Source organism: Vulpes lagopus, chromosome 1, assembly GCF_018345385.1.
Source record: "Vulpes lagopus strain Blue_001 chromosome 1, ASM1834538v1, whole genome shotgun sequence".
NCBI lineage: Eukaryota > Metazoa > Chordata > Mammalia > Carnivora > Canidae > Vulpes > Vulpes lagopus.
In genome coordinates, this window is record NC_054824.1 from 144641420 (window position 1) to 144777113 (window position 135694).

General features: G+C 52.0%; 10 protein-coding genes across 20 annotated transcripts; 6 read left to right on the forward strand and 4 right to left on the reverse strand.

Annotated features, from left to right (window-relative positions):
* The first annotated feature begins 3040 nt into the window (after positions 1-3040).
* Positions 3041-18882, forward strand: SLC25A44 (solute carrier family 25 member 44). Of its 2 annotated transcripts, none has more exons than XM_041745810.1 (5): positions 3041-3201; positions 8417-9054; positions 14703-14830; positions 16654-16841; positions 17490-18882. In XM_041745810.1, the coding sequence occupies exons 2-5, from the start codon at positions 8430-8432 to the stop codon at positions 17506-17508; spliced, it is 960 nt and encodes a 319-aa protein (XP_041601744.1). In that variant the 5' UTR covers positions 3041-3201; positions 8417-8429; the 3' UTR covers positions 17509-18882. The 2 variants fall into 2 exon arrangements, with proteins under 2 accessions (XP_041601744.1, XP_041601751.1); XM_041745817.1 differs by lacking the exon at positions 3041-3201 and adding an exon at positions 7696-7752.
* Positions 18883-19019: 137 nt separating this feature from the next.
* On the forward strand, positions 19020-38376 carry LOC121485455 (polyamine-modulated factor 1-like). Of its 2 annotated transcripts, none has more exons than XM_041745832.1 (5): positions 19020-19242; positions 34911-35016; positions 35621-35721; positions 36692-36887; positions 37912-38376. In XM_041745832.1, exons 1-5 carry the CDS (start codon positions 19082-19084, stop codon positions 37963-37965), a joined length of 618 nt encoding a protein of 205 aa, XP_041601766.1. In that variant the 5' UTR covers positions 19020-19081; the 3' UTR covers positions 37966-38376. The 2 variants fall into 2 exon arrangements, with proteins under 2 accessions (XP_041601766.1, XP_041601776.1); XM_041745842.1 differs by lacking the exon at positions 19020-19242 and adding an exon at positions 32450-32651.
* A 651-nt stretch (positions 38377-39027) lies between these two features.
* Positions 39028-40530, forward strand: LOC121485458 (bone gamma-carboxyglutamate protein). Its single transcript, XM_041745858.1, has 4 exons — positions 39028-39825; positions 39950-39991; positions 40070-40139; positions 40269-40530. Exons 1-4 carry the CDS (start codon positions 39756-39758, stop codon positions 40396-40398), a joined length of 312 nt encoding a protein of 103 aa, XP_041601792.1. The 5' UTR covers positions 39028-39755; the 3' UTR covers positions 40399-40530.
* Positions 40531-40636: 106 nt separating this feature from the next.
* PAQR6 (progestin and adipoQ receptor family member 6) lies at positions 40637-45797 on the reverse strand. 3 transcript variants are annotated; one of them, XM_041745786.1, is made up of 8 exons: positions 45187-45797; positions 43914-43989; positions 43381-43508; positions 43069-43274; positions 42613-42739; positions 42147-42243; positions 41846-41996; positions 40637-41563 (listed from the first exon to the last, which is right to left on the reverse strand). In XM_041745786.1, exons 2-8 carry the CDS (start codon positions 43962-43964, stop codon positions 41289-41291), a joined length of 1035 nt encoding a protein of 344 aa, XP_041601720.1. In that variant the 5' UTR covers positions 43965-43989; positions 45187-45797; the 3' UTR covers positions 40637-41288. The 3 variants fall into 3 exon arrangements, with proteins under 3 accessions (XP_041601720.1, XP_041601710.1, XP_041601730.1); XM_041745776.1 differs by lacking the exon at positions 45187-45797 and adding an exon at positions 44610-44778; XM_041745796.1 differs by lacking the exon at positions 45187-45797 and having other exon boundaries at positions 43381-43581.
* Positions 45798-45932: 135 nt separating this feature from the next.
* SMG5 (SMG5 nonsense mediated mRNA decay factor) lies at positions 45933-72293 on the reverse strand. 4 transcript variants are annotated; one of them, XM_041745720.1, is made up of 22 exons: positions 72045-72293; positions 67813-67911; positions 67195-67318; positions 66701-66857; positions 64353-64442; positions 63364-63453; positions 62615-62660; positions 59978-60103; positions 59806-59874; positions 59460-59668; positions 58686-58823; positions 57945-58526; positions 56014-56294; positions 54914-54989; positions 54210-54385; positions 53237-53395; positions 49934-49993; positions 49380-49539; positions 48888-48978; positions 47954-48028; positions 47393-47531; positions 45933-47210 (listed from the first exon to the last, which is right to left on the reverse strand). In XM_041745720.1, the coding sequence occupies exons 1-22, from the start codon at positions 72116-72118 to the stop codon at positions 47127-47129; spliced, it is 3105 nt and encodes a 1034-aa protein (XP_041601654.1). In that variant the 5' UTR covers positions 72119-72293; the 3' UTR covers positions 45933-47126. The 4 variants fall into 4 exon arrangements, with proteins under 4 accessions (XP_041601654.1, XP_041601658.1, XP_041601646.1 ...); XM_041745724.1 differs by having other exon boundaries at positions 56014-56189; positions 62615-62693; XM_041745712.1 differs by having other exon boundaries at positions 62615-62693.
* Positions 72294-73204: 911 nt separating this feature from the next.
* Positions 73205-78515, forward strand: TMEM79 (transmembrane protein 79). Its single transcript, XM_041745872.1, has 4 exons — positions 73205-73314; positions 74517-75319; positions 75484-75697; positions 78302-78515. Exons 2-4 carry the CDS (start codon positions 74560-74562, stop codon positions 78513-78515), a joined length of 1188 nt encoding a protein of 395 aa, XP_041601806.1. The 5' UTR covers positions 73205-73314; positions 74517-74559.
* A 993-nt stretch (positions 78516-79508) lies between these two features.
* Positions 79509-82349, reverse strand: LOC121485436 (glycosylated lysosomal membrane protein). Of its 2 annotated transcripts, XM_041745749.1 has the most exons (6): positions 82173-82346; positions 81493-81750; positions 81111-81311; positions 80775-80993; positions 80090-80346; positions 79509-79981 (listed from the first exon to the last, which is right to left on the reverse strand). In XM_041745749.1, exons 1-6 carry the CDS (start codon positions 82290-82292, stop codon positions 79816-79818), a joined length of 1221 nt encoding a protein of 406 aa, XP_041601683.1. In that variant the 5' UTR covers positions 82293-82346; the 3' UTR covers positions 79509-79815. The 2 variants fall into 2 exon arrangements, with proteins under 2 accessions (XP_041601683.1, XP_041601694.1); XM_041745760.1 differs by lacking the exon at positions 80090-80346 and having other exon boundaries at positions 82173-82349.
* Positions 82350-86472: 4123 nt separating this feature from the next.
* On the reverse strand, positions 86473-104275 carry CCT3 (chaperonin containing TCP1 subunit 3). The gene is made up of 14 exons (XM_041761521.1): positions 104120-104275; positions 102252-102313; positions 101144-101194; positions 100993-101055; positions 99352-99448; positions 94335-94452; positions 92631-92817; positions 91589-91738; positions 90274-90406; positions 90011-90092; positions 88811-88991; positions 87544-87789; positions 87145-87276; positions 86473-86811 (listed from the first exon to the last, which is right to left on the reverse strand). The coding sequence occupies exons 1-14, from the start codon at positions 104148-104150 to the stop codon at positions 86707-86709; spliced, it is 1638 nt and encodes a 545-aa protein (XP_041617455.1). The 5' UTR covers positions 104151-104275; the 3' UTR covers positions 86473-86706.
* A 189-nt stretch (positions 104276-104464) lies between these two features.
* Positions 104465-110970, forward strand: TSACC (TSSK6 activating cochaperone). 2 transcript variants are annotated; one of them, XM_041761558.1, is made up of 4 exons: positions 104465-104570; positions 105200-105257; positions 109594-109716; positions 110749-110970. In XM_041761558.1, the coding sequence occupies exons 2-4, from the start codon at positions 105224-105226 to the stop codon at positions 110955-110957; spliced, it is 366 nt and encodes a 121-aa protein (XP_041617492.1). In that variant the 5' UTR covers positions 104465-104570; positions 105200-105223; the 3' UTR covers positions 110958-110970. The 2 variants fall into 2 exon arrangements, with proteins under 2 accessions (XP_041617492.1, XP_041617501.1); XM_041761567.1 differs by lacking the exon at positions 104465-104570 and adding an exon at positions 104589-104745.
* Positions 110971-122099: 11129 nt separating this feature from the next.
* On the forward strand, positions 122100-132401 carry RHBG (Rh family B glycoprotein). 2 transcript variants are annotated; one of them, XM_041761536.1, is made up of 10 exons: positions 122101-122375; positions 127160-127346; positions 127803-127953; positions 128068-128215; positions 129524-129690; positions 129977-130114; positions 130232-130365; positions 130722-130843; positions 131808-131881; positions 132017-132401. In XM_041761536.1, the coding sequence occupies exons 1-10, from the start codon at positions 122189-122191 to the stop codon at positions 132083-132085; spliced, it is 1377 nt and encodes a 458-aa protein (XP_041617470.1). In that variant the 5' UTR covers positions 122101-122188; the 3' UTR covers positions 132086-132401. The 2 variants fall into 2 exon arrangements, with proteins under 2 accessions (XP_041617481.1, XP_041617470.1); XM_041761547.1 differs by lacking the exon at positions 130722-130843 and having other exon boundaries at positions 122100-122375.
* Positions 132402-135694: the final 3293 nt, after the last annotated feature.

The following is a 135694-nucleotide window of genomic DNA, read 5'->3' on the forward strand; positions in this document are numbered from 1 at the left end:
CAGCCTTTGACTTTGGTGCAAGACCTGTCTTTGGTCTCTGGCTGCAGTGCTTTCTCACTACATGCCTGCCATTGCATCTCAGTTTCCTGTCAGCATCCTTCTCTTCTCTCCCTCTAAACACTCCCTCCCTCGGGCAGTGTCTCCATGCCCCACGCCTACTGCTTCCTCTCCCACCTCTTCACGAAGGATGCCCGTCCATCCATCTATCTGTCCATTCAGCAAACATGCACTCATCACCTGCTATGGTCCAGAGTTTGACCTAGACAGCCAGAGACACATGAGTGTGCCTACTTCCTGTCCTCACAGGGCTTACAGCACAGGGACAGGGCAGGGCCGCCACAAGCTGGGGAAGACGTATTGTGGGGAACAGTTGCATGCCCTTTTAGCTACCGCTGACCTCCACTTGGACACACCATAGACATCTTTAACACAACATGTCCCAAATTCAATTTATCAGCCCCTCCAAACCTGCCCCTCTTCCCTGTTTCCCTATGCTAGCAATCACACTGCAATGCAGAGGCTTGGGACTCAGCCTACACTTTCTCTTTCCCACTCCTCCATTCTGTTGACTGGGTCCCCACCCACTCTTCTCCTCCTCTTCACTTGCCCTGAAATTCCTCAGCTCCTCTGAAGTCCCACCAGGTCCTGACCACCTCACCGAGATAATCAGAGCCAACCGAGACAATCAGAGCCAACCGCTAACTAGTCTCTTCCACCTTCCTGCCACTCCCATCCAGACCCCATTCTCTGGCCAGGGTCAAGAGAAGCTTACCAAAAAAAATTCTGCCTAAAACTGGTAATGGCTAGGGGCCCCTGGGTGGCTCAGTTGGCTGAATATTTGACTCTTGATTTCAGCTCAGGTTGTGATCTTGGGGTTGTGAGACCGAGCCCCACATCTGACTTTGTGCTGAGCAGGGAGTCTGCTTGAGATTCTCACTCTCCCTCTGCCCTTCCCCCATGCACATGCTCTCTCTCTCTCTCTCTTTCTCATAAATAAATGAAAAAAACTTAAGAAAGAAACTTCAGTGGCTTCACTAACAGCGAGGTTCCTTTGGGCATGCTGTTTCTTCCACCTAGGACATCTTCCACTCTGGATTCTTTTCAAACCTACCACACAGAGTTAGTGCCCTATGCACACTTCGCTATAATCCGTTTTATACACTGCTGCTGCTGCTTCATTGGGTTTCTGTGTGCCTGGCATATACTCTTAATGCTGAAATCTTTTCATTCATTCAAATATTTACTGAGCACCTACTATGTGACAGGCACACCAATGAACAAAGCAGAAACAATTCTAATGGTCATAGCATTCATACTGGTGTGGGAGATAGATAACATAAATAAATCAAATAGGTAGGGTGCATTGGATGGTGATGTGCTACGAAGGAAGAAAACAGTTGCAGAAAGAAGGTTGAGTGGAAGGAATGTCTACAGTTTTAAATAGGAGATTCAGAGTAGATCTTGCTGAGAGGGTGAAATTTGAGCAATAAAACAAAGGAGTAAATGAAAGTATAGGCTATGTGGATGACTGTAGGAAAAGCTTCCAGACACAGCAGAAGCCCATACAAAGGCCCTGAGGCAGGAGTGAGAGTAATAGATGAAGGGAGAAAGATACTGGGTGTGCCGGGGCCGGGGTGGGGGATTAAAGGACCAATAGGCCTTTGCTGTTGTAGATGTTGGTTTTTACTCTGAATAAATGGGGAACCACTGGAATACTTTGAACAGCGGAGGGGGCATGATCTGACCTAGAATTTAAGAGCATCAGCCCGACTGCTTCCTTCTGATTAGAACATAGCAGGAGCAAGGGTGGAAGTAAAGAAACCGGTGAGGTAGCTACTGGAATCGTCCAGTTGAGTGTGGTGACTGGGACCAGGGAGGGTATATGGAGGCAATGGGGAGTGCCCAAGCTCTGGACATATTTTTAAGATGAAGCCAATGGTATCTGATGATGGGCTGTGTGTTATGCATGAGAAAAGGAGAGTTTGCAAGGATGCCCCCAGATCCTTGGTCTGTGCACATGGAGGAATGGACTTACTGATGAGCTGACCTATGGAGAAGAACGTTTGTTCAAGTCCTTTTATCCATTTTAAATTGGGTTGTTTGTCTTTTGTTGTTGAATTGTAGAAATACATATTTTGAAGTGGACTGACTCTCCACTCCAGGCCTTCCAGTCCCTCATTTGAAGAGCTATTCCTCTCTTTTTATTTTTTTAAAAGATTTTATTTATTTATTTGAGGGAGAGAGAGATAATGAGCTAGAGAGAGAGCACAAGCCGGGGGGCGGGCAGTGGGGGGTGGGGGGAGGGCGAGGAGGCTGAGGGAGAGGGAGAAGCAGACTCCCTGCTGAGCCTGGAGCCAAAGGCAGGTGCTCCCTCTTCCTCTGCTTTTATTTTATTTATTCATGAGAATACACACACACACACAGAGAGGCAGAGACACAGGCAGAGGGAGAAGCAGTCTCCATGCAGGGAGCCTGACGTGGGACTCGATCCAGGGTCTCCAAGATCATGCCCTGGGCTGAAGGCGGCGCCAAACCGCTGAGCCAGCTGGGCTGCCCTTCCTCTGCTTTTAAATCCAAATATAAGTAGACAGTTTCCAAGCCGTTAGAGATCCTAATGTCATGTCCTCCGCCCCCAGGATGGCTCCTACTGCAATTTTTTAAGTTCTCAAATCTGAAGATCGGTTGTCTAATTTCACATTGCACACTGGCCTCTGTTCTGGCTCCACAGATGACAAAAAATTACGCAAAAATTACAGATTAGATTTGAGGTTAGGATTTCCAACAGACCCGAAACACAAGGTGACCCATTTACAACCAGATCCTCAAGACCGGCCAGATGACCTGACTTCTGCGAACGAGAAAGGACACGCACGCGCCGTGGAACTGAGGGCGCGACGAGGCCAGTGAAGGCGTGGCTTCTGCCCGAGTTCAAGATGGACGCCGGCCCCGCCCATCCCCTCCCAGGGGGCGACAAGGGAGAGGCTCAAGGCTCAGCACACGATTGGTGGAGTTGCCCGCGGGGCGGGAGTGACAGTGTCCCGACTTCCGGTTCCGGCAGTACCCGGAGCCGGGTCGAGATGGAGGAAGATGCCCGGGTGTGCCGGCGGCTGCCCGGCATGGAGGCTAGAGTGGGAGCTGTGGCCTAGAGGCCCGGGCTTGGAGTTCGCCTCAGTCGCGGGGGAACCGCCCTGATCGGAGGAGGTAAGAAACCGCCGGTGCAGGGTGCCTGACGGTTGAGGTCTCCGAGGATCTGGACCTGTCACGGCGGCAGCGGGTGCCTGCGCTCCGTGGGAGCCCCCCTGGCCGATGCGGGGATGAGGGGCGACTCCAGCCCGGCGTCTGTTCTGTCGGAGGAGCGCGAGGCTCGCCCACGGCGGAGGGAGCGGGACGGGAGGCGTGATGACGGCCGCGTCCAAGCCTCCCGCCGAGGGCTGCCGTGCGGAGGGCCGGCGGGAGCTGCAAGGACCGTGTCAAGTGGTGTCTGTGATGAGGGATCACATGGTGCCTGTGGACGACCACGGGAGAGCTGGGAGGGACCTCCGGGTGCCCGAGGGAAGAGACGGCCTCGAAGGAGGGGTCGCAGGCATTGCGGGGACCCGCCCTGAGGACCGGTGGACTAGCGCGTCGGTACATTTCGCGCTCGTGCGGGAGATAGCTCCCAGGATGCAGAGTCTTGATGCAGACGCAAGGGTGGGGGAGCGGAGGAACCGCTGGGGAACCACAGAGTGTGGTTCCGGCTGAGGAGCGGGGACCCAAGCCCATGGGTGTGGGTCTGGAGCTGTAGAAGGGGATTTGCTTTGGTGGGGGTGGGTGGTTGACCCGAAAAGATCTGCCAGCGTCTAGTGATCATCACTGGGCCCAGTTCTGGTGACAAGTCAGGATGGAGTCATAATGGCCATTATTACTCTTAGAGTAGCTGTATCGTTATGATAATACTGATGATCCTTAATATTTAAAGCAGTGTTTTCCAAACTCTGACACATAGTAATCACCCAGAGAACTTGTTGACAAATGTTGGCTCTTATTCAACATGGCTAGCCTGCAACCTGAAATTCTGTCTTTCTAAGAAGCTTCCCGGTGACGCCCAGGCTGGGATCTGTGCGCCACCCTGAGTAGCCAGGATTGAGAGCAGGGTTGTCTGATAGAGCTTTCTGCAATGATGGAGATGCTTTGCTGTTACAAAACACTTTCCCCCATATTGCCTCCCGTGAGTGCCTCCACACTATTATCCAGCCATGGCAGGCCTGACTAGCCCCGCTTCATAGATGAGGAAACAGTTTCAGTGAACACATGGTTCCAGTGGTACCAGTTAGGAATAGAAGTAGAGCTCAAACTTGGGTCTCTTGAATACTAGTTAGTGTCCTTTGCACTGCATGACCTGGCCTTCCAGGTGACACTGCCTTGTTTCAAACCAGAATCTTATCCCCAGACCCAGTGAATAGTCTGGTGTGATGCTTCTGGTTCAGGAAGAATGCAAGTGGAAGGGAGGTGTGCAGAGACCTCCAATGTGTCCCTTTCCTTTGCTGGGCTTGACAGTGGAGGCTGTGCCTCTGACATCAGATTTGATGACTTCGGGTATTCTGGGTCATCAGTTGGGTACCCATAGGAGGCACTTCAAACTTTGTGCCTGAGCAGTTGTTAAAACACAGAAGGAAATTCAGAATTGGAGCTTGCTCACAATAAGGATCTGGGAAAGAGCCTTAAAGTACTGGGGCTGGTCGTGTTGGGAGAAGGGAAGGCTGGAGGAAATGTGTGTACAGGAGTCTGCCAAGAGGATTTTCCAAAGGGTAAAACAACAGTTTTTTGGGATCCCTGGGTGGCTCAGCGGTTTAGCGCCTGCCTTTGGCTCAGGGCGTGATCCTGGAGTCCCGGGATCGGGTCCCACATCGGGCTCCCTGCATGGAGCCTGCTTCTCCCTCTCCCTGTGTCTCTGCCTCTCTCTGTGTGTCTCTCATGAATAAATAAATAAAATCTTTAAAAAAAAAAAGTTTTTTATTTTTATTTTTTAACAGTTTTTATTATTATTATTATTATTATTTATTTATTTATGAGAGAGACAGAGAGAGAAGCAGAGACAGAGGCAGAAGCAGGCTTCCCACAAGGAGCCAGATGTGAGGGACACCTGGGTGGTTCAGCGGTTGAGTGTCTGCCTTTGGCTCAGGTCATGATCCTGGGATTCAGGATCGAGTTCCACATTGGGCTCCCCTTAGGGAGCCTGCTTCTCACTCTGCCTGTGTCTTTGCCTCTCTCTCTCATGAATAAATAAATAAAATCTTTAAAAAAAATGGAAAAAAGGAGCTAGATGTGGGACTCCATTTAGGACCCCAGGACCGCGCCCTGAGCTGAAGGAAGACACTCAACCACTGAGCCACCCAGGCGTCTGGAGGAACTCATTTTGATATTTCAGCAGGAAGTTTGGACGTTATGTAACAAAGAGCAGGTTGAGATCCCACTTTTTTTTTTTAAGATTTTATTTATTTATTCATGAGAGACAGAGAGAGAGAGAGAGAGAGAGAGAGAGAGAGAGAGAGAGACAGGCAGAGGGAGAAGCAGGCTCCATGCAGGAAGCCCGACGTGGGACTCGACCCCAGGTCTCTAGGATCAGGCCCTGGGCTGAAGGTGGCACTAAACCACTGAGCCACCCGGTGGTTGCCACTGATCTGCCCGAGATCCCACTTTTTGAAGGGATAGAGGAGTGATTGCAGGGCCCTTTCCTCTTTAACTGTCTAGGCTCCTCCATCTGAGGCCAGACCCTTAGTGGCTTCTCCTGTCACCATGTCAGTGGTAGGAGTTACCTGCTTTGGCCTCGGAGAGAGTTGTCCCCTGCCTTCCTTCTGGGAATTTAGAATCCCTGGGCACACATAAGAGATGGAAGAAAGCAGGGAAACGGGACACTGGGTCCCGGGACACTGGTTCCCTAGGATTTCATGCTAGGGAGATACTGGTACTTTGTGCTTCAGCTTGACAACTGAGGAAGTGCCCACAACACCAGGTCTTGGAACAGAATCTACTGCTCTGCCATTCTGCCCTGCTTAGCAGTTTTCACGAGCCTTGCTGTATTTGTCCTGGGACGACAGTGTGCCAGCCAGCCTCTCCGCTTGTCACTCCACCAGCACCCTAGGAAGCAGAGGCAGCTCTTGATTTCCCTGGAAAGAAACTGAGAGAAATAACGGGTCATCTGCAGGGCCAGGAGCTTATGCTTAACCCTTGGGTGACCAGCGGTCCTGAGGGCATTAATTCTGCCTCCCATAGGTGGGAGTGATTTGGCTTTAGACTGAACTGTGTGACTTGTGTTGGAACTCTGCGACTCCCATGGGGTAGAAGGCATGGTCAGTAGAGGAGAAATCTTGGCTCATATCCTGTCTCTACCACTGACCAGCGGCATGACCTTAGACCTGTTCCTTTTAACTTACTGATGCGGTGTCCTCATTTAGCAGAAGTGTCTAACTGCACAGGTTCAGTTGTAAGGATTACATGAGGTCATAGGTATTCAGAAAATCCTAGAGTCTCTCCCTCCTCATCGCTCAGTGGTGTTGAAAACATGACCTTGGGACCCTGTATAATGAACACGTGGGTCAGGGCAGATGATAACCACCTTCTCTTGAGGGCCTCAGAGGAGAGGTCTGCTGGGCTTGGTGGGAGTCTGAGGCAGGGGAGGAATGGTCACTTCCCTTCGCTCCTTTCCCGCAGATGCTCCATTCTGGCTGAGCTGGCTGCTCTAGGCCACTGTTTTCTTCCTTTTGTCCTCATGCATTTCTGCTCTGTTCACGTGGCTCTGTCCTGCAGGGGTGCCTCCCACTCGCCTCACCTGGAAGCTGAAGTTCCCCTCAGCGCATAGGTGTGCAGCTTGCCCCACAGGCAGGTCCTTCAGTGATGGTGATGTAATCCAGCTTAGTCCAGCTAGGGGGGGGGGTTCCAGAAACCCCACTGTGCTTCTCCGCTGACTTCCATTGTAAAAGCAAGAAGCTCCTCAGGCTAGTTGGGAGCTTTTAGTGGGGAAGGTGGTAGAGGATGGACTCTGTTTAGAAACTTGACATGAGGTTTGCCAAGGCATGGGCTTCCAGAAGATTTCAAATTCTAGATTGTCCCTTTGATGTGGTCACCTCCTTTCCCAGCCTGGGGGGATCTCTCTCAAAGCATGGGAAGCCCCTGACTTCTCACTGCCAACTTCACTTCCCCATTTCCCCTCTGGCTGAAAATGTCCAGTGTCTTGCCCAGGAACACATTATATTGTCACCAATATATCATGGCCTGCTGTTTATAGTTTCTCAGTTGCAACCTCCTGATTTTATACAATTACATTAGTATTAGTTTTGTTTGAAAACTTAGGCAGTGGATACACTTGACATGAGAGCCACATTACAGTGATGTGCCCTGGTTTCTTTCTCAGTATCTTACATCTGTTCCCTAGAGGGATACTGTTGTCCTCAGGAACAGATTGTGAGTTTCTGGAAGGCAGAATCTGTGTCTCCCCTGTCACTTGACTCTCATTATATAGGACAGAGATATGATTTCTGTGCTTAGGGGTAAGAGGGGCCAGACATGTCCTCTCCCCTGTGGTTCTTGAGACTCTTCAGGGAAACCACTTAGCTCTCTGCTGGTTCTTTTCTTTCTCTGGACTGAGTTATCTAATAACCAAAGAGGACTCTGACCTTTGGCTTGTTCCTAACTTTCTAACTCCTTTCACTGGAGGGAGGGGAGAAAGGGGGGTGCCACACTTTTTTCGAATGCAGCCTGGAGAAAAGATGTGTGGTGAGTGTGTAGTGGGGTGGCTCAGAGGGGCCAGCAGGGAAATCAGAACTAAAGTGAGGGATGGAAGCTGGGAAATGGTGACAAAAGACACCCTGCAGAGGGCCAAAGGTCAAGGCAGTGTCTCCTCAGCACACCCTGGAGCATCCACTAGATCTTCCACCATGGAGAGCTTCCTGCCCTCCAGCAGTAGGAACCTGCTGAGTGATATCCCCTTAGCTTACCCGAGAGGAGAGCCTTGGAGAGCCTTGCATCCTGCCGGGTGGTTTATCCCCAGCATCCTGCGCTCTTGCCTGGGGTGAGCAGAGGAGAAGGACAGCAGACTGTAACACTGGGGCCCAGGCAGAGGCAGGGACTGGAAGAGGTGGTGGATCAGCCTGGGGCAGGGAGCTGAAGTGGGAGTGGAGCGGAGAAGTCACTGAAGTGAGGAACAGCTCCTGGAATTGGGGAAGGACCAATGAAGGGGAGAGGAGGGGGTCACATCCTGATCCTTGAAGGAAGACTCAGGCGAGAGTTGGCCAAGCCGGACTGGGTGGAGTCTAAGCTTCGGGGAGGTGAGAACTCTAGGAGATGATGCCTGAGGAGGGGGTTCAGAGCCTACCCCGCAGAGCAGAGTGCAAAGTTCTGGCCTCGTTCTCTACATCCTCCCACCTGCTCACATCCTCAGGTCTTCAGGCGCCATGGAGGACAAGCGCAACATCCAGATCATCGAGTGGGAACACCTGGACAAGAAGAAGTTCTATGTGTTTGGTGTAGCAATGACAATGATGATTCGTGTCAGCGTCTACCCGTTCACCCTCATCCGCACCCGGCTGCAGGTTCAGAAAGGCAAGAGCCTCTACCATGGGACTTTTGATGCCTTCATCAAGATCCTGCGAGCAGACGGTGTTACTGGCCTCTACCGGGGGTTCCTGGTCAACACCTTCACCCTCATCTCTGGCCAGTGCTATGTCACCACATATGAGCTCACCCGGAAATTTGTCGCTGACTACAGCCAGAGCAACACCATCAAATCACTGGTGGCCGGTGGCTCAGCCTCCCTCGTGGCTCAGAGCATCACAGTGCCCATTGATGTGGTGTCCCAGCACCTGATGATGCAGCGCAAGGGTGAGAGAATGGGCCGCTTCCAAGTGCGAGGGAGCCCAGATGGACGAGGGGTAGTTGCCTTTGGCCAAACCAAGGACATCATCAGGCAGATCCTGCGGGCTGATGGGCTGCGAGGCTTCTACCGAGGCTACGTGGCTTCACTGCTTACCTACATCCCAAATAGTGCTGTTTGGTGGCCCTTCTATCATTTCTATGCAGGTAAGAGGAGGCCAGAAGAGTGAGGGTAGAGGGAGGGCCTGCTAATGGGGCTGAGATGCTGCGGCTCTGTGCATGCTGGAGTGGAAGATTTCATGAGAGAATGGGCTGTTCATCCAACAAACATTTGACCCCATTCATAGATGAATAAGACACGGTTCTTGCCTTCAGGGGGCTTATATTATTGTGGGGGGAATCAGATAAGTAAAGTGATGACTGTAGAACATAAAGTATGGTCTGGCTGCATTAGAATCAATGAGGGTTAGTGGAATCTTGGTAGAGAATTGGAAGGTGAGGAAGGACAAAATTCATGGGATATTTGGGATTTGAAGATGAAATTACAAATGAAATTTCATTTGAATGTTTGAGTTGGATATCTTTCCTCAGCGTTGTTAAATTCAAGATGTCATAGAATCTTGAACCCCTTCACTTGTAGAATGTATTTTTGTTTGTAAGACATTTTATTTAAGTGTTTCCCAGAAATGGATTACTGGGTCCAAAGTAAATATGTTGCCAGATTTCCTTCTGTAAGGGTAGAGTGCACTGCCAGGAGCAAGACCTCGGTGAGCCTGCCACCCTCGGCATCCACAGCTTTGGGCAACCAGCAGATTCCCGTGAGGAAGCCTCCCCAGCCCCTGCTGCGGGCTTCTGAGCCTTGGTGGTGGGCGTTCTGTATCATCCATCTGGGACCTTTCTAACCAAATTTTATGACGACCTCCTAACCTATAATCATTCTGTCCCTCTGGTACTATGCATTTCTAATTCTATTTTCCTGATTGTACCTTCTTCTTTATTGCTAGCTCTGTTTCACACACCCTTTCTTCTAGACTATTTGGTGAAATTCACATACCTGGACTCTACCCCTGGCCCTTTGCATCACATCCTTTGGGAATTAAGATTATCAAAATCTAGGGGATCCCTGGGTGGCTCAGCGGTTTGGCGCCCGCCTTTGGCCCAGGGCGTGATCCTGGAGTCCTGGGATCGAGTCCTGCGTCGGGCTCCCGGCATGGAGCCTGCTTCTCCCTCTGCCTCTCTGTGTCTCTGCCTCTCTCTCTCTCTCTCTCTCTCTGTGTGTGTCTATCATAAATAAATAAATAAATCTTTAAAAAAAAAATCTTAATGTTAAAAAAACTCGAGGAAATGTGAGCATTTTCTCTGGCATTGTCTCCTCCCTTCTCTCCTTATGTGATTTCATTTATGATTGACTTGTACTTTTCTGACATGTCAGAAAATGTTTGTCCATCCCCAGACTAACTTTCCAGAGCTCTGGATAGGCACTCTGACTGTTGGGCCTCTCGACTTGGGTGTGCACATTTACATCTGAAACATTGCTCAGTGAACTATTTTTTAACCAAGCTGGTTAGGTCACTTCCTTCTCTCAGTGGCCATCCCTGAGACTATCACTCTTCCTTCCTTGTCCCCACATCTGGTCCTGGTGACCCCAGAATGTTTTTCCCTACTTTTGTCCTTTCCTCCTGCCTCTCCTGGAAATCATGTCTCAGTGACCACCCTGCTGGGTGCTGCACCAGCCCTTTAGCTGGACTCCCATCCCACCTGCCACACATCCCTAATGGAGTCACTCTTTCAACCCTAGTTGCAGTGTTCAGTGGCTCCCACTGCTCCTGAGGACAAGCCCATCTCTTCAGCCTGGCTTCTACCTCCCTTTATACTGAAGCCTCTCCTAGTGTAGTGGGTGCTGCAGCCAGGTCAGATCATGCACAGATCTTCCACTGTGCATCATGTCTCCCACCCCTGCTTGTTCCTCTCAGCCCCCAGGCACACTTGCCTGGTGAAGCCATAACTTACCTGAGAGTTCCTTACTGCCTCCTCTCACATCTCCCCACTGGCCCTTAACCCAGAAGTGACCTTTCCTTCCCTTGAGCCCCCTGACATGGCTTGAAGCTATCTTCAGGCAGCTGTATCGCTTGTCTTGATATTATTTGTATGTGCCTTATCTCTTCACTCTGGGGAAAGGTTCCTTTTTTAAAAAAATACATTTTTTCCAGTTTTATTGAGATAGAATTGATTGGAAAGTTTCTTGGACAGGGGAGGAAGCTAACATTTATTGAACATGCACTATGTGCCAGGCTGTCTGACATGTGTGTTTCCTAAGTATTTGTTGAAAGAGTAGATTGGCTCTTGTCATTGCCCTTTGCTAAAAATCTACCAGTGCTGCCTTCTGGGCATTTAGAGTAAAATCAAATGTGTCCATGGTCAGCACAGATGTCCTTGAGCTGCATGGCCTGCTGTACCAGTCCTGTGAGGGGCCTCTCCCCTGACCTTGCTCCATCCTCAAGGTCCTTCTCTCTGCCTGAATCACACCAAGCTCTTCACCCTCGCAGATAATGTTTTTCAGCCTGGAGTGCCCTGGCCCTGTTCTCTTGGTGGCAGGGTCCTCCTCATGCTTTAGGCCTCAGCCTATATGCTACCTTTGCACAGCAGACTTCTTCACCCAGTTGGCAAGAGGGCTCTTTCTCTTTTCTTTTTCAGTTTGTTTCCTTCATAGCACTTGTTATAATTTGTGATCATTTTATCCCTGACTCACAACTCCTGGATTAGATTGAGTCCCAGGAAGGTACTTCCCTGTTCATTTCTATGTCCTGTGCTCACCACAGTGTGTGGCATCCAGTAGCATTAGATAAATACACGTTTATATTACTGTCCAAACTCATGTAACCAGAAGGGACATAAACCAAATCAGCCTGGGTTTATCTTCTGCTTTGCACAGATAATAGGTGCCCAGAAAGCACTTGGGGCACTTTTCCCCACTCTCTTGCTTTTTTCTTTTCATCTTCTCCTGGAGTCCCAGGAATATGGCATGTGTGTATGACTAAGTTGGAACCTGGATCTTGCTGTGGCTTGCAGGCCTGGGGGCCAGTGCAGACATGCCCATGGAGGCTAGCAGCACCAGACCAGATGCCACCTTCCAGTAGCCTCAAGATGCTTGCTTCTTAGGAGAAACAAGATATGGGTGAGAAGGTGTCAACAGGTCACTTTGTCTTGGTTTGTGCTGACCTTCTGGAGGAAGGGAGGTGATTAGCAACCAGGGGAGAGGTGGTTCTGGCAGGGCATTAAGGAGTCCTACTATGCTGCTAGATTTAGAGGCCCTTACGTCTGCCCTGCCAACCCCCACCTTCCTACTGTCCCCTAAAGATTTTTAGGTGGCTACAAATTACCAAAAGTAGAGGCATGAGAAAAAGTTCTTCAAGGTTCTTTGACAGCGGGCAGCCCCGGTGGCGCAGCGGTTTAGGTTTAGCGCCGCCTGCAGCCCAGGGCATGATTCTGGAGATCCTGGATCAAGTCCCACATCAGGCTCTCTGCATGGAGCCTGCTTCTCCCTCTGCCTGTGTCTCTGCCTCTCATTCTCTCTCTGTGTTTCTATGAATAAATAAATAAAATCTTAAAAAAAAATTTACTTATTAAAAAAAAAAGGTTCTTTGACAGCTGAACTGTAGAGAGAAGACTGAGAGTCTTTGAGATAATAAATCTACTTTCCATCTAGCCTCATTCAGAGCGAAAGCCAAAGCTCTCACAGTGGCTCCAAGGCCTTAATGTCTTACCTCTCAGACCTCGTCTACTGTTGTTTCCCTTGCTCATTCTGTTCCAGGTACACCAGCCCTGCTGCTCTTGGAGACTTAAGGCACACTCCTGCCTCAGGGCCTTTGGATAGGATGTTACCACTGCTTGGAAAGTTCTTTCCACAGATCCACAGGGCTTGCACTCTCCTTCAGGTCTTTGCTCAAACTTCAACCTTCTTGGAGAGGCCTTCCATGACTGCCTTGTTTAAAATGGCAACCCCTTCATTCCCCACACTCAGCGTTCCCAATCTCCCTTTTCTGCTTTATTTTTATCTACAGGGGGCATGCATCACCTTCTGACGTAGCTATATATTTTGGTTTTTATTTGTTAATTGTCTGTGTTTCCCCCATTAGAATGGAAAACTTTGTAAGGGTGGGACTTGAGCTCATTCGTTCACTGCTCCATCCTCAGGGAGGCTGGCATACTGTAGCCAGTTAATGAACCCTTGTTGAACAAATGAGCTCTTGTTTCTCACCTCAAGAGAGGGTAAAGTAAATAGTTCAGCTGCAGGTAAGTTTTCCAGTGACCGGGGAATGGACGGGGCTTGGTCCTCTGCCATCACCTCCATCAGTATTTTGAAAAATGAGTCTTTCTTGATATAGCCTGGAAAAAAATCTCACTGTTGGATATGATTTTTTTCTCTCTTTTTTTAAAGATTTTATGTATTTATTTATGAGAGACACACACACACACACACACACACACACAGAGGGGCGAGACACAGGCAGAGGGAGAAGCAGGCTCCATGCAGGGAGCCTGATGTGGGACTCGATCCTGGGTCTCCAGGATCAGGCCCTGGGCTGAAGGCTGCATTAAATCACTGAGCCACCCAGGCTGCCCTGATTTTCTCTTCTAAGTGTCATTGTTTTTATTTTTAAAAACATTCACATGGGTATATACATGATGGAATATTGGCCATTAAAAAAACTGAAATCTTACCATTTGCAATGACATGGTTGGAGGTAGAGAGTATAATGTTAAGTGAAATCAGCCAGTTAGAGAAAGACAAATACCATATGATCTCACATGTATGTGGAATTTAAGAAACAGGACAAACAAAAAAAAGACAAAAAACCAGACTTTTCACTCTAGAGAACACATTGGTGGTCATCAGAGGGAAGGTGGGTGGGGGATGGGGGAACAGGTGATGGGGATGAGGAGTACTCATTTTTTTTTTTTTTACACTTGATCTTAGCCAAAAGGCCGAGAAGCGATTTTTTTTTTAATTCTTTTTTTAATTTTTTTTTTTTAATTTATGATAGAGAGAGGGAGAGAGAGAGAGAGAGAGAGAGAGACAGAGAGAGAGACAGAGACATAGGCAGTGGGAGAAGCAGGCTCCATGCACCAGGAGCCTGATGTGGGATTCGATCCAGGGTCTCCAGGATCGCGCCCTGGGCCAAAGGCAGGCGCCAAACCTCTGCGCCACCCAGGGATCCCGATGAGGAGTACTCTTATCACAATGAGCACTGAGTATGATAGTGAACTGTTGAATCACTATATTGTACACTGAAAACTAATATAACACTGCATGTTAATATCTGGAATTTAAAAAAGAAGAGTAAAAGTATTCATGTGGCTCAAAACTCACCAGATAAGGAAGGGGATGCAGCGAAAAGGTTCCTCACCCTCTGTGGTCACCCTGCCCCTTAGCCAGTCAGCACTGCCAGCTTTTACTGTTTGCTGCCAGTTGTTCCGTGCATGTGTGAGAAAACATGTGCTTTCCTGGCTGTGTGTTGAGAGGAATAGATCACAGGCAATAAGGTTTTTACACCAGGAAGGAGTTATGTCCATCAGATGAAAGCAGCAAGCAAAGAGGCTCTGAAACCCCTTCTCCAAAGGAATCTTCTATTCGAAGTGGGCAATGTACCCAGCATGGCTTCCAGAAGGGGCCTGAGATTTATCATTTTTTGTTGGTTAGGATGGAAGCGAAAAAAAAGAGAAGATGGGAGTTACAGGGCCTAAGGACACTGAGGATGAAGAGGGTTCATCCTTGTTGGGCATAGAGGCAGCATGAGGGCAGATTGAATGGCATCTCGTATCTTGAGGTATTATTGTCTTTCCCTCAATTCCAGAGCAACTCTCGTACCTCTGTCCTAAAGAGTGCCCGCACATTGTCTTTCAAGCCGTGTCGGGGCCCCTGGCTGCGGCCACCGCTTCCATCCTCACCAATCCCATGGATGTCATCCGAACCCGAGTGCAGGTAAGGCCAGCCTCTACCCCTGTGAGAAGGGTAACTGTAGGCTTCCCAGCAATCCCTGACCTCTCTGTGTCATAGCCTCCTAGTCCCAGCCAACCTGGTCCTGGTCGGCCCCTTCCTTGTGGTTAGGACTCAACATCTACAGAAACCAGCTGAGCACTGTGAAGCATCTAGTTTCCCTCACAGTGTCTGCTGCTGGCATGCCCTCCTCCTGTCCTCACCATGCCTCACTGGCTCCTCCCTGCCTTGCATCCCATTAGCAGAGCCCATCAGACACCTTTTCCTTACCTTGTGGTATTAGAAATAGCCATCTCGGTGAATTCTGTAAGTCTGGTTTCTCTGCTGGGCTGTGAGTCCTCTATGGACTGTTCTCGAGAAGGTCTCCTGGACTGTGCCGTTGTGGACTCAGCAGAGACACTGACAGCCCTTGGTGGTGCTGTGCAGAGATTATCATCCCTGTCTTCACTCAGCTCAAAGATAGTTCCCCAGCACCAAGTCCAAGAACCTAACTATGGTTAGGCCCATAGAACCTAACTATGGATGTGTGACAATCAGGCAGCAGGTTCTGATGCTTAAAGTGTTAGGTGGAGAGAACCGGGGATTCGGAGGTGTGAGGTGGGTAACGTGAGAGGACCGCTGACCAGGAGGTCGGGCCACTAGTGAGGTTGGGAGGGGAGGGAAAGAAATCAACAGATTGGGGGTGAAGTCAGGGTGCTGGGATGGGGTGGGTGGTAAATCTAGGTGTATTTGTCCCTAGGAGAGAATGACCTGCCCCCCCCCCCACACTTTTAAATGAATAAATGGGCATCTGGTTGGTTTGCAAATAGCAAAGCACACAGGTTCCCTCTGCATTCTCCTTGGAGGTTTGTTTTGAGTGTTGTAGGAGGAGATCCCAGGGAGAGGACAGGTCTCTACTTCTGAGGCGTTCCCAGGCCGGAGAGGACAAAGTGCATATGAGGGCCAGAGGCCTTGCTGGAACGGCCTTGGACTCGGCTGTGGATGAGTGGGAGGGCTAGGGGGGCATGGGTGGTCAGAGGAGAGTCTGGAGAGGAAGAGGGGAGGATGGAGGAGGATGCTAAAGGAGGTGGGGAGGAGTAGGGCCAGAGGTCCCCTGTGAGCATCATCCAGTCTAGGGAGGTGTGTCAAGGAGTCCGTGTCCTGCAGTGGTTGAGGGTCTGTGTGGGGCCTGAGCGGGGCGAAGTGTGTTTTGGTGGCCGGGGACGGGTGGTCAGGGGAAGGGGGCAGTACTGCTGAAAAGGAACAGAGAAAATTCTTGCCTTAGCCAAACTTGCAGTGTGGTAGGGAAGACAGGTCCCAGGGTGTGTGGGGGTGACAGATCAGGGCAGGACTCCAGCTGCAGGAAGTGAGGGACTGAGATGGAATGGAAATAACAGACTGGCAAGGCCGCGAGGACCCAGTCTTCCCGGGGCCAGAGAGCAGCATCCAGTCCAAGGACCCTAGCTGAGTGGCTTACCTCGTGGTAATACTAGCTCGAGGTTACAGAACTCGAGCGTCTGCCAGGCGCTGTTCTCAGCAGTGTTGACTGCTCAGAACAACCACGGGGGGCGGTATGCCCCGTTGCTGTTTCACCCCAGAGGGGACTGAGGTGCAGAGAAGTGGGTACACTCCCTGAGGTTGCACTGTCAGGAAGCCAGGGAATGGAACTCTGCCTGGGCAGGCAGCCCCGTGCCGCACTGGCCCTCACAAGCACAATCCAGCCCCCAGACTCCAAGGGGGCTTCTTCCCATGGTAGCCCAAGGCAGAGGGAGACTGTGCTGAGCGGCTTTGACTGCAGACCACAGCCTTCTGCTCTGTTGCGTTTCCAGGTGGAAGGCAAGAGCTCCATCACCCTGACCTTCCGACAGCTGATAGCCGAAGAGGGGCCTTGGGGCCTCATGAAGGGCCTCTCGGCCAGAATCATCTCTGCCACACCCTCTACCATCGTCATCGTGGTTGGCTACGAGAGCCTCAAGAAACTCAGCCTCCGACCTGAGCTGGTGGACTCCAGACACTGGTAACCCATGGTGGGGAGTGAACCCCAATGTTTGCCACACTACTTACTCTAGGGCGGGTAGCACCCTCCCCACGTGCCCCCACCACTTTTGCAGCCTGCCCAGGGCCTGGTGGTCTGTCTGGGACAGAGCAGAGACTCTGAACTGCTCTTGCTGAAGAGGCTCCACACCTGGACCCCCTGCTCCTGTTATTTTTCATTTTCTTGCCAAACTAGTCCCGGTCAGTCGGTCCTGTCCTAAGGAAACCCACCATCCACACAAGTTCTGCCGCACCTGTCCCCTGTGAACCCTTCTGGTTTCTCCCACCATCTGTGTCCCTGCGATCCTGACAAGAGCTGTACATAGAGCTTGCTTACTATCTCACTGGTCTTCCTCTTGGGCTTTCAGCCCAGGTTCCAAGCAGCTGCCATCAGCCCTTTCCTGCTTAGTATCATAGGCTGGGTGTTTTTACTTGGGACTGAGCTGCCCACCAGACTGTTCTGTTTTTCCCTGCCACCGGGGGCATGGTGCCAGGTACTTCTGCACAGGGAGCAGGAGCAGCACAGACCTCTGATTCTTCAGAGCACTTGTCCTCTCTTTGGAGAGTTATTAGGTCGGGGACAAATGTTGATACTTTATTTTGTGTATTTTTTTTAACATCTGTGAACTAGGTACTGTCAGTACTGCTGAGGCGCCAATCCTGCGGTTAGAGCCCACCCCTTGCTCAGACAGGTGAAAAAGTGGCTTTCCCCTCAATCCCAGTTACCTATCTCTTCCACTTCCTTCAGAGCCAGCAGCCCCAGGACATGCAGGCCGCTGGCTGCCCCTGGTCCAGATGATGGGGGGGGGGGGGCAGTTTGGAGTAGATGGGGCGGCCTCGGTGCTGTTGCACCACTGGGTGGAGAGAACAGCTGCTCTGGAAAGCCCCAGTGCATCTGCCGAGAGCTGCCCAGTGAAGCCTGGGAGAGGTGGTGGGGCCACTCATATCTATACCCCAGTCACTGGAACTCACACAGTTCTCACAACAGGAATCTCTGAGTTGTGGAACCACTGGTGTTTCTCCTCATCCCTCTCAAGGGATGCTGGGGGAGTAAGGAGTGGGTCAGGAGGTCACCCGCACCAGGACTGCACTTACCAGCCCGACACTGCCCAGCAGATGTGGCCACCGCCCAGCCAGCCCTCCTCCACCACTGGGCCTGCGAAGCGGGGTGTGGTGCCCCTAATGACAAAAGGCCTGTCAGACCCTGCACTGCTACTGCACATGTGTGGCCTCTCATCATTCCCCTGGGAAAGGCCGAGGAGCCAACTTGAAAGGTGCTAGCTACCTGAGGCCTTGACACTTCCTACGGCTGCCCCATCTTCTGTCGCCCAAGCGGATCAGAGCCAAAGCCTGCTCCTCTACCTTCGCTGCTGCCACCACCACCTCTGCCTGTCTGGGTCCCAAACCTTCCAGGGTTATTCCCATTTACTTACCTTCGGTGTGTCCCCCAGTGAGTGTCCGCTGATGGTTGCCACCCCACCTCTGTGCACAGGTGACTCTGAACCTCCTGCCCCTCCCTCACCCACCTGCCCCCTGAGCCACCAATAGCATGGAGGCCAGGGCCTCAGCCCTCCCCAACTTCCAGGGGCTTGTGGGCTCAGACCGCTTTCCCCCAACTCCCCGGGCAGGGTGCCGCCCCCCCGCCCCCATCGCCCTCTTTACCTCCCTCCATTCTCCCCATCGCCCTCACCCCCTCCCCTTTCTCACACACACACTCGCGCACCCGCACGGTCCGATAGGACGCCGTGCGTCTCCCAACAGGAAGCCCTGACCGCTGCTCTCCCATCCAGCACTTCATGGGCTTTGGTCTGGCTGGGTTACGGGGCGCCCGGCGGGGAGGCGACCGAAGGCCACGCCCGCTGGACTTGGGGGCCAGCTGGTCCGTGGCCAGGAACTGGAAGGAACGTGGGACACTGGGTAGGCGTCTGGTAGACTGGACTCCTGTGAACATTAGCGGCGGACACTCACTGCTGCACTGTACGAAGTCTCTGACGTGTAATTAAAAGTTTTTATTGAGCCCCTGAGCTTTGGCTGGCGCGTACTCTGCCCCCGCCCAAGTAGGACGTCGGCGCTGGCGCGCAGCTGCGTCCTCCCGCCCCTCGCGCGGCTCGGGGTTGGACACCCGCCACTGCCAACCGGAGGCGCCCACTGCCGGGGCCGACCAATCGGGGGCCTCGGCGGGCGGGGCGCCGAGCCCGTTAGATTTGGCGGTCCGACTTCAACATGGCCACAGCGCGCGGCGCCCACGCAGACGGCGGTTGTGAGGAAAAGGGGCCTGAGGGGTCGTGTCCGGAGTCTGGGCCCCACAGCGCCACCATTCCGAGAGTGAAGCTCCTCGACACTCTGGTGGATACTTTTCTCCAGAAGCTCGTCGCCGCCGGGAGGTAAGGTCGAGGAAGCAAGGCAGGGTAGAGGGCGGGGCGGCGGTGGCGGCGGCCTGGTCACGTGGCCTCGCGCCGGTGCGCGACTGACCAGCGTCCCCCGTCTGCAGTCACGTGGTCTCACGCGCGCCGCCAGGGGGCGGGGCCGGGAGTTCGGGTTCCTTTACTCCTGCCTGGCCCGCTGAACGCTGACGGTGGTCAGTGAGGTGGTGATGACGGTGCCCCTGCCCTGGGAGGTACGGGCGCGGAGGGCAGGGCGCGTGCGGGTCGTAGGCTGTCCGTGCGTGGCCTCCCCGGGAACCCCGTCGTCCCCCGCGATCGGAGCTGTCGCGGTCACCGCCCGCCAGCCTACCCCGCGGACCGCCGGACCCCGAGGCCCAACTACCCCCACCCCCACGCCCACCCCGGACCTCAGTCTTGTCCCCGTCGGCTGCTGGGGAGAAACTCCTGCTGTCTCCGCCCTCACCCCCCGCCGCGCTTCAGTCCCACACACACCCTGCGGCTGGTCCACTCCGCACACGGTGGGCGCGGAGCTGGTTTCTCGGGGGGTGGAGACGGGCAGGGAACTGAGTAGGCACCAGCTTGATGAGATAACGAACAGGTGATGGGCGAGGACAACGCTGGAAGGAGCCCGCTGAGCAAGTGACCCTGAGCGGACGCTGAAGGATGAGGAAGGCTAGGCAAAGCACAGGGCTTGTGCAAAGGCCCTGAGGTGCTCAGGCCTGTTGGGGGGGGGGAGGCGGGCACAGACATGCAGGTGGCAGCTTTTTCGTGCAGAACCTAGTTTCCAGAGTAATGAGTTTTATAAAATAATTTGTAATTGTTTTTGTGGACTCATCATAAGACACCATCAACGTGTATCCAGCCAGGATCCCCCCCCTTGTTTTATGTATTTATTTTTTTAAACTCTTCCTACTCATTCTCGTCTTCCTTTCTTCTCTCCATTGGCCCCACTTTCTATTGGCTCTATGTTCTCCATTTGTTCATGTGCAGTTACTTATTGACCATCCACAATGCCCCAGGCTATGTTTTAGGAGCTGGAGATAAACCAGTGATCAAGAGGCGAGAAAGGTCCCTGCTCTCATGCAGTAGGTCTGCGAGTGCCATAAAGAAAAATAAATCAGGAAAAAGGAATAGAGCAGTGGGATGGGGGGGTTCTGCTTAGCACGGGTGCAAGGAAGTGACGTTTCAGTATGTTTGCATCCTTGTAAACTATGTTTGTGTTTTAAGTTTACGTGAATGATAATTGAGCTACATAGGACTTTTCACTCAACACCATTTTTTTTAAAGATCTAACTACGTACTCTAAGTTCATGTAGTTCAGGGCTTCGCAGGCTGCTTTTCATTCCATGAAATGCATCCAGCTCCTGCCTGTCTCCTGTCATAGACCCCTGGTTGCCTCCAGGCCCCTCCTCCACAAGTCATGCCTAGTGAATGTCCCTGTCCCTGCCTTTGTCCCAGGGCTAGCATTTCTGGAGGTAGATAATGGAGAGGAGCCTCTGCATTCTGGAGCTTGCACCTGTCGGTACCTTGTCAGATTGCTCTCCAGAAGAACTGTTCTATCCCCTGCATCCTCATCCGTCCCAGGCATCCACCATTCCAAACCCTGCTGTTCTGAAGGTGTAGAAATGGCTGTCCTGCCAGATTATAATCCACACACCTCTGCTTTGGGCATTTCCTCCTCTTGTCAGTTGTGGGGCTTCCTTTTCTGCCACTGGCCTACTCATTTCCTCCATTTTTTTTTTTCCAGACTTGCTTTCTTTCTCTCTTCCTTTCTTTTTATTTATTTATTTTATTCGTTTATGTATGTATGTATTTATTTCTTAATTAGCTAGAGAGCACAAGCAGGCAGAGGGGCAGAGGCAGAGTGAGAAGCAGACTCTCTGCTGAGCAGGGAACCCGACGTGGGGCTGGAGCCCGACGTGGGGCTAGATCCCAGGACCCTGGGATTATGACCTGAGCTGAAGGCAGACACTTTACCAACTGAGCCACCCAGGTGCCCCTCATTTTCCTTTTTATTTTTTTTTTTATTTATTTATTTTTTTTAATTTTTTTAATTTTATTTATTTATGATAGGCACACAGTGAGAGAGACAGAGAGAGGCAGAGACACAGCCAGAGGGAGAAGCAGGCTCCATGCACCGGGAGCCCGACGTGGGACTCGATCCCGAGTCTCCAGGATCGTGCCCTGGGCCAAAGGCAGGCGCCAAACCGCTGCGCCACCCAGGGATCCCTCATTTTCCTTTTCAATTAGGGTTTTTATTTTGTTGATTTGCACGAATTCATGATACACTCAAGAAATCAATCCCTTGTCAATTTTATCTTTTTAATTAAAGTTTATTTTAAAAAGTATTTTATTTATTTATTTATTCATGAGAAACACAGAGAGAGAGAGAGAGAGGGGCAGAGACACAGGCAGAGGGAGAAGCAGGCTCCATGCAGGGAGCCAGACGAGGGACTTGATCCCGGGACTCCAGGATCAGGTCCTGGATTGAAGGTGGCATTAAACCGCTGAGCCCCTTGCCCCCCCCCCCCCGGCTGCCCCCTTTTTTGTTTTTTAGATTTTATTTATTTATTCATGAGAGATACAGAGAGAGAGAGAGAGAGGCAGAGACACAGGCAGAGGGAGAAGCAGGCTCCATGCAAAAAGCCCAATGCAGGACTTGATCCTGGGACTCCAGGATCACACCCTGAGCCGAACGCAGACACCCAACCACTGAGCCACCCAGGCGTCCCATAATTAAAGTTTCTAGGGATCCCTGGGTGGCGCAGCGGTTTGGCGCCTGCCTTTGGCCCAGGGTGCGATCCTGGAGACCCGGGATCGAATCCCACGTCAGGCTCCCGGTGCATGGAGCCTGCTTCTCCCTCTGCCTGTATCTCTGCCTCTCTCTCTCTCTCTCTCTGTGACTATCATAAATAAATAAAAATTAAAAAAAATTTTTTTAAAGTTTCTAATTGTAATTCCAGTATAGTTAACGTTACGTTAATTTCAGGTGTACAGTGTAGGGATCTGCATCGCTCAGTATTCATCGCCTGTTTCCCTGTCCCCCACTGCCCTTTCCCTCTAGTGACCTCTCTAGAGTGACCCTTGTCAGTGTTAGACTGAAAAAAGAAAGATCTTTCTGTATTAGGTGTTAATTTTGTCTATTATGTCTTTTGAGGAACAGAAATCTTCAGTTAATAAACAGGTTTGTGGGACGCCTGGGTGGCTCAGCAGTTGGGCGCCTGCCTTTTGGCTCAGGGTGTGATTCTGGGATCCAGAATCAAGTCCTACATTGGGCTTCCTGTGTGGAGCCTGCTTCTCTCTATGTCTCTGCGTCTCTCAGTCTGTCTGTCTCATGAGTAAATAAATCTTAAAAAATAAAAAAAATAAAATGGAAAAAGGGGAAATAATAAAAAATTTAAATAAAAATTTAAAGCATTTTGAAAAGTTAGAACACAACAAAGGAGACAGAACTTTTGTGACAGACACAATGACATCACTCTGCTTACTAACTGCAAGTCCTTCATGACAATATGGGTGAATCTCACAAAGGCAATTTTTGTTTGTTAGTTTCTTTTTAAAGATTTTATTTATTTATTCATGAGAGACAGAGAGGCAGAGACACAAGGAGCCTGATGTGGAACTCGATCCCAGGTCTCCAGGATCATGCCCTGGGCTGAAGGTGGTGCTAAACTGCTGAGCCATCCGGGCTGCCCTCACAAAAGCAATGTTGAGGAAAACAAGCCAGACATAAAAAATTACAAACCACAGAATTCCATTTAATAAAGTGGGAAAAAAACAACAACAATAACAGGCAAAACTAATGTATAGTATAGTTATACTATACTAATGTATAGTATACTAGGTTATACTTCTAACCTAGTAAAGAACGGATGAGTTCTTTAAAGAACTTTAAAATTTTACGAAAAAACATAAAAGACAATCTGACTAAATGTATCACATTTGTGGCTGGATGGTGTCATTGCAGAGATGCCTGTGGTCCCCAGACTGATCTACAAATTCAGTACAATCCCAACCAAATTGCAGCTGAATGTTTTTGAGGAACCAGAAGAATTCACTCTGAAGTTTACAAGGAAAAATCAAGGTCCCCAAATAGCTGTGCTAATCTTAAAGAGAAGAGAAAGGAGAGGGACTCTTAGGTTTCCAACAGAGGCGTGGCATTAAGAACGTGTGTGAATAGACAGGCAAAAGGATGGGCAAGCAGATCAGGGAGCAGAGAAGGGACGAGTCACAGGAGACCGAGGACCCTGCCATATGATAAAGGACACCCCAAAATGAAGTATGGATGGATGAACTTAGTTGACAATGATGGGCAAACTAGAAAAATAGGACCGGCAAGACAGCCTTTATAAACATGGACCCAAGGGACACCTGTCCCAAGTTTCAGGATCCAGTCCCTCATCCGGCTCCCTAGAGGGAGCCTGCTTCTCTATGCCTATGTCTCTGCCTCTCTCTCTCTGTCTCTCATGAATAAATAAAATCTTCAAAACAAGGACCCACAAGTACAACCATAAGGTGAAAAAAAAGTAATTTCATGAAAATTAAGGATTTTTAAAAGATAAATTGATTAGACATTGCCTTACAATTTATTCTGGCTAAGGGATGTGGAGTTAGGCTGAGAAAAGGAGGAGCTATAGTTTGTGAGGGGCCTGGGATAACTGCATTTCTCTTTGTGCTTTATCCTTTTGGGATAAAGTAAACAATCAAAACCGGTGTCTTGTTTTTGTTTTGTTTTTAAGATTTAAAATTTTTTTCAAGTAATCTCTATACCCAACTGGGACTTGACAGGCCTCCCAAGAGGGAGGCTGACTTGGGACTTGATTCTAGGACCCTGGGATCATGATCTGAGCCGAAGGCAGACACTTAATCAACTGAGCCACCCAGGCAACCCCCCTATTTATTTATTTTTAAAATTATTTTAGTTTTAAATAATCTCTACACCTAATGTGGGGTTTGAACCCACAACCCTGATATCAGATTGTGTACTTCACCAACTGAGCCAGCCAAATGCTCCATGTTTTGTTTTGCTCATTTCTTTTTTTTATATAAATAAATCTCAGTATCTATGAGAATTTATTTTTATTTTTTTAATATTTTTTAAAGATTTTATTTATTCATTCATGAGAGACACAGGCAGAGGAAGAAGCAGGCTCCATGCAGGAAGCCTGATGTGGGACTTGATCCGTGGACTCCAGGATCACGCCCTGGGCGGAAGGCAGGCGCTAAACCACTGAGCCACCGAGGGATCCCTGTTTTGCTCATTTCTTAAGTGGGCTGTCTTTTTACTGTTAACTTTAAGAGTCCTAATTTTGAGAAGTCCAATTTAAATCATTTACTTGGGCATCCCCGGTGGTGCAGTGGTTTAGCACCGCCTGCAGCCAGGGGCGTGATCCTGGAGACCCTGGATCAAGTCCCACGTTGGGCTCCCTGCGTGGAGCCTGCTTCTCCCTTTGCCTGTGTCTCTGCGCCTCTCTCTCTCTCTGTCTCTATGAATAAATAAATAAGTAAATCTCTTAACTCTTAAAATAAATAAATAATAATAAGCCCACCAAACCCAGGTTTGGGGGTTACAAAAAAAAAATCAAGAATTTTTTCTTAAAAAAAAAAGAATTTTTTCTTGCTGGTGGTTTAGTATCATGAGAGAGACCACTGTCTGATTCAAGGTCACAGAGATTTACACCTGTGTTTTCTTCTAATGAGTTTTATACTTTTTGCTCTTCTGTTTTAGGCATTTGATCCATTTTTTAAAAGATTTTATTTATTTATTCATGAGAGACACAGAGAGAGGGAGAGAAGCAGAGACACAAGCAGAGGGAGAAGTAGCCCCATGCAAGGAGCCCGATGTGGGACTCTATCCCGGTCTCCAGGATCACACCCTGGGCCAAAGGCAGGCACCAAACCGCTGAGCCACACAGGGATCCCGGCATTTGATCCATTTTGAGTTAGTTTCTGTGTATGATATGAGAAAGGGGTCCAACTCCATTCTTTCACATGTGGACATAGTCATTTAATTCTGTGTTTTTTGTAAATTTCCTTATGATTTCTTCTTTGACCAGTGATTATTTATTAGTATGTTATTTGGTTTCCAGGCATATAGTTTTTTTAAAGTTATCCTTCTGTTGTGATTTCTAGATTTATTGCATCATGATTAGATAACATGGTCTGTACGACACTAATTTTGGACGGGGGGAGACTTTTGGCACTTTGACATCATTTGGCCAAATATGTGGGCAGTTTTTGTGAATATTCCGTGTGTGGAACATTCAAATGAATGTTCCACTTAAAAAAAATGTGCAGTTTCTATTTCTTGGGTATAAATTTCTGTACTTGTCAGTTCGAACTTTTCAATTTTATTAAAATCTTCTATATGCTTATTTAAAAAATCTTTTGGTTGAGCCATCCATTTCTTTTTTTTATTTTTAAATTTTCAAAAAGATTTTATTTATTTATTAATGAGAGACCCAGAGAGAGAGGCAGAGACACAGGCAGAGAAAGAAGCAGGCTCCATGTAGGGAGCCCAATGCAGGACTCGATCCCAGGACCCCAGGATCAAGAGACACTTGATCCTGGCCGAAGGCAGGCCCTCAGCCACTGAACCACCCAGGCATCCCCCATCCATTTCTTTTTAAAGTCACATTTTTTGTTTTAAGTTTTTTATTTATTTTTAGTCATGTCTACTCCCAACATAGGGCTTGAACTCAGGACCCAGAGATCAAGAGACACACTACCAACTGAGCAGGCCAGGCATCCCCCTGATGTTTCTTTAAGTCATGACTGATCTTTTTTTTTTTCCTCCATGTTTGAGAGATGTCTCTCCACCAGTTTAAAAATACTTATTTATTTATTTGTAATGCTCTGAATACAATGACTTCAAAGGTACTCCACTGTGCAGAGGAATAGATTATTGGCAGGACTGTCTTAAGGTCTTTCTAGTGGTCTAGCCTGGTTCTTTTTGAGACTCTAAATCACATTATGTCAGTGTCTTTAAAAAGCCTCCAGTAATAGCACCTAGGTGACTCAGTGGGTGAAGCCCTTGACTTCTGCTCAGGTCTTAATCCTGGGGTCCTGGGATTAAGCCCCTTGTCGGGCTCCCTGCTTAGTGGGGAGTCTGCTTCTCCCTTTCCCTCTGTGTCTCCCCTGACTCTGTTTCTCTCTCAAATGAATGAAGTCTTTAAAAAATGGAAAAAAAGCATGCAGTATCTTGACTGGAGTACACATGTAATACTACGAAGATGTCCACACAAACAGAGGTACGTGGATAGCCGGTGAAATCTGAATGAACTGTGGATCATATGGTGTTGGATATCGTACTATAGTTGTACAAAATGTTAACATTGTGGAGGGTTGGGACGCCTGGACGTCCGCCTTCAGCTCAGGGCGTGATCATGGAGTCCCGGGGTCGAGTCCCACATTGGTCTCTCTACATGGAGACTGCTTCTCCCTCTGCCTATGTCTCTGCCTCTCTCTCTCTGTGTCTCTCATGAATAAATAAATAAAATATTAAAAAAAAATCTTATTATAGGACAACGTTCAGTGGGAAATAATTGAAAACTACCCAACATGTCCAACATTTGAAGAATGATGGTGGTTACCCAAGTATAGTAACTCAGACTAATAAAATACTCTGCTGGTATTTAAAATTCCAGTATTTTAAATAATGCCAAGTCATGGGAAAATGATCACATTATAATGTTAAATTTTAAAGTCAGATTATGGAGGGAAGCATCCACATCCCACATGAATATGATTTTTTTTAAGATTTTATTTATTCATAGAGACCCACAGAGAGAGAGAGAGAGAGAGGCAGAGACACAGGCAGAGGGAGAAGCAGGCTCCATGCAGGGAGTCTGATGTGGGACTCGATCCTGGGATTGAGCCCTGGGCTGAAGGCAGGCGTTAAACCGCTGAGCCACCCAGGTGTCTGAAGCCATTCTATTTTTTAAAGGTCTGAAGTGTTCTTCCTGACCCTGAGAAGCTTGTCAGCTGAGAGTCCTGTGCCTAATTGTGTGGAAGGGGCCACAGTGGTGGTACAGACAGGGGCACCTGGGGGTCGGAGGGCCAGGGACTCCAGGGCTCCCAACCTGTGGGTGGTGGCTGGGTGGAGGGTCGTGCCATCTGTCTGGGGCTGAGGAGAGAAACAGGTCTGGGCTTAGAAAGCTATTTGGACAGGTTCAGGCTTCTCTGCACCTTTGCTCCCTCCTCCCAGGGATGGCCAGGCCCAGTCCGAGTTCTGCTTGCACTCTTCGGCCCCTTCCCCAGCTTGCCCAGCAACGCCACAGAGCCTCTTCCTGGTGGGAGCCCAGCTGGGAGCCATGCTGGGCCACAGTGGCCCCTCTATGAGCCCGGCCCCTCCTGCCCCCACCTGTCTTCTCCCCTTCTCCGCCTACCATAAATGTCATCACGCCCCTCAGGCTGCATCCCTGCACCCTGCCCCTCGCTCCCTGTGCCTCGCAGTGAGATGGCACCTAGCACCTGGTCTGTGGAGAACACCGAGAGCTCCCAGATGAGTTCCTGCATCTGTGGTCCTGGCTGAGAGCCACCCAGGGGCACGTCCTCCCTTGCTGTCACTCCCCTTAGTCCAGGGTCGTGGCCACAGCTCTCTTCCTTCCAGATGCTAGGTGCCCATCTCCAGTTTCTGTCTCAGCGTGAAGCAGTTTGCCACCATTCCCTTGAAACTTCTTTCAAGATCATTAATCATGCTGTTGCTACTTACCATGGATGTTTTGTTAGCCTACTCACTCTCCTTGTAGCCTTTGCTTCTGTCCATATCTCTGTTCTGGCCGTTTGACCCTCAGCTTCCCACACCAGCCTCTGCCACTTTCTCTTCTTGGGCTCTTCCTCCTCTCATCCTTGACTGAGAGCCCTGGTTTTTCCTCACATTCCTCCACATGTGAGCGAGCACATGCCGGGTGATGTCTGGCTGCCCTTGGGCTCCCCTGAGTCCCTTCAGCTGGGCTCCGAGTTCCCATGCTCTGGCCTCAGTGAGACCTCCTTTCCTAGGTCAAGAGCTTCCCTGCCTCAGGGCATTTGCAGTTGAGGTTTGTTCCACCAAGAACGGTTTACTTTGTCTCTTCCTGAGTTTCTGTAAAGCTACCTTCCTCCCCTGGTTAGTCATTATCACGACACTTATGACTGTGCACAGTTCTGTTATCTGTCCCACTCAAGCCACCCCCGAGGTCCCAAGGACAGGATCTGGCTGGTTTCATGTACCACTCTCCCCACTTTGCTTATCGCGCAGCCCAGCACTCTTGACATGCAGTAGATAGGACTGTGAGGATCCCAAGCTGCATTGATCTGCCAAGCTTCCGGCTCCTGCAGTCTACCACTGGACTCTCTTGATGTCCCCAGGACCATCGAGCTCAGCAAGGTGGGGACAGGGCTGCTCCCTCCATGGTCTCTAACGTGGTTGAAGAGCCCAGCGAGTGCTCATTCCCTAGGCCAGAGGTTGAGGAGTGCTCACCCATCCCTTGCACCATCAGATACAGAGCCCTGTTGAAGCAGTTCATGCTCAGCCACCCCTTCCTGGCCCTCCAGCCTCAGCTTCGTCCCCTCCCTTACTGCTCACATTGGAGCATGGCCTTCTGGTTACAAGGGTTCATTGGCTCAGGGTTGCTTCCAGAATCAGCTCAGCACACAAGGCCATTCACTCCTTGGCCCTGCCCTCATCTCTACAGCCGTGGTCAGGGCTGTGGGTATCTAACATGTGCACACTTGCATGCAAGTGGAAGCACACAGGTGCCCATGAGGTCTTCTGCAGCGACCTGCTCTCCCCACTTGCTGCTTCTCCTTGCTAGGACCTCCTTCCCTCTGTGTGTGTAAACAGGAACTTGCAGCTGGTTTCACACAGAAAGGGCTCGACAAATGTATATGAAAATTCCCACTGGCCACTGATACACCTCTGATGCCTGAGGCTCCAGGTGGCTGGGGTCCTTGACAAGTGATGAGTGAGTCCTGTATGTCATAGGGAAAGCTCCCACCTCCATCTGGTGACCAAGGACCTGACCACACGGAGTAGGTCACTCTTCCTCCACCCAGACCTTACTGCTTGGTCCTCATGCCATCTGGAGCAGCCTCCCATAGGCCCTGGGTGCCACTGCTCATCTTCACCACAGTCCATCTAGCCACTGTCACCTGGGAACACGCTGCCACTCCTTGGGTGGCCTCTGATGGGCGATTTCAGACCCCAGCGATCCCAGCTCTTTTCAAGAGACCTAATAAATCCCTGTCTGCCCCACCAAAAAAAAGTTGAGAGACCACATTCACGTAATTTTTATTACAGGATGTTGTTATATTTTATAGAACAATCATTTTTTACAGTGTTCATCTTTTATGGTGTCTAGTGTATAAATTAAGCTTTATCATAAGTATATAAGCGTTTATGTACAGGAAAAAGCATAGTTCTATCCAGTTTCAGGCATCTACAGGAGGTCTTGGAATGTATCCCTTGTGGATAAGGGAGACCAATCTACACATATCTGGATTGATTTTTTTTTTTTTTTAATCTTTGTGCTAATATTTGTCAAATCAGAAGTCTTTTTCGGGGGCAGCCCCCGTGGCTCAGTGGTTTAGCGCCACCTTCAGCCCAGGGAGTGATCCTGGAGACCCAGGTTTGAGTCCCACATCGGGTTCCCTGCGTGGCCTGCTTCTTCCTCTGCCTGTGTGTCTGCCTCTCTCTCTCTCTGTCTCTCATGAATAAATAAATAAAACCTTTGGGGAAAAAAAGTCTTTTTCAGAAAAAGCATCTCAATTTCAGATTCTCACTATTAAGTTTCTAGTAGTTTCCAAAGAATCCAAGCAATAAAAGGTTAAGTTAGTCCAGGGGGCCTAAAAACCTAAAGACCTAATGAAGATTAATTTAAAAAAAAATAAGATTTAGGGCAGCCTGGGTGGCTCAGCAGTTTAGCGCTGCCTTCAGCTCAGGGCATGATCCTGAAGACCCTGGATTGAGTCCTACGTCGGGTTCCCTGCATGGGGCCTGCTTCTCCCTCTGCCTGTGTCTCTACCTCTCTCTCTCTCTCCCTATCTCTCTCATGAATAAATAAATAAAATTTAAAAAAAATAAAAAATAAGATTTTATTCATTTGAGAGAGAGAGAGTGCGCGCATGGGGGTGGGGAGGGGCAGAGGGAGAGGCAGGCTCCCTGCTGAGTAAGGAGCCCAACACAGGGGACCTGGAGATCATGACCCAGGCAAAAGGCAGACACTTAACTAAGCCACTCAGGCGCCCCTAATGAAGATTAATTTTTAAAAGATAACTTTTGCTACAGTTGTCTTCATAAATCAAAGACTTGTGCTGTCATCTAGGAGCATTTCTCCTTTTGGCTTCCCTCTCTTTGTCAGGCCTGGGGCTGCCCAGTGGACCCTGGCCTGAGAAGGCAGCAGGAAGGAGCTGATGGAGAAGCACCTGCTAGCCTCAGGGCTGCCGTCCAGGTGGTGGAGAGGTGCGGTGGGGAGGTACAGAGTGCAGGGATAGCACCCCTATCCCTCGGCTGGGACCGAGGCACCCTCTGGGGGCAGTCCGTGAAGGGGCTTAGCAAGCCACAAGGGCCAGCCTCTCTTAGGCCATGTGGCCGGCCAGGTGCGCAGGCAGAGCCATCTGCAGGCACAAACCCCCAGGCTGACCCCAGGGGCTTGATGCTGTGCCTAGGTATTTTGAAATTTTTAAGTTAAACTTATGTGATAACTCAGTTTGCAGTGAGCTTTTAGTACAGTTACTGAAATGCTTCTCTCTTTTTTTTTTTAAAGATTTTATTTATTTATTTATTTATTCATGAGGGTGAGGGGCAGAGACACAGGCAGAGGGAGAAGCAGGCTCCATGCAGGGAGCCCAATGGGTCCCAGGTCTCCAGGATCATGCCCCGGGCTGAAGGCGGCGCTAAACCACTGAGCCACCCGGGCTGCCCTGAAATGCTTCTTCAGTGAGTTCAGACCATGCAGGTGTCTCAGATACTGTGTAGGGAGGATTTAAGAGCCAGGTGCCTGGCATCGCAGTCTGAGCAGGCGACTCTAGATCTCAGGGTGGTGACCTCGAGCACCACATGGGATGTACAGATTACTAAAAAGAATTAAGTTCAAAAAAAGAGTGTGAAGAGGGGGCCTCTGGGTGGCTCAGTCAGTGAAGCTTCTACCTTCAGCCCAGGTCACGATCTCAGGGTCCTGGGGTAGAGTCCTATGTCAGGCTCCCTGCTCAGAGGGGACCCTGCTTCTTCCTCTGCCCCTTCTCCTGCTCATGGTCTATCTCGCTTTGTCAAATAAATAAAACATTTTTAAAAAAGAGTGTAGGAGACAAACTAGATTAAAATCAGTTAACATGGTCATCTGTATTTTGAAATTCAGTAAATACATTTCAAATAGTGACCTTCAATTGATGATTTGGGGAGGCCACAACTTAGCCTTTTCTCTGTCGTGAGGCCAGTGGGTGCTTCCTGCCACTGGATTGGCTTCTGTGCATGCAGCTGCCACTAGGATGCTTTTACTAAGCATTTGTCTTGGGCAGGAGACACTTCTCGACTCTGGGAAGCCAAGTCAAGTGAAGTCACTGTTTGGCACTTCTGAGGGGGTGGTGAGGACTTTTTTTGAAATTAGTTATAATAATAGTAGTCAGCATGGAGCCTGTCAGTGTGCAAGGCACTATACTAAGTACTTTATGTATGTGGCCTCACAGTGACTTAGTGAGTCAGGGATCCATTTATTATCCCCACCTGACAGAGACAGAACCTGAAGCTTATAAAGGTAAAGAAGTCAGAGATCACTCACCTGACAAGTGGTAGAGGTAGAATTTGAACCTCAGAGGGGACAGGCTGTGAGTCTGCAGAACCAATGCATGTACCAGTGTGTAGCTGGGTGACCCTTACGTACCCGTGGAAGGCCAAGGCCAGGGCACCGTTCCAATAGAGAGCAAAAGGGGGCTTGGCAGGGAGGCCACTGGGGCTGCTCATGAGGGAGACTCCTCTGCCCAAGCAGGTGGGGAGGTGGCCGGGAGTAAGGTAGGGTCTCCTCAGCCCCAGCTGCTGGTCTGCAGCATGGCTTATGTGCTGCCACATCTAACAGTTCTGGGCACCCTGGAGGTCCCAGTGACTCTGCAGGTGGCCTCCCCGCCCACAGAGATATCAGAGTTTACATGAGAAGACAAAACTTGGCACAAGCCAGGGGGTGAGATGGCCCTGAATGGTTTCTAAAATGCATCACTTGTCCTACTTCTCCCTCAGAGTATTTTCTCAGATCACAAGGGCATTTAAACCCTTCCCAGGCCTGTGCCAGCTCTCAAGAAAGGAATTCCTGGCAGTGTGGAGGCGGGTAGGAGGAAGGTAGACAGAGGCATACGTGTCCTGCTGGAGGATGAATGGATCCTGGGTGTGTGGAGTCCAACACATGCCAACGCAGCTCATGCCGTTCTGTGAAGAGTCCATCGTAAGAGTTCCCATTCACAATGAAAAACTTTTCTTCCCTGTTTTTTTTTCCTCTCTCTGAGATGGTGATGGATGTTAACTGTATTTCCTGTGATCATTCCACTGTATATGTGAGTCAAGCCATCATACAATGAGGTATGGCAATTTTATCACAAGAAAACTGGAAAAAGAAAAAAAAAAAAAAAAGCAAGGATCCCTGTCCTGTCTTGCTGACACTGGCCTCCAGTCCGGCTGCCTTCTCTCCGTGCCCTCACGGCAGGCATTCACACTGTTCTGGGGGTCTGTGCAAATGGGCTTCGCTTTCACGGAGTCAGAGCTAAGTGGGGACACAGGAAGACTGCTGGCCCCAGGCCCCCTCACCACTGAGCCTGCTGCCTGAGTGCAGGAAGGGGGCCACTCACACCCTCCACTGGTGAGTGGGCTGGTTAGGAACAGGATCTCCAGTGTCCCATCCAAGTCCATCTCAAGCCACAATTACCGGGTTTCAATTCCAGCCCTGCTTGGCTGGGCATCCTGTGTCTTTCCACATTCTTTGTGAAGCCACAAACTGCGTGGCGAGTGGTGCTAGCGGTACACAAGTTGCCTGAGTCCCCACGAGGACTGAAGGGTGCCTGTGATCCGTCCCTTGCACTGGTCACTGGTGCCAAGGTTTAACCCCCATGGTGTACCAGCATCCAGCCCTCCAAAAATAAAGCCCTGGGTTACTGCATTTGCCAGCTTCCAAAGTGTAAATGCCCAATACAGAGTTGCGGAAAGGTGGGCAGCAGACACCTTTACAGAGTGTTTCCAGACAGATGATGTAAGCCACCTCCAGAGCAAGGAGAATGTGGTGGAAGGATTAGGATGTTGTGTGTTTTGAGTAGTTAGTACCATTGCTTTTAATATGATTTACTGCTAGATTATGTAATTTGGTATCCGGTGCTGGCTGTGGTGAACAGCAGGCTCACAGACTGTGAAAGTGGAGAAGGTGTCCTTTGCAAGCCCCTGTGTGCTCTCACTTGTCACAGACATGGTGTAGGGGCAAGAACTGGGTGGGGAGGTCAAGAGCCATGAGAAAGGAAGGACCAGCGGTGATTCCCCGAGGGGGGTGGGGGTTGTGCACGGGCTTCCAGGAACCCAGTCCCCCATTTGTCCAGCAGCCAACCAGCCTGGCCACACAACTGAGGAGCGTTGGGACCCACAGCCAAGCATAGATGGGGGCTTTTGTGTGCTTGGGGACTCCCTGGCTCCAACATTTCCTGTAGGTCACTTGAACATTGCTTTATCAGAGGCTTTCACTGAACACCCCACATGCCAGCTTAAAGGCTGTCCCTGTAACCCTTGCCTTTAAAGCGCCTCCACAAGTGGCCATCTCCTTGTTCACATGCTTGTGTCTGCTGGTCTCTCTCTACTGGGAACTCCAGGAGGGCCACGCAGCCTCCCAGAACACCCAGGACCTGCTGGGCAGCCAGCATAGAACCTTGGCAGAAGGTGAAGAGACGAGAAAGGGAGTGGGGAGAGAAAAAGCAAGAGACTGCTTTACCTTCTTTGAATTTCTTTGTCCAAGGGTGTGAGCCATTGGGAGTGTCCTGGGTACCCTCTGATCTTTCCAGCTCCAAGGATGGATCAGGGAGGCCCTCTCCACTGCCAGGGACAGAGGCAGGATTTTAAATGGTGTGAACAGTGAGTGGCATCCATGACTTCACTGACCAGCAGCCCCAGTGTGGGATGGCTCTGGTTTGGGGTTTTCAGCAGCTTGATGACATCCTCAGAGACCACAGTTCTCTTCCAGTCACCAACTTAGGGTATAAACTCTGCCCTCAGGCCAGGGCCCCCACAGTGGCTGGGAGCTGGAGGTGTCACCTCCAGCACGTGTAGTCACATCCTACAGAAAGGGTGCCTGTTCCTTCCCCATGTGGCTCCTTTGAGGAGGAGGGACTCCTGTCCCAGGGGCCACACATCCTTTCCTAATCTAGCCCAGCAGAGAGACTGGGATGACCATTTTCTCAGGGACCTCAGCCCACACTGGCAGCAGCATCACCTGGGAGCTGGTTGGACACTGAAGGAGTGGCCCACGAAGAGTCACCCTCCTGGTGACTTGATGCACAGTGGTGGGACTGGGGGCAGGTGGGGCTGATCAGAGCTTTACCTACAGCCTTTACCCAGGGCCATGAACTTGACCAGGCCCTGAGCTCTGAGGGGGAGGTGGGGGTGGCCCAGTGGGTGCGGCAGGCTGGCTGTACACTTGACCCTCCACCTTGCTGTCTCTCCTTTCTGCCAGCTACCAGAGATTCACCGACTGTTACAAGCGCCTCTACCAGCTGCAGCCTGAGATGACACAGAAAATCTATGACAAATTCATCACTCAGTTGCAGACGTCTGTCCAGGTGAGTGGCAAGGAGCACAGCAGGTAGTGGCAGCTCGGGCTCCTCTGGGCACCCCCAGGGCTCAGAGCAGTGGCTGTTGCCCCTTGCCATGGACAGGCACCATGCATGCCCCTGCCCTCATGCCCTGGTGCCGTGCATATGTGCTTGGAGGCCTTCTCCCCCACAGGCCCTGGCTCCTCTCCCCACCTCTGGCGCCTGGTATAGCGCCTGGCTCAGAGGAGGCGCTTCACAACATGGTGCTCTGTGGACCTGCATACAACTGGAGTCCAAGCTTGAGTGGGACGGATCGGATCTGTGCAGAGGGTCTCATGGCCGAGCCCCCACACTGCAAGATGGGCCTGGGCAGCAGCATGATGGGTCTGGGGCCACAGAACAGGTGCACTAGGCCTGGGACCACAGCACCCTAAGGCAATGGGCAGGCTGTGAAGTGTTTTCTACTTTTACTTCCCGTTCTTAATTATTAAAGTTACACGGAGAGAAGTCGGAATGTTGGTACAAAGACACAGAAATTAGCCAAAATCTCACTGAGTCCTGTCGGCAGTGGGGCGTACTTTCACTGCAGGCTTGTCTGGTGTCATTAGCACTCTTACCACTTTCCTTCCAGGAGGAAATCTCAGAAATCAAAGCAGAGGGGAACCTGGAAGCAGTGTTGAACACCTTGGACAGGATCGTGGAAGAAGGCAAAGACCACACGGAGCTGGCCTGGTGAGAAGGGCACTTGGAGCTGGCTCCGGCCCCTGGAGGCTCCTGCGGGAGACCGCCGCTGACCTCCAGGGTGCAGCCAGCCTATGGTCTCCTCTGGGTAAGGAGAGCCCCAGAGCAGACACATGTTATCGAGGGCTTGGGGCAGATGGAGGGACGCCGTGCCATCCATGCCGGGGGCTCCTTTCAGGCCCCACCTGGCTGTAGCAGAGAGGGTGGGCAGGAGGCAGAAGGGTGGATTTGCCGTCTTCTGTTGGACCAGCCTAGGCATCTGGTCTTTATTCACTCATCCACATAACAATATTTGGGGAACATGCAGCATTGAACAAGTCCTGCTCCCCTGGAGCTGACATTCCTGCAGGCAACCTTGTGGCCTGGGGTGTCCTGTGCAGGATGGGGCCCCACTGGCTCCCTGTATGAACAGCATCAGACCAGAGCCAGGAAACACCTTCCTCATGCTTTCCAGTTCTTTTATGCTTTGTGATTTTAACACGTAAGAGAATTAAGTTTTATAACAGAAAAAGAATATTTTAAAGAACCTCTGGCAGATTCCACCTCACTGCCCATCAGAACCAACCCATCCCCTCACACAGCATTCAGAACCCCCATACTCTTGCCTCTTCATCTGCCCACCTTCCCACTTGCTGGGGCCTCTGCAGGTCCCCCACTCATCCAGTCCCACCCCACACTCCAGCTCACTGGTCCCCAGGATGAGGCAGCAGCTGGAAGGTCGCCTCCTGCCCTGAAGTGTTAGACGTGGGGGTGCATGTGGCTGTGATGGGTTCAGACGTGGACCGAGAGGACAGGGAGAGGGGTTCCTGGGCGCCCAAGTTAAGGCTTCATAGGTTAGTGTATCAGCAGAGCAGGGGCCATGGAAACCCATACAATGTGAGACTGCAGGCGGGAAGACCACTGCAGCATCACCCACACACGTCCCCCCCAAACCCCTCCACTGGCCCATGTGACTTCACAGGCGCCCTAGCGGGATCCCGGAAGAAGACGTGCGCAGTGCCATGGTGCCCTACTTCCTGCAGCAGCGCGACGCCTTACAGCGCCGTGTGCACAGGCAGGAGGCCGAAAACAGACAACTGGCAGAGGCTGTCCTGGCTGGGCGCCAGCGGGTGGAGGAGCTGCAGCAGCAAGGCCAGGCCCAGCAGCAGGCCTGGCAGGTGGGTGCCCTGGCAGGTGTTTTCCTGCTGCGGGCTGGCTCCTCCTGTCAGGGTTAGCACCCCGTGGCCCTGGGTTCTCTACACGACCACTTCCCAGGAGCTTTAAGACGTATATGTGAGGGGGTGCCCAGGTGGCTCATTCGGTTGACAACTCTTGGTTTCAGCTCGGGTTGTGGTCTCCAGGTCAGCTCTGCACTTGGCCCAGTATGCCCTCTCAGAATTTTCCCTCTCCCTCTGTCCCCGTATGCCCTCTCTCATGCAAAAAGTGGCTCCAATCCAGGATTACTGGTAGGGCTTGGGCAGCAGCACCAGTGTTGGGCTTGCTTCGTCATGCAGATGTCCAGCCTGTGTTTACTCATAACCACTAGGCAGCTGCCTTCTGGGAGCTGACTGTTCTGTTCCTCACGGGAGTGGGTCCCCATGCCTTGGAGCAGGGCCAGTGGCTTGCTCTTCACTCTTGTCTTCACCCCTCCCTGGCTCTGGGGTGCCCTGCTGGGTCCTCAGGCGAGATGCTGCCCCAGCAATGCCACTCTGTCTCTGTGAGGCCATGGGTCACTCTTCTGTTTGGGGGGGCTCGAAGCCTCTGCTCAGAGCTGCCCCTCACCCAATGTAGCTAGACCCCAGCCATGTGTGCAGTGGGTCAGCTGGATGAGCCAAGTACTGGGCCCCATGTGGGACCAGGAGGGCTCTGTCCTCCCCATGGCCCTCTCCCCAATTGCAAGCTCACCTAACTCAAGAGTATCTTTGCTAGAAATCGCTAGTGGGAGGTCAGATGATCAGGGCATACTTTGGGGGTTCATATTCATGGTGGGCGCTCTGGGGAGGCCCAGCCCTGGTGACTACAGCCCCCAGCCTGCCATAAACCCCTGTGGAGTAGAGGGGACCCTCCTGATAGGCCTTGGCCCTCACATGCCCTGCTGGGCCTTCCACGTCATCCTAGGGGAAGGAGGCCTGGGGTCAAGCAGAGTGGAGGGAGAGGGTTTGGATATTCTCATGTCTTGTTTGTTCCCTCCTGCCGCTGCAGGCCCTGCGCAGAGAACAGAAGGAGCTGGTGGGTGTGCTGGGGGAGCCTGAGTGAGGAGACGGTGGCCGGATCAGGAGCAGATGGTGGTCAAGGGCCTGGGGGAGCTGCCTTTCAGAACCACCGAGACAGTGCCCAGTCCTGAGTGGGGATGTAACTAGCTGGAGGATGAGGCCTGATCATCCCTCCTGACTTTGGGGCTCCCTTGGGGTCACACGCATACAGACATGACCTTCAGATCCTTGTTTTCTTATCCTTTTGAGGATGGTTGGCCATCTCCCATGCTGGGAACCAGGCAGCAGGCTTTCCATCCTCTAGGCCAGGGCCCCACCCTTGCCCACTCCAGAGCGCCCCGGGCCTGGCTCAGGGAGTCTGTGTCTGGTCTGCACTGATTGCCCCCTTGCTGGCCAGCCTGAGGGCCCTTGCCATGTTCTCCCCACATCCGTAAATAAACTTCCTCCACTGTAATCTGTGAGGATGCTTCCTCCGCTGGGCCTCTCCCAGTCTCTTGGGCCCGGGCCCCCTTCCACCAGCGAGGCCTCAGCCACTGTGCCCGGGAGCCTCCAGGCTGAGGTGGGCTGGCAGGGGTGAACCCGACCACCATGTGCAGGAGGCAGCAGGGCCCCTTGTCACAGAAGCCAGACCCCTGGCTTCCACCCTTCTCTGCCTGTTGAGCTCGTTGTGGCAGCCTCTGTTGGGTCTTGTGTGCAGTGAGTGCTCATGCATGCAGGCAGGTGGGCCCTCTTCTCTGGCCAGGGCAGCTGGCCATTGGGGGTGCTCAGCCAGCAGCAGGACAGGTGACTCCTCTGATTGGCGGGTGAAGTCGATGGGTACACGTGGGGTGCACAACTTTTTCCTGGAGAAGACCTCACCCCAGGGAGGCTTGGTTGGGTCTGTTTGGAGCCACTGACAAGAGTCCAGGGAGCTGCAGCATTGACATGAGACGCCTTCCTGCCCAGCCTTGGGCTGTGGGGTGGGGGCAGCAAGTGCCATGTCAGGTCCCCACCTGTGCTGGGTGGTGAGTGAGGACACCCTCCCTCCTCACCCTCAGGTGTGCTGAGATGGGGTTTTTTAGGCTAGACGTCTGTGTCTTGGAAGACGGGTCCCCGCAGTTGTTAGCACTGAGGCCACAAGGGCAGGAAGAGGGTCAGAGGTCAGGAGCCAGAGGCGCACCCCATCTCCCTGCTCCTTGCCCTGCCTCTCCACCTGTGAGGGGCCCTGGGAGAGGGTCCCCACTGCCAGAGGCAGAAGAGCTATCTCCCTAACCGCCCACCTCTGTTGGTTTTGGGGTCCTGGCCTGAGGCACCAGCCCCACACCAGGCCTGCCCTGGACGTTCCACAGGATAGGGTGCTTCCAGGTCAACGAGGGCATCACTGCCCAGGCCCTCCCTCCCTGGGGTTTGGCTCCTGCCCTCGGGCCGACCGTGCAGATCACAGTCTTCCAGGGGCTGCCCAGCTCTACCGGAGTCTATTTTAGGCCTCGAGCCCCCCTTTCTCCCCAGGCTCCTGTCCCACCCCCTCCTGGCCTGCCAGCTGGTGTTTCCACTGACACTGGAGCTGGGCGATTTGGGGTGCACGCCTTGCAGTGGGGCCAGACCTGCCCAGGCAGCTGTGGTTCCAACCACATCCTTTGGGATTTGGCCTCCAGAGCCAGGGCGGATGACTCCCAAATAGCCCTGGCAGATCTGCCCGTGGCCCGCCCACAGCATGCATGGTGGGTGCCCCCCCTTGCCTCCAGGGCACGACCCAGAGTATAAAGGGTGCTGACGGTGAGAGGCAGGCCAGCTGAGACCCAGCAGCAGCTGCTCACAGACCCAGACAGACAGAACAGACAGGACCGACCCACCATGCGGTCCCTGATGGTCCTTGCCCTGCTGGCCGTGGCCGCACTCTGCCTCTGCCTGGCTGGCCCAGCAGGTGAGTGCCCCCACCTCCAGCTCCCAGTCCGACCACCCTCCTGCAGGCTGTGTCCTGGTGGAGGGAGAGGAGGTGCAGCCCCCCCCCCCATGAGCAGGGGTGAAATGGGCACTCTTCTTTGCAGATGCAAAGCCCAGCGGTGCTGAATCCCGCAGAGGAGGTGCAGGTATGAGGCGGGAGCAGGGGGGAATGTGTGCAGCCTGCCGGCCCCCAGCCACCTGATGTCGGCCCTTCTGCTCCACAGCCTTCGTGTCCAAGCGGGAGGGCAGCGAGGTAGTGAGGAGGCTCCGGCGCTACCTGGACTCTGGGCTGGGGTGAGCAGGGGGCCAGGGCCCTGTGGCTGCAAATCCAGGATGAGGGATGCGGACTCCAAGGTCCCCCAGGGTGGGGGGTGGCAGCAGCTGTTTTTCCTGGAGGCTGATGCCACTCTCTTGGCCTGTCAGCGCCCCGGCCCCCTACCCGGATCCCCTGGAGCCCAAGAGGGAAGTATGTGAGCTCAACCCCAACTGTGACGAGCTGGCTGACCACATTGGCTTCCAGGAAGCTTACCAGCGCTTCTATGGCCCGGTCTAGAGCGGCCAGCCCCACTCTCCAACCCCCCACCCCCCCTTCTCCCAGAACCCCTCCCTTCCCCTCACCCTGACCTCCCTGCCCTGCAAGTGTGGGGTCCCTGTCATCACACTTGCTCCAGAATAAACTCCAGAAGAGGAATTGGTGGGGCTGTCTCTGTGCATCTGTGGAATTGGTGTGTGAGGGCAGCAGGGGAGGGGATGTGTACCATCTTCAGTCCCAGAAAGTACTTCCCCAAAGCTGCTGTTGATTGGTTTATTTGTACCCACCTCAACTGGAAGCCTGGGAGGCAGCTTCCTAAAACTATAATGGGTGCCCCCCTACCACACCGTCCCATGACATCCAGAAAGACCCAAAGGCCTGGACACTCTGAGTTATGTGTGGTGACTGGAACAGGCACATCCTGGGGGACTGGGGGGTGCCAAGCACTGCCAGCAGATGGCACCTGGTTTGGGAGGTAAAGGCACAGTGGGCCTCGTGGCCTGAAGAACAGCATAGTGGCGGGGGGTGTGCTACGTTAGTGATGTTAGTTATCCCGTGTGTTGGGCAGAGGCCTGCAGACCAGGACGGGAGTGGGTGGAAGGGCTGCAGCACCCCCGTCCCCAGCCTCCTGCCCGGGGCTAGCTGCAGCCTGGATGCTCGCACTGCCCCTCTCAGACCCTCAGCACTTGCCCTGGTCCCACTAAGCACACATTCCTTGCTCCTCCTGCTTACAGCCAGCACTTCCTCTGCCCCCTCATCCCCTATGCCTTCTCTCCTCAGCCATTCTTGGCTCCAGGCTTCCCCTGCACCCCACCTCATCAGACCCCATCTGGGATCTGGGCTCCTTCCCAGCCTCCAGCCTGGCCTCTCCCTTCCCCGGGGTGGGGTGGGGCAGGCTCAGAGATGGGACCTCAGTGTTGTCTGGCCTTCACAACCCCCTCCAAGGGGCTGCCCTGCAGCAGGGGGCTTGTGCTGGGGGCCCGAAACAGAGAGGTTGTGAAGGCAGCAATGATGAGCAGGTTCCCAGCCACTGCCAGGCCCAGCGTGGCTACTGTGCCCACCAGGCCCAAGGGCGGCTCCTGCATGGCCAGCCAGGCCCGGCGAGATCCCATATCGGCCAGCACTGCCTCCAGCTGGAAGTGGGTGCCCAGCACAGCACAGATGTGGAACAGCTGGTGACTGTGGCCTGTGGGGTGGGGGCAGCTCAGGGCACAGACCGCATGCCCAGGGGCCACCCTGACTACTGCATCCTCTGGGAATAAGAAAACCTACCCATGGGAGTGAGCCGGTGTGCATCAGGCCCCCAGTGTACATGCTACTGGTTTTGTTATCATCTGAGGAGGGTGAGCCTGGACCTAGGCCCTGTCTCTGGCTGTGATACTTCATCCCTGTTCACTCTGCCCTGGGATGCTGCCCTCCCCCCCCCCCCGCACCCCTCCCTGGACAGGGACCACTCCTGAGCTCTCACCAATGTAGTCAAAGCGCCCTGGGGCCAGCCGCTCAGGCAGGTGAGAGGCGAAGAGGAAGCCGGTGAGCAGCGCACAGAGGAGGTGGTAGCTGTGGCTGGGGCTCAGCGCCTCCTGCCCACAGGTGTGGCCTCTGCCCCAGCATAATCCAAGCTGGCAAAGGATGGCAGAGGTGGGGGGGGTGCTCTGGGGGTGGAGGGGGGGGCTCTGCAGGAGGGCCTCTGTGGGGGAGAGTCTCCATGGGGGGAGGGTATGGGGGGGAAGTGTCTCTAGGGGAAGATCGGGGGCCCCAGGCCCCCTTACCCGGTAGAAGAGCGGGAGGTTGTCAAACAGGAAGGGATAGGTGAAGGCAGCTGTGCGGAGGATCTTACTGAGCCCAGGGCTCTCAAGTTCAGGGAAGCTAGGAAAGGGAGGAAGGGAAGAAGGGAGAGGCTGGTTACCCTTCTCCAGGTGGTGGTCTCAGGACAGGTGTCCTTTGGCCAAGACAGATGTCAGTGTAGCTAAGTGGTTGTGAAGCCCTCGGGGCAGGTGGCCCCTGTGGAAATGACCACTGCTGTGAAGCGGGGACACCTGCCTCCCTTGGGCAGCTGTGGAACTAGGAGATCCAGGACCTGCTAGCACCCCAGGACCGGGCACCCCAACTGAGTCCTTGGTGAGTCGGGACATGGTCACTCATGTCGGTCAGGAACTCCACCAGTGGCCTCCAGCGTGTTGGGGGGTGCCCGGTCCTGGCCCTCCGACTGCCCCTTCCGCCCCTGCCGAGACCCACCGAGAGTAGCAGGAGAGGCCGGTACACAGGAAGGAATTGAGTGCGGCAGCAGGCACGAAGAGCTGATGCAGGCGGCTGTGCAGCCAGGAGGCCGGCATGGAGTAGGCGGCATAGGGGAAGGCACAGCCTGAAGAGGAAAAGGGTGGGGCAGGAGCTGAGATCCCAAGGCCGCGCCCCGCCGCCTAGAGTGCCCGGCCCCACCCCTGCCCCGGGGCAGAACGCCCAGGTCCGGGCCCCAAACCCCGCCCGCCCCCACCCCCAGCACCCTCTGGTCCCCGCCCCGGGCCCGCCCCCAGAACACCTCGGCCCCGCCCCTTTCCTGCTTGGAGCGCCCCCCGACACACCAGGGCATGCCCCCATCGCTCCCGGGACCCCCCCTTGCTCGGTCCCCGCAGCTCCCGGGCCCTGCCACCGAGGGCCCCGCCACCCCCCCCCCCAGGGCCGCGTGGGGCTGACCCAGGCTGTAGAGGCTGAGCGCGCCGTAGTCCAGGAAGTAGCAAATGTGGCGCGCGCGGGCCGACATGGAGCTGAAGGTGTGCGCGCAGCACGAAGCAAAGGGGTAGAGGCAGGCGGGCAGCAAGAAGACGAGCAGCGGCCGGTGGTACGGCTCCGCCCGGAAGCCCGGGCCCCCCGCCAGCGCCAGCAGGCGCCACAGGAAGTACCTGCGGGGCGGGGTGGGGGGGGGGTGGTAGGCTCAGGCCACCGGCCGCCCGCGGGCCGCACAGCCCCGGCCCCTGCCCGCTGGGGAGCCCTCGGGGCGTCCCTCACCACGTGGGCAGGAAGTGAGTCCAGATGTTGACAGTCTCGTTGGTCATCTGGAAGGAGCTGAGGACACAGTCCCGGGCCGAGCTGGTGGGGCGGCGGTAGCCAGACATGATGCCGTCTTCCCAGAACACCTGTGCAGGGGCCGGTGGGACACAGGAGGGGCGTCACAGCGCCCGACCCTCCCTCTCTCTCCGGGAGAGGTCTCTGCAAGCGGCATTGATGAGACTGGGATGGAGATCACAACAGCCCCAAAGCCAAACCCAACCGGATCCCCATCTTACCGCAGGTCCAGAGAGAGGAGGAGAAACGGAGGAGGGGACAGTGAGGAAGGGGGGGGCGGGCACAGACCGGGGCCCCGGGGAAGGCGGGGGCTCTGGGGAGGGGTCGCCAGCAGGTTCCTTAGAGGGCAGAGGGATGGTAGGGATGAGACGGCCTGCAGGAGAGACCACCCCCCCACCCCCGCTATTGCTTCAAGGGAAGGGCCTCTGCCCCGTAAGTAGCCTGGGGAATGGGAACTGGTGGGTCAAGCCCCTCACCCGAGGGACCTGGTGGACTCGAAGGAGTTGGGGTAGCTTGAGACTGAGCATGGCAGCCCAGCACCTCCACGCTGACCTAGAGACAAAGTGCAGGGTGAGGGAATCAGGAATCTGCCCTCATCCACTGGCCCCTTCTCACCCGGCCGGGCCTGGTCCCCTAGCTCCTGGCTGGGCTGTGCAGGACACTGCAGGTGTGGGTGGGAGCCAGGGTGGAGTTGACTCCTGCAGGCTGGGGGGTGGGGTGGGGGAGGAGGCCGTCCTGCTTCCTGTCATCAAGTCATCACAGCATGTAACCCCACCCTCTCCATCCTAGCCCAGAGCAGTTCCCCCTCTGAGGTGGGCTGTACAGTGGGACTGCAGTGTGCTCCCCAACCCAAAGGCTGCCCAGGTTAGTAGCCCCAGACTCTGGATCCAGGTCCCCTAACCGCAGTTTCTGTCTCAAAAGAACCCCGAGTCAGGGTGGTTAGTGCAGAGAGAGCACGAGCACCCCCGCCCCCTCCACCAGAAAGCCCCTGGCCCGCAGAACCAGGGCTGAACACTGAAAGTTTATGGCGCTTGCTGAGAATTCCTGGAGAGGCCAGATGGCCATGGGAGGGGCAACGAATGGGGGGTGGGTGCCTCGCTCTTCTTTAAGGACTACACTTGTGTCCTGGGGGGGCCCCGACCCTCCTAAGCCCATACCCCTCAGCTCCAGACCTGTGCACTGCCTCCGGGTGGCCGCAGCTCCGCTGCCCCGCCTGCCACTCCAGGCACATTCCTTGGCACCAGCAGAGGGGCTGGGCCAGGCAGGCGGGTGGAGCCGCCCGGGGAAGAGAGAGTAAGACCCTCCCCCTCCTCAGGCCAAAATATCCCTACAACAATGCAGCTGGCCCCACCCCTCTTCCTGCCGCCAGCTGTGGCGGTTGGTGCGGAGCATCTGGACCTCACAGGGCTGGTGGGCCCCCCTCCTACGCCTCTGCTCCTGCCAGGCCCTGGGCCCCTGAGGTAGGTGCCCAGGACCCTGCTAGGCAAAGATACACCCTGTCTCTAGCCCCCATGCCCTGGCTAAGCTTTTAGATGAAGCCTCCCAGGAATGGGATCGGGTGGTGTGACCCATCCTGCCTGCTGCCCATCTCCCTGGGAGCTGGATGGGAGTGAAGATGCCAGGGCCTAGCTCCCTTCAGGGTCCTGTCCCTCAGCAGCAGGGTTTAGGGTCTCTGGAGTGTGTGCTGTAGCCATGGAAACCGAGGAGGGGGCCAGAGCAGGTGTCACAGCCCCAGGTGAGCGTCCTTACCCCAAGCTTGGCCGGTGCTCCTACGCTGGTGGGTCAGCAGACCCAGGGCTCCTCCGGCAGAGTCCCAGGCTCCTGCCAGCCAGTCTGACTGGAGGGAGAGAGTGGCAGGCGGGCCAGGCCTGGGCGGGGAGTGAGACAAAAGGAGCCAAGGAACAATCCAGGCCTTGTCCAGCCCCCAGGGAGCAGCTCAGGGTGGCCCGGCCCCATTAGCAGGCAGCTCACTCAGCCTCCTACACACAGCCAGCCCCTCCAGCTCCACCCACACCCACGGACACCAGACTGGCCACGACAGGCGGGAACCGCATGGCCCCCTCCGCAGACAAGGCTGAGTCCCCATCCTGATGTGTGGTTTCAGGAAGCATCTCTGTCCGGATGCTTCTCAGCACCTGGGGGCTGGCACAGTCCAGGGCAAATGCCTTCAGTAAATGCTGGTTCAACCACCAGGAAATCACCATTCCTGCCCATCTTGACACACTGCCAGTCCCGGCAGGGGGACCAAGGCCAGGGACCCCAAGTGTGGCCCTTGGGGCGCAGCCACCTTCTTTAAGCTTCCTGTCCGCACCCCTGCTCACAAGGGCCTCCGAACTTGACTGCGTCTTCCACAAAACCAGCCGTGGAACTTCCTTCCTCCTGAGCTGTCAGTTTTGAGGGGTTCACCTCGAAGAAACTTTCCCAAAATGCCATTTCAGCGAGAAAGCACCAACATCCCAACACGACTGTACAGAACAGCACCAGGAGACAGGGAGTGGGCTTCGAGGGGTCTTTATTAAGTGATGCTTTAGTCTCAGTTTCTGCCACGGACTGGGCATGGGGGTCACCCCACCCCGCCCCAGGTTGTCCCAGACTGTCTTAGAGGAAGGAGGCAGGAAGCTCACTCTCCTCCAAGAATAGCCTGGGAAGCCAGGCTAGTGCTGAGGAAGGGGGCAGCAAGCCAGGAACCCCGGCCCCCTGGCTAAGCTCCTGGCCGGCCCTAGGGTAAGGGGCTGAGGCTTCCTGGCCAGAGCCCCCCAAAGCGCCTGTGCCGGCCACTCTGCCCACTGCCCTGAGCTATTCATGATCTCGGCTTGTTCCCCTTGCCACTTGCCCAAGCTTGCCCCGTGCTCAGCCCCACAGGGACAGCAGACCCCTGATGGGGCAGCTCTCAGGGGCTCTCCTTTTTGCTGCCCACCTCAATGCAGGCCTCCCCCAGGGAGGGGGCTGCTGGCCTCACACTGTACCCCCTTCTCTTCCAGGTACCATGGCCGTGGGGCTGTGGGTACAGGAACCCTGGCTGGCACGTGGGCCAGATGGCCACTGATGGCTGGGCTCACTGAGCTGGACAGATGGAGACTGGAGACAGAAAGCACAAGTGGGGCAGCAGGAGGGGTCACGCCCTGGCCCCACTCCCAGGCCCTCTCCTTCCAGAGTCCCCAAGGCTCCAGAGCTGCCCACCTGCATGGAGAGGACAACGGGAGGTCCTCGAAGGGAAGGGACTGCAGAGGACCACCCAGACGTCTTCTGGTACCCAGTTCTTTCCCTAGCGCCCACCGCCGTGTCTTGGGAGGAAGAGGGGCCCTTCTGTCCCTTCCCCTCAGAGGTCCACACACTGCTCCAATGAGACAGACTCCCATGCCAGCCACCTGCCCATGGGGACAGCAGCAGTGGGGGTGGGGGCACTGAGGCAGGAGGGCGGGCGGGAGGCCCACATGCCTCTCCTGCTCCAAGCACTTCCCTCACTCTCCTGATGTCATCTTCGCAACAGGGGGACCCGCCCTCCCAGGGGTTTAGGGGCCTTCCCTGCAGCTCCTGGGGCCCTCCCTGCGGCCTGCGTGCAGCTGGGCTTCCTTCCTGCGTGCGTGCTTCTGTGTGTGGTGGGGTGACTACAGGTGGTGGTCCTGGCTGCCAGGGAGGGCAGGAGAGATCTGGATGCAGCCCCACTGCAGGGCCTGGGGGGGTCCATCTCAACCAATCTCCTTCCACTGCTTGTAGAAGTCCAGAACATTCTTGATGTCCACACTGGCATGCGTAGCGGCCTGCAGGGCTGCCTGTGGAAGGGGGAGGGGGGGCTGTTGGGGGAGGGCCTGACTTCCTAAACTCTGGGACCCATTCTGGGGCTGGGGAAGGGATGGTGGAAGAAGGAAAAGCAACTATATGGGGTGGTCTAAGGAGGGAGGCTGCTTTGGCACCTCTCCCTGGTTCATCCCCGTCCCCCACTGCCTGGACTTACCTGCATGGGGCCTGAGAGCGCACTGGGGTTGTCCAGTGGAAAGCCTGTGATGATGGTCACCATGCCGCTTGGGTCCTCCTCGCCTGCCCCCTGGGCCAAAGTCAACTGTTTGCAGCTGTCCAGGATCTTATAGAGCGTCCTGGAAGGGAAGAGGAGGTAGGCCAACCCCCAGCATTAAGCACACCGTGGACACCAGGAGCCCCAGGGCACAGGGGAAGCTGGGGACAGGGAGGGGACCAGGAGATAGAGCAGGAGAAACCAGGCAGCCAGGGGCAGTAGTTCTGGAAGCTGGTACTGGAGGATGTGTCCTGCAGGGGACTGGGCAAAGGTACTTGGAGTGAGGACACCAAGCCCAAGCATCTCAGGGCCACAGGGGTTCTAGGGCTGCGGTCACTTCTCACTCCCTCTTCAGGGACATGTGCAGGAGGCCCCCGGTGGGCTAAGTGAGGCCCCAGGCTGGTCTGCTCTCTGCTGCAGCACTCCCTGGCCTGGGGAGTGCCTGCAGAGGAGCAAGGTAGGCAGCCTCTCTGAGGTTCTGGGAGCATGGGGCTCAAGTTTTACCAGGCATCTGCATCCTGCCTCTTCAGCTTATGCCGCTCAAAGCTCTTTCCTACTTCTTTCTGGCAGCGAATGTACCTGCAGAGGAGGAGGAGGCAGCAGAGTACAGGTGGGGGTTGGGGGTTGAGGAGGGCAGCACCTTACACAAAGCACCTGTGGCCCAGGGGAGGGGGCCCCCGTCTTATGGGCAGGGTAGGGGCACCTCTCCCATCACAGCTCTCTTTGGAGCCATTTCAAAGGAGCTTCCTGGCCAGTGAGCCCAGCTCGCTTTTCCTCCTGATAACATCGTTCCTTTGGTTCCTCCAGGGGGAGGAGCTGGGGAGGGAGGAGTAGCAGATGCTTTTCAAGTCAGGGCTTCTGGAGACAAGGTCCGAACAAGCAGGCTTTGTGCAGCTTCCTGGCCAGCAGAGCAGATGCAGTGGGGGAGCAGGGGAAGGTGCCAGCTTCTCCCTCTTCTGCACCCACTGCCTGGTGCTCTTCCAGCCCCAACGCCCAGAAGGGAGGGCCTGTGCTGGCCTGAGCACCTACATGCTGCCACCTGCCAATCCCCAATGGCTGCAATGGGAGGAGAGCTGGCCTGGTGAAGGCACTCTCACCCTAGTATATTTGATCACTGGGCAGACCCAAACACAGGAAAATCTCCCACAAAGGAGCCCAGAGCTGGGGGATCTGCTCCCATCTCCCCGGTGATGCTGATCTGTCCAGAGTCAAAGAGACAGCTGGGCAATGCTCCCTCACAGGGCTCAGGCCCTCTAACGACTCTCCATCCATACCTGAGACCCTGGCCCATGATCAAGGCTCTGGACCTCCCCCTCCAGGCAGTACGCAGGGAGTGCAAGCCTGTGTCTGACCCACAGGGACCAAAGAACAAATAAGCATCTGTTGTCTAGGAGCGTGACACAGGGCTCAGGAGAGGCCCAGCCAGGCCCACACTCACCTGTTTCCTTTCTTAAACTCTGCCTCCAGGTATCGGATCCCATCCCGGGCCCCTGGGTGTTCCTTCTTCAGCAAATCCAGGCCATCAATCACTGGCAGACAAGGTGGGGGTGGGGAAGGACAAAAGAGGTGAGCTCCCGCTCCTGTGGCCTGAGGCTCCACAGGAAGCGGCTGAGCTCTATCTAGTACACACTGCAGGATCCTGCGGGGCTCCCCGTGCTCTTCCAGAGTATGACTGCCTGTGAACAACGTACCTGGCAATTTACCACGTGTGTTCACTTAGGTTTTCCTCTCCTGTTTCCTCCCATCTTGTGAGCTTAAACAGAGACTGTCACATGCATTGCACAGAGGAGGTGACTGAGCTTCACAAAGGTGGCAGCAACCAAGGCCACTGTGTGTAAACTGCCCCCCCCACCCCTACCTAGGGCCTCTTGATCTCAAGCCTGGAGTCTCTTAGCCATACCCTTTCCCCCTACCTCTGCAGTAAGCCTACCTGTCCTTGGGATGATGACAATGAAGCGGCCGCTGGTGGCCAGCTGGCGGATGACCGGGAGGTGGTGGCAGAGGGCCTGGGTGTCCGGGACGAGGTAGGGAGACATTGCTGACTGGGCCTTGGGCTGCTGCAGGCTCCCTTCCAGCTGAGAGACCTCGAGCTGGGGACAGAGGGCAGAGTGGGCCCTGCAGCCGGGTGGGAAGCATGGAACCCAAGGGGGCTCTTGTGGGGCATCTCCTGCTGCCAAGGGGGACAGGGTGCTCCTTGTGCCAAGGGTCTTGGAGCAAAGGGAGATGAAAGAAGAGACAGCATTGAGGGCAGAAAGGGGCCCTCAAGGCTCAGATCGGAAATGAGCAGGAGAAGGTGGTCTGGGAGGTGATCTGGTTAAAACAAAGGTCGCCGTGGAGGGGTGAAATGGAACAGAGCTTGGCGGGGGGGATGGGGCAGGGGAGGCAGAACAGACAGCAGGGAGCGGCTGGATGGGATGGTGGGCCTATGGGGTCTGGCCAATGCCCCGATCATGAACAGGAGCAGCTGGGCCCCAACCCACCTACCTGAAGTCGCAGCTGGGCCATGTCTCTCATCAGCCTGTTCCGACGGGCCTCTTCCTGAGCCTAGGAGGCGAAACACGTGCTAAACTTAGGACCAGGAGCTAGGGCTGTACTCCCCTGCCCACTGATCAAGAGCTTGTTAACAGAGCATCATCCAGCAGGAATTCCCAAGGTCTGAAACAAGAAGCCTTCACAGGAAGTCAGCTCTCTTGCTCCTAAGTGAAGGACAGGGAGGCTCTAGGGGGAAAAACCACTCCTCTGGCGGAGATCGACTTCTGGGACCCACACACCCAAGCTTTGGCCAGCCCAGGTGCCCACGTGAGGGAGCAGCCAGCTGTGCATGGTCCCCACAAAGGGCGGCGCCTGGCTACATATCAGGCTTCCATCTCTGCCCCTCTGCTCTATCTGACCCACTTGCCCTACAGGGCTGCTGTCCTCACACACCCCACCTTCTATCACCATCCACTTGCCAACTTCCTCCAAATCAGCATCTCCAGCCCATACAGCCCCCTCTGTTCAAAACGTGCTGCCCCCCTTCTGGTGATCCCTGACTCAGGAAACCAGCTAATGTCTGCCCAGGGAGGAGGCTGAGCTGGCTGTGACTGTTCCCTCTCAGCTCCCAAAGTTACTGCTTCCCAGTCCTGCCAATTGCATCGCAACTGCATCGCTCACATACTTCTGCTCCCCTTTGTCTCTGTTGCCCCCCCCACCCACCGCCCGTCTCAGCTGCTTCCTCCCATCCACGATGACAACTTCCTCTTCCCTGGTCCCTGCCTCTATCCCAAGCCACTTTTCCTGCCTGCAACCAAAGCCATCTTGGAAATACCATCTGGTGTCCATCGTGGCCCTGACTAAAAGTCCTCTGATGGTTTTTTGCTGTCTTCTGGATGACACCCCAATTCCCTAACATGGTCTAAAGATGATAAGAATGGAGACCTAAAGACCAGGGTGAGGGGAACACTGAAGGTTCTTTGATGAGCAAAGTGACATCCTCAGAGCAGTGCTTTACAACATTCACCTCAAATGTATAATCTCATCCTAACCGTGAACACACGGGGCTAAGACATGTCTGGACAAAGCCAGGTTGAGCAACACCCTACAAATTAACTGCCCAGATACTCCTCAGAAGTGTCAAGGTCATGAAAGGAAAAGACTGAGGAACTATCACAGACCAAAGAGACACACAACCCAACACAATGTGGGAGCCTGGGAAAGAAAAGAGACATTAATGAGTGCCTTGATGGCTCAGTAGGTGAAGTCTTGGGGCACCTAGGTGGCTTAGGGGTTGAGTGTCTGTCTGCCTTTGTTTCAGGCTGTGATCCTGGGGTCCCAGGATCAAGCCTCACCTCAGGTTCCTTCCTCAGCGGGGAATCTGGTTCTCCCTCTCCCCCCATCCCCTACTCATTATCTCTAATAAAGAAATAAAGTCTTTTTAAAAAATTAAAAAAATGTTAGTGGAAAATCTAGTGACATTTGAATAAAGTCCGTGGTTAACAGTACTGCAGCTTTCCTATTGTCTTCATTGTAACAATTACTACAGCTGTGCAAGATCCACCTATGCCCCTGCAGAGTCCTGCAGGACAGAACAGCCCTGTCCAAAATGCCTAGAATGTCCCCTTGGAGAAACATGGGTGCAGGAAGGAGAGTGAGGCACATGAGCAGAACCTGAGGCCATTTCTTCACAGGCCCCGTTGGGAGACTGGCAGGGACAGGGAGCACTCTCACTGCAGAAATCAAGTCCAGGGAATGGCCTTTTAGTCTGGAATCAGAATTGTGAAGCCCCTCTGCCAGGGGGAGTAGGCATCCCTCTGGATCCAGGAAGAGAGAGAACCACACCAACCTCAGGCTCTGCATCACTGGTCTACCAGCTCAGAGACATGGGCCTCTGTGTTCCTCACAAGAAACCCAAGGGACCACAGGCAAGACAGGTCCCTCCCCAGGGCAGAAGCATCCTGGAGCAGGAGCAGTGGCCCCCGGCAGCCACCGGGCCTGTAGACCAACTGTGCCCCACAGCAGCTTAGAAGAGCTAGCCTGCCCAATCCCACAGCCCATTCCTCTTCGGTGGCTCTGTGCCCCTGTCTAGTGCAGGAGAGGGCAAGCACCCACTTCCCAGAGCTGTGCCCAAGGGTGAATAAGCTGTCATGGGCAAACCAGGTTTGGCATAGAGAGCTCTCGATACATGATGGCAGATGTCACTATGATGACAGCCATGCTGCTCCTAAGGGCTAAGCCCTTAGGATGGACATCTGCCTCTTGGCAGAATAAGGGCAGAATAGGGGCATCGGCAGGCGATGTCACCTTGGTGTCCAGTACCATGTGATGGGGGCTTTCAGGTCTCCCATATCCCCTGGAAGAGTCTTAGAGTTTCAAACTAAAGGAAATACCTGCAAAAACTAACATTTTTAAAAGCTGTGTAATTTCCCCACGATTATCTTTGTAATTAGTGTTTTCCTCCACAAAACAACAAAAACCTTAATACGAAAGATTTGTTTTTTAACAAAATGCACTTGCTTTTAAGACTGCAAAGAAGGGCGTTTCTGGGGGAGCCTGTGCCCTTCCCACCCAAGCGAGATGTCTGCAAGAAGAGGGTGCTCAGAAAGGTGGGAAGGCCCGTGTCTGCTGGGAGGAGACTGGCTTCGGAAGCCCTGAGGCTTGCTGAGACAGTGTGGGCTGAGCTTCGGCGCCACACACCACCCGCCAAAATGTAGTGTCACCCAGCCCAATGCAGACAGCACACCCCGGGCCAGACAGGCCCCACCGCAGAATCTGGGCTACCTTGTTCGCTGCCTATGGTACAGATGGGTCTGGCATAGTGCACTCTCTCAGTGTTTTGGGAGTGGATGTTGGGGAAGAGGGAACTCAAACACTTCCTACTCTTTGGGGCTCCTGGAGGTAGGAGGGGTCCTGCATGACACGCATGTAATACCCTGATCCTGCCACTCACTCTACCCTCAGTCTCCATCCCTAAAGAGGAAGGGCCGGGTGCACCTACCAAGCACGCCAGGTGCCCGAGATGCGCTGTCACTCTATGGTCACAACCACCCTGTGAAGCCAACTCTGCCAGTGCCACATAACTAGTACGGAAACAGGCTTGGCAAGGTCAAGTAACCTGCTGAGCTAAGACAAGCAGGGGACAGAGATGGCCCTCAAGCCAGGCAGTCTGGACACAGGCCTGGTGCCATGCTGCCTCTACTCAAAGCACCGCTCAAGGCCCCACTCACCATGTTCTTCCATCAAGGGCCCTGGGTGTGGCAGTGAGCCCAGGGGGCAGGAGCGGAGCAGGGAGTGGGGGGCAAGACGACTCACCATGCGGAACTGCGCCTGGGCCTGCTGCAGCACACCCTCCTGCTCAGACTGGGCGATGCTGACAAAGATGCCAGCCTCTGCGCTGAACTGCAGGATGCTGCCCTGCAGGTGGGCGATGAAGTGGCCAAAGCTGCGGATGCAGCAGATGCGCACGACTGACTGTGAGGGGACACAGGAGCCAGTCAGACCCACCCTGCCCACCGCACCGCACCTGGCCCACGCGCACCGCTGCCTCAGCAGCAGGGGCTCTTTGGAAAGGCCTTTGGTCTGTGAGGTGGAAGGGGGTGTTGAGACCCAGAGCCTCAGGTGGCCAGGAAAGGAGATTGCAGGCAGGACTGGCGAACCACCAGGGCTGGGCACTAATGCCACCTCCCTCAGTCTCACGTGTAAAAACAAGGGAACTGAAATAGATCAACATTTCCAATCTATTCTTTTGGTTGGCAGAACAATTCTTCCCCACCAAACAAAAATCTTCTCTAGAACCCTAAAACATGAAACAAGCTAAATCCAAGGTCCTCTGGCTGGAGAGGAGCACACAAGAGACCTGTGTGCACGCTGGCGACGGTGCTGGGAGGCCTGTGTGCTTGGCTTGCCCTGCCGTCCCCAGACAGCCTGCGCGCTGATGCAGACACAAAGGGGACTTACCTAGGGGGTAGCACTTTCCCTTCCAGCTCTCTCTCTGACAGCTTCCTGTCCAGCTCACACCATGCTGAGCAGAGTGGGAAACAGCATGATAACAGCTCCCCATATCACCCCCTGCAGAAGGTGGACATTATGGAGGAAGGCCTATCCTACAACAAGGTGCCTACAGATGAGCATCCTGTGAGGAGGAGAGCAAAGGGCAACAGCCCCGGAGGGAAGCCCTCCAGCCCAGCCTTGGGACACACTGCCTGTCTGGTGCCTGTCTTCCACCTGCTTTGCTGTTGGGCCAGCCTAATGATGGAGCCTGTGGCATCAGAAATACCATCCTCACCTCCTCTAAGGCGTTAAGCAGGGGCCGGTCTGTGTCAAAGTTGAAGCGTCTATGGGCAGCCCGGAGGGGAGGCAGGTTACGAAGGGCCGTGTCCTCTGGGAGCAGCAGACTGGAGGGCAGGTCAGGCAGTTCACAACCTTCAAGTAGGTCCTGGACCTCGGGACACAGGGCCAGGCCTGGGGAGAAGACAGGTGAGACCACCTGTCCTGTGGGAGCCCCCAGAGACAGAGCCCTTTCCTTTGGAGAACAGGGAGCTGAACACACAGGGAGGGCCATCCCACACGGCTCAAGAAGGACACCAGGAGAGCTCTGGAGAAGGACATGCACACCTCTCAGGTATGGCCAGAGGTGGGGAAAGGTGGGCACGTTCAGCTGTAGGTGGCAGGAGGGGTGAGCTCTGGAGGCCGAGGTGGATGCTCAGTGCCTGAGGCTGGCTCCCAGGCTCCCCTCACCTCACTTCTGCCCGCCCCACTGCCCTCCCCAGGGAGCACACTCCCTGGCCAGCCAGGCCACCTGCCCACAGTGGGGCAGTGTTGGAGGAAACCAGAGACACAGAAACCACAATGCTGCTGTGTGTCAGGGTAGCTGGGCAGTGAGTCCCATTAACCTCCTTCCCCCTAGGCTGGGTTATAGAGGAGGGGGATGGGCTTCATGGGGCCACTGAGGGAGAGGGGAAGCAGGGGCAGTGCTGCAGACTCACTCACCAGACTCTTGGAGCTCACCAGCAGCTGGCAACAGGTTCAGCAACACAGACAGGCGATTCCACAGACTTTGAGAGCTCTGTGGAGAGGGGACGCCTTCAGTATGGCGGGGAACAAGTAAAACATGACACCTGAGGGGTGGGGGATGTCTATGGCCACAGGCCTAGAGGAATCAGAGAGAAAAACTAACAAAAGAGGCAAAGGGGGTGCTCACAGGAGACCTGGAAAAATGGGAGCCGATCCCCTGAGGCATGAAGGGGGCTCATAGGCCCAGCTGCACTGTGTCACCAGCAGCAGGATAATGGGAGAAGCTATGAGGCCAAAGGAAGGACACTCTGAATCTTGAGAGTAGGAAAAACTAGAGCGCTGGAGACAGCTTCCCCCCACCATTCAGCATACAAGTACCCATCCTGGGACATCTGTGTGGGGCTGCGACCCCACTTCCTCTGACTAAGGATAGTGAGTTACCAGCTGCTGGCACACATCACACACTCAAGGGTGTCCCTGGCCTTAACCCCAACTCTCATCTGAGAAAGAGGGTGACCAGAGGGGAGGGGTCTTCACAGCATAGCTCTGTGCTCCTGGGATGAAGCGACACCGAATAAAAACTGAAGAGCCCTCAAGACAGACTGAACCAGGGGAAGAGAAGCCCCCACCCCCACCAGCCTCTGTAGCGCCAGCCTGACACCGCATCCTCCATTGCTCTCCTGCCCCAACACCTCAGCCTTGTCTGGAGATCAAGCTGCCCTGGACTCTGTCTCCCTGGTGCCAGTGCCCCCTCCTCCTTCTGGACTCTGGGATCAGGATGGAGGCTGGCCCTCACACATACGCCTTCATCAGTCCCACTCCTCATGTTAGGCATTATGCCTGGTGTGCAGGACACAAAGTGGAATAAGTAGCTCTGGCTTTCCTGGTCCACAGAATGTGTACCCCAGGCCAGGCCACAGGCTCCTGGAGTGCAGAGATCACATCTAATCCTTTCCCTGTAAAAAGCATAAGGGCCCACCCAAAGCAGGTGCCTGACGGTAACTTGTCGGGATGGAGCCACCTGGTGGGCCTCCCAGCACCCCCAAGGCTGTGTCCCCCAACACCCAGAGCCGCACCTGTGCACACACAACGATGAGGTCAGGGTTGGCCCGCAGCCAGTCCAGGAAGACCTTCACGGCAGGAAGCAGGCCTTCGGCTGCCAGGACTTGCAGCTTCTCCTGGACACTGCGCTCATTCCGACAGGAGTGCCCACTAGATTCACTGCCCTCCGACTCGGAGCCCTCCTCGGAGGCTGGGAGTGGGAGACAGAGCTGGGATGAACAGCAGGCACGTGGCATTGGGCTTCGGCCCCAAGCTGGAGGGCACAATCGCCCTGCCTGCACTCTGGAGCAGAGTTCTGAGGTGAAAGATGAGGAACTCATTAAATACCCCTGCCTAATCTTTCTACGCCAGTTAACCGGTTGCTTTCAAGCCAAGAGACTGGTGCCTTTTAAAATAAAATTCTTGGGGATCCCTGGGTGGCTCAGTGGTTTGGCACCTGCCTTCGGCCCAACGCGTGATCATGGAGTCCTGGGATCGAGTCCCACATCAGGCTCCCTGCACGGAGCCTGCTTCTCCCTCTGCCGGTGTCTCTGCCTCTCCCTCTCTCTCATGAATAAATAAATAAATTCTTTAAAAAAATAATAATAAAATAAAATACAATTCTTTCTGGGGTGCCTGGGTAGCTCAATCAGCTGAGCATCCAACTCTTGATCTCAACTCAGGTCTTGATCTCAGGGTCATGAGTTCAAGCCCTGCGCTGGGCTCCATGCTGGGCATGGAGGCTACTAAAAAATAAAAAAATAAAACAATATGGTTCTTTCTGATTCAAGCTAACTTGTGAGGGTGGCCTACAGCTAATCTCAACCGGTGTTTATAAAGGCCCTACTCTGTGCTAGAAGGCAGGGCAGACAATCAGAAGGGAGCTGCTGGGGAGGGAGAAAAAGCATACAGAAATAAAAAAACCATCCCTGGGATGTCTGGGTGGCTTACTCTGTTAAGTGTCTGACTCTTGGTTTTGGCTCAGGTCATGATCTCAAGGTAGTGAGATCAAACCCCATGTTGAGCTCCATGCTCAGCAAGGAGAGGGCTTGGGATTCTCTCTCCCTCTCCCTCCCTCTCTGCTCCTCCCTCAACTCCTGCACACTCCCTCTCTCTCTCTCAAATAAATACATTAAACCTAAAAAACGAAACAAAAAAAAAAAAAGACAACCTCAACTCCTAGCTCTTCAACCTAGCAGGTCAAATAGGGAGCCACTCTACCTCTGCACACTGGCTTCCTGGCTTCTTTTATCCCATCAGTGCTTCTTTTGTCCCACCCAGTACAGGCACGGTGTTAGGTACTGAGGATCCAAGGAAAGACCAAAAACAAGACTATCCTGCCCCCCACGGGCTCACACAGACAAGCCAATAGACAACTTCCCCTGAATGGGAAAGGCCTCGAAGCTGTGGAGGGGGCAGAGGCTACAAGAGCCCCCCAAAAAGAAATCTAACCTTGGAAAAATCCCAGACCACGTGATTTTAAAGAGAAAACCAAAGGACAAGAAGAACTAGCCACGCGACAGGCTGGTGGCAAGGGGCATTTAGAAAAGGGATGAGAACTCTTCCTCCACAAGACTGCCGTGAAAGTTCAACAATACCCGGAAACAGTCCAGCCCAGCGCTCAGCAGAGAACAGGCTTGGCCGCTGTTAACCTGTGCAGGAAAGATCCTCAAGAGAGAGGTCCCGCTTTTGCCCATCTGTCCTAGTGGGTGCCAGTCCCTTTAGTGTCCCAGAGCCCTGGTGAGATAAGGGACAGTGGCAGTGGTTGTCTTGAGACAGAAGCCCCATGCCTTCGGGGCAGGGTAGGATGTGAAAAGGGGAAGACCACGGGCAGGAATGGGGAAACCCAGACCACATGGAAAGCAGTGAGGGTGGACATGGAAGCACTTGAAGAGACAGGAAAGCCACCTCTCGGGTGATGGCAGGGAACCACGGACTAGAGTGGGACGAAGAGAAGCCCAGATACCTGGTTCCGAAGGCTTGTCTGCATCTCCATTGACACATGACCTGCGGTTGGCTACAGTGTGGGGCTCAGTGGAAGGCTGGAGGAGCAGATTGCTGAAGGTGGGCGCCAGTCGGAAGCAGCGCTTGGTCTGGAACATCTGCGTGGACATGGCCTGTAGATTGCTGGCAATGCTCGCCTCACTGGGGCCCAGTGGGCCATTGAGAGACTCGGGAGCCTCTGACCTGGGCCGAGGGGGCTCCAGGGCCGGGGACCGAGTACCCTCCTCATCCTCAATGTCTTCCAGGTCTGACCGGGACTCTTGGCTGTTCATTTCTGAGTCTGTCTCAGCATCAAAAGCTGTTCCCCCACCTTCGAGACTCTTGTCAGAGCCACTGTCTGAGCCCTCACTAGCCCTGGCTGAATCATGGCTCGAGTCTGATTCAAAGCCTTCACTCAGGTCACTGTCATCTCCAGCTTTGGGTGGGTGGCGGCGGCGGCGGAGGCAGGAGAGGCGAGAGAACTTCCGGCTCTTTCTGACCTCAGTCGCTTGAGGTGCTGAAGGGGGCTCAGGGCCTGGTGCCTCCTCCTTCTCCAAGGGCTCATCTGTGCAAAGAGAACAGTCAGGTGGGACCTAGGGACAACCTGGAGCCCAGAAACTGGAAGCTGCTCTTCAACACCACCCCAGCCACACCTGTACTCCCCTTCCTCAAACACCAGGCCCCAGGCTGACCTTGCCACAGTCGCATCCCCCCATGCCTGCACCTGTGCCATCGCTCTGGAACGCCGGCACGGGATTCTCACCCTCCTCCAGCTCAGCCTGCAGCCGTATATTGACATGGTTGACGAGGTGGGAGAAGAGGGCCAGGGTAAAGGCAATGGCTGCACTGTACTGTTTGGACCCTAAAGCCAGGAAAGCCAGGTGTTAGGGTCCCAGGGCTCAGAGGAGCAGCAGGTGCCGTTAGCTCCAGCCCCATCTCACATGTTTTCCCCTCTTCAAGGATCCACCTACTTCTCAAAGCTTCTTCTAAGTAAAAAGACTTTTCAGGTCTCTGCACAGTTATCTTGTCATCTACAATGTGCCAGCTCACTCTGCATGTCCTCAGGTGAGCATACCCTCTTGTCCCATGCCATCCTCCCTGGTTCTGATGCCTCCACACAGGCTCTTCCTCACAGCTCCAGCACTCACACATCCAGCCCGGCCTCTCCCTCCCTCCTGACCTTGCACACATGCGCCTCTGCCATAGACGTCTGCAGCACTGCCTAACTGCCCCCAACAGCAAAATGTGAATTCTGTGTAGATCATCAGCTAACTATCCTGATGCCCCTGTCTGCCTGGGTTGTGGCCAACATGGATCTGCTGCAGGCGGGGGGGAGGCGCGGAGATATGTTGTTGCCTTTGTTCATTCATCAGGAGCCCAGCAGTGACACAGATGGTGTAAGCACTTTTTGTGGGAGGAAGTTCACAAAGGAAGGGCTGCAGGAAGGGAAGTGAGGAACCCAGAATCCTGGGACAGGAAGCAGGGCACAGGGAGTTACCTGCTCTCTTCAAGCTATGCACACCCATGAGACAAATGATGATCATCTGAAAGATGAGGAGGTCTGGGAGGAAGGCATAGCCACTTTCATAGTCCTCTTCACCCTCACTGGCCAGGCTGAGGCTGGGTGAGGATGGCAGGTAGAAGAGGCAGAGATTGAAGTCCTCCAGGACTGACTGGCAGAGTGAGGTCAGCTCTGAGTCCACCGGGCTGCAGAAGGGCAGGAGTGACAAGGAGGTGAGTGATGCCACCTGCGGCAGGCACAAGGAGCCAGGGACACTTCAGAGAAAGCCACCCTGGACAGGGTTCACAGGATGCAGGGCAAGGGCCTGCCCTCTTCCACTTACCTGCTCCTGGGCTGCAGGAGGCTTTGAAGGTACATGAAGTTTACCAGCAACCTCTTGATGTCTTTACAGCTGGAAGGAGAGGAACCCAAGGTAAATGGCAAATAGCTCCAGAGTCCCTTGGGTCCTAGCGCCCCAGTTGCAGAGCCCTCTCAGCCCCATAGGCCCTACTCACCGCTTCTTGCTGGGAGAAAGTTTCCGAGTCTCACACTTCTTCAGCTGGTGGTACATTTTGGCTGCCTTGTCATACAGCCGCTTGAGATTCCCATAGGCCCCCTCGAAGGACACTTCCGACTGGATGCTGAAAGAAACACAGCAGTAAGCTACAGAGCAGGGATGGCGCTCTGCTGGAGCTTTAGGGAATAATGCTTCTAGCAAATGTATGCTGCCCCAGCTTTGCTTCCATGTACAGACTCAGAGTGAAGGCCATCTTTCCTGATAAAACACACAGACACAACTTCCAGATAAACACAGGAAAAACTGGGGATCCTTGGGTGGCTCAGCGGTTTGGCACCTGCCTTTGGCCCAGGGAGCAATCCTGGAGTCCCGGGATTGAGTCCCATGTCAGGCTCCCGGCATGGAGCCTGCTTCTCCCTCCTTCCGTGTCTCTGCCTCTCTATCATAAATAAATAAACACATAAATAAAAATATAAATCTTTAAAAAAAAACAACAGGAAAAATGATGCCTTTGCTTCCTTAGTACCTATGGTTCGATAATTGCTCTTACTCTGTTACGCACTTAAGTTAGGCACCACCCCTGAAATACACTAGGCTATCTTTGTCCTAAAGCAGTTAACAAGTAGCATTTAACAAGGGGACCACATATGAGGTTATTTACACACAATTTCAGTCACCCACATGACACTCCCTTGAATACCGTGTGTGCAGAGAGCCTCACTGAGTGCCAGGCACTGCACCCTGAGACTATCCTCACATTCAGACGAGGAAGAGGAGCTTGGAAGAGCAGGAATCCTGCACAGGCCCCACAGCTAATGCACGCTAGAGCAGGGTCCAAGCCAGCCTGCCTCGCTGCAGCCTATGATGTCAACAGTGTATATTGTACTGTTTTTAATGTCTTTTCTGGAAAAAACTCTTTTCATTACAAAACGCAAAATACATTAGAAAAAAAAAACACGTTTATAGTGACTAATAGATAGCTAGAAATTCTTTGACGCTCCTTCCATTCAGAAGTGGGTTCTATGTCTCCTCTTATATCAGGGACCATGGGGAAAGGACTATATGCAGTGCAACTGCTCTGACCAACAGAATATTGTAGAAGGGGCTCTGCCAATCTCTAGGCCCAGGCCTTAAGAGACTGGCAGATTCTATTTACAAATCTCTTAGGTCATTATCCACTGTCGGGAGCACTGAGCCACCATGTAAGCAATCCATGTCTCTCAAGAAAAGGAGACCACGTGGAGTGGGAGGGGGTCCAAATGAGCCTTGCTCCAGATATACCAACCCTCCAGGGCACTAGAACCAGTGATTGATTCTAGATATGGCCCCTGGGGGAACTGAACTACCCAAATGAGTCGTACTCAAATGCCTAACCAACGAACATGAGGAACATGAGATGTGAATGCTTTAGCACAGCGGGGCAGGACCTCAGCAGGTACCTCCAAACCTGAATATGCTGAGCCCTCTTTGGAAGTGACCTAAATCATGGTCATGAGTGTGATGAGGGACCAAGGACCAGTAAGGGGGGATTCCCTGGAAGGCATGAGAGGAATGGAGAAGAGGCAACGGAAGCCTGTGAATCTGGTAACCATATTGAAGAATGGAAACGGCAGCATCAGGGGCCAGTCTGTACCAATGCAGGGGACAGACACCGCAAGAGCAAAACACTGTGCCGATTCAAGGGAAAAGGTTTACTGGACCAGGTGAACCACAGATCACGGCACATGGAATTACAAGGCAGAATCTTACTTTACACTTTAGCATGTGACCACTAAAGTTATGAAGACCAGTTTACTCCCTCTACTTTTTGTTTTTCTTTTTTTAAGATTTATTTATTTATTCATGAGAGAGACAGACTGAGAGAGAGGCAGAAACACAGGCAGAGAGAGAAGCAGGCTCCTTGCAGGGAGCCCGATGCAGGACTCGAACCTGGATCCCGGGATTACGACCTGAGCCAAAGGCAGGCGCCCAACCGCTGAGCCACACAGGCGTCCCCACTCCCTCTGCTTTGAAGCCTAATTCACAGCATTGTCTTCTGCAAATGTCTAGCTTCTCGTGGAGCCATCCGCCTCTATGAGGTGGCAGCTGCTGGGGCCTAGGCAGCTCATTTCCAACTATAACCTAATCAGTGGTTCCCAGCCTGCCTAACAGGCACACGTGCACTTGGTGACCTAAGCCCAGTCAGCTTCAGCTGTCCTGAAACTGAGGTTTCTCATTCTGAGCAGAGTGTCAGCACCAGGGAAGCAGGGAGCCACCTTGCAGTTCAGCTGGTCCTCCCACACCATCACCATGGTCACCTTGAGACACTGAGACTCAACAGTTCTGCAGTTCTGGTTTAGCTGCTGCCTTGATAAGATTTTATCAACTCCATCACATTTATTTCCTTCTTCAAGATGGCAATCCTTTACTTTACATAAGACAACGGGCAGCCAGTTGGCGGCCAGAGTGCCTACCAATCCAGGTGGATCTTTAACAAGCAGCAGGGCTGTATCAGGGTGCCCCTGACAGGAGGGACCCCTCACTCTTGGCCTCCTTGTTTCAGCCTGGAGCCGAGGAAAGGGACAGGAAAGAAAAAACGAAGCAGGAGCCCCACGGACGCAAAAGCTGGCTGGGAAAAGAGCCGGAAGACACTCACCAGCGCAGGTAACAGTACATGGCTTCCACGTTGTAGTACTTGCTGCCTGCAAGGGTGCCCAGCTGGTTAAAGGGCATTCCTGGAGGGAGAGAGGTCATGCAGCGTGCAGCCACAGTACTAATCCAAAGCTGCCACGAGCAACCCCTGCTAAGCACTAGGACATTTGTGGGGAGAACAGCCAGGTCTGCAGCTAACGCTTGTGTTTCCAGCAATGAGCACTGTAACCCTATTTTCCCAGGAAACTGACTACAGACTCACTTCTTATCAGCGGATTCCACCCTGGCCTGCCAGGGAATTTAGCACCAATGGGTGCCATTCCTTCAATGGCAGCTGGGGCTCTTCTCTGACTGTCAGAATGCCATGGAGCCATCTCCTCTATCTCAGCAAGGCTTCTCAGCCCTGAGCTCTCCTGCTAGGAGCTAAGCTAACCCCCAACTCTCCCTGTGATGGTGCCTCATCTGTTCTCCCACTCTGCCTCCTGTGCAGAGAACTGAAGGATAATTTCCTCTTTCTACAGAGACCCCAGGGACAGGGGAGCTGCCTTCTCTTCTTTCCCCTCTGCCTCCCTCCTTCTTACGTCAAGACTCTGCATTTGTTTTGAGCGTGTGTTCCAAAGGGGTACGCACAACCACGGGACTGAGCATGGGGAGGATCCAGGGAAGCCAGTGCAGTCTGCTTGCCCTCTTAACGTTGTCTTCCTCCTGGAAAAAGCTGCTGTGTAGGGAGTCCCGAGCAGGGGTGCCACTTACCGATCTGGGGAGCTACAGACAGGGCTTGGTAGTAAAATCTCTCAGCTAGCAGCTCAGTGTCTACGCCAGCTAATTCATTCTGATATCGTGCTGCAGGAGAGAGGAGAGAGGAAGCTTGATGATGTCGTGTTTCAGAAAAGCCTCCCCTCATCTGGGAGTCCACCATGTGAAGTTGTAGCAAGAGTCTGGGAAGATACCTAAGCTAGGAGGTACACTGCTTGGGCCTCTGGCACAATCTTAACTCTGAATGACTATGGGAAAATTGTTCTACTCTCTCTTCCTTGCTGGGAGCTTCAACATGTGAAGAATATTTAGTGTTTTGAAATAGGCTCCTACTTATCTCTTCCTAATGCAGGGGATCTGCAGCAAACTACTTGGGAAGACCTCTGGTATTGGGTTCTAGAATACAGCTGCTCGGCTCTGAAGTGAAGACATTACTGAGAACACCTGGTCAGTCTCACATGAAGCAGCTGGCTGTCTCTGTGCACACTGCTCAAGAGGGCACCGCAGGGGGCAGGGAGGGAAGGTGCCTCAGAAGACAGAAGGTGAGGCATCCACCAGCCTCAAAAGGATCAGGACCAGATGTGCAAGGGCCAGCAGGCAAAAGAGGACTCCTCTATTCTGAGGAACGTTTGTCAGGCAGGAAGTCCTCCATGAGACCTAACTGCAAGTCCTCTAGAAGTCCATAAACAGAAAAGCAAATCCCAAAGGAGGAGAAAATCTTCGAAGTAAAATCTCCCTAATCCATTCTTGACACCAAGTTATCACCCAGACTTTCTCAAAGTTCATTTTCCTTCTTCCGTAGTCACTGGTCTTTCCTGGCTCATGGAGGAACAGTAAGGAGGGGACATCATTTGAGTGAGAGGAAAAGCTACAGAGGCCAAACTACTTCCTGCTCTCTCATCACATACCAGGTGGTACCAACAAGTGAAGCAGCTTACTGCTTGTCCTGGAGCCCAAACCAGAAAATGAAAGGTTCTGATCCTTACACAAATCCCCCAGGTACATGAGACATCGGTGGCAGGCCATCTGTGCCCAGTCCATCTCCTTCCCTGACGCAGACACTGGCTTCTTGCATCCTGAGAAAAATAGACAGAGAGACTCAGAAGCCCATTCCCCAGCCCCCTACCAATGGGGAAACACCTTTCCTAGGTGGAGAAAGGAGATCAGGAATCCACGGCTCATCCTGAAACACTGTGTTATGGGGCAGAAAAAAAACACGCATCCAGGACACAAGTAGAGACAGAGGCTCACAGGTAACAGTCATTCACAGGAGAGAAAGGCACTGGAGGGGATGGGTGAAGGCGACTTAAAAGTGTGAATATGACTCCTATGGGTCATCATAGGAAGGCTTCTAGAAAGGAGGAAGAGGAGCTCAAGTGTCAGGACAGCCTTGGGTGCCTTACGTAGAAGCTCCCCACAGAATGGTGAAATGTTTGGGTAGAGAGGGGAAACCTAGGATAGAATAGATAGATAGGAAGAATAGACTATGAATGAAGAGGCCAAGGTAGGTGCTCCTGGCTTCCACCTGGGAGAGGAGGCCTGCAGAGAAGGCTGCCTATGAGAATCCACCCATGAAGAAGACAGGTGAGCATGCCATGCCTGCTGAGGACCAGTGTGGCCAGAGACCAATGTGCTGAGCTCTCAGCTCTCCCTTCAACCAAGCAGCTTTGTAACCTCAGTTAAGAGAGCCTGAGCTCTTTGGGAGACAGCTTCCCCACATGTCAGGTACTGGTCTAAGTGTTGTTCTGTGTCAACTTAACAGATCCTCACAGCAACCTCATAGGGAGTCACTCTGACTACTCCCACCTGACTGTTAAGGAGAATGTCATGCAGCAGGTAAGTAGCACAGCCAGGACTTAAAAGGCAGACTGGCTCCAGAGCACATCCTCTTGTCCACACCACCTCACATCCACTGAGCTGGCTATGCGATTCCCATCCTGAAAAGCCCCTCGTAGTGTTTTTTATAAGTATGTCTTAGTTGGCTGGATGAGAAAATACCAATGAGGAGAAAAATTGAGTTTGGGGAACTGATTCTTTGAAATAAGGGTTCTTCACTTTTTTTGGGGGGGTACGGACCTCTCTGGCCATATGTATAAAGTCTAGGAGGGCAGTCTTTGGTCACATTGTTGGGGTTTTTTTGTGTGTGTGTGTGTTTTTTAAGATTATTTACTTATTCATGAAAGACACAAAGAAACAGGCAAAAAAAAAAAAAGAAAGAAAAGAAACAGGCAAAGACATAGGCAGAGGGAGAAGCAGCTTCCATGCTGGGAGCCTGATGCAAGACTTGATCCCAGGATCCTGGGGACCTGAGCCAAAGGCAGACACTCAACCACTGAGCCACCCAGGTGCCCCTGAAATGTTGTTTGTAAACAAAGTTTTGTAAATGCACCAAATGCAGTGCTGTGCTTCTCACCAGAGAACGCCTTCTGGTGGCACAGATACAAGCTCGGTCCCAGAGGTCTGGCAAGGGTGAGGGCTCAGATGAGGGAAGGGAAGGAGCATGAGGGGCCAGGGGCTCAGACAAGGAGGGAAGGAGGTCAACCACAGCCACTGGCACCTCAGGCAGCCACATGGAGACCAAAGCTATTGTGAAGGAATGTCCATAATCCCCAAAGATTTCTAAAACTTTCAATACTTGCAAAATAAACCAGGAAACCATCTCTGAAATTAAAAGAAACAATACTGGGGACACCCGGCTAGTTCAGTCAGGGGAGTGGGCAGCTCCTGATCTTGGGGTCTTGAGTTGCAGCCCCATGTTGAGCACAGAAATTATGTAAATAGGGACGTCTGGGTGGCTCAGTGGTTGAGCATCTGCTTTCAGCTCAGGGCGTGATCCTGGAGACCCGGGATTGAGTCCCGCATCGGGCTCCCTGCATGGAGCCTGCTTCTCCCCCTGCCTGTGTTTCTGCCTCTCTCCCTCTCTCATGAATAAATAAAATCTTAAAAAAAAAAAAAGAAAAAAAGAAAAAAGAAATTATGTAAATAAAAACTTAAAAGAAGAAAAAACAGTGCTAACCAAATTTAACTACAAGAAAACAAACGCTATTGATACCATTCTCTAGTGCCAGATCTGCTCTAGATCATTCCATCCCTCCCTCCAACTCCTCCTCAATCTACAGTCCCAACCAACAGATACTGTTCTTTCCTTCAGATCTTCACCCTACCTCATGTGCTTGTCTGGATAAACCCAAAGTCTATGGACCTTCCAGAGGTCTTGCTAGAATCCTCTCTGTCTGGCTAGGTCACAAGCTATATGAACCTGGAAGAAGGTGGTCAGCCTCCTTGCTCCTCAAGCCCACTTGCTCCTCAAACCCATCTTTCAGATTTCACTGACCTATGAGGGGATCAGTAACATGGGTCCAGTCGATGCAGCACTGAAGCTCCAGCTGGTAGTGGGACTGGATGTAGAGCAGCAGATGCTGGTAGAAGCCAATCCCAGCAACCAGGTGCGTCCTGTAGGCACATTCCAAGGTGCTCCGGCTGTGGATGTGCTGGGCATTGGGAAAGGAGAGCGCCTACTAAGCAGTAAGCTCAGAGGACGGTTACCCCACCCTAACACGGTTCCTCTCACGAGGAACTGAACTTCTGTTCTTGGCTCTGGAACTCCATCCACATCTCCTCTCACTCACGAGTTATCCACACAGCCTTAGACCCACCTCTCTGACCTGTTCCTCCCTCCTTGCTTCTCCTTGGCTCCTCTAACTCCAACCATACCCTGGTCTACTTTCCTAGTTTCTTCCTTTCTTAGCTTCCCTCTTTAGATACATTTCTTCTCAAAATCAAGGACCTCAAAAAAAAAAATTTTTTTTTTCAAGGACCTCCCCTTACCTTCTTATTCGTCTTGATAAGCTGAATAACTTCGTAGTACACCTTTCTCCACAGCAGCTCCTCAGCCTTTCTCCCATAGTCTACTGGGTGCAGGAACATAAGCTTGACGCAGAGCTCACGCAGCCTGAGGTACAGGGGAACACCAAAGACTCACCAGCCTTGATGGGGCAAGGAGGCATCTGCCAATACCCCGACCGACAAATTCCTATACTTCCCAGGAGAATCCAGGGTCAGTCTGCATAACCTGGGACAAACAACAGTCCTGGAAAGCAGGGGGAGCCCCAAAGGACAAAGGCAGGAGCAGTAAAAGCTTCAATAATCTTTTTTCTCTATACACTTCTCTCCTTATTCCTGCCTTTTAATCCCACTTTTCTTTCCTGTCATTACGTGGCATGGCCAGCTCCCCTAACTCCAATGCCATTCACATGGCACCAGTCTGTTAGATGCAGAAGCTGCAGAGAGAGCAAGGGGTCCCCATTTCATCTCTTAGGAAAGCCAGAGTTCACAGCCCATTATTGTACCATGAGTACAGGAGGTAAGAGAGAATATGTGTCTATATGCGACAGGGTTTGAAGGGTAGAGAAACTGTGAAGATCTGTGGTTTAGTCTCCAGCTTACTTGTTCCTCAGGCTAATGTTCTCTGGTTTAAACACTTCTTGATAAGCGGTTTTGTTGCAAAGGATGAGGTCGAGTCGATGCACAGCCTCCACCACAGCCCTGGAGGGAAATACAAGCAAACAGCCCCTGAGTCATGCATATGTTTAGGCCGGGGCAGGGGGGGCAGTGGGGGAACAGGCACTGATCCCAGAGGAGAAGCTACAGAATTAGGGGCAGGGAACGGGAAGGCTACAGGCTGAGCCGCACAAGACAAGATGAACACAGTCTCCCTCCTGATGAAGGGCCCCCGACCCCAGGGGACATCTGATTGTCACTACTTGTGGCAGGGGTTTGAGGGGGTAAGGAGAATTGCTACTGGCATTTAGTGGGTGCTGCCAGACACCCCACAATACCCAGGACAGTCCACCACAATGAATAACCCGCCTCAGATGTCCACAGTGTCACGGCAGTGAAAGCTTATATATAAGCTAGACTCTCTTAATGGAAAGAGCCTCCACCTTGATGCCAGAAAATCCACGCTTTGGCCCCCTGGTGTGTCTAAGTCTGTAACTTTGGGCAAATTATCTATGCTCTCCAAGCCTCAGTTGCCCCGTCCCTAAAAATGGGGCAGGAAGGGCAGCTGCCTCAGAGGATAGAACAGAAGAACTTCCATGTGGCCCTGGCATATGGCAGCCTTCAACAAATAACAGTGACATGAATTAATTACTGCACAAGGGCTTATGGTCTCTGGCATAAAGGAAAGGCATTCCTAGCATAAAGTCTACTTCTGAATTAGTGGAGTATGGGGGAAATAGGGCGGGGGGTGGGGGGAGAGGCAGGGGTGGTCCTGAGTTGTGTACAGCGTAGTCACAAGGTCTTCCGGATTCTTTGATATGAGAGGCTCTGGGTCCTGGGCAAAATATCTCACTTCCTTATGTCCCAGTTTTCCCATCTACAAAATAGGAGTAATAGGGACGCCTGGGTGGCTCAGCGGTTGGGCGCCTGCCTTTGGCCCAGGGCCTGATCCCAGAGACCTGGGAACAAGTCCCGCACTGGGCTCCCTGCATGGAGCCTGCTTCTCCCTCTGCCTGTGTCTCTGCCTCTCTCTGTCTTTCATGAATAAATAAATAAAATCTTTAAAGAAAAAAAAATGGGAGTAATTATATCACCTATTTTGTGAGGATTAAATTAGCTAATACACAAAGCACTCATAAAGGTACCTGTACACACGGAATATTCAAGTATTAGTCTCCATCTTTCTTGTCATAAGGCTAAGGGGGAGACTCCAGACACTAAAGAGAAAAAGCCAAGGAAACTACAACGGATGGCTAAGAAGTGCCAGAGGTATGTGTCATCTCCAGAAGGTAAAATCCAGAGGAAGACAGCAGCTGTGAGAACAGTAAGCTTAGACATATCTCTGCACACAAAAGCAACCAAAAGAAGGTGGGGGAGGAGGAGGTGAGGAGTGATGATTCTCAAAACAATCTGATTGTTTAGAATACTGAGACATGGGGGGATCCCTGGGTGGTGCAGGGGTTCGGCGCCTGCCTTTGGCCCAGGGCGCAATCCTGGAGACCCGGGATCGAATCCCACATCGGGCTCCTGGTGCATGGAGCCTGCTTCTCCCTCTGCCTCTCTCTCTCTCTCTCTCTCTGACTCTCATAAATTAAAAAAAAAAAAAAAAAAAATTAGAATACTGAGACATGGGCTCCTGGGTCAGGGAAAGTGGGCCATGGCAGAGAAAGTGGGCCTGCGGTGGCTCAGATGGTATACTGGCAAAAGCTGCCTGGATGGGGCAAAGTGACCACCAGCACCCAGATGAGGGAGTAGGATGGTAATCCAGGCCTTCTCACAGGCAATGCTGAGAGCTTAGCATTTCTCCAGATGCCTTCTAGGCTGCCTTTCAGCCAGCCTGACCCTCAATGCCAGGGCCGTCTGACAGCCATCAGTGATTTTACTCTATGCCAGCTTAGTTCCCCAGGGCAGGGCTTTTTAACTTCTGTACCGTGGACAGATCTCAGAAGTGTGTGCATACATCTCTATGGACCAGTTCCAGAGCTCTCCTTAGTTCTGAATCCAAAAAAGGTTAAAAACCATTACTCTAGGAAGTTCTTTTTTCCCCCCCTAGGAAGTTCTAATTGCAAATTTTTTTTTTAAAGTAATCTTTACACCCAATGTGGGGCTTGAACTCATGACCCTGAGGGCAAGAGTTGCATGCTCTCCTGAGCCAGACAGGCACCCCAAAAAACGTGTTTTTTTAAACAGTTAATCGGCCTAATTAATTGGTGTTTGTGGCCCTTCTAGCACCCCTTCTACTGCTGCCTTTTCTTCTGAGGGGCTTAAAACATTTCAGAATCTCATTTCTGTAAACGGATTGTGGGAATTTCCCAAATTTAATGAAGTTATTAGTAACAGTTTCATAGTCTAAAAAACACATTTAGGGGATCCCTGGGTGGCTCAGCAGTTTGGCCTGCCTTCGGCCCAGGGCACGATCCTGGAGACCCGGGATCGAGTCCCGCATTGGGTTCCCTGCATGGAGCCTGCCTCTCTCTCTCTGTCTCTCATGAATGAATAAATAAAATCTTTAAAATAAATAAATAAATAAAAATAAAAACACATTTATCGGGCAGCTCTGGTGGTTCAGCAGTTTAGCGCCTGCCTTTGGCCTGGGGCCTGATCCTGGAGACCCAGGATTGAGTCCCACGTCGGGTTCCCTGCATGGAGCCTGCGTCTCCCTCTGCCTGTCTCTGCCCCCCTCTCTCTCTCTCATGAATAAATAAAGTCTTTAAAAATAAATAAATAAAAACAAATTTATCTTGGGCAGAGAAATCAGACCTTCCTTCCCCAGTTCCTTCCAACAATCACCACTGCTTTAATAAACAATAAAAATGGAGACCTGCTGTCTGCCCTACGTTTCTGCCTTGCTCAAAGCCAAGAACATACAGTCACAGGCAGAGGTACCCACATGCACACATGTAAGCCACACGTGCACACACATCACTTTAAGACCATCAGTCCCGTAAGGGTAGTGGGTTTAGAAAGAACTAGCCGTGAGAAGGATTAGAAGGACAACCAGGGCCATTATGAAAAGCTAGAGACAAGTACAAGACAGGGCCCACACTGACAGGCAGTCTTGACATTCGGCAGCGTGATGAGGCATACATGCCACTTACAGCTGACTTCTCAGGATCCCTGAGATGGCTTGGGGCAGCCTACAGTAGGTGCCCAGGGGCTGCTGGATTGGATCACTTTTCTATTTTTGGAAGAGCCTATACTCCCCTCTGCCTCTTATTTACAAGGGCCAAGCCGGCAGGATGCCTACTCCAGGGAGGAAAAGACAACATGCTCTTGACTCTTTCACTACCAAAATGGGGCACACTGCTCTGAGGGCTCTGTTCTACAGAGCCTGAGCTAAATGAAGAACTCAAAACCTACCAGTTACTGGAAAGCAGCAACCTCAGCTTGGTCTCATGCTTCACCCCCACTCTGCCCCAGTTCCAGAGCCCACCGTCCAGGAGCCCCGCATAAAAAATCCTCCAACCCCGGTGAGAGAGCGCACAGGGGCCTCAAGATGAGGGGTGAAGACAGGACCTGCAGGACAGTGAGTGGTGCTGCGGAAACCAGAAACCAGGAATGGAAGCTGCCTGCCAGGGAATGCAGTAGTCATGAGGCTGTGAGGAGGCAGGGCTCAAGAGCGGGAGTGTCCAGGTGCCCTGAAATAGGCGCCCATGACCTAGGGAACGCTCCGGGCTCAATGCCCTTCGTAGCCCTTCCAGGCCAACACGACTCGTCTTCAGCCTCTCTTTTCATTCAAATTCCCCACAACTGGAGCCAGAGAGACTTCAGAGCGTATCCAGCCGAAGCCTGACCCCTCCAGGATGCGGAGAGCGAGGCCCAAGGTCACATGGAGCGCTCGGCTCTCCGGGCTGTAATCCGGGGCGCTCCCCTCTGCGACCTGGAGGACTCGGAGCGCCTCTCCCTTCCAGGTTCTCCCTGCCGGCGACCGCATCCTCACCTCCGCGGCCTGCAGAGCTCGGGGCCCGCCTCAGGCTCCCGGCCAAGGCCCTCCTCCACGTGCGCCCCCCGCCGCCCGGCCGCCCTCCGCCCTCGGCCCCTGCCCGCCGCCGCGCGGACCCCGCTCGCCGCCCGGCCGCGCCCTCGCGCTCCTACCGCACCCCGTCCCCGCCCGCCGCGGGCCCGCCCCCGCGGCGCCCACTTCCCCCGGCGGCCGCACGCACGCCCCGGCCACTCACCGGTAAAGCCGCTTGGTATGGAGGACCTTCGCCTCGGGCTCGCTGCTCTCCCCTGGGGGGGGGCCTTGGCTCATGGTGCCCGGGTCCGGGGCGGCTCCCGGTCACAGGCCCCCGCCACCCGCCGCTACCGCCACCACTGTCGTGTCCGGCCAGAGCCAGAGCCGCAGCCGCTGCCGGCCCTGCTCGGCCGCCATCGCTGTGAGGCGGCTGCCTGCGGCAGCTCCTCCTCCGCCCGCCAAATCTCGCGATAGCAGCTGCCCCGCTGCGAGTCGGTGGCCTGAAGGTTACCAAATCTCGCGAAGCTCGTTTTCCCTCCGGGAAGTTGCCAGAACTAACTCTGGGCAACGCAGCCTCCTTCCGGTTTTTCCACGTCCTTGCGAAAAACTTTATTGACAAAGCTGCCGTGGGACGGACAGTGGGGCTGAATCTGTGCTGGGTGGCTGCCAGTGGGCCCAAAGCCCAGAGCGAGGCTTTTCCCTCTGTTCTGCAGTGGCCATTTGACCATCCTTCCGACCCTTCCCAGCCCCCCACTGGAGCCGCATCTCTTTCAGATGACTGCTGATTCCCCTTCTTCCTTTTCCCCATCACTTGAACAACGTGAATGTGCAGGTTTCCTTGGAAAAGGTGGGACGCAAGAGTAAGGCTCTCCAGAGACGTGACCCTCGCAGGGCGCCGCGGCCCTGGGCTCCCGCGGCTGGACTTCACTTGGTGTCTCTGGTCAGCCCAGCAAAAATCATGGAACACCTGCTGCCCCCTGGCCACATTCCAGGGCTCTGAAGATGCAGGGACCAGCAATCCAGACACTGTCCCGCCCTCACAAAGCTCAGGTGGCTTCTGGGGTGAGGTCCCACAGGGATGAGCAGCCACTCTCACATTTCTGCTTGAAAAGTCGCTCTGAATTCTTAACAGCTTTCTTAACCCTGAACCTAGGCTACAAAGCAAGGTGTTTCGTGGTCTGTATAAGCTGTAATAGGAACACGAGTTCTTTCCCACCTCTGTCTCCTGGTTCCAGCCACCAGCCTTTCTTCTGTTCCTGAAATTGCCTGAGCTGGTCATTCCCCTGTTCTCTCCTCGAGACACTCCTCCTTTCCCATCAGGTCACAGCCCAAATGTCATCTTGGCAAAGAGGTTTTTCTTCACTCGAATTGTCTTCTTGATTAAGGCCTTTATCATCTGTTACCCCAATAGAACAAGCTCTTTGAATACAGAGACCTCACCTGACATCTTCTCTCCTGTGTCTGCGCCTAAAAGAGTGCTTAGCTGAAAACAGGTGCTCAACAAATACTGCATGGATAAATGTAGAAATACCACCTCTTTTCTGGGTATCCCAACCTATTCCAAACACCCTTTGACGTACAGACCCACTCTTTATCCTCTGCTTTCCTGAACTTCAAGTTCCCACACATCCCATGTGCCTGGAACTCACACTGACCTTTATGCCCAGCTGCACCCCCACTTTCAGAAAGCAGGATATCCTCCACCAGGGCTTTTCTGTCGGCAGATTCAGCAGGGCGGGGCCTGCCCCTTTAATCTGGGCCCCACCTGCTCTGGTCAGACAGGTTTGGAGACACTGGTAGAGGGAGAGAGACTGAAAGGAATAGTTGCGGAGCCAGCAGAGGACCCAGGCAGCTCCTTTCCAGACATTGGGGACCCTCCGCCTCTCCAGATGGAAAGTAAGAGGGTGTCATGGGTCCACATGGCAAGGGATAGAAGGCCCTAGAGGAGGTGGAGAGACGGGACTCAGCCCCTTCCAGCAGCACTGCGATGGAGGAAACAGGGAGGGGAGAAAGACAAGAGAGGAGGCATGGGAACAGCCATAATTAGACCTAGACATCAGAATGGACAGCCCCAGGCCCTCTGGAGATGGAGGATGAAAAACAGGGGCTGAGGAAGAGTGTGGAGACTGCCCAGGTACACAACTTGGAGACAGAAGAGCAGGGTGCACTACTGCTGCTAATTCCTTGGGACTGATTTGTTGGCAGATCCCTGGTATCAGTTACCAGGAGAGTTCCAAGCAGGAATCTACAAGGAGAAGGGGAGGTTTGAAGGTGAAGGAGCAGCTTCTCCATCCACAGGGAGGCCCCTAGTAGGAAGGAAGCTCCTGGCAAAGCTCTAGAAACCCACTCTTCCTCCTGTTTCCGCACTAGGGTGGCTATGACCCCAGGGGTTTGGGTGGAGGGGTTAGGAAGAGTGGGTGGACTGGCCGGGGCCACAGCTGCCAACGCCTGTGCCCCCTGACTCACCCTCTCCTGCTGGATGGCCTTTGATGGTGAAAAGGTGTCTCCATTATGGCTGCTCACTTCCCTCCCATTTCCTATGTCAACACCTTCCTCTGTACCATGTTCACCCTAAGGTCCCAGAAGGGGCTAATGCCCATGAGACCAGCTGCCCGGAACCATTCCAATTCTATCAACCTGTCCCAAGGGCCAGAAGCCAGGAACTTCTAACAGAGCTTTCCTCCACTCCCTCCAGGGTGATACGACCTCATGGTAGACACCAGAACTGAGGCCCCAGCATGACAGAACCCGAAACCCTGGCCCTGCTGCAAGTGAAGGGGTCTGAGGCTGTGGAGAAGAGCCTGCCCCAGGCCCTGGTCCCCAGTGGCCAGCAGCCGGAAGGGGAAGGTGGGGCTGAGTCCCACAGAGCTGAGTCCTCCGAGATGGGGTCTCCAGCTGGATCTCCTGTGGCTGGAGAGGGGGCTGAGGATGGTCTCAACAGCACAGTGAGCGAGGCTGCCACCTTGCCGTGGGGGACCGGCCCCCAGCCCAGTGCCCCATTCCCAGACCCCCCAGGCTGGCGGGACATAGAGCCAGAGCCACTCCAGTCGGAGCCACCCACCAAGCTAGAGGAGCTGTGTGAAGATGATGCCAACTTGCTCCCCGAAAAGGTGGCCCGGGCCTTTGTACCCATCGACCTGCAGTGCATCGAGCGGCGGCCCCAGGAGGACGCAGCTGTGCACTGTGAGGCGGGCGAGGGCGAGCGCGGACGGGCCTGCCTGTCCTCTCGGGCTGCTCAGCCTGAGCCCCGCGAGCGCAAGTGGGCTGAGGCCGTGGTGAAGCCGCCTGGCCGCTCCTGCAGGGGCTGCAGGGGCTGCGGGGGCCGGGAGGGGCTGAGAGCCGTGGCCTCCATGGGGGCCGCCCTTGTCCTCTTTCCCTGCCTGCTGTACGGGGCCTACACTTTCCTGCCCTTCGACGCTCCTCGGCTGCCTACCATGAGCTCTCGCCTCATCTACACGCTGCGCTGCGGGGTCTTTGCCACCTTCCCCATCATCCTGGGTGAGCCAGGCCAGGAGAAGGGAGCAGGGTAGGGAGGCAGGAGATCCCCTACCCCGGGCCAGCCCAGGCTGGGGTGGGTGCACCCCTCCCTACCCCCTGCAACCCCTCTCTGGCTTCCCGCCTGCTGCCCCCAGCTGACCCTGTGTGTCCTGCAACCCCAACAGGGCTCCTGGTGTATGGGCTGAGTCTGCTGTGCTTCTCGGCCCTGCGGCCCTTTGGGGAGCCACGGCGGGAGGTGGAGATCCACCGGCGGTATGTGGCCCAGTCAGTCCAGCTCTTCATCCTGTACTTCTTCAACATGGCTGTGCTTTCCACCTACCTGCCCCAAGAGACCCTCAAACTGCTCCCTCTGCTCACTGGTCTCTTTGCTGTCTCCAGGTGAGTTGGCTGGGTGTGGGGCCTGGGGGAGGGGATGGTGCTGGAGGGACCCAGGCCTCTTGTCTGGGGAAATGACGGGGACAGGAAGCCTTCTGGATTCTGTGTTAGCCGGCTGTGCACCTGGATTGGTGAGTCTGCCTTCTCCCTTACACCTTACCTCACCTGGTAGCAGGTGACCAGCTATGTGTCTTCCCAAAGGAAATTGATTTCAGAGACCCATAGACCAACCTAAAGCTAGAAGGTGTCGCCTGGATCAGCCTCCCACCCATTGCTGCCACTCCTCCCAGAGACTGGTCAGGTGGTCTTTGGCCTGTAGTTGGACAGCCCCTATCACCAAAGCTCAATTCAGTGTAAGACCATGTGTCTCATTTATCAAAGGTCCCAGTTACTAGAAAGTGCTGTAAACTGCTGCCCTGACTTTGACTCTGGAATTGCCCAGGACAATCCAGATCTTTGACAACAGCTCTCCATGTCCCCACTCCAACACCCTCCTCCCCCAGGGTTTACTTTACCAAACGGTCCTTGTCCCTGAGTCTCATGACCTTCCCTTGGAGCAGGAGACTGTCCTACTTGTTGGTGCTCACTGGCAGGAGCCATGTTGGCTCTCATGCAGCCTCGTTCCTCTGCTTTTGTTTGGAAGTCACCTGAAATCTCACGGTGTGTCCATGTCAACTGCTGTTAACCCAGAGGCACTTTTGAATTTCTGAAGGCGCACGCAGAACTTTCCATTATTTCCCTATTTGCTTTTGTTACTTTTGATACAGGATTCCAGGTCCCTTTAACTGCTAGAACATTCTTCCTCTTGAGCTAGCATGTGTTTGCTGTCACTGTCGACTGTGACTGTAGTCTAGCACCATCTGTCCCACCAGTGTGCTGGCCATTGTGCAGCCTGTTTTTTCCCAGATGCTTCCCAAGATGAACTCACTCTCCCATGTGTATCTTGAGGAGCACCGACCTCAGAAGTTGGCTTACACAGTAGTGAGGGGATTACAGGAAGGCCCAGTGCTTATCTGGCCCTGCGCACCCATTTCACAGCAAGTAGAGCACCGCAGAGCAGGGCAGGGTATTGGCCGAGGCCCTTCAGGCCTGGAATGCAGGCCCCTCCCTTCCCCACCTTCCTTGAGCACTCATGCCTCTGCTCCTCCATCTGTGCAGCACAGTTGTGGGGAATTAAACGAGTTTGTTCATGCAGCCCTCGCAGGAGCCCAGTGCGCAGTGAATGCTCGGCAGCAGCATTCATTTTGTCATGCTGTCCGCTGGGGCTTTTTCCTCCATCCTTCCCTCCGACCCATGCAGGAAGGCACCGCTATGTCCGTCTTGTACTAAGTAGTCCTTCAGGGCTTGAGAGGGAACTGCTGCCCTCCTGGCATTGAGGGGTATGTATTTGAGTGGATCTTCGGGGAGCCGAAAGACCCATCCCTGGGCTTCGGGCCCTCGTGGAGCTGGCTTGCTTACTCTTTTCCCCTCTGCCCCTCTCAAATAGCAGGAGAGAGGATACTGATTGGGCCTAGGTTCGTGCCTGGTTTTACTATTTCCCTGACATGTGGCCTTGGACCGGTTTTTCTTCACCCCTTTGGAATCTTAGTTTCTTCATCTGCAAAAGGAGACATCCCTACAGGGGGTGTACTTCATCTGTGAAAGATGAGGAAGCTGGTCATGTATTGATAGAACACTAAGCTCCAAGATATAACGTTAATGGGGAAAAAACAGCGTGCAGGATAATCTACACAGCGTGCTACCACACTTCAGAAAAGGGGAAAAGGAAAACATCAATCATTTACTCGCTCATCTGCGCATAAAACAGCGCTTGATGGGCAAGCCGCCACGACACTGGACATCCGAGGTGGGAGCAGAGGGGCCAGGTTAGGGTGGCTGTGCATCAGGACAGGGAGACATTTTACTATGTGTACTGGAGCCTTTTGCATTTTGAACCACGTGAATGTATCCTGCCTGTGCAAAGGTTGTTGTTGTGTGTGGGGTTTTTTTTTTTTTTTTTAGATTTTATTTATTTATTCATGAGAGACAAAGGCAGAGACACAGGGAGAGGGAGAAGCAGGGAGGGAGGGAGCCCGATGCAGGACTCAATTCCAGGACCTCAGGATCATGACCTGAGCTGAAGGCAGACGCTCAACCGCTGAGCCACCCAGGCATCCCTACGTAAAAATTTTATTTTTTATTTATTTTTTTAATTTTTATTTATTTATGATAGTCACACAGTGAGAGAGAGAGAGGCAGAGACACAGGCAGAGGAAGAAGCAGGCTCCATGCACCAGGAGCCCGACGCGGGATTTGATCCCGGGTCTCCAGGATCGCGCCCTGGGCCAAAGGCAGGCGCTAAACCACTGTGCCACCCAGGGATCCCTACGTAAAAATTTTAAACTTAAAAATTTGGAAAGTGAACCAGGAGGGGAATAATATATTCGTCTCATGGAGATGTGAAGATGTGTACATTGGTGTTTCTAAAGTGGTGCACGAGCATGGGCTGTTTAGAAGTATTGGTAGTACCCACTGACCCCCATCTGCTCTTCCCATCAGCCTCCAGGCCAGCTAGCTGATGCACGTCCTTCCAGGGGAGGCTGACCTCTTCTTGCCCTCCCCTCGCAGGCTCATTTACTGGCTGACCTTTGCTGTGGGCCGCTCCTTCCGAGGCTTTGGCTATGGCCTCACGTTCCTGCCCCTGCTGGCCATGCTGGTGTGGAACCTTTACTACATGTTCCTGGTGGAGCCTGAGCGCATGCTAACTGCGGCTGAGAGCCGCCTGGACTACCCCGACCATGCCCGCTCAGCCTCGGAGCACAGGCCAAGGCCCTGGGGCTGAGGCCTCTGCAGCCTCAGCCCAGCCCTGGCACCTCGGGGGAGAAGCTGCACTACTGCCCCGACTGTCCCTGCTCCCCCAATTGGTGTAGCCCTTCACCTCAGGAGCCCGGGGCCATCATGAGAGAGGGACTTTGACTGGTTTCTTGTGGGGAAGGAGGTGGACAGCTATGTCCCTTCTGCATGCTGCAGGCAGGACACCAGGAGCAAGGGTGTGCTTCCTTCCCCAGCAGCCCCAGCACTGCCCCCATGACCCTGCCCCACCCTCCAGCCTCCTGCAAGGCCTCAAGCGGGCAGAGCTACGGCCAAACTGGCCGTTTCTGTGCCACTGTCTAAGCAGAGGGCCGCAGGGAGACTGGAAACCTTGCCCAGGCTGAAGAAAAAGACTGGGCATCCGATCAATCAGGACTTTCACATTTGGTGAAAACCTTCTGGAGGGCCTGGGTTCAGGACCCTTCACTGCTGGCCCTTGTGGGACCTTTAGCTTCAGTTCAGATAATTAAAGCCACTCCAGCCCAGAGCTGGTCTCCTGTCTTCCAACCCAGTTAGGCCCCTGTAACCTCCCACCTCTGAAATGCCCACAATATGTGTCTCCCAGGGAAAGAGGTACAGGGGGGATAAGAGGCCCGCCTCAGGGGAGGGGGAGGGGTGTGTGTGTGCAAGTGTACATGCGTGTGTGCCCTCACACGTGGTGGCCGGGGACTGGCTGCAGGGCCCAACAGCTGATGTCAACCCCGTGGGAGCATGTGGGTGACAAGAAGTGGCTGCCAGCCTTCCTTGGCTCTTCCTTCATGTTTGACCCCCACTCTCAGGTGTCTGTCCCTCGTCTGACCCAGAGAGCACCAGAAGCTGCTGCCCCGTTGGTGGGAGAGGAGTGTCTGCTTGGTGACGAGAAGGGGGCACACCAGGGAAGACATGTCTACCATGCCCACATCTCAGCCTCTGGTTCCTGGAACCAGCCTAACACCTGCCCACAACATCCACACTGAGACAAGCACCAGGGAGAAAATGAGTCTATTTTGTGCCTTCTGGGGCAGCCAACCAATCAGAAGGCCTTTGATTTATGTCTGTGAGTCTCATGCCAGGAAAATGGTGGAAGGGCAGAGGGGTATCACTAAGGGACCCCCCCACCTCTAGCAATCACCCTGTTGCTGGTCCCTCCTGAGAGTATGATGGAAGCCCCACCTGGGGGTTCCCTGAGGTTTTGCAGAAAAGCAAGATGGAAGAAGAACAGCTAACCCTTCAACTGGCAGACCAGCAACGCAGGCCCACTAATTAATGTCCCGTCCTCCAGAGAGTGGGCCTCAGTTTATAGGCTGGTATTGGGAGCACTGCTTGTGCCACAGCAGCAGAAATATGCCTCCTGCCAGCAGCATGAGCCCTGGAGCACCCAGGGCCACCGCCATGATGCCTAGGATTAACGGGGACAAGGCGTCCACTGGAGGGGTGCCCACACCCAGGAGCATTGACCTAGGGCAGGGAGAGTGAGAAAGACAGGTAAGCAGGTTAGGCAGGAAGACCAGGAAGCCAGGCACCCCCATGTCCACTCCCAAAGCCCCAGCCTGCCCCGGCCCTCACCAACTGAGATAGTATTCGTCCCAGTAGCCGGGGCCTGTAGGAGCCCCAAATGTCAAGTTGAAGGCACAGAAGTCAGTCTGGGGCCCAAAGAAGGCTCGGACGATGGGAGACTGGGGAAGAAGGTATGCCAAGGTGGGGCGAAGAGGGGAAGCTTGGCAGGGCAGGGATGATTCCCGGCCCCTCTGCCTCTGGGCAAAAGCCACTGGCCGCCACTGCATGAAGCCCGAGGGCAGGGTGCCCCACAGCAGCTGGTCCAACTGGGAGAAAAACAACAGGATGAGGAGGACCAACCTTTGCCCACCCTCCTGTTCCTCCACCTTTCCCGGCCTCCCAAATGTCACCAACTGTCCAAAGGCCTAGGCTGCCTCCATGCCTCAAGGCTGCTTACATAGGGCCTCCGCCCCTCCTCTGTAGAAAGGGAGGTGGCTCGGGAACACTGGGTCCTTTCCCAGCCCTGATGTCCACAAGCCTATACTCAGCTCACAGCCCCAGGTCCCCAGGCTCCCCCAACCCCCGGGCCCCAGGCCTGGCTGCCTTCTGTCTTCCCCACTGAAGGCAGAGGCTGGGTCAGCACAGTGGCCAGCACTTGAATGAGCTGAATGGCACCACTAGCTAGTAACTGGTTACATGGTTCTTTGAAGTCCTACTATCCCCCACCCATCCGCCTCTCGGCCTGAAGACTGACCTTGAAGACTGCAGGTGCATATTCATCATCAATGGAGCGCTGTTCCTGCACTGAGGGGCAGTCGGGGGCCTGGCCCAAGGTGGCTACCTCCAGCCCAAACAGGGAGCGGTTTCCCCGGGGATAGGCCCCAAACAGGGCCACTTCTAGCTGGCAGGTGTCCGCTGAATGCAGGAGGCGCGGGGCTTGGGCTGGGCGGCTGGATCTGGTGAAGGCCTGCACCTGGGATGGGGGAAGCGGGCGAGGCATGGGAAGCAGGGACCTGCCTGTATGTGAAGGCCACCACCCCCACCCTCAGAAAACAGCTTTTGGTGTTCCTCTCATTCCCCACACCCTTACCCTGAAGGCCAGGCTGCCATTGGCAAAGGCCCCAGCGGGGTCCTGAATGGGGCGGCCTCGAAATGTGGCGCTCAGGGTAGCGCGATCCAATGAGTCAGTGATGTTGTTCCAAGAGAACTCGGCCAGGGAATACGGGGGATACGGTTTTCCCGGGGGCTTGGCTGACGCCTCAGATGTGTTGGCGCTGTCAAATTCAAACAGCTGGCAGGCAGGGTGAGATGGGACAGGAGTTGCCTGAGTCTAGCTCCCCCCAGAGCCACCCCCACCCCATGGCTCCTATGCTTGACTCTACTTCCCATACCCTGGTCTTCGGTCCCCACCTTGGGTCCGGATGAACCCTCTGCTCAACACTCTTCCCCTTGGCTCTCCCCAACCTCCTCACCCTGGTGAAGACAAGGGCAGAAGAAAACTGGATACTGTTCTTGGGGAGCACCGTCAGGCCCCCGTCAGGCTCAGGGGAGAGCAGACGGCTCCAGTTGACAGTCAGGGTGCTGTGGGGGGTGTTGGTGGCCACCAGCAGCACTGCCGGTGGCCCCATGCTGCTCCACACATAGTGCAGTGTGGAGTTACTACCCACTGCCCGGATGTGGAGCAGGTTCGGGGAGGGGTCCCGCCAGTCAGGGATGACCTCCAGAGACACCTGTAATACGGCATAATGGAGGGTCAAGGGAACGAGGTCAGGAAAGAGGCACAGGACAGAGCAGCTGGGGAACAATGGGGAAAGGCAAGAGACGCGGTGTGGGAACTCGGGCATCTGGTTTGAGGCACAGGCATCGGCTGGAGGGATGTGGCCTGGAGAGCCGGGCAGAGCCACAACCACCCTGACTCCAGCAGGCAGACAAGGATGCAGGGCCAGGGGTGAGAAGCAGCCCAACTCTTGCTGGACCTGGGTCACTCAGGGCTGAGTCAGGCGCTGGCAGGTGTCCCCTTAAGACAGGGAGCCCGGGAGCCACCCTCGTCCACAATCCTGTCCCAGGGCCCTGGCGTTGCCCCACCAGCCCTGCCGCTTGGGTGCCTCCCAGGGTAGCATTTCCAGGAACACCTACTGCTCTAGCCCCTCACCTGGCGAGTTTCCTCCCCCAGCAGGCCAAACGGGGCTGCAGACAGCAGCTGAATCAGGAGGAGCATGGAACTGGGGGCACAACGCCCCCAGCCCCAGCGGGGCCCCTCATGGCCGCACATGCGGCCCCACTTGCAGAGGGCGGAAGAGACTTGGGAGTCATGTGACACACACCCGGCTGATCTCCTTGTGGGGCGGGGCTGCCACCAGCTCTTAAAGAGATACCTCCCTTGAGCCAATCGAGGTTGGAGAGAGAATAGAACCCCAGAAATTAGGAGCTTGTCATCCCCAGCAGGGCTCCAAGCAAGACACCCCAGACTAGACAGGTGCATAGCCATACGGCCTCTCCTACCCAAATGGCCACACTGGCTACCTATAATGGCCATGATGTCAGACTCCAAGATCCCAACGATCCCAATAAGCCAACTGTGCTGTAGAGAAGGAAGAGCAGAATCTGCAGAAATTAGGGGTGGGGCGGGGGACAGTATAGCCCAGTTGATTTTGCCAGTCGTTCATATTTATTGAGTACCTAAGTAATGCAGGTTCCTGTTCCTAGAAGAGCTCAGTTTTATTACAGAGAAAAGATACTTCAATAAATAGGTGAGAATACCACATACATTTTGTCAGAGTTCATATCTGGCTCAATAAATCGCTTTGTTGTTCTTGGATGTTTTTGCTTAAAATTATTTTGACTAAAAAACAATTATTTTGACTAATAATAAATGCCTATGACACAAACTTCCTAAGGTACTTCTGAAAGGTGTCTGTCATCTTTATTCCCCAGCAGAGCCAGGTCCTGAGACAACTACTGCGTTGGTAATAGCGTCATTCTAATGATGTTCCATGCAGGGGCACCTGGCCCGCTCAGTCGGTAGAGTGTGCAACTCTTGGTCTTGGGGCCTACAGTTCAAGCCCCATGCTGGGCAGAGCCCACTTAATAAAACTAAACCAAAGGCAGCCCGGGTGGCTCAGAGGTTTAGCGCCACCTTCAGCCTAGAGAGTGATCCTGGAGACCCAGGATCGAGTCCCACATTGGGCTCCCTGCATGGAGCCTGCTTCTCCCTCTGTCTGCATCTCTGCCTGTGTGTCTCTCATGAATAAATAAAATCTTGAAGAAAAAAAAAAAGTTTCGTACACAATGTGTACACATGCACACTGCGTGTGTACACATATATGTAATACCATGCAATGTAAAAGGAAATGGCAAAAATCCAAACACCCTTCTGCAGTTTGCCTTTTCACTTACACATTGAAGACTGTTCTCTGCACCTGGAACTCCTTCTCCACTAAAGTATTTTACTGTAGGGGGAGGTCCCAGGGATACATTTAACAGAACTGTGGTACTTCCCAATTTCCCTTTGAAATGAATCTCTCTGTATGTACAGCATTTCATACACATTTGAATCCAAATATATAAGATGAGCAGCCAGGATTCAAACTGCCAGGGCAAATTGACCTGTGTATGAGGTCTATTGATGGGCAAGCCACGTGCCAGAGGGGCTTCATTAAGTGTTCACACTTACATGCATGTCCCTAACAAGTAATGTTATTAGCTCTGTGTTTGTCACTTCTCTGGAGCTTACACCCTTGGCCTATTATTTCTATGGGCCCTATCTTCTTGACTGCCAAATTCTTTTTGTTGTTTTTTAAAGATCTTATTCATTTGAGAGAGAGAAAGCATGCATGCACACAAGCTGGGGAAGGGGCAGAGGGAGTGGGAGAAGCAGACTGAGCTGAGCAGGGAGCCTGGGGGGCTTGATCCCAGGACCCTGGGAACACAATCCTGAGCTCAAGGCAGATGCCTAACAGACTGAGCCACTCAGGCGCCCCTTGACTGCCAAGTTTTAAAAGTTCTTTAAAGAGAGACACCTGGATGGCTCAGTGGTTGAGTGTCTGCCTTCAGCTCAGGGTGTGTTCCTGGGGTCTGGGATCGAGTCCTGCATTGGGCTTCTTACAGGGAGCCTGCTTCTCCCTCTGCCTATGTCTCTGCCTGTCTCATGAATAAATAAAATCTCAAAAAAAAAGTTAAAAAATTTTTTTTAGATTTTATTTATTTATTTAATTTATTTTTTTATTTATGATAGTCACAGAGAGAGAGAGAGAGAGAGAGAGGCAGAGACACAGGCAGAGGGAGAAGCAGGCTCCATGCACCGGGAGCCCAATGTGGGATTCGATCCCAGGTCTCCAGGATCGCGCCCTGGGCCAAAGACAGGCGCCAAACTGCTGCGCCACCCAGGGATCCCTTTTTTTTTTAAATTTATATTTATTTATTAATGTGAGACACACACGGAGAGGTAGAGAGGGACAGAGAGACAGAGACACAGGCAGAGGGAGAAGCAGGCTCCATGCAGGGAGCCTGATGTGGGACTCGATCCCGGGTCTCCAGGACCACGCCCCAGGCTGCAGGCGGCCCTAAACCGCTGCGCCACCGGAGCTGCCCTCAAAAAAAATTTCTTTAAAGAAATCACTTTTTGTATTGGAACAAATATCACCGCATCTGCATCCCCCTACCTCCTGTTTGTTGTTTTCACAATGCAAATTTTTATTTTTCCCCACTCTGATATAGTAAAAAATGTCATGTGTTCTAGTTTCACTTTCTTGTATCAGAATCTTTCAGCTGCCTGGAACTAATTTTGCAAACAGTGAATGATGTAGGGATCCAATTTCATTTTTCCCCCAAACGGCTACTCTAGGATGAACTCAGGTTTTCTCAAAAAACTTTTTTGAGACAAGTACTTGTATCATCTGAGGTATCAACTTTGGGAACTGACTGGGGGAAATAGAAACAAAGAGTCTTGCCTAAGTAGAGGGAGCTAGGGTAATCAGGGATTCAAGCCTCCCCACCACCCAAGAAACACTACTTTATAGGAGGAAATCCAGGAGTCTGACAGGGAGGACCATGAGCAAAGTCAAGCAGGTGGCAAAACTGGGTTCCCAGGACCACAAAGTGCAGGGATTGAGGCATTCCATAATCACCATGTTCACTTCCAGCCCAGAAAGTTAGAAGGGGCTCTCAAAGCCAAAGGGGTGTGTAATGATGGAAGTCACCAGGAGACAGGCGCACAGAGAGGCTCTGACCACAGCAGGAAGGCTACCACACATCCACCCAGCATTCATTTACCCCCTGCCTGACTGGTAGAACCGCAGCCAGAGTGGACATGGGGGAAATCACAAACAGGAGGAAAAATACACAGGGTCTCTGTGCACCATTTCTTCAAAACCTAGTTCACTTATCTCTTCTCTAAGGTCTTGGAGCTCTGAAGGTATGATTAATGAGGTAGAGGTGGGCTTACTTCAGAGCCCTTGGACAAGGGGAAGATCAAAGACCTCGAGCAGCTGAGCAGGGCGCTGGGCCTCGGGTGCAGACAGACCAGAGGCTTCCAGAGCCCCCCGCACGCCTCATGCAGCGAGCACAGCCTGAGAGCTTGGCTCCTGGAAGCAGATCGCCCACACAGGAATCCAGTCTGCCACTTCCCAGCCCTGTGACCCTTACACAACTTTATCTGCACCAGATAGATGCCCCATGGCAACATGGGGGGATACTACCCATCTTAAGTGTCATCATGAAGACTAATATGTGCACAGTAACTAGAATGTTTATCATACAGGAAGCTCCAGGTGCTATTATGATCCTACCTAGTATTCAACTTAATATGACCAAGTCCGGAGATCAGGAGGAGATAAAGTCTAACTATATGAATCTTAAGGACAAAGGGGGTGTGGAGGGCCCAGGAGCTAAAAGGAAGGACACTGAAGAAATCACAGGCTGGCCCCACCTGACCTCCAGCATCCCATGGCCATTATTTTTCTCCTTTGATAAAAACAAAGCAGAGAATGAGATTAAACCTTCTATTTCTGCCTGTGACACAAGCAGGCCAGAGTACAGACTGCAGTCAGGAAGAACAGGGGAGGAAGCATTCCAGGTAAGATGGGAAGGATACAATAGAAAATACACATGTTCTATGTTATTTAGGACAAATGCCTGAGCCCTAGCACATACTGGGTGTTGCTCTATTCACAACCACAGATGGGGAACACCCATGGTCTGGACAGGTTCCTCCTGCTCTTTGGGTGGTGAATACGAAGCGGTGCTTCTTCAAGTTTTAAAATATGAACCTCTGAATTCTGAGAGAACCAAGAGTCTCTCCCACCAGCAACTACTGAGAAGTCTGAAATACACCTCTAGGGAGGCAGGTACTTACCTCATTCCCATCTCCCTTCCTCCCCAGCAAAATCTTGTCTCGTCCCTCTTTGCCAGGAGGCAGAGATATGAACCAACGTTGAAAAACACATACCACCATCTCAAATGACTTAGATTTAATCAACGGAAGCAAACTACATTAAATGGAAAGCTTACAATAGAGAAGAATTATATGTCAGTGCCTTTTGCAAACTGAGCTACAACAGGAAGAGGCCAGGGCTGCCCCTCAACCTTATCCCTTCCAAACAGAGACGTCCACAGTGTCCCTGGCAGTCTGGCTCAGGGAAGAGGAAGCCTCTGCCAGCTCTGTGCGTTGAGGTCACCTTGCCCTTCACTCACTCCTGGCCAGCGTCAGGAGTCCCGCCTTGCCGGCTCTGGTCATCACCCTTCTTTTTGTGGCCTGAGACAATGTCATCAATCCGCAGCAGGAGAACTGCCGTCTAGGGAAAAACCACAGCCCCAAAGAGGTCAGCAGAGAAAGGAAGAACACTTGTTTTCTTTAAAACCTAGCTCCTCCTACATAATTAGCATTTTATCTGAGATCTGCCTTTTCAAAGCCTTGCCTGTAAAATGCACCTCTCCCTCAGCAAGCAATGCATATCTGCTATTACCTTGCTTTTTGTATGAGCTGGAAGTTAAGTAGGGGAACAGATTCCCTAGGAGATCTGAGAACATTCTGCCATCTGTACCCTTCCCTTCAAGACTGAGCCTAACACCCTGGTCTCTGGTTATCTGTAAATAAACAGCACAGCGTAGGTTTCAGGGCGCCTCACCTCTACTGCTGTCTTGTATGTCTGCAGCTTTACAGCCAGTGGTTCCCAGATGCCCAGTTCTTTCATGTCTACCAAGGTACCTGTCTCACCGTTTACACCCCATGTCTCACAGTTCTCCTGAGTGTGCTTGGCCTGTAGATGGAAGAAGCATCAACAGTTCAAGGCAAAAACAGAACGAGGAAGCGGGCAGGGAACATGAAGGTAATAAACCAAGAACAATGAAATGAAAAAAGATGATGACAATGACAGCAAATAGGTGGCATGCTCAGAGAGAGGACACTAGAAGGCCTAAGCTGTCAGGAAAGCCTGATGCACGATGTGAACCATCCTCTTAAACCATCCTGGTGGAGGTCAGCTTTCCCCACCCCATCAAGAGCAAAAGCATGGGAAGGAACTCACCCGAAGGGAGGTAAGCAGACGAATGGTGCTGGCCCCACAGTTCTGGATTAGGGTGCGAGGGATGACCTCTAAGGCCTGGGCAACAGCCCTGTACGGCCACTGTTCCACACCAGTCATGGCCTTGGATTTTTCTGTCAAGGCATGGGCCACAGCCATTTCAGAGGCCCCACCTCCTGGAACCAGCTGGGGGTCCAAGAGGACATTGCGGCACACCTGCATGGCATCCTGGAGGTTGCGTTCCACTTCCTTGGGAAAGCAAACAGACTATGTGAAGCCAAAGCTCAATGACTCAGGAATATATCAGAGGCACTGAAGGGCTTCCTAACTGCTAAGTTTGGTAAACCATCAAGGAGGTCAACTAGGAAAGGCCCTTGGAACCCTTGTGGGGCAGGGTAGATACCTTTTACTTTGGAAAAACACATGAATTACAACTGCACAAGAGGGCCAGGGGGCAGGCGTGTCACTCTGTGAAGTCTGGCTAGACAGAGCACTACCCCATTTTGACCCATCCCAACTGTGTTCGCTTAAGAGGCTGCGTGGTGTAGTTACTAGCTGTGCACCTTTGGGTACTTACTTAACCTGAGAGAAAAAGTGGTATTTACAATGTCAACTTAAAAAATAAGGAAACAGTGGTGGCTGGGGAAATGATGAGTCATTGTTCAATAGGTATAATGTCTGTTTTGCAAGATAAAAAGGTCCTGAGATCTACTGCCCAAGAACGTGAATGCGTAGGCTTAAAAATTAAGATGGTAAATCATACTTTTAACAATTAAGAAATTGTTCTTTATATATATATATTCTTAAAGATTTTATTTATTCATGAGAGAGAGAGAGAGGGACAGGAGGGACAGAGAGACAGAGAGATAGGCAGAGGGAGAAGCAGGCTCCATGCAGGGAGCCCGATGTGGGACTCGATCCCAGGTCTCTAGGATCACACCCTGGGCGAAGGCGGTGCTAAACCGCTGAGCCACCCGGGCTGCCCAAGAAATTGTTCTTTGAAAAAAGATTGTGTTTCTATGTATGTAATCTCTCTACCCAAATGGAACTCGAACTCATGACCCCAAGATCAAGAGTTGAATGCCTTACTGACTGAGCAAGCCAGGTGTCCCTAAAACAACTGTTTTTAACTTTTAAGAAATGGTAATTGTGGCCACATATCAAAAATTAAATAGCTATGAATGGGCAACAGGAGGATTTTAGGTCTTCTGGGACTCTCAAGAAATGAAAGGACCTGGTCCATGCAGTCACACTTCTGAGGTGGACTCACCGAGAGAACCTCTTTGCTGGCTCCGCGGAGGAGAATGGTACATGCCTTGGGGTCTTTGCACTCAGTGATGAAAGTAAAGTACTCATCTCCAATTTTCTTGATTTCCAACACGCCTGCTCCTGTCCCAACATCATCTTCTCTCAGCTCTTCTGGCCGGCTAACTATCCGGGCCCCACAGGCTCTATTGATTAGATTGGGGGCAGGTGATTTTAGATACTTTTATGCTTCCTCCTAGTCCTTAGAGTCTGTGGCTGGGAATAAGGCCAAAAGTGGATTGCTGGAAACACTGCTATGTAACTTGGGAGGTCTTGGCTGCCTGGGGAGATAGATTTCCAAACATGTACAGGGAAGTTTCCTTACACTAACAAGTCTTTACAAATGAATGTGTATATCCCTAGAACAACTTCTATAACCAAATGCAGTTTAATTCAGTATTTTGTGGATACTAAAAGCTGGACAAAGGAGTTCTCGGGCATATCTAATATGCATACGACCACATAATGGTCTTTCTTAGATAGGATTTCTCCCATACTGCCCAGTTAGAGCTCAAGGCCAGTGACAGAATTGTACTATAGACAACGCAAAAATCAAGCAAGGAGGAAAATAAGTACATTAGTGTATGTCTAACTCAATTTCATTGAACAAAACTAATTTGTCACTTTTTCCCCACTCGTGGGCATGCAATCAACCATTTGTACCCATATATGCCCAAAGCCATTTCCGAACTAGCGAAGTATAAAATTCTACTTGGATCGGATATATGATATCGGGACAGACTTCTCTTTTTAAGATAAAAATTAGTATTAAAAATGAATGGTATGTGAACACAGACATCAAGAATGCAACCTAAAATGCATGAACAACAGCTAAAGATCCAATCAAGGAAATTAATTGATGCTTGTGCTCTATTCTGAGCTAGTTAAATAGACTAAAGCAGACCCCAAGGTAGGGACCACAGATGGTTAATCACGAGTGGATCACTACTGACTAGTGGCAGTATAAATGAGACTCTTTCAGTAGATAACTTGAACTGGAGATTCTCTGAAGAGGGTACACAGCTAAACCCAGGGCATTCCCACCTGTACCAGGTTTGGCTGTGTCCTGTATTAAACATTTTCAGATAATGATCATTGCATTAGAAAGCTCCAAAAGGAAAAACACATGGGAAGGAAGAATCTTATTTTTACGTGGCCTACTCACCGAGCAATGCGATTATTGTCTGTCTTCCGGACTCTGCGGATTGCTGTGATATTGGCCCGCATGAGGTAGTGCTGAGCTAAATCTGTAAACCCAAGAGTAGAGGTATCAAACTAGAAGTCAGAATTCCTGGTTTCTGAACCGGGTTTCATCCTCATTGTACCCTAACCATCACATGTTTATTATGCTGTTCATGCCCAAGGGGTACGGGGTCAACCCATCCTCTTCTACCTCAATAGGAGGATGGGAAAGAAATGGAGTCCTACCTGAAATGCCCTTTTCTGTGATGACCACATCAGGCTTCAGATGGATAATGTCCTCACAGAGCTGCTGTATGTACTCTTCTTCCATCTGAAGGATTCGTGTGAAATCTTCCTCTCTTGTGATCTCAATGTCAGTCTATGTGGTGAAGAAAGTCATGGACTTTTTTTTTTTTTTAATTTTATTTATTCATGAGAGACAGAGAGAGGCAGAGACATAGGCAGAGGGAGATACAGGATCCATGGAGGGAGCCCGATGTGGGACTTGATGTCGGGACTCCAGGATCTCACTCTGGGCCAAAGGCAGGTGCTAGCTAAACCACTAAGCCACCCAAGTGTCCTGAAAGTCATGGACTTTATTTAAAAAAAAAAAAAAAAAAAAAAAATCCTGGACAGGTGATCTCTTCAGGATCATCCCAAGTACCAGGCTCCCCTACCCAGTCCTCTCATGCACCGCAGGAAGTGTCGGAGTCCTGTTAAGCCAAGAGCTCACATCTATGAAGCTAGTTTAGCTCCAGGGTATCAGGTTAACTCCTTGATTTAATTATGCATTAAATGTAATTCAAAGTCAAAGGCAATCAGTTGAGATTGTGGCCTAAGGTCCCCGAAACTCCATGTAATGTTTCTTCCGTCTTGTCAATGTGAAAATTCTGGGTCTTAATTCTTTCCACATTGAAATAAATCTTGTTCCCAACCCTTATATTAACAAGCTTTAATTACTTTATTACATCCACAGGTAAGAGAGTCTTGTGAACCTCTTCCCTCTGGAAATTCTTTAGCATTTCCAAGCTAAATTAACTCCTACTCTATGTTTTCATACATTAGGAAAAGTGGCGTGGTAGTATGGAACTGAAGCCAACAGAGCTGGGTTCAAATACTGATTTGGTCAATACAGTTGTGTTACTCAATTAACCTAACTTCTCTGAGCTTTAGATCCCTCATCTGTAAACTGTATTTTTTTAAAGTATTTTTTTAAAGATAGTTATTAATTAATTAGTTGATTAATTAATTATACAGAGAGAGACAGGGGGGCAGAGACACAGGCAGAGGGAGAAGCAGGCTCCATGCCAGGAGCCTGATGCGGGACTCCAGGATCGTGCCCTGGGCCAAAGGCAGGCACCAAACCGCTGAGCCACCCAGGGATCCCCTGTAAACTAAAGTATTAACTACATCAAACAGCTCTTGTTAAGAAGCAGAAACTGTATATGAAGATCACTCACAACAGAGCAGACAATGTAATGAACACACCTTTAATTTCCCTTGTCTCTTTTAGCAGTCAGATTTTCACACCAACTTCAAGGAAGAGGGCCAGGAACCTTACCTGGCTTTCTCCTTTCTTGTATTCCAGAGAGGAATCCAGAAGCACAATGCGAGGGTTCTTGATATAACGCCGCATTCGTGGATGGGTCACATCTTTGTTAATCATGACTCCTCGTAGGACACACGAGTCTTCGATGATGCCCCCAGGTATCTGAGCAAAAGACCCACTTTCATCCACAACCAAGAGTAAACAGTTTCTCAACTCTCAGTTTCTCAACTCTCCTCCTAGACACTCATCTTTCACCCTGGAGCTAACTTTCCCCATCTAACATCTTTTCCCTATTTCGGGTTTCTTTTTTTTTTTTAAGATTTTATTTATTCATGAGAGAGAGAGAGGCAGAGACACAGGCAGAGGGAGAAGCAGGTTCCATGCAGGGAGCCCAACGTGGGACTCGATCCCAGGTCTCCAGGATCATACCCCAGGCTGCAGGCGGCACTAAACCGCTGCGCCACTGGGACTGCCCTATTTCAGGTTTCGAACATAGCTTTCTTCCTTGAACGTCAAAACAAACATGGTTGCAATCACATTTTTTCCCTCTAGGAGGCACACACCAATAATGGACCATGACCCCAATCTGAAAAGGTCAGCCCGAGACTAAGAAATTCAGTGATTGAGAAAGACTCTCTATTTCCCCAAGATTCTCACAAAATTTTTAGACCTAGAGTTCCCCCTACAGGTCACAAGCTATTAATAGTACATTTTGTCCTTAAAGGAGTAGAGATGGAAGAGAGTTCTTTGGGGCTTATTAGCGAGAGTGTAGAGCCCTCATTCATATCCTCACCAAGTGGCAAGTATGTACACAAATGCACAAACATAGAGACACCAATAAGCCTTTCTGTAGCTCCTGTAAACCTTGGTAGGAACAGTAGCAGAAGTACTATTTTGGGAATGCTTCCTTGGTACTCTCTTTTTCAAGTTTTTGTTTTCTGGGCAGCAAATATTATTCTAACTATAAAGACTTAAGCCTATGTCCTCCACAAGTGGGCTAATTCATACTAGGAAAGAACTTGTCTTCCAAACACACACTGTTTAAAAAGCTTACCTTTTCCACCCTTGCGTATTTCTTGATGTCAATCTCCTTGCGACCATTCTCCTCAAACTGCACAGTCCTGACAGCATCTAGGGCAATATTGCAAGCCAATGAGGACCACCGACTGATTGCTTTGGTAGTAATAGAGCTGTTGATGATGTTCAGCATCATATCTCGGTTATTGGTATCAACCGGGGTACTGGAAAGAAGAAACAGGTAGTATGCTCAGTAGAGACCTTGCATATTCAAGAAGTCCCTCCTCTCTAGCGTGGGGATCAGAGTGGGCCAACAGGCAGAACTGTTCATCCCTCTGCCTTTCAGCAAGATTACAACTAACCCATCCCTGAAAGGTATCTCAAATCCTGGAGTAATCTATTCTTTTGCCTGACAACCCTCCAGACTATTTGTTCTTTACCTTCTCTTCAACAAAATAAACTCAACTTTTACAACTTGAGCCAAAACACATTTTGTCTTTGAAACCTTTTCCCATAGCTAACAAATTCTGAGAGTTTATCCCAATGATCACCCTTAATCTGTACTGAACACCTGATTCTCTTCTCTTCTTCTATCCAGCACCTTATTCCATTCCATTGTATATCATGTGGTGCTTTCTGTGTCTATGTGCTTGGGTCTTTCCTAACAGCAGCATACATTAATACGTAATCAGACTGTTTACAACGCTAAAAATGAAGTTGTATGAGACCTCGGAAACCATCTTGTCCAATTTTCCTATCGCTGAAATCCCTTTTTTAACAACGTAAGGCACACAATTTACTAATACATAATTGTTGAATTACAGATTTCAGGGAAGAACCAATAGCTCTACAAGTATCTAAGATATTTAGACAATTATTGTTTGAAAAGAAAAACTTTCTATCAATTCAGCTCCACAAACTCAATAAATCTTTTGGTTATCTATACATTCTTACACAGCTTACCTCATGTAATTAACTTCAGGCAAACGCTGCATTCCCTAAGAGTGCTAGACACGTGTTCTCATATGCTCTGTTTCTAAACGACAGGCACTACAGTACAGAGCTCATCAAGCTGCTTGAGACTTAGGTACCCAGCGACCCAGTAGAGACCAACATTGTAAGTTCTACGTTTCAAACAAAATTTTTAAATCAAAAGCATTTTGCATTATGTCATCACTTAATATCCTCTGATGTTAGAAGTCCTGCCTTTCCACAGTCGTATCACCACCCTGTTAGTATTCAGCAGACTTGGGGCAAATTCTTCAATTCTGAGATGGGACTCGAAAAGCATTTTCAGCCCCCTTCTTTCTGACCTGAATGGAAAACTGCCGGCTACCCTCTCCACAGCATTTTATTAGAACACTGACCGCATCAGTCATGATTGGGAGGACACTTTACTATTAAATCCTGAATCATTACAGTTACCTAACTCTTCAACTAATTCCTCCCGTTGGCATCTAACATTTTCCTTGGCAGCATCTAACACAGAAATAAGCAAACAGCACGTAACCAAGAGATATTTTGAAGAACTGAATTGAGTCCCTCTTGTCTGCTTTGTATCCTTTGTCATTTTCCAAAATGTTTACTTCCCTCATCCTCTGTTGGTTTTGCTCTCCTGTCTCACTCTAGCACAGGACACCAGCGTATAAATTGTGTGATGTGTCTGGCCTTCCTTCATCACCTCAGAACAGATCAGTCTTCCAGGCTCCCCAGAGATGATAGTAACTTCTGATCTCAATACCTGATTTTCTTAAGGGTGCTAATCATATCATCCAATGCCTTGCGGTAAGCACTGATCACCACTGTTGGGTGCATCTGCTGCTCCAGGAAGTGCTCAGCCACAGACAGCATCTCCCCCGCTGAAAAAAGATACACCATAATGGTTTTTAAAAGTACCTGGATTTCAAGGTAACTTCATTGAGCTTCTCAAAATACTGTTATCTTTTTTCCTAAAATACTGTCCCAAAAGCTATGCCAATTGGCTGTTAATACTGTTCAAATTTTATACTTTATACAAGAGAATTCATAAAAAAAAAATCATCAGACCTATTTTTTTTTAAATGGTGGTGTGACAGAAGCCTTTCTTTTATTAAAAGATTTTATTTATTTATTCATGAAAAACAGAGAGGCAGAGACCTAGGCAGAGGAAGAAGCAGACTTCCTATGGGGAGCCTGATGTGGGACTCGACTGCAGGACCAGAGCCGAAGGCTGATGCTCCACCACTGAACCATCCAGGCGTATATTTTAAATGATCAAAGATTAAATGTACAGTTTATTCTACTGATCTTTCAAGATCAAGATTTGTCACCACTTGTCTTTTTTTTTTTTTTTTAAGATTTTATTTATTAATTTATTCATGACAGACACACAGAGAGAGACAGAGAGAAGCAGAGACACAGGCAGAGGAGGAAGCAGGCTCCATGCAGGGAGCCCGACATGGGACTTGATCCCAGGACTCCAGGATCCAGCCCTGGGCTGAAGGCGGCGCTAAACCACTGAGCCATCCAGGCTGCCCTGTCACCAGTTTTCAAAACAAAAGGTATTTTTCAAAGATTCTAGAAAGAAAAATGCATAAAGGAAAAAACCGACTTGTTTATGAACATCTCAAAACCTAGGATGCACTGAAACCACTGGTACTAAAAACAAAAACACAAAACCTTATACCTGGAAACATACCGACAAAAATTTACAAAACTTACTCTCTGAATGAGAGATTTGTGAAATGTTCCCTTACTAAAAAAATTTGTCTTTACTCTCTCACATACACACAAATGCATGTATAGATGCACACACACAAGCCTGTTTAAAAAAAAGTTTCGAGACAAATGTACTTAAAAAAAGAAAAAAAGGTGGGGGAATCCCTGGGTGGCTCAGCGGTTTAGTGCCTGCCTTCAGTCCAGGGTGTGATCCTGGAGTCCTGGGATAGGGTCCCACATCGGGCTCCCTGCATGGAGCCTGCTTCTCCCTCTGCCTGTGTCTCTGCCCCTCTCTCTCTGTCTGTGTCTCTCAAGAATAAATAAATAAAATAGTGTAAAAAAAAAAAAAAAAGCGCCTTTTGTACAAATTGCTTGCACTACCTGTCCACTAACATTATTTTTTTAAATGTGCACAGATGTCCCAAAGTTTACTAGTGTACTCTTTTGGCCATGTGCTCAAATGTCTCCCCCCTCAAAGATTTTATCCATTTATTCATGAGAGACAGAAGAGAGAGAGAGAGAGGCAGAGACATAGGCAGAGGGAAAAGCAGGCTCCATGCAGGATGTTCGATGCGGGACTCGATCCTGGGACCCCGGGATCACGCCCTGAGCCAAAGGCAGACGCTCAACCGCTGAGCCACCCAGGCGTCCCTCAAATGTTTGAATTCTTGAATACTTTACACCAATTCTAAGTGACCAACATGTATATTGAAAGATAATAATTTTATTTATTTTTAAAAGATTTATTCATTTTGAGAGGGAGAGCACACGTGCATGTCTGTACTCGCATAACAGGAGAGACAGAAGGGGAGGAGGGGACAAGACTGCACTAAGCGGGGAGTCTGATGTGGGGCTCAGTCTCACAGCCCTGAGATCATGACCTGAGCTGTAACCAAGAGTCGGACACTTAACTGAGCCACCAGGTGCCCCCAAAGATAATTAAGCATTTTAAAAGATGTTTGAGGGATCCCTGGGTGGCGCAGCGGTTTGGCGCCTGCCTTTGGCCCAGGGCGCGATCCTGGAGACCCTGAATCGAATCCCACGTCGGGCTCCCGGGGCATGGAGCCTGCTTCTCCCTCTGCCTGTGTCTCTGCCTCTCTCTCTCTCTCTGTGACTATCATAAATAAATAAAAATAATAAAAAAAAAAAGATGTTTGAGTAAGTTCACTCAGAAAAGAATATGTATGCCCTGCTAGAGAAGTCAGGATAACTTAACAAGATAAATGAGTCTAGGAATGGCAGAGCTACCTAGACATATGGATACTTAACCCATCTAAGCTCTCCAGGAGATTCAACGAAGATTGTTAACTAGAAATTCTGCCTGATGTCTACCGCTCATCTTCTACCAAAAAAGTAAGAAATCATGTAAAATCTGTCCTCCCTCTTTTGACTCCAAATTATCTAATTTACACTCCTCTTCATAAAACTTGGGTCTGAAGTGCTTAGTGGGCACCTAGGTGGCTAAGGCAGCTGTATCTGCCTCTTGGTTTCAACTCAGGTCATGATCTCAGAACTGTGAGATCGAGCCTTGCATTCAGTGGGGAGTCTGCTTGAGATTCTCTCCCTTTGCTTTTACTCCTTTCCCCCACTCATGCGGGCTCTCTCTCGAAACTAAAATAACAAAGTGCCTAGTTGGTGGTGACTCCAGTACATCTCCACCCAATTTGATACATTCTAAAAATAATTGAAAATGCCACTTTAAAAGTTCACGTAAGGGATGCCTGGGTGGCTCAGTGGTTGGGCATCTGCCTTTGGCTCAGGGTGTGATCCCGCAGTCCCGGGATCGACTCCAGCATCGGGGCTCCCTGCATGGAGCCTGCTTCTCACTCTGCCTCTCTGTCTCTCACGAATAAATAAAATCTTTAAAAAAAATTAAATCAGGGGATCCCTGGGTGGCTCAGTGGTTTAGCGCCTGCCTTCAGCCCAGGGCGTGATCCTGGAGACCTGGGATCGAGTCCGACGTCGGGCTCCCTACATGGAGCCTGCTTCTCCCTCTGCCTGTGTCTGCCTCTCTCTCTCTGTGTCTCTCATGAATAAATAAAAATCTTAAAAAAAAATTAAACCAAAGTTCCTATAATAATTCTATTGTATGGATTCTATTTTTAGGCATGTGGGTCAACACTATAAATAGGCATTCCTGGGCAGCCCTGGTGGCTCAGTGGTTTAGCACCGCCTTCAGTCCAGGGCCTGATCCTGGAGACCTGGGATTGAATCCCACGTCGGGCTCCCTGGTGGAGCCTGCTTCTCCCTCTGCCCGTGTCTCTGCCTCTCATGAATAAATAATAAAAATCTTAAAAAAAAAAAAAAAGGCATTCCTTAAAATAGTTCTCATTTCCTTATCAATGTGTTACTGTATGTAGGTTTTTAAAAATGCCTTGATTAAAAAAATTCACCATTGACTTAAAACATATAGAGAAATAAAGGCAATGTTTTCAGAAGTGATTCTCCAAGATCCTATAGAAAATGGGAGATCAGTTATTAAAACTTGTATGGTCACGACTCATTGTCAAGATTCATTTGTCAATTTCATTACTTGCAAAAACGTTATTTGTAAGCCCCAAATCAGCACTGGGGACACTTTCATGGTCACACACATGTGCAGAGGTGGAAAACTCTGAGTCACTCGATACAATGCTCTGCCTTATTTCAGCTGTCATACTTTCCGTTGTATAGTTTCATTTTTGTATTTTTTAAAAAATATTTTATTTATTCATGAGAGAGAGAGAGAGAGGCACAGAGACATAGGCAGAGGGAGAAGCAGGCTCCATGCAGGAAGCCTGATGTGGGACTCAATCTTGGGACTCCAAGATTACGCCCCTGGGTCGAAGGCAGGCACTAAACCACTGAGCCACCCGGGGATCCCTCATTTTTGTACATTTTGTTGGTGATTCCACTGTTTGAACTGGCCCCCAAGTGTAGCACTAAAGTACAGTCCAGTTTTCCTAAGTGCAAGAAGACTGTTTGTACCTTACAGAGCAAACAGCACATTATATAAGCTTCATTCAGGCATGAGTTACAATGCTACCAGCCTTGAGTTCAGTGTTAGTGAATCAGCAACATATTTTACATAAGATGTATGTATTTATTTATTTATTTATTTATTTATGATTTTATTATTTATTCATGAAAGACACACCGAGAGAGGCAGAGGCAGAGACAGAGGGAGAAGCAAGCTCCTTGTGGGGAGCTTCATGTGGGACTCGATCCTGGGACCCGGGGATCACGTCCTGAGCCAAAGGCAGACACTAACCACTGAACCACCCAGGATCGAGTCCCACATCAGGCTCTTTGCATGGAGCCTGCTTCTCCCTCTGTGTCTCTGCCTCTCTCTCTTTCTCTCATGAATAAATAAAAATGTTAAAAAAAAAAAAAAAAAAGGCACATAACTCGATTTCAGGGTTTTGAGTTCAAGCCCCATGCTGGGAGTAGAGATTACTTTAAAAAATAAAACAGGAAAATAAATAAATAAATAAATAAAAATAAAACAAACAAAATCTCACATAAAGTAAGAGGTGCCCTGACTCTTGGTTTTGACTCTTGGTTTTGACTCGGGTCATGATCTCAGGGTCGTGGGATTGAGCCCCATATGAGACTCCTGTTCAGTGGGGAAGTCTCCTTGGGTTTCTCTCCCTCTGCCTCCCACCCCATGCTCGCTCACGCTCTCTCCAAAATAAATAAAACTAAAGTGTGTATTTATCAGAGTATGTGAAGAGGCTGACAGGGGCCTAACCTGTATTTCCCCCAGGAGTGACGGTTTAGGATTTGTGGTAGCTTTCCAGAATATAACTTACTGTGAATGACAATAAACCACTATATTTTGTTCAACCAGATTTTTAGTTCATCCTACACTATGAGGAGTGTTTTGTGTTCACTTGGGAGAAAATACACAGGAAATTAGCAAAAAATTACTTAAATATTGTAATTAGTGGATTGGTTACAATTTCCTTCTTAAAGGAGGATGCAGATCTACTTTCTGACAAAAACCCTTCATGTTTCAATCCAATTTTCTCTTCATGTTTCAATCCAATTTTCTCTATCAGCACTGTTCTCCTCTTACTTACCAAGAATAATTACTGATGTGGTCCCATCTCCAACCTCTTCATCCTGTGTCCGGCTAATTTCAATCATGGATTTGGCTGCTGGGTGCTGGACTTGAATCTGCGAAAAGGAAAATGCAGATTGCCACTCAATCAGCACTACTCAAAGACTTTGGAATCCACTTTCCATGGTCCTAACTCTTGAGCTTCTTACTTCCACACTCACTCCCTTATCTTTGTTTTACCAGCTTGAAAGATTTAAAATGGTCCCCAAAATATGTAAATAAATCCTCTTTCCAAGTCTCCTTCTTCTTAGGAAAAAATGCATATGCCAACTTAACCATTAAAGTTTCTCGAAGACAGGGTCCCTGGGTGGCTCAGTGGTTTGGCGCCTGCCTTGGGCCCAGGGTGTGATCCTGGAGACCCGGGATGAGTCCCACATCGGGCTCCCTGCATGGAGCCTGCTCCTCCCTCCGCCTGTGTCTCTGCTTCTCTGTGTCTCTCATGAGTAAATAAATATTAAAAAAAAAAAAGTTTCTCGAAGACAGATCAGTACTCTCTTAGCTTATTTACAGGGAGCCCCACTGTCATGGTTGCACTGCGTTTTCCAAAAGGACAGCTGAAGTCCTACCCCTGGAAACTGTGAAGGTGAATGTTTTGAAACAGGGTCTTTGCAGATATAATTAAGATTAGATCATACAAGGGATGCCTGGGTGGCTCAGTGGTTGAGTGTCTACCTTTGGGTCAGGGCATGATTCCAGGGTTTGGGATTGAGTCCCTCATTGGGCTTCCTACACGGAGCCTGCTTCTCTCTCTGCCTATGTCTCTGCCTCTCTCTTTCTCATTAATAAATAAAATCTTTAAACAAAATTAGATCATACAAGATTATTACGATAGGCCCTAAACCCAACCACTGTTGTCCTTTTATAATAAAAGACACGACACAAGAATGGCATATAACATCTGAAAAGGTGACTAAGTCCACAAACCAAGGAATGTCAACCATTATGGTCAACCACGGGATGCTAGAAGCAACTAAGATTCTTTCCATGGGGGATCCCTGGGTGGCGCAGCGGTTTGGCGCCTGCCTTTGGCCCGGGGCGCGATCCTGGAGACCCGGGATCGAATCCCACGTCGGGCTCCCGGTGCATGGAGCCTGCTTCTCCCTCTGCCTATGTCTCTGCTTCTCTCTCTCTCACTGTGTGCCTATCATAAATAAATAAAATTAAAAAAAAAAAAAAAAAAAAAAGATTCTTTCCATGGGATGCCTGGGTGGCTCAGTGGTTGAGTGTCCTCTGCCTTCGGCTCAGGGCGTGATCCCGGGGTCTGGGATCGGGTCCCATATCAGGCTCCTTATGGGAGGCCTGCTTCTCTCTCTGCCTGTGTTTCTGCCTCTCTCTGTGTGTCTCTCATGAATAAATAAATAAAATCTTAAAACAAAGAACAAAAACCAAAACCAAAGATTCTTTCCAAGAGCTTTCAGGAGGAGTAGGGCCCTGCTGACACCTTGATTTCGGACTTCTAGTCTCCAGTCTGTGAGAAAATACATTTCTGTGTTGAAAGCCACCCACTGTGTAGTAACTTGTTAGAACAGTCCTAAGAAACTAATAATATATATATAACTTTACGGGTCCTTTATAAAATTGCTAGAATAAAAAGTCATACCTCTCGAAGAATGGCATTGCCATCATTGGTCATCACAATGCCTCCCATTGGGTCCAAAAGCATCTAGGGCCAAAGTAAAAGTTATACTTAAGTCTTCCAGGTAACAGAAAGGGAAAATTTGTAGTCAATTTTCAGTAAGAGACAGGCCTACCTTCATCATGGACTTGGGTCCCAAACATGTACGGATGATATCTGCAATGGTCTATCAAAAAGAAAATATAATACATGTAACCACCAATCAGATAACCACATGAATGTGTGTGTTAGGAGAAGCCACGTTAGATACAGGAGATTACATGTCCGGATTCTGTTCTCCTCTTCAGGAATGAGTTCAAGGTGGATGTATAAATAATTTTTCACAGGAAAAGAGGGGACATGGCTTCCAGAGCTTCAGTTTCCCATAACTCAGATAACTGGAAGTCCATGTGTTAGTACTTCTTTCCATGACAGTGGCCTCCACACCACGCTAAATCAGCTCCAGGGCTGTTTCATTCTTTCATCCACACTACATTAACTGAATACTGAGGCAGAAAAAAAAAAAAAAAAAAAAATACCGAGGCAGGATCTACAATGGATGCTAGGGATATAAAAGGGAATACAGTCCTTCCCCTCAAGTAACTCCACACATAGTGTGAGACAAACACGAACAGATTATAAAATATACGCTAATAGAATTATGCACAATATGAAAAGACTATTAAACTTAACTCATTGCAGGAGGGCGTCCTACCACCATCAGAGAAATGCCCTCAAAAACGGCAAGTCAAACTTTTCTTCTGCCTAATTGCAAATGAATACAGAAATACTAGGGAAGGCAGCTGAAAGCAAACTCATCAACGTTAAACTATTTATAAGATATGCTACTGGGGCACCTGGGTGGCTCAGTTGGTTAAGTGTCTGCCTTCAGCTCCCAGGGTGCTGGGATCAAGCCTCAAGTCGGGTTCCCCGTTTAGCAGGGAGTCTGCTTCTCCCTCTCCCTCTGCTCCTCTTTCCCGCTCCTGCTCTCTCTCTCTCAAATAAATAAATCTAATCTTTATGTAAAAAATTTATTTATTCATTCATTCATTCATTCACACACACACACACACACAGAGGCAGAGACACAGGCAGAGGGAGAAGCAGGCTCCATGCAGGGAGCCAGACGTGGAACTCGATCCCGGGTCTCCAGGATCACGCCCCAGGTTGGAGGTGGCGCTAAACCCGCTGGGCCACCAGGGCTGCCCTAAATCTAATCTTTAAATGAATGAATGATATGCTACCTTGGCGGCATTGATGTTTCCAGATTGAACCTTTCTTCCAGATTCACGCTTTGTGTTCTGGCCTAAAACAGATAAAGTAAAATGTAATAGACCAGGATTCACCCACTGTGTAGCAACTATTTACTCCCTGACCTTTGGAAATAACACACGCACACATGCACACACAGGTTTTACAGATATACAAAGAACAAACCTCAATGAATTGTACGCTCTAGATACATGTAGGTTATTACATGTCAATATACCTTTCAAAACTTAAAACAACAACAACACTAAAACATGTGCTTATGGCTACATTTTTATGTCAACCCCTGGCATACAAACAACGCTTGTTGACCCTAACGCTACAACTATGGAACCCTAGTCATCTCTTTCCCACTAACCAAATATTCACGAATTAACAGCAAAGATTCATACTGAGGTCCATAAATGGGCTAGTGGAATGGTAAACTCCTAGAGATTATGAGAAAATGGGAAGGTACTGCATTCTTGACTGGGAAGAGGATCTATATCCTATTCTCAAAGAGCTGGTAACTTAAAAAAAAAGCATCAGTCATTGCTTTCTGTAAAAAAAGGAAGGAGTTTGGGGGTTCATTTTCTTATTTGGGCAGGAGGAATTATACTAACCATCCCAGCACAATTACTGATAGCGCCCCCACAGTGTGCTGTGGAATTAGACTGTCCTCTCAGAGTGGCTCAGTTTGCAAGATAATCACTGCATGCTAGGATATAAGGATGCCTCAGTAACCGCTCTACCATCAGATTTTAACAGGGAGCCTACTCGGTCATAGTGACTAGTGCCAGAAAATAACGAAGACCCGAAAAAGGCTTCACACACAACCACCACTCACCCCTGGGGCCCTCCCAATGGAGACAAGCCAGTGGCTACAACCAAACCGCCGATTTCCCTCCTTCCAAATTACACATTCCTTACAATTTAAATCAGTAAAATTTTCAACCAGTCCCATCAAATCTACACGCTCACAACCCTCAGAATTTAGATTCATGTTTCGAGTAGCAGTAACTAAAATCCTGCAGAGACTATTCTGATGGACTCCTCAGAAAAAAAAAACAAAAGAAAAAAAAAGGGCTTTTTCCCGGTTAAGTAAAAAAAAAAAATTTTTTTTTCCGTGAAAACAGTGATTCCCCAGGTACAGGGAAAAGGCATAAAACCGCTTTATGGCATTTTGTATACATAAAACGGTAAGGGAGGAACAAGTTTGCAGACGAGGTACAGAAGTTACACGAGGAACGGGAATACCCCAGGAGAAGACAATGGAGCGAATCCTCCTTAGAGAGAAATTCAGGAAAACTCAGTAGGTAGGATCACAGCGCGGAGGACACCGCGGGGCCAATTACATCCAAGCCGGACCCCGCGAAAGGAGACCCCGGGAGGGCGTTACTGAGAAATTACCAGGACATCGCTCGCTGTGCGCGGACGCCCCCCCCGCCCCCGTCGGCAGCGTCCCTACTTCAGTCACTCAAGCCCCCGATCCGACGAGAAAATACTGTCAAGACCCCCGATAAAAACGGAACGCTCAAGCCAGGCGATGTGGCGGGGTCAAGGGCCGGGGCTGGGAGGCCAGGCCTGACCACATCCCCTTCTCCGGGCCCGCACCGAGAACCACGCGAGCAGGGGTGCAGTGGCGGCGGAGGGAGCCCGGGTGCCCGCAGACCAGCGGCCCGGCCCAGGCCCTAAGGGAACGGGCTCGGGGCAGGAAGAGGAGAAGGAAAGGGGATTCCGAAACCAACGACGACGGGAAGGCTGCGCGGCCGGACCAGGGCGGGACCCGGCTGGGGCAACACGCCAAAGCGCGGAGGAAAGGGGCGAAAAGGGGCCCCTCCTGCCCCGGCTTCCCCCAACTCACTGAGCACGAGCACCGGACGATGGCCCATCATGGCGGCGCGATGTAGAACCGGGTACCCAGAGCTGGGGCAACCGGCAGAACCTTCTGGAGAGAGAGAATCAGCGAGAAGCCCAGAAAACGCTGCCTCCTCAGGGCTTACACCTAAACCCGCTACCCTCCGGGTCGCTGCCAATCACTGCAGCCAGCTCATTGAGCGGCAAGAAAACCGGCCAATAGGCTTTCTTAGCCCCGCCCTCTACGCAAGAACGGCAGAGCAAGCTAGATAGAGAGCGCACGATGGTGGCGAGGGGAGGGCCCGGGCGCTTGCGCAGTAGGGTGGCCGCTCCCGGCCGCGTGCGGCGCACAGGTCGGCGCAAGCGCGGAGGCTGGGGCAGTTGGCCGCGGCGCCACCGCGCATGTGTATCAACCACAGGGTGGGACCCGGGTAGGAGGCTCTCGAGTAACAGCGCAGGTGAAGTCACTGAGCTGGCCCGCGCCTCGGGTCCTTTGGGGGCGATGGTCTCTGTCCAGCCTTAGCTGCGGGAGGGACCGCGGCGCGGCCACTTCGGGAACTTGGTCCCCGGGGCGGTTGAGTGGCAGAGCCCTTCCCGGGGCGCCCCAGCGCGCCCCTCGCCCTCCTCTCGCAGGTGCTTCCCGCAGACGCTGGGGGCGAGCCCGGGGGTTCCTCGCGCAGCCGGGCCGTCTTTCCACGCCGGTACCCCGCGCCCTCCTGCGCTTTCTCTCGGCCCATGACACGTGATGAGGAGCGAGGCTGCTGCAGTGACCTCAGAGGACAGGAGAAGGGCTGGTGCTGCAGAAGGGAAACATTGAGGGAAGCCCCGTTACTGGGAGACTCTGAAGGTTTGGGCTTAGTTAAGTGACGACTTGCCCAGAAGAGAGGAAATAACAGTCAGGGACACCGCTGTTTTCCAAACTAGCGAAGGGACCATGGAGCACTTGGCCATGAAGCAGAACAGTGCCTTCTTTCATACATCTTCCTCCCTAAATTGGAGCAGTGTCAGATGTGCTGGGGAGAAGTTAAACTGTCAGCGGTAAAATGGTAGCATGAGTTGATCATGTAACGCTGTGATTCTTCCCTAGGCACCACACCTTCTTGGTGTCCAGATGGAGCAGCATGCTAGCCACCCGAACGAAAAAGGTGTGTGTCTGAGGCCCCTTGCCCCCTGCCTTGGAACCCAGACCTTCTTAATTGCTCAGAATTTGGGAAGGTGATTCTAATTATACATATACCCCCTTTATTAAAGAATTTATTTATTCATTCATGAGAGACACAGAGAGAGGGGCAGAGACACAGGCAGAAGGAGAAGTAGGCTCCATGCAGGGAGCCCGATGTGGGACTCGATCCTGGGGCTCCAGGATCACGCCCCAGGCGGAAGGCAGGCGCTAAACTGCTGAGCCACCCAGGAATTCCCCCCCCCCTTTTTAATAAGATTTTTATTTATTTACTCATGAGAGACACAGAGAGATAGGCACAGGCAGAGGGAGAAGCAGGCTCCACGCAGGGAGCCAAATGTGGGACTTGATCCTGGGTCTCCAGAGTCATGCCTGGGCTAAAGGTGGCACTAAACTGCTGAGCCACCCAGGCTGCCCCATTTTCCCCTCTTTTTCTCATTAATTGGAAAGTATTTGTATCTCTTCTACAGTTTCCCATTAAATGGGAGCTTTGCTGGGGCACTCAGCCAGCTCAGTTGGTAGAGTATGTGACTCTTGATCTCAGGGTCATGAGTTTGAGTTCCAGGCTGGGCGTGGAGCTTGCTTAAAGAATAAATAAATGAGAACCTTGCTGAACTCCCAGCATCTACAACTGGATCTATTACATAACAGTTGCTCAATGACATATTGAGTGAATACATTATTTCTTTGTTTCCCCTGTTAATATTTAGAACTAGACCTCAAGTGCAAGGATTCCAGGAGACCTAGTGTCCATTCAAGGGGGGCAGTCCCACTCATGGCCAGGGAACTGCCTGGGGCTGCCTGACTTCAGAGCCCATCCACCTACTGTAGGTGGAGTAGATGACTCCTACTATGTCACAGCTTAGACATAATGGACTAGCTCTCTTCACAGTATGTTGTGCACGTGTGAAGAGTGTGACCTTGGAGGCCACAGGTCTGGATTTAACCCCAGCACAGACACTTGGCTGGTTGTGGAATCTTAAGCAAATTTCCTAACTTCCACTTTTGTCAAATAAAATGTGTATAAAGCTGCCTACTTCTTAGGACCATTGTGAGAACTAGATAATGTACGTAAAGCACCTCTTACCGTTGTTTTCTACATTATGTGTCCTGTTGCTGCTCCCTGACCTCGTCCTCAGTTGTGTTGTCAGAAGTGTGGTTCCTTTAGTATGCACTGTGTGTAAGTGTTCTTCATACCTTACAACCTGGTAGAAAATATATCCTCCTCTACCTAGGAAGGGCCTGAATTGTTGAGAAGTGCATTTGTATGGAAGTTAAAGTTACATTTTTCCAGTGGTGAGTATAATCTCGAGACCCAAGTTTCAGCTTTTGTCACCTTATACAATTCTGCACGAGCTGTCAAATGACTGATGAGAGAAAGGGAAAAGAAGATGGATGGCCTACAGCAGGGTTTGCACAATCCACAAACCTAGCCTAAGAAAACCCAAAAGACAGATTTCTTTCAGGAGTAATAGGGAATAAAACAGATTTCAGTTCTTATAGGCTCAATGAGTTTCCACATAGAAAGCACCTCAGGCTGGTACCCATGTGTACTCCCCCACCCCCCGCCCTCCAGTGGGCCATTCTTCTGTTACTCTTGGAGTTAAGGACAGGAATATGAAGTCTTCCTTCATACACAACCTATTGTTTGTCACACCTCTGCACCAAGGCTTATTTTCTAGGAAGACCTCCATCTTGTGTCTTCCTCCAAATCCCAGCTGAGACAGGATCACTTCAAGGAATCACATTCCCCAGCTGCACAGATGGCTTATAGGTTAGATGCTCTTCTCACATTATGGGGGTACAATAACATGCATGCTTGATCCCTTTGACTGTCTATACTGTAATGCTGTCAGTTCCATGAGAGTCATGATCATGGGTGCTAGCTTGCTGTGGCATCCTCAAGTGATGGACACTCAGGCACTTAGCTGTCTCTTAGATGTGTAAATGAATGAGTGGATTCAGTTTTTCTGTCCTCAGAGAGGATCTCAGCCTGGCAGTGACTTGTGGGCTCCCTGGGAGCCCCAGCTATGTTGCTTCTCCATCCGTCTTCATGCCTTCTCCATCCATGCTTTGCCGCTTCTTTCTCATCTTCCAAACTCCTGAGGAAGAGCTCGCCAAGCTCCAGTTTCCTTTCTCAATGTTTTACTTTGGAGAGCTGATTTATCTTTGCAGCTTCTTTATCACATCTTGGTGGCTGGCCTGGCAGCTTGATTTTTCACCTGATCTCAGTACCACCTCTGGCTGTCTTTCTAGGCTTTTCTACTTGGACCTCCTAGTCTCCACTCAATCAGTATGTCCAAAATGTGATTTATGTTAATCTGATGGGACCCCCCCACTCAGACTCCCTTGAGTAAACAAGGAAATTCAAAGGCTTGTGCATTTGGGAGGGAGGCTGAGATGGTCACAGGACAGGAAGAAAGCCTGCAAGAGCTGGGATGTCAGGGACTGCACTGGGGGACTTGGTGCCTCTGGGTGTCTGTCCATTAGTCTGTCTGTTGCACTCTTGTCTATACTCTTGCCTGTACCTGCTCCTTCAGCATGCTGGCCAAATCCAATAGCTTTCATCTGCCCTGACTTTGCATTTTCCAGCATAGCAGATCAGAAGAAAGCAAGCTTCTTTTTTTTTTTTTTTTTAAAGTTTAAATTTTTTTTTTATTATTTATTTATGATAGTCATACAGAGAGAGAGAGAGGCAGAGACACAGGCAGAGGGAGAAGCAGGCTCCATGCACCGGGAGCCTGACGTGGGATTCGATCCTGGGTCTCCAGGATCGCGCCCTGGGCCAAAGGCAGGCGCCAAACCGCTGCGCCACCCAGGGATCCCAGAAAGCAAGCTTCTTGAACAACAGAATCTGTATATCAATCTCAGAGAGTGACTCTGGCCCAATTTGCCCTGTGTGCTTACCCCTTGGATCAATCACAGTTGCCAAGGAGGATGAGATACCATGGTTGGCCTGCACTGGGCCACAACCCCTTTTCTCCTGAGGGTGGGGCCTGATGTGATCCCACCAGTATGGCCTAGAATCTGGGGAGAGTATAGGTTCCCAGAGGAGGTGGTACTCAATAGGCAAAAATAACATGTCTTCTATAGGATTGATGACCTCCCTACAAATCCATTTTTCCTTCTAACTTAAGTATTTCTGCCAAAGGTTATTTATTTTCCTGTTCAGGAACTCCTTTCACATTCAGTCTATTTTAATATCTGTAGATTAATACAGTTTTTATCATATTTTCTAATCCTAAATTGCTCAATGGCTTTCCATTGTATTCAAGAGAAAGCCTAAAGTCTCAGATTCACTATTGTGAAGGGTCTTCATTGCTCACCCTGCTCTCCTGCCCTCCTTTTTTCTCCCACTTGATATATCTTTTCCACTCATTGAAAGCACCATGTGTTCAAGGTCCAACAAACATCCTCCACCTGCCTGGCGTCTTCTCTACTGTACTCATATTGAGCTCTTCCACCTTTTCAAAAGCATCTATTTCTACGTTCAATCACATACTTAGGATAATTACAAGATAAAAGGCCTCATTTCTGGGGCAGCCTGGGTAGGTCAGTGGTTTAGCACTGCCTTCAGCCTAGGGCCTGATCCTGGAGACCTGGGATTGAGTCCCACGTCCTGCTTCTCCCTCTGCCTGTGTCTCTGCCTCTCTCTCTCTCTCTCTCTTTCTCTCTCTGTGTCTCTCATGAATAAATAAATTTTTTAAATCTTTTTTTTTTAAAGCCTCATTCTCAGGGCACCTGGATGGCGCAGTTGGTTTGGCATCCGACCTGATTTTGGCTCAGATCATGATTTCAGGGTTGTGAGATTGAGCCCTGCATTAGGCTCCATGCTCAGTGTGGAGTCTGCTTGAGATTCTCTCAAATATATTTTCAAACACAAAGGTCTCATTTTCACCCAGACTGTCTGATGCATTGTTTGGGTCTGTAGGTAGTCCTATCACATTTCATCAGTGCCCTATCAGTCTCCCAAAGTGATAGTAACCATGAGTTTGAGATCTTGTGATGCCCAAGTGTCTAGCACAGTAGTAAGCAAGTGGCACGTGCCCATAAGAACTTGCAATACTTAAGCCGAACCTGATCCTGCTTGATTTCCCTTCATCCTACTATGGTTTTTTTTTTGTTTTTTTTTTTTGTGTGTGTGTGTGTGTGTGTGTGTGTGTGTGTTTTGTAACTTTCTTTGGCACTGCTCGGGGCAGGGCCTTGGCACTTGTATTCATAGACCAAATGTCAGGATTGATTTAGAAAGGCCAGGCCTTGTTAGAGACGGTTCTGATTAGTTGTCTCTGATTTTGTTCCAGCCAAAGAGGAAAGTAATGCCGTGCCTCTGTGTCGAGCCAAACCCTCTCCTAGCTTTATTAATCTTCAAGCAAGCTCCCCACTGGCCACTTTCCTGAACATCCAGAGAACAAAGCTGCCCTCAGGTAAGGACGCAAAGCAGGTTTCCCAAATGGACTCCATGTGGGAGAGGTCGCACGGAGGAAGTGGTCTGAGCTTCCTCCCGTTGACCTGGTGCCACCCCTGTGTCATTGGTAGCTCATTGACTATTCGGTTCTACTGATTGCATTTTCTTCCCAATTCTACCAATTTGTGTTGGTTTCTTTATTAGCACTTTTACTAGGCTAGGCAGGACAGAAAGTAAAATTTTGTTGCTTGCTAGTAGCATTAGTTACAAAGTGGCTAGGGAAGGACTTGGTAGGCATTAGCTCAGTTTATTGCCTGTCAGTCACTCACGATCCCATGGGGAAATCAGTGGGTATTTCAGATACTGGTGGGGAGCCTAACCAGGCCCTAGACAGTCATGGCAACCGTGTTTGAGGACCTCAGAGTTTAATGAAGTCATGACCAATACATACAAAAACAATAGGTAAATAACTTACCTAGAAGTTGGCTGCATGTAACATCTTTGAAAACATTAGAAAAAATTGGCATAATGCAGCAAGACTGGTTGAAGTGAGACAATAGGAGGGGCTTGCAGGTCACCCCTGATCCAACACCATGTAGGGTGAGAGACGGAGGCTGGGGCACCCCTGGAGCCTCATTCAGATAATGTCCTTCACCCATCAAGTCTTTTTTGAATACTTGTGCACTGGGGCAGTCTTCTAGGTGCTGAGGTTATAACAGAGAACAAGTCAGACAAAGCTCCCTGCCTTCCCAGAACTTATATTCCAGGGCAGGGACTCAGACCACAAATAAATAATTACACAACATACTGTATGATCATAAATATGATGAGAGAAATTAAGGGAGAAGGGTAACAAATTCTAGCGATGGTTTTCCAATTAAAATAGGGTAGGCAAGTGGGCCCCACTGGGAAGGGGCCAGCCATACAAAGTTACATGTGGGTGGAACTGTGCTGGGAAAGGTTGGCAGGGTGATCCTCTTAGAGCCCTTCTCACCACAGTATCGTTACAATTTCTCCCCATCCCTTTGCACCTTCATTTCTTTCCCCTCAGGAGTTGAACACAAGCCCAAGGAATGCCTGGGACTCCTAGAATGTATGTATGCCAACCTCCAGCTTCAGACCCAGCTTGCCCAACAACAGATGGCTATTTTGGAAAATTTACAAGCATCCATGACACAACTGGCTCCTGGGAGGGGAAGCAAAAAGTCTTCCCTTCCAGTCTTATCCCGCAATCTGCTGTTAAATCAGTTCAGTAAATGAATTGTGGAACAAAGTTATTGTGTATGTTTTCTCCTTTCTCCCCAGCAGACTCTCAGTGGAACCTGGGCCTAGGTATTCTGTACATGGCCGATTAGTTTGCAAGGTCACAGTGAGTGCTCACCGGGTACAAAGTGCTGGACAAGGCACTTGGGGATACATATCACAGTAGAGACAGTCTTGGGGGATTTACTGTCTTAACAATGCAGCTTCATTGCAAAATGTAGTGGTCCTGGGGCGGGGCTGGAGGGGGGCTGCAGGTGGAGAGGCATTGCTGGGAGGATGCAGCTGGACTAGTCTGAGACTCTGGCTGCTGGAGGTGGCCTTATGGTGCCATGTGATGAAAGGGCATGGGCAGGTGGCATAGATAGATGAAGTAAGGTGGTTTCATGTCAGTCGAGAGGCTTGGACAAAGACCTAGAGGTAGGAGGGTAAGTGTCATCAGAAAATAGAAGAGGCTCTCCCTGCCCCTCCTCCCCACGAATATAGGATGTGAGGTAGATGGGACGCCTGGGTGGCTCAGCCGTTGAGCTGAGCACCTGCCTTTGGCGTGATCCTGGAGACCTAGGATCCTGTCCCGCATTGGGCTCCCTGCATGGAGCCTGATTCACCCTCTGCCTATATCTCTGCCTTTCTCTCTCTCTGTCTCTCATGAATAAATAAATAGAATCTTTTTAAAAAAAGGATATGAGGTAGAATGTGGAGCAACTGAGGACTGACAAGGCAACTTTCCCTGGGAAATTGTATTAATGGCAGCCATTGGAAGCTCTGATTTTATTTGAGGCACTGGAGTGCCATTGGAAGCATTCAAATAGCAGTGGGGCACGCACAGGTCATAGAAACACCATGGGCAGACATGTTGGGGTGGAGGCAGAATGGCACATGAGAGACCTGTGTGAATTAATAATAGTTATCCAAACGTGAAACTACCATGGTCTGGATAAAGGGCTTAGAAATGAGGTAATCTCTTAAAGACAGAACAGGTAAATCTGAGCTATACTGCAGACAAGGGGTAACTAGTAGCTTTGAACTTGTCCAAGAGACAGCATCTGGAAATTTTTCAGCTGGAAAGTCAGTTCAGCTTCAATGAGGGCTCAAGTCCAGCCATAAGTTTCCAGTATTTGAGAAGAGGACACATGAGGTTGTTAGCCATGTGAGCCACACTGGGTCATCACTTTCCCTTACAGATGTATTGGCAAACTGCTCTCAGGACTGTCCTCTTTCCACAGAGGTCTCATTTTTCCATGGAATGTGCAGAAAGAACTGGGTTGGGATGTAGAGGTGAGGAGGGGATAAAGCAGTGATCAAGAAGAGGACTTCACACCAGCTTCAACCCTTTGGAGAGACATCTTTATTCTGTGCATCTGAAGAGAACAGCACCAGAGTAAGGCCAACATTAAGCTTGAAGAATCAGAGTTTGGCATTCAGGAAAAAAATTCTGATGAAGCCACTATCCATGGAGAAAAAAGAAAGCAATTAAAATAATTTTAACAGCAGAGAGGCTCCCAAATTTGTGGATAAGTTTGGACCTAGCTGTGCTTGTACGCACAGGAAAGGGGAAGTTATGTTTGGAAGTTTGTCTCTGCTTCCTCAGATCATAATTGTTACTAAAGTGCAATTCTGGAATAAAACCTGAATGGGCACCCCTCTTCCCTTAGCCAATGATCTCTCTATTCATACTTTTTTTTTTCTCTCTCTATTCATACTTAAAATTTAAGAGTCATTTTCCCATTAGAATGGCTATCAACAAGAAGACAAAAAACAACAGATACTGATGAGGATGTGGTGAGGAGGAAATTCTAGGGCACTATCAGTGGGAATGTACATTGGTCCAACCACTATGATAAACAATATGGTGGTTCTTCAAAAAATTGATTATATGGGATGCCTGGGGGCTCAGTGGTTGAGCGTCTGCCTTTGGCTCAGGTCATGTTCCCAGGGCCCTGGGATCAAGTCCTGTATCAGGCTTCCTGGCGGCGAGCCTGCTTCTCTGCCTCTCTCTGTGTGTCTCTCATGAATAAATAAATAAAATCTTAAAAAAAAAAATCTGCCATATGATCCAGCAATTCCACTATTGGGTATTTACCCAAAGGAAATGAAAACAGGATTTTGGGGGCTCCTGAGTGGCTTAGTTGGTTGAGCATCTGACTCATGATTTCAGCTCAGGTCATGATCTCATGGGTTGTGAGATGGAGGCCTGCATTAGGCTCCCTGCTCAGAGGAGAGTGTGCTTGGGATTCTCTTCCTCTTCCCTCCCCCATGCTCATACCTGCACTTGCACGCTCTTTCCCTCTTTCTGCATAAATAAATAAATCTTAGAGAAAAAAAAACACCCAGGATTTTGAAGAGATATCTGCACTCCCATATTCATTGCAGCATTTTCACAGTACCTGTGCCCATCAAATTACAAATGGATAAAAAAGATACAATACAGACACACAATTGAGTTTAGCCATGAGAAAGGAGGATATCCTGCCATTTGCAACAGCATAGGTGAACTTGGAGCACATTATGCCAAGCTAAGTCAGAGAAAGACAAGTACTATATAATATCACTTACACGTGGAACCTAAAAAAAAAGAAACTGAAAAAACAAAACAGTAAACTGGTGGTTACCAGGGGATGGGGAGTTGGGGGGGGAAAGTGATATTTAAGGGTATAAATTTTATTTTATTTTTTTAAGGGTATAAATTTTAAAGAGTGTTATATAAGCCATAGTGATTTAATGGACAGTATAAAGAATATAGGCAACAATATCACACTGTAAATATGCAACGTGGGCAGCCCTGGTGGCTCAGTGGTTTAGCACCGCCTTCCGCCCAGGGCATGACACTGGAGACCAGGGATTGAGTCCCACATCAGGCTCCCTGCATGGAGTCTGCTTCTCCCTCTGCCTCTGTCTCTACCTCTCTCTCTGTGTGTGTCTCTCATGAATAAATAAATAAAATCTTTAAAAATAAATAAATATGCAACATGATAAATATAATTACAAAAGCAATCATATTGCTGTATATAAATGTATCAAAGTAACATACACCTGAAATTTAGACAATTTTTTAAAAAATTTTAACCAAATTTTTAAAAGATTTTGTTTATTGAGACTCCTCGATGGCTCAGTCGGTTAAGTGTCTGCCTGATCCCAGGGTCCTAAGATGAAGCTTGGTGTCAGGAGTCTGCTTATCTCTCTTTTTCTGTCCCTCTCCTGACTCCTGTCTCTCTCTCTCTCCCAAATAAATAAATAAAATCTTTAAAAAAAAGATCTCCCCTTCTCTCTTAAAGCAAAATCTTTTATTTATGAGAGAGAGAGAGAGAGAGAGAGAGCGAGAGCCAGAACGAGCATGAGTGGGGGAGGGGCAGAGGGAGAAGCAGACTCCCCGCTGAGCAGGGAGACTGACACCAGGCTCAATCCCAGGACCCCAGGATCATGACCTAAGCCAAAGGTAGATACTTAACTGACTCAGCCATCCAGGCACCCCTTTATTTTTATTTTTGAGAGAGGGAGAGAGAGAGAGACCAGGGGTAGGGACAGAGGGAAAGAATCTTAAGCAGACTCTGCACTGAGCTTGGAGCCTAACTTGGGGCTTGATCTCACAACCCTGAGATTATGACCTGAACTGAAATCCAGAGTTCATCACCTAACCAACTGAGTTACCCAGGTGCCCCTCAATAATAATTAAAAAAATGTTTAAGTCATGCTCAATGGAAAAATAGTCCATGTTCATGGTTGTAAGACTCAGTGTTGGTAAGATGTCAGTTCTTCCCAACTTGATCTTTTTTTCTTTTTTTTTAAGTAGGCTCCACATTGGGCTGCCTAATGTGGAGCTTGAACCCATGACCCTGGGATCAAGACCTGATCCAAGATCAAGAGTCAAATTCTTAACTGACTGAGCCACGCAGATGCCCCAATCCCAACTTGATCTATAGGTTAAATGCAATCTCAATCAAAATCCCAGTAAATTGGGCACGCCGGGTGGCTCAGTGGTTTGGCGCCACCTTTAGCCCGGGATGTGATCCTGGAGACCCAGGATCGGGTCCCACGTTGGGTTCCCTGCATGGAGCCTGCTTCTCCCTCTGCCTGTGTCTCTGCCTCTCTCTGTGTGTGTCTCTCTCTCATGAATAAGTAAATAAAATATTTTTAAAAAAAATCTCAGCAAATTATTTTGTTGATATTGATAAACTTATTTTTTTAAGTTTTTTTTTTTTTTTACTACTTATTTGACAGAGAGCACAAGCAGGGGGAGCAGCAGGCAGAGGGAGCAGCAGGCTCCCCGCCGAACAGGGAGCCTGACATAGGGCTCCATCCTAGGACCCCGGGACCATGACTTGAGCTGAAGGCAGATGCTCAGCTGACTGAGCCACCTAGGTGCCCTGATATTGACAAACTTATTGTAAAGTGTGTATGGTGAGGCAAAAGACCCAGGATTGCCAACACAATATTGAAGAAGAACAAATTGGAGGAGTGATGCTCCCTGACTCCAATACTTGATATAAAATTATGCTAATCAGACAGTGTGGTATTGGTGAAAGGCTAGGCAAATAGAGCAGTGGAACAGAATGGAGAGCCCAGACATACAACCACCTAAATAGAGTCAACTCATCTTTGACAAAGGAGCAAAGGTAATCCAATGGAGAAAGGATAGTCTTTTCAATCATGTTGGAACAACTGGACATCCGTATGCAAAATGGGAACCTAAACTCCTCTCTCTCTGATCCCATGTCTTTGAATAAACCCCGTCAGTTCTGGCTTCCAAACATATCCAGAGCCTGACTGCTTCTGTCCTTCTCTGTCATCACTACCACTGCTCTTGCCTGGGTCGTTGTTCTGGCCTCTCCACTGGCTGCCTGCTCCCACTTATCCCTACAGCTCATGCCCCCTCAGGCAGCCAGAAGGATCCTCTAAAATAATAAATCACATCCATTATTCCTCTGCTTTTACCTCCTGGGTGGCTTCATTCCCCCTACAGTAAAGTCCCACTGCATGCCAGGGCACTGAGCTCTGTGTGTGCTGCCCATCCCACGGCACTGCTCCCTTGCCTGCCACACCAGCCACCCTGCCCTCCATGCTGTTTCCCCCCAGAGGCAGTGCATGTGTGGTTCCCTCTGTCCAGAGGTCTGTAGGAGCCCCTTTCTGGCTTTCTGCCTGCATCTCCAGAGTCTCCTGAGGCTTCCCTAGCAAACCAACCCCATGCCCCTTTCCCTTCAGTCTCTCCCTTCACTCGCTTAGCCTTGTTAACATCGAACCTCCTAGGGCCTTTCATAGACATCTTTGTGTGTGTTTATTGAGTCTCCCCCACTAGAGAAGCATCTCCTGGAGGACAAGATCAGTGTCTATTTGTTCACTGCTATCTCCAGGGTCACAGCCAGACCTCCTTGACCTTGCAGAGTATGACTCAGCAAACAGCTACAAAACCAAAGGCCGAATGGCTATGACTTTGCTTGCCAGCATTAAGAGCCCCAGACTTCATATTCCCCCCATGCCAGGGGCTTGGTGTGCTGGCAGGGCTGCAAGAGAGAGACCCCAAGCAGGCTGCCCACGTTCTAAATGTGCCCTAGAGGAGGCGAGGTTCTCCTGTGTTCACGGCCCAGTCCGGTCCCTCTTCTGCAGCCAGGAGCTTCTCAGAGGCAGCAGCCCTAGTCAGACTGTAGGGACCCACCTCCCCCAACCCAGCTGCTCTGGTCCTGGTGTGTCAGCTCCCTGGGCAGAAATCTGCTCTACAATTGTTCAGGATCATATGTGAAGAATATTTCTGCTCTGTTTCTCCCTTTTCAGAGAAAAGAGGTGTTCATCAAAAAGCATGACTCTCGTTTGGGGAAGACAGGCAGTGAAAGATGGGGCTGGCCTAGGAGAGGGAGAAAACAAGCAGTCCCTGGACCCCAGCAAAGGGAAGCAGTGGGACAGAGCCGGCTTTCCTGACTGGTCCAGGATGGAGCGTGGTTCTTTTTTTTTTTTTTTTTTTTTTTTTTTTTTTTTTATGGTGTGTGGTTCTGGTTGGTTCTGTGGTGGAGTCTTTGGAAGCACTGAGGAAGAGAAGCTGGGAGGGGCACATGGCGTTCTGTCCCTCGCCCCCTTAAACTGTGGTCACACCCACATGACCCATCCCGTGAGCAAGACACCCCCCGCACCCCTCCTAGAAAAGCCCTCCTGGCTTTTCTCTTGAGGGGCCCCACACAGACAGTTGAGGGTTAAGGGAATACCCTTTGTTTTATGTTCAAAACTAAGGACTGAGGGCCAGTTTCCCCACATCCGAGCAGGGCACAGATTTCCCCCAAGGCCAGCCACAGGACGGAGGGGGAAAATACCACCACACAATTCACCTTGCCGTTTCCTTATTAACAACAGCAATTCAGTGGGACGCCTGGGTGGTTCAGTGGTTGAGCGGCTGCCTTTGGCTTGGGTCATGATCCCGGAGTCCTGGAATTGAGTCCCCGCATCGAGTTTCCTGCATGGAGCCTGCTTCTCCCTCTGCCTATGTCTCTGCCTCTCTCTGTGTGTCTTTCATGAATAAATAAATAAAATCTTTAAAAAAAAAAAAAAAAGCAATTCCCATGAGCTGTGCTACTAAGGATGCACTGCAGGTCATGTGTTCACGGACATTCCTCCTCACAACAATCCCCGGGAGGAGAGGAAACCAAGCTTCAAGGCTTGGTAAACGACTCGTCCAAAGTCTCTCTGGGACAGAGCTGAGACCCTGCCCTTTGTCCCTATGCTCTGAGGCTATGCCCTTCCCTTCTGCACTTGGCTGTCTCCCAAAACTTTCACTGATCAGGAATTGACCCCAGACCCCCAGCAGGATAGGCAAGGATTGTACTTCGGAGGCAGGACTACTGTCAAGCCTTAGTGACTGAGGCATCAGCTCCTCCCTCTTGGCCTCTGGAGAACAGAGCTTGGTTCTGCCTCCACAGTGGCCAGTGGCGGTGGGGTGTGGGGACAACCCCCAGTATCCCGCATAGCAGCACAATGCCTGGCCCATCACAGGAGTGCAAATAGAGTATTAAATGCATGGAACAAAACCCTGGGGGCTTGAGATCATTGTTTCTGACAAACTTTTTTCAAAGCACTGTCATTTTGATTTTACAACTGAAGAAAGCTTAAACCAAAGTGATCTGACATTCTTTTATGTGGACACTGATATGGTGAGGCCCTGGGCAGAGAAAGCCATATCTGATTTTCACTATGCCATGTATATACATACAGCAGTGTTTTACACGGTGCTGCAGAGGCTCTGGTTTTCAGGAGAGTTGAGGTCTGCGGTTGGTCCAGCCCCAGAAAATGGGCATCAAAGAACTCTCTAGTATAGCCTCATTTCTCTTCATACCAGAACACTGGACACAAAGGCACCCCCTCCTCCACCTCAGCTGTGAAAGTAGCCTAGATCTCGAAGTAAGCATCACTTCTGGGAAGCCTTCTGGGAAGCTGACCACCCCCAGCACAGGTTAGAGCCCTGGGCCGTCCTCATGACAGCCTTCTGCAGCCTGATCCTGCCCATACATCCACTTCCCCTGAGGGCAGGGGGCTATGTCTTGCTCCAGCAGCTCCCAGCTCCTGGCACAGCACCTGGCACACAGCAGGTGCTCAGTATGCTTGCCAAATGAAGGCAAGCTCTGTGTTTCCCCAGATCTCCTCTGTCCAAGAGTGGTTCTGTCACTGGGGCTGCTAGTCTGATGACCCCTCCTGACTGTGCTCATCAGGCCCCTAGTCCCTGCTGTTCACCCCCTCCAGCCAGGACAGGAGGGCGCGTGGAGACTGTCCACAGAGACACCATGTGCCCCACAGTGCGCTGGAGTCATTCATTTGTTCTCTTTGCTCAGCGATTAGAACAGTACTGATCACCACATTTGCTGAAGGTTTAAAAAATGTTAGCACTCTGCATCACCTCTGGGGGCTCCTCAAAACCAGTTGCGGAGGACTCAGTACTTCCCAGCTCCCCACCCCCCCCATGAAGATATGGTGAATGAATGGACACACCAACAAGAGTCTTAAAGACTCAGGTGCTTTGCCACTTTTCTCCTGTGTTCCCCTAACACTGGGGAGAGCTCGGCGGAATTAAAGGAGCCAGGTGGCTTTGGGGAAGAGGTGACCCCAGGGGAGAGCAGCTTCGAGCAACCCCACATTACTCAGTAACCCAGGCCCTGGTCCCCCTGACAGCCTGGCCACACTAGGCCAGGGCAGGCAGCAGATAGCAGTTCCCCTTGGCCATCTTCCAGGCACCCATCTGATCACAGCTGGAAACTGGAGAAGGAAGATCTGAGATTGAGTAGACCCCAAGCCAGCAGAATGGGAGCTGACAACAGAGTGAGGGCCCCTTGGGGGGAGGTCTAAGATGGAGGGGGGATTGAAAAATAAAGCCCCCCCATCCCACTAGAGCTTCCAGAGCCAGAGGAGGCAGGGGGAGGGCCAAGGGCCTTGACATCGCTTGGTGATCCTAAAGAAAACCATGGATGGAGACTCTTCATTCTGGGTGGTGGGCCAGGGGAGTCCTCACAGCTGGAGGCCTGCCAGGAGAACCCTTGGGGGAGGGGAGTCAGGGGGACCCTCAGAAGGGGAGGACTGTCAGGATCTTGCCCTCTGCTGGACCAGGGGTGACATAAGCTGGTACCACTAGTTGTTAAAATGTAACGATGTTTCCATACAGGTTGATAGACAGATGTTGCCCAGATATCTATTCTCCACAGGCTGGCCCAGCTATTCTGGCCCTTCCAGGGGTTCCCTCTAGACCTCCTGACCTCCAGTAGATCCAGTAGAGGTCCGTATAGAACTCCAGGACCCAACTATGTTACACATGTTAACTAGAATCTCGAGTCATAGCCCCAGGACCTGGCTCAGGGTTGTTACTAAGCAAATAGTTGTTAAATGAAGAATGAACAACAGAAGTGGGGGAAATCAGGGCTCCAGAGGCATTCAGAGACTAAGATGGGAGAGGCTCGAATCAGCCAGGAGGCTCCCAGAAGATACTGGGAGGGCCCAGCCCATTCTGTCTTGCTCTCCCTGGTTCTGCAGCTTGTGAGGGCTCTTCCCTTTGTAGGGCCTGTCCAGACCCTGCCTGGATAACCCAGAGCAGCCCCCACTCCCAAACAATGCCCAGGAAACAAGCTGTATCCCTGGGGCAGAAGGCTGGGCCTGAGAGGATACCCCAGACGAATTGTCCAAGAATCATTATCCAAAGGCTGCTGACCAGACATCTCCCACCCCCACCCCTTGCTGAAGGAGCCAGCAAACATCCTTCCTGCTGACCAAGGAGTGACAGAGAACCTCTGGGCCAGGGGTCAGGGGCCACTGAAGGCCAGAGAGCCTGCTTGGTTTGCCAGGAGCAGTGCTACAAAGGCTGATTACTGCCCTCCCAGGCCTGCTTGGCTGGGCACTTACTTAGGTTAGGAAGCTAGACATCTAGAATCCAACTGTCCCCCAGAGTCCATGCTAGGCTCTCAAGCCCAAGGCAGGAGGTGGGGAGGAGATGAACTGCACATAAGGCAGAATCACCTCTATTGCCCATTCCTGAGAGTGGCAAGCCCCGTTCCTAGCAGGAGCCCCACTTTGCATCTGCTATGGGGAGCAGCTGCCCCTACAAGCCTAGGTCACACCCTCGGGGAGTGGCAGCTCTTCTTTCAGGCAGGGATCTTTGCAAACAGCAGCAATCCCCTCCCACACAACAGCCCCCTTGGACTGGGCTGGACAGCAGGATGGAAGGAGGGCTTCCTCTCCCACCAGCCCCACAAAGATCACCTCTCAGCTTCTCTTCTTTGAAGTCCCCCGTGGCCCGCAGGCATCAGAACCAGTAGTGCCAGGGTCTTCCACCTGTGAGAGTCCTCCAGTGGCCCCATGACCATGGGGTAGAGGCCACGTGCCTCAGCAGGGCATCCAAGGCCTTTCTAGACACCCCACCCTATCAGCTTCAGTCCCTAAACATCCTGGAAACTCACATGGCCAGGCTTCTGTCTTTGCAAGTCTCCTTCTTGAAACACCCCCCTCCTCCTCTGCTTGCCCAATTTCTAAGTTGCCATTCTAGGAAGCAGTTCATGTGGGTGCCCAGCCTCATCCCCACTCCCATGAGTTCTGCTGCTTCTCTTCCTGGGCCCCAGTGGTCTCTGTACTTCCTAAGGTCTCACATTCACCCCAGTGGGAATGCAGCTCCCTCCTAGGTATGGGTCTCTCAGCTGGACAGTGGCTCCTGAAGCAGGGGCCATGAGGGTCATCTCCAAAGCCTGGCTCACAGTAGGCATCAGTCTGTGTGCTTCTTGTCTGTCTCCTGGGACCCCAGGAGATGTCCCAAGTGGCTCCTGACTCCTGGCCCAGAAGACCCTCTGTCTTGCTTCCCTTCTTTCCAGCTGCTGAGGCAGGCCAGGTCTCCTCGGACCCGTGCAGGTGAGTAGGAAACCCAGCTGTCGGGATCCCTGGGTGGCGCAACGGTTTGGCGCCTGCCTTTGGCCCAGGGCGCGATCCTGGAGACCCGGGATCAAATCCCACATCGGGCTCCCGGTGCATGGAGCCTGCTTCTCCCTCTGCCTGTGTCTCTGCCTCTCTCTCTCTGTCTGTGACTATCATAAATTAAAAAAAAAAATAAATAAATAAATAAATAAAAAAGGAAACCCAGCTGTCAGCAGGGCCAGCTGCTAGTCGTGCTGGGGTGCAGACCTGGGAAGCCTAGGAGGCTTGGGGCCCTGGGGAGGGCTACGGCTGCTGAGGCCCAGACACCCCCAGCTGGGTTAATCATCAATGCTTGGACAGCGCCTCTTTACCTCTGTACTCCATCTGGCTTTTCCAGTTTGGAAAAGATTGAGTAACCCCTCAACTGTCTCTGGTGTTAACCCTGGGGGGGGGCCAAGCCCAGGCCTTAAAGGGAAACAGAAACACTCCTTGGGAAACACTCTAAACTAACACCACGTTTGAGGGGGAAGGTGCTCTCCTTGCCCCTGCCTGGGACCCCCAGCTATGCCCCATTAGGGCAGAACACCAGCCATCTCCAAGACCTACCCCAAGCCCAACTGCATGAGGGTCAGCTGGGCCAAGGGAGACAGGCCCCAGGGGTCTGACACTGCCGCCCCGCCCAGCCGTCCTTGCCCCACCTCAGGCCCTCACTGCCCTGGTTCTGTAACTGCGGGGGCTGAGCCTTGGCGGGGCCTGGGCCTGGCTCCAGTGGGTGGGGCCTGGCTCGGGTGGAACCTGCGGGCCCTGCTGGGGAGTGTCTGCCCTGTGTGCTGGGAGCCCCAGCCTGAGCCAGAGCCTGGAAGACCCTGTCCATGGCCAGATCCCCCCGCCACGCTGGGGCTCCGCGACTGCAGCTGCCCCTGCTGTGCCTCCTCCTCCAGGGCGCCACTGCCATCCTCTTTGCTGTCTTTGTCCGCTACAACCATGAGACGGACGCCGCCCTCTGGCACTGGGGCAACCACAGTAACTCGGACAATGAATTTTACTTTCGCTACCCAAGTGAGTGTGGGTGAGGGAGCGGGGAGCTAAGGGCCCAAGCTCCATGGTGTCTTGGATGTGCATATCTGCCCCCAGGAGGGCAACCGTCTGGCTGAGATGAAGTTGCCCCAGATTTATAATAATACCCTTTCCCTGGTGTCTGCGGTGCTCTAGGCATTGTGCTGAGGGCAGCACATGCATTATCTCCTTTACTCCACGAAGTGGACAAAGATGGGGAAACTGAGCCTCAAAGAGATTAGGACGTGGCTGGTTCAGATTCCAGCTGTCAGAGTTGAGGGAGCTGGAATTCAAACCCAGATCTGAGCTTTAATCACTCCCTGTCTTGCCTCCCAGTTGGCCAAATTGGGCTTTGCAGGGCTGTTGCAGAGATTGCCTTTCTGAGGACCTCCGCCCTAATCACAGGAGAGAGAATCCTCCTGTGATTAGGGCGGAGGTCCTCAGAAAGGAGGTAGGGAGTGGTGTGCAGGAGGTGGCAATGGCAGGGCACTATGAAGGCAGCCAAGACTGGTGGCGCTCAGGTGTTTCCTCCCCAGTCACTCAAAACTGGCCCTTCCAGAGTCAGAGAGAGAATGGCACAACCACTGACCACAGCCGCAGAGCAGCAGCCCCCAGCCCCCAGAGGGAAGCATGGCAGGGTCATTAGCCCATTTCCTAGGGGAGGAAGCTGAGGGCTTATTACTTGCTCAGGAGAATGGCAGAGCAGGAGCTGGGACTCGGGCATCCCAAGCAACACAGCTCACCTGCCTGCTGACAAGGCCCAGGAATGAGAGGTTAAGCCTCTGCCCCTACTGGAGACAGAGCCTCTCCCTCAAGGTTGCCCCCCTCCGCCCCCAGCTCAGGCCCTGGACAGCTGGGACCAAAGATACCAGATCTCCAGACTATAGCACCACTGCTTGGGCAGGGCTTCTCTTAGCCTCACTTTTCTCCATCTGGGCAATGGGGAGAAGGATGCCTCAGTTTGAGGGATGTACATCCAAATAAGTCCTGGTGTGAGAGCCTCCTATAAAAAAAACCCAGGCTGTCATTACCCTGCTTTTTGTATGCTGAGCTGGCAGCAGGCTGTCCCCACCTGACCCTCTCCCAGTCTCAATGCTGACACAGCGAGGCTCCCAATGCTGAGGACATAGAGAGTGAGATGCATTGGGCCCGAGCAAGAAGCACTCAACCCCCAGACCCCCAGGTATCCTCGGCAGAGGGGCTGCAGCTCCTCCCTCTCATGTTTCATGTCGGCCCTGTCTTTACAAGGTGAGCTACAGAAGCTGGGGTGGCAGTCTCCTGGGTTGTGCATTTGTCCAGAGAGGTAGTGTTGGGAGGGAACAGCCCCCAAGCTGAGAGAAGTAAGCTCCTGTCCAAGAGTCTGACCTGGCTGCCCCCCCCCCATTTGCTCCTCCCATGGGCCTCACCCAAGGCCTCAGCACCCTGCTCCTCTCAAAGTTCTCTCTGAAACACCCCAGCCTGTCACCCCTCTGCTGCATTGGGGGGGGGGGGGCTCTCCTGGGACACGCAGCCCTCCCTGGACTGCAGTAAGAGGAATGGAGTGGGGATCCTACCTCTCTGCTGCCCTAGGTTTCTATCCCTGTGGACTTGGGACCCTGGTGTGGGGGAAGGTCGGGGCCAAGGGAAGTGTGAGGTCTCTGGAGCCTGGCGCTTTGATGAGCCGGGTCTTCCTCTGCCCCTGAGTCCAGGGGAAGGGGTCAGGGCCAGAGGGAGGTGTAGCCACTGCTCTTTCACCGCCGGTTCGGGAGATGAAAGGGAGTTCTGCAGCTGGTGTTGAGCTGTGGGGCTAGGTGTCCAGTGCCAAGGACACAGCTGCTCTGAGGGTCTCTGTCATTGCCACAAGGAAGGACTCTCAGCATACATGTGGCCCTCTCCCCTCAGATGTGGAGAGACAACTAGAGAGGTCATGGGGCTGCCTAAGATCATACAGCAAGTTAGCCAGGCTAGAGCCAGGTCTCTTGGCTGCCCAGTTGTGGCCTTTCCCCACATGACAAACTTCCTGTCCCATCAGGCAAGTCATGGAGAATAAGAAAGAGGAGAAAAGACAGGTTTATAGGGGACACAGCGGCAAGTACAAGATAGAGCCTAAGAAAACAGTATGGGCAGGTCCTGTGTCACACACCTCTGAGACCTTGCTCTTGGGGGGAAGTATTTTGGATAGATGGAATCAGGATCTTCTTGGAAGAAGTGGGGGAAGGGGATGTTACTGGGACCAGAGTGGTTTGTGACCACTAGAAGAGTGTGAGGGGAGGTGGACTCCCCAGCTCACCACTCCCTTCTCTCTGTTCCTCATGTTTTATAGCCCCACTTTACAGATGAGGAAACCAAGGCTCACAGAGGTTAAGTGGCTCATCCATGATCACACAATCTAAGGGCTTTAACTGTCCCCTTGTTCCTTGTTATTTTGTTCAGGAGCCATCCAGTGGGTTGAGGAGGGGTGGTAAGGGGAGGAAGGAGGGTCATGGGTATCTCTAGAGGGCTTCTGATCTGTTCTCCAACCAGAGGTGCATGGGTTTGGTGGCCACAGCCACTGTGGAATGCTCCCAGTGAAGGAGATTTCTTAATGTTTAGACTCCAGTTGAAAGGTCAAGGGACTGAGTTTTGATGGAAAACAAACCCGGGGTGGGAGATGTAAATATTATTCCCACTTCAGACAAGCTCTGGGGCAGTTTCTGCATGTCAGGGACATGGCATCCAGCACCCCATCCCCCTTTGCCATCTTGCTGTCCTTGGACAAAAGAAGAGACAAGACATCCCCTTTACTGTTTGCTTAGGGAGAAAAGAAGCCAGACAGTGAGGCCTCAAAGAACGTAGGTTGCAGACTGGGTTATAGGTGATGCTTCTTTTTTTTCTGTTGGGGTTTAAGATCTGAGAGGGAAGAGAGAGCTGGGTGATTCGGGAGCACACAGGGCTAGAGAACACTTAGCAAGGCGAGGGGACCTCCAGACCCTCTCCCCGCTTGGCTGTGGGGACCGACAGCTGAGCTCTGCTTCCAGCACCCACCCAACCTTCTGCCAGGGGCTTGCAAGCTTATTTCCCGTCTGCCCACACCTAGCACAAAAAAGCAAAAAAGTCTGCTTCTCTCAAAGTTACGGATTGCAAAAATGTTTGGCCTGTTGGTGCTTCCTCAGATTAAACATAAAGGTGACCGTGATTGTTTTTTTCCTTTATGATCTGTCTATTTCTACAAGAGATTTGAAGTCATTTGTAACAAAAACATGATGAGTAGGAGAAAAGAAAAGCAGGGAAGCAGAACACAAATAACGAATAGAACACCATAAGTGCTTCCAGGTGCTCCAGGGGCTGGCCGATGGCCCCGTGGCTCCAAGCTACCAGGCAGCCAAGAGAAAAAGGAAATATGATCAGTCATGTCTTCTCCTCAGAGGCCAGGAAGGCTCACAGAAGCAATTCTTTGATTCCTCCAGGTTCGGTGACGGCAGGCACAGTGGCAGCTGAGCTAACAGCTCCGTCCCTAGAGCCTGATGCTCCAGTTATAGGAAAGCTCGCTCCCATGAATTCGGGGAAGGCCGCTGGGTCCCTTGGGGGAAATGACATGTGCTACCACTAAGTTCCAAGAGAAAGTTCTCACGTGGAGCCATAAAAGGGGAGTTTAGGGTCAGAGTTGACTCTGTTTCTCAATAACTTATTTATACTTGCGTGACTTCTGGCAAGTACACTTGCGTGACTTCTCTAGCATTTCTCCATTAAAGCCAAAGATACGGCATGGAATCACTGTACACGTAGACCTGAGACAGAGAGCGGGGCCAGGTGTGCTAGTGGCATGTCGCACAAGGTTATGTTCCAAACCCTACTTACACGTAGGGGAGGAGAGAGGTCCAGAACAAACTAATACTGAAGCAAACTACTTGTGTGTATCTCATTTTCGGCCTTACTGTATATGATTTGTATTAGTCTCCTCTTTTACGTATACATAATAAAAAGCAAACAGAAAGGCTCTGATCCACTGGGTGTTATGCTATATGTTGACAAATTGAACTCCAATAAAAAATAAATTAAAAAAAAAGAAAGAAAAGAAAGGCTCTGATCTTCCTGCCCAGAAACCTCAATGACACTTAAAAAAAAAAACAAACACAACTAATTCATGTATAAAATTAACATATTCAAATTATAGAAAGAAACAAACGAAAAAAGCAGAACCCTCCTTCCCAGAGCTACCACATTGCGGGACTCCAGGGGCTGCGGTTTGAGGGGCAGCAGCGCACCAGCAACCCCCCCTCACACACACACTCCATTTAGTCCCTGAGGAAATCTCTGTTCACAAATAGAGCTATTTCAAAAATAAATAAATACATACATAAAGTTATTTCATAAATTATTTTTTAAAAGTTTAAAATCCTCAACATGGAGAGGTATAGATTCTCAATATGAGGGATGGAGGATAGACCTTGAGGAGGACTTTCCAGCAGAAAGGGAAAATTGAAAGAAGCTCGAAGGGGAAAATGAGTTTGGGCATGGAGGGGCAGGGGTTGCGGCAGGAGAGAGCTCAGGCCGGACTTCCTGCCAGCCAATTGTAGGAAACCAAAGGCCAGGCCAGAGAAGAGACTAGAAGGCTCTCTGTGCCTTGGCTCCGACATGGGGACAGCAGGGATGGTCTGAGTCCCACTCCAAGCAAGCCAGCTCTGTGTAGGTGATCCTGGCCAAGAGGCCCCACCACACCTGGGGAGTTTCAGAGCCTCAGCTACTGCCTCAAGGTGGCCCTGGCTGGTGAGGGGTGGGCGCTGGATCGGATGGCCCGAGGCCAGAGCAGCCTTGAATGTCCCCTGCAGGTTTCCAGGATGTGCATGTCATGGTGTTTGTGGGCTTCGGCTTCCTCATGGCCTTCCTGCAGCGTTATGGCTTCGGCAGCGTGGGCTTCACCTTCCTCCTGGCTGCCTTTGCCCTGCAGTGGTCCACACTTATCCAGGGCTTCTTCCACTCCTTGCACGGAGGCTACATCCATGTCAGCGTGAACAGGTACGCAGGGATAGCCTCCCGGTTCCTCCCTGCCCCCTGGTCTAGCTGGGAGGCTCCTGCCCCAGGGGGAGCCAGCCCCAGCCTGGTCCTTCAGGCTGCTCCTGGGCCAGCAGGTGACTTATCCAGGTGCCCTGCCTGTTCCCCTTGCCACCCACACACCCAGCCACACCTCCCCCTTTCTTGAAACCCCTTCTTCCCCAAGAGCTGTGGGGTGTAGGACAGGGTGCAGGGGCACCTGTGGTTCAGGGTGGTTCTAACACCCCTTGAGGGCTTCACTGTCCCCATCACAGAACCTCCCAGAGATGGCTTTCCTCGTCCACGGGAGGGGCGACATGATCCCATCCCACCTGCCAGGAAAGGCTGAGCCTCCTGGAATCTCTGCCTCTGGCCCTGCCTGTCCACTCAGGGCGCCCTCACCCGCCCTGCTCACCCTCCCCTCACACCCTGCCTCCCCAGCATGATCAACGCTGACTTCTGTGCTGGGGCTGTGCTCATCTCCTTTGGTGCCATCCTGGGCAAGACTGGGCCGGCTCAGCTGCTGCTCATGACTGTGCTGGAGGTGGCGCTGTTTGGCATCAATGAGTTTGTGCTCCTTAATCTCCTACGGGTGAGTGGATGGATGGGGGCGGGTGTGGGGGGGTGGGCATGGTCAGGGCCAGGCCCTAGAGCATGGAGACCATGGGGCCAGGACTGCCTTTCCAGCTCAGCTCCACCTTCCCAGGTGAAGGACGCAGGAGGCTCCATGACTATCCACACTTTCGGGGCCTACTTCGGACTGGTGCTCTCACGGGTCCTCTACAGGCCTCAGCTGGAGAAGAGCAAGCATCGCCAGGGCTCTGTCTACCATTCAGACCTCTTTGCCATGATTGGTGAGGCCTGCCTGGGCAGGGTGGGGTGGTAGGGTGGGGGCCAGGCAGGGCCATCTCCAGGGGCCAGTCGTTGGGGTCCTGCTGGGAACTCCCTTCCAAGGGCCAGGATCTCTGCTCATCATTGTCAACAGTTTTTTGCCAACAGTTCTTGGACTCAGCCCTGGGCTGAGCACATGCTCCAGACCCACTCCTGGGGGCCTTTCTGAGTCAAGTCCAACTACACCACCCCTTGCTTAAAACCCTTCATCCTCCACCCTGAGGCAGAAGCCCCCTGCATTCTCCCCATCTACCACCTCCAGGATGCTGCTCCTCCCTCTGCCCCCCCCAGGTGATTTCCCAGAGGCTCCCTAACACCCACACCTTGGGTGTTGGGAGGGGTTGTGGGTCTGACCATCAAGGCCATCTGTTTCTTCAAGCACGAGCGTAGACCTTGGCCTCTGCTCCTGTCTCTGCCTCCACAAATGAGGCAGGAGAGGAAATTGGTATTTTATCTCTTATCGGTGGTATTGAACAATGATCACAGTGCCTATTCCCACAGTAAACAGAGAGGCTGGTCTTGTATTTCTTGCTCACCTCAGGGATTGTCATGAAATGAGGTGGATGCTTCAGCATCCAAGAAGGCATGCTTCCCCCAGAGGCTTGCACCCCAGCTCTCCTCTGTCCTCCTCCTTCCAGGCAGGACACCCTGCCTCTTCCTGATTCCTCCTGCTCACCTCTTGCAGGACACGCATGTGAGCAGACTGCGTGCTTCAAGGAGCAATTGCATTGCACACCTGAGGGCCCTCAGGACGAAAGATCGTCCCTCAGGCCCTCTTGCCATGGTGGCCCTATGGGGTCCCCGCCCTCCCCTCCAGGACTGGCCTGGGAACCCCACACGGGTAGGCAGGGCACGTGGAGCTGTGGTTTCCCTACACACACACACACAGAGGCACCACTCCTGCACCTTGCAGCCCCCCCACATTCAAGGGGCAGGTGAGGTTTTAAATATTGCTATTTCCCTGATATGAATATCAAGCTCCCAGTTGAGTGCCTAACATGCAGTGCCCTTTCCCTGTTTTTTTCTCCTTTTTTGATGCTGAAAAAATATGTCAACTGCCTGTGGTCTTCAGTTGGGTAGCTCTTCCCGTTGGTTCCCAAGCTCCTGGTTGGGCAGTTAGTGGCTGCTAGGCCCAGGGCTGCACACTTCCTGCACGCTGGCTGACGTGGCCCGGCTCTGAGAGGTGTTATCCCCCTTTATGAGTGAGGACACTGAGCCTGCTCAGGGGACTACCTGCTTTCTCTCACTCTGCCGGCCTGCCCCCTGTTTAGGGACCATCTTCCTGTGGATCTTCTGGCCCAGTTTCAACTCTGCACCCACCACACTGGGGGACGGGCAGCACCGAACAGCCCTCAACACATACTACTCTCTGTCGGCGAGCACCCTTGGCACCTTTGCCATGTCAGCCCTCGTTGGGGAGCGTGGCCGGCTGGACATGGTAGGGGTGGAGGCCTCTGGGAGGCCCAGAGATGGGTGAGGGGAGGAGAGGCCTGAGACCTGGCAAGATCCATTTTCCAGAGAAACAGGACACGGCATGAGCACAGGGACCAGATGTGTGGGGTCACAGCAAGACAAGACCCCATGACAGCAGGAGAGTTAGAGATCAGACAGCAGAGGGACTTCCAGAGGCAGGAGATGCTGCTGTGGTGGATGGACGGAGCAGGGTTGGTCTGGGCAGACAATCTGGAAGAGCCTCCAATGCCCTGCTCTCCTTGATCCCCCAGGTCCACATCCAGAATGCTGCACTGGCTGGAGGGGTTGTGGTAGGGACAGCAGGTGAAATGATGCTGACACCATTTGGGGCCCTGGCAGCTGGCTTCCTGGCTGGGACGGTCTCCACACTGGGCTACAAGTTTTTCACGGTATAAATCCCTCTCGGGTCCTGGACAGAGCAGGGTTCCTCAGCACCTTTCTCCCCATTCTCCAACAGCCCAGTGGGGACGGGCACACGAGACTCATGATGGTGTTCTGTCCTCCAGCCCATCCTCGAGGCAAAATTCAAAGTCCAAGACACATGTGGTGTTCACAACCTCCATGGGATTCCTGGGGTCCTGGGAGCCCTCCTGGGGGTCCTTGTGGTTGGGCTGGCCACCCATGAAGCTTATGGAGAAGGGTGAGTCCTCCCCATCCCTGACCCTCTCCAAGGTCATTATCCCCCTGGGTGGCCTCTCTCATTCTCTTCCTCCTTCAGTGGACCAGCACAAAAAGCAGTGTCTATTTTCATTTACTCATTCATTCATTCATGAATAATGACAGGAAAACATAATAACCTTCAAGATGGAGGTTTGCACATTAGGGGTCAGAGGACAAGCACAGTGATCCTCAGACTGAGTCAGAAAAGCACATGTCTGCGGGCACACGAGGGTGGAAGGGGGATCTGGGCTCCCTTGAGGTCCTTTTGGCCTCTGTGTGATGCAGTGACCTGCCCTGGCTCTGGCTCTATCTCCCCATCACCTCCTCTCCCTGCAGCCTAGGCAGTGTGTTTCCGCTCATAGCCAAAGGCCAGCGCACTGCCATGTCTCAGGCCATGTACCAGCTCTTCGGGCTGTTTGTCACTCTGATGTTTGCCTCTGTGGGTGGGGCCCTCGGAGGTAAGTGACCTTGGCTGGGGTGGGCAGCTAGCAGGAGCTCCCCGGAGCACGGAAGACAGAGGAGGGGTGCTCTCTGGATTCCATCCCCCTGACATTCATTTTCTCACATGATTATTAAGCACTTGCTTTGTGTCAGGTGTGGAGAGGGGCTGCAGAGTTAAGGGGTAACCTCCTCCAGAAGCAGGTGCTTGTTCCCTCCTGGTGCTGGGGAAGATGGGGAGCAGGCTAGGGACCCGTTGTCCAGTCCTGTGGCTTCCCTGTGATGCCCATTCTGTCCACCAGAGGGCAGCACGACCTCAGGCTAAGGCCCCTAAGGGACTCTAAGCTCGGTAGGGAGCAGGGGTGGGAGAGAGGGGATGGACAGAGGTGGGAGGGGAAGGACAGGGGCAGAGGGTGGGGGCTGGAACACACAACCTTCGGCAGAGGCAGACTGCCCACTGACCCGGGTCAGACAGTCCTTCCTGATGTCTGGCCTTAGTCCTCGTGGCCCCCAGAATAAAACCCGAGACTCAGTATTCGCACCCTGCCCCTGCTCTCACCGTGAGCTTCACCTTCTCCCACAATGTTCAATTCGTTGGGTCATTTAATTTCTTATTTACTCAATAAACACCCTCTATAGCTGTCCTGGATGGAGGTTACGGGGAGCCCAGGAGCTGTGCTTATGGGAGCCTCACGGTTTAGGCCATTAATGTTTAGGGGAACCAGTAAGGGCTGGACTTCTCTGGGCCTCAGCTTCCTTCACTGTGACCAGAGGGTCATGGGTAGCTTGTTGGGCTGCTGTGGGTACTCAGGGGTGGGGGTGGGGGGCTTGATGAGCCCTTGCCTGGCCTGGCCCAGCACACAGCAGGTGCTCCCCAAGTCCAGCTGGGTTCTCTGTGGCAGGCATCCTGCAGAGACCACCCTCCAACCCCCCCACACCCCTGCACCTCTCACCCCCTCCCAACCCCTCCCCTACTGCCACCAGGTCTCCTGCTGAAGCTGCCCTGCCTGGGTTCCCCGGCAGACTGCCAGTGTTATGAGGACCAGGTGTACTGGGAGGTGAGCTGCCTGCAGGCCCTCAGACCCCCCCTCTTTCCTCCCTCCCTGCTCATTCTCCCTTGGGGGATGCCCCAGCTGTGGTCTTCAGCCCCCTGGAGTGACCTCTTCACCTGCTCCCCCACCCCTGCCCTCCAGGTGCCTGGGGAGCATGAAGATGCAGCCCAGGGACCCCTGAAGGCGGAGGAGCCAGATACCCAGGCCTAACTTGCTTCCAGTCCTCGAGAGGACGAGAGGATGCTCTTGTTTTAGGAGATGGTGACCGGCTGCCATAGGGACGTTCTTTTCTAGCTCCTGACTCTCCTGATACAAGAAAGGCTGAGAGCTGCCTGGGGTACTGGGCACAGGGCGGTGGAAGGGGCGGCGATGGGGGGAAGCCGCACCTGGCCCAGGTTGGGGGGAGAACTCACAGCACCCCCACCCCACCCCTGGGCCTGTGAGCGAGGTATTGGGCGCAGCAATTACCATGAGGTGTGCGCCAGGCCCGGCGGCTGTTGGGGTGATAAACACCACCTATATCAAGGACTCCAACTCCTTTTTGTGCACCAGGAATCCAGGGACCTCCTCTCTGGCTCTAACACACAGAAACCTTGGAGGGCTCAGGTGGGAGGACCTGGGTGCCAGCACACTCCCACCCCCCGGGGCCCCATGTAGCTCCCTGTGTGGTGCCCAGCTTGGGCTTGCCTGCCTCCAGGGACAGGGCACTCATTCTCTACTAGAAAGTCTGTCATGTGGGGCCTGGGCCGCTGGACAGGCCTTCCTGCCCCAGAATGGCATCTGCTCCCCCTCCTGATGTGGGTGGCCTTCAAAGGCAGCAGAGCGGCCCCTGTGGGACTTGAAAAGGGAGCAGGGGCTGGAAAGGGGAGCAGGCTAGCACTGTGTCCTTGGACGTAGCCAGCAGCCGGCACCGGCACCGTTCTGCCCCTGGGGTCAACAGGGGAGTGGGAAGCGCCCAAAGGGAGGCTGCATGGGAGCAGGGAGGCAGGCCCAGCCTGGACGCCGGAGGCTTCTGACCACCAGAGGGCGCCCCAGATCCAGCACAAGAAGCGGAGGCCCGGCCCTCACCCTCCACCCTAATGGGTGTCCTTCCCAGGCACCCTTTCTGGGTTCCTTCCTGGTGTCCTTCCTGGTGTCCTTCCTGGGGGTCCTCCTGGTGTCCTTACTGGTGTCCTTCCTGGGGGTCCTTCCTTTGTTCCTTCCCAGGTGTCCTTCCCGGGTGTCCTTCCTAGGAGTCCTTCCTGGCTACCTCTGCCTGCTCCTCACCGTCATGCCCTGAGTCTGCTTTGAGTTCCCAGTTCCCACTGTATGTCAGGCGGGTTCTAGTGCCTCAGATCTTGTGCAGCAGAGAGGCCACCCCTCCAGCAGCCTGGAGTGCCTCACCCCTCCCAGAGAGCGGGGACCCCTCCACCCTGTCCTGTCCTTCCTCCAGTGGGAGCTGCCCAGACCACAGGCCTCTCCCCTCAAGATCAACACCCATTCAGACCCAGGGACCTGTGGGGAAGGGACTTCTGGGGCCTGACTCTGGGTCAGGAAAAGAGGTACCCCCGCCAGGCTTTATCCTCATGGAAGTTGAGGGGATGGAGTGTGGCTGGGAAAGGAGGCCAGGCACAGAGCTGAGAGGAACAGGAGGAAAAAGCAGCGCCACTAAGGGACCCCATCTCTGTCCACAGAGCCCCATTGTACCCCAGCCCATCAGCTTTCTGCTTCCTCCACAGAGCCCCCCATTGCTGGCTGGAGTGGGTGGGAGGGAGCATCTGTGCTGGGGCAGGAAGGTGACTTCCCAGGTTGCGGTAGGGTTCCCTGTGCTTTCGGCCCCTGTGGGGAGGGAAGGGGCTTGGGAAAGCTGAGGCCTCATCCCCCTTTACCCCCTGGGGACTCAGCTCCCAGCCCTATGCTGGTCCAGTCCCAGCTGCTGAACTGGAGCCCCCACCCTCACCAACCAACCATCCTCAAAGGGACCTGAAAGCCTGTTGGGAAGGGGAGGCTCAGTGAAAGGATGAGACCCTTGCTGCCTTGGCTCAGTCTGGGTAGTCATTTCTGCACACTGCCAGAATTTTCCAACAGATCCTCTTCTGGTTCCCTCTTTTTTTTTTTTTTTTTTTTAAGATTTTATTCATTTACTCATAGCACAGAGAGAGATAGACACAGGCAGAGGGAGAAGCAGGCTCCATGCAGGGAGCCTGATGTGGGACTCGGTCCCGGGTCTCCAGAATCACACCCCAGGCTGCAGGTGGCGCCAAACCGCTGCGCCACTGGGGCTGCCCATCTTCTGGTTCCTTCTTGATGGGAGCCACATCTCCTCCAGGCTTGAAAACAGAGCCTCTTCCAGCCCTGGCTGGCCACTGCACCCAGCTTGGTGGAGAGAGGCTTTGGAGAGGGGACAACTGAGCCCTCTCTGGGGGAAGGCCATCAGCCAGCCAGCGTTCAGGGGAGGAAGTATGGGGTGGCCCACCAAGAAGTCCCTGAGGAAGGACGGGTTGGTCAGGGACTGTCCCACAACCGAAGCCTCACGTGTCCTGCAGGCAGATAGTTCCAGGCTCCATCACCCCCAAGAAGCCTCCCATGGCCTGGAGTCAGTGCTGAGCTCTGTCACAGAACCCACAGCTTGGCTCAGGAGCCTCGGTCCAGGGCTGAGCTTTCCCCAGCCGGGGGCTGGCTTGTCACAGCTTTTCTTCCCTTCCCACCCCTACTGGTTCCTGAGCAAGCTGCTGGGCACCCCATTGACTGTGCCCTGTGATTAAAGCCATCACTTGTGGTTTGGGGATGGGGGCAATGGGGGGGCAAGAAGGGGATGGGGGATGGGAGTGATGGGGGAACAGGGGTGATGGTCCCATCACTGCTTTCAGGCGGGGAGCTCAGAAGGCGGGAAGTACAGGTGTCTCTGCAGTCCCTCCTCCATCTGCTCTACAGCCCGGCTGGTCCTCCACACAGCAGCCCATCCATCCATGCTGGGTCAACAGAGTGACAATGAGCAGGTCAAGGAGATGGCAGGGCCAGGGGCCGGAGGGCTTCTTCCTCACCCTGCAGGACAATGATGCCGCTGCCCTTCAGGGACAGCCCCTCTGATCACCACCATTATTACTCTCAATGCAGGACAATCAGATGCTTGTCCACTCATGAACTCTGTCCAGCTCCAGTGTCTGAGCTCTGGGGACAGTGATGGACGAGGACATGGTCCCACTGATGGGGAGAGGGTGTGCTGAGGTCAGTGTGGAAGCCAGCAGGGCCAGGGCCTTGAGGAAAGGGTTTATGGAAGTGGCCCCGTTCTGGCTTCCAGTGGCTCTGTGTCTGTGACAGGGGGTTTACCGTGCAGACATCTGCAAGGTCCCCTGGTACTTCCATGCCTGTGTGGCTGGAGCCCTTTGACTGCAGTGGCTCCTCTGACCTCTGGAGGACCCGGCCTGAACTGCGCAGCCTGGGAACAGCCTGAGCTGCGCCATTGGGATGCACATCACGGCGCATGGCACCGGCTCAGGGAGGAATTAGACACGGCGTGGGTGTCCAACGTGGGGGTCGGTGGCTGTATCGGGGCAGATGGACTCGGCGGGCGCCCCGCCTCACCCCGATATTTCTCTACCACCATCAGGACCCCTACCCGCCGCCTCCCAGCTCTGCGCCCCAGCCCCTTTGTCTGGCCCTGCCGCCCGCCCCGCGCGCCCGGGCCGGCCCGTGCACCACCGCCGCCACCACCGCTGGCGGGAACAATGCGGGCCAATGTCTCGGACAGGCGGACAGGCGAGCTGGCTATGCAAATGCCACCAGCCTGTGAGAATTCCCCTCCGCCGCCACTGGCTTCTACCGCCTGAGAGGGGCCAG

Bases quoted from the DNA above. Each gene is read 5' to 3' on its own strand.
- LOC121485455 (XM_041745832.1), top strand. From the start codon at position 19,082: ATGGCCACAGCGCGCGGCGCCCACGCAGACGGCGGTTGTGAGGAAAAG. The intron at 19,243-34,910 runs GTAAGGTCGAGG...CCTTTCTGCCAG, and splicing joins AAGCTCGTCGCCGCCGGGAG to CTACCAGAGATTCACCGACT. The intron at 36,888-37,911 runs GTGGGTGCCCTG...CTGCCGCTGCAG, and splicing joins CCCAGCAGCAGGCCTGGCAG to GCCCTGCGCAGAGAACAGAA.
- CCT3 (XM_041761521.1), bottom strand. From the start codon at position 104,150: ATGATGGGCCATCGTCCGGTGCTCGTGCTCA. The intron at 102,314-104,119 runs GTGAGTTGGGGG...TATCTGTTTTAG, and splicing joins TCGTCCGGTGCTCGTGCTCA to GCCAGAACACAAAGCGTGAA. The intron at 101,056-101,143 runs GTAGGCCTGTCT...CTTTGGCCCTAG, and splicing joins GACCCAAGTCCATGATGAAG to ATGCTTTTGGACCCAATGGG.
- TMEM79 (XM_041745872.1), top strand. From the start codon at position 74,560: ATGACAGAACCCGAAACCCTGGCCCTGCTGCAAGTGAAGGGGTCTGAG. The intron at 75,320-75,483 runs GTGAGCCAGGCC...CAACCCCAACAG, and splicing joins CACCTTCCCCATCATCCTGG to GGCTCCTGGTGTATGGGCTG. The intron at 75,698-78,301 runs GTGAGTTGGCTG...CTCCCCTCGCAG, and splicing joins GGTCTCTTTGCTGTCTCCAG to GCTCATTTACTGGCTGACCT.
- PAQR6 (XM_041745776.1), bottom strand. From the start codon at position 44,668: ATGTGCCTGGAGTGGCAGGCGGGGCAGCGGAGCTGCGGCCACCCGGAG. The intron at 43,990-44,609 runs GTCTGGAGCTGA...CTTTGTCTCTAG, and splicing joins CACCCGGAGGCAGTGCACAG to GTCAGCGTGGAGGTGCTGGG. The intron at 41,997-42,146 runs GTAAGGGGGCCT...ATCCTTTGCCAG, and splicing joins ACCTCCCGCTCTTCTACCGG to CTTGGATTATGCTGGGGCAG.
- RHBG (XM_041761536.1), top strand. From the start codon at position 122,189: ATGGCCAGATCCCCCCGCCACGCTGGGGCTCCGCGACTGCAGCTGCCC. The intron at 127,954-128,067 runs GTGAGTGGATGG...CCACCTTCCCAG, and splicing joins TGCTCCTTAATCTCCTACGG to GTGAAGGACGCAGGAGGCTC. The intron at 128,216-129,523 runs GTGAGGCCTGCC...CCCCCTGTTTAG, and splicing joins AGACCTCTTTGCCATGATTG to GGACCATCTTCCTGTGGATC.
- LOC121485458 (XM_041745858.1), top strand. From the start codon at position 39,756: ATGCGGTCCCTGATGGTCCTTGCCCTGCTGGCCGTGGCCGCACTCTGC. The intron at 39,826-39,949 runs GTGAGTGCCCCC...TCTTCTTTGCAG, and splicing joins CTGCCTGGCTGGCCCAGCAG to ATGCAAAGCCCAGCGGTGCT. The intron at 40,140-40,268 runs GTGAGCAGGGGG...TTGGCCTGTCAG, and splicing joins TACCTGGACTCTGGGCTGGG to CGCCCCGGCCCCCTACCCGG.
- SMG5 (XM_041745712.1), bottom strand. From the start codon at position 72,118: ATGAGCCAAGGCCCCCCCCCAGGGGAGAGCAGCGAGCCCGAGGCGAAG. The intron at 62,694-63,363 runs GTAAGTGGCACC...CTCTCCCTCCAG, and splicing joins GTCTGTAGCTCCCCAGATCG to GAATGCCCTTTAACCAGCTG. The intron at 53,396-54,209 runs GTGAGGATGGTA...GTCCCCTCACAG, and splicing joins TGCTTAACGCCTTAGAGGAG to TCAGTCGTGCGCATCTGCTG.
- SLC25A44 (XM_041745810.1), top strand. From the start codon at position 8,430: ATGGAGGACAAGCGCAACATCCAGATCATCGAGTGGGAACACCTGGAC. The intron at 9,055-14,702 runs GTAAGAGGAGGC...CCTCAATTCCAG, and splicing joins CTTCTATCATTTCTATGCAG to AGCAACTCTCGTACCTCTGT. The intron at 14,831-16,653 runs GTAAGGCCAGCC...TTGCGTTTCCAG, and splicing joins TCATCCGAACCCGAGTGCAG to GTGGAAGGCAAGAGCTCCAT.
- LOC121485436 (XM_041745749.1), bottom strand. From the start codon at position 82,292: ATGTGCGGCCATGAGGGGCCCCGCTGGGGCTGGGGGCGTTGTGCCCCC. The intron at 81,751-82,172 runs GTGAGGGGCTAG...GCCGTATTACAG, and splicing joins TGGGGGAGGAAACTCGCCAG to GTGTCTCTGGAGGTCATCCC. The intron at 80,994-81,110 runs GTAAGGGTGTGG...CCCCCATCCCAG, and splicing joins ATGGCAGCCTGGCCTTCAGG to GTGCAGGCCTTCACCAGATC.
- TSACC (XM_041761558.1), top strand. From the start codon at position 105,224: ATGGAGCAGCATGCTAGCCACCCGAACGAAAAAG. The intron at 105,258-109,593 runs GTGTGTGTCTGA...ATTTTGTTCCAG, and splicing joins TAGCCACCCGAACGAAAAAG to CCAAAGAGGAAAGTAATGCC. The intron at 109,717-110,748 runs GTAAGGACGCAA...CTTTCCCCTCAG, and splicing joins GAGAACAAAGCTGCCCTCAG to GAGTTGAACACAAGCCCAAG.